General features: G+C 40.3%; 4 protein-coding genes across 12 annotated transcripts; 3 read left to right on the top strand and 1 right to left on the bottom strand.

Moving 5' to 3' along the window:
* The first annotated feature begins 1,018 nt into the window (after positions 1-1,018).
* Positions 1,019-24,651, top strand: kdm4ab (lysine (K)-specific demethylase 4A-b). 4 transcript variants are annotated; one of them, XM_080907929.1, is made up of 23 exons: positions 1,019-1,172; positions 4,997-5,141; positions 5,239-5,414; positions 5,569-5,683; positions 5,808-6,001; positions 6,390-6,439; positions 6,568-6,671; positions 6,767-6,904; positions 7,017-7,243; positions 8,203-8,369; positions 8,488-9,155; positions 12,325-12,432; positions 12,634-12,745; positions 13,025-13,200; positions 13,631-13,844; positions 14,363-14,442; positions 16,553-16,608; positions 17,791-17,899; positions 18,740-18,931; positions 20,499-20,669; positions 20,777-20,896; positions 21,695-21,787; positions 23,132-24,651. In XM_080907929.1, exons 2-23 carry the CDS (start codon positions 5,019-5,021, stop codon positions 23,267-23,269), a joined length of 3,531 nt encoding a protein of 1,176 aa, XP_080764055.1. In that variant the 5' UTR covers positions 1,019-1,172; positions 4,997-5,018; the 3' UTR covers positions 23,270-24,651. The 4 variants fall into 4 exon arrangements, with proteins under 4 accessions (XP_080764055.1, XP_080764056.1, XP_080764054.1 ...); XM_080907930.1 differs by having other exon boundaries at positions 1,019-1,176; positions 12,637-12,745; XM_080907928.1 differs by having other exon boundaries at positions 1,019-1,176.
* Positions 24,652-55,201: 30,550 nt separating this feature from the next.
* st3gal3b (ST3 beta-galactoside alpha-2,3-sialyltransferase 3b) lies at positions 55,202-96,253 on the top strand. Of its 6 annotated transcripts, none has more exons than XM_080861402.1 (13): positions 55,202-55,338; positions 57,989-58,136; positions 63,488-63,574; positions 64,037-64,078; positions 65,280-65,322; positions 66,570-66,662; positions 69,921-70,015; positions 76,330-76,393; positions 76,490-76,585; positions 77,351-77,537; positions 88,484-88,630; positions 90,480-90,626; positions 93,444-96,253. In XM_080861402.1, exons 2-13 carry the CDS (start codon positions 58,028-58,030, stop codon positions 93,531-93,533), a joined length of 1,200 nt encoding a protein of 399 aa, XP_080717528.1. In that variant the 5' UTR covers positions 55,202-55,338; positions 57,989-58,027; the 3' UTR covers positions 93,534-96,253. The 6 variants fall into 6 exon arrangements, with proteins under 6 accessions (XP_080717528.1, XP_080717526.1, XP_080717530.1 ...); XM_080861400.1 differs by lacking the exon at positions 55,202-55,338 and adding an exon at positions 55,384-55,737 and having other exon boundaries at positions 93,444-96,252; XM_080861401.1 differs by lacking the exon at positions 55,202-55,338 and adding an exon at positions 55,861-56,329.
* A 3,788-nt stretch (positions 96,254-100,041) lies between these two features.
* LOC308412650 (uncharacterized protein) lies at positions 100,042-118,761 on the top strand. Its single transcript, XM_080907166.1, has 5 exons — positions 100,042-100,543; positions 101,148-101,464; positions 113,716-113,777; positions 116,078-116,288; positions 116,611-118,761. Exons 2-5 carry the CDS (start codon positions 101,338-101,340, stop codon positions 117,108-117,110), a joined length of 900 nt encoding a protein of 299 aa, XP_080763292.1. The 5' UTR covers positions 100,042-100,543; positions 101,148-101,337; the 3' UTR covers positions 117,111-118,761.
* Positions 118,762-119,858: 1,097 nt separating this feature from the next.
* ptger4c (prostaglandin E receptor 4 (subtype EP4) c) lies at positions 119,859-121,435 on the bottom strand (the record flags this gene model as incomplete). Its single annotated transcript, XM_080861114.1, has 2 exons — positions 119,859-120,452; positions 120,581-121,435. The coding sequence occupies 2 exons, from the start codon at positions 121,433-121,435 to the stop codon at positions 119,859-119,861; spliced, it is 1,449 nt and encodes a 482-aa protein (XP_080717240.1).
* Between the last annotated feature and the right edge of the window lie 10,228 nt (positions 121,436-131,663).

Raw genomic sequence — 131,663 nt, 5'->3', positions numbered from 1 at the left:
CTTCAGGAAGCGTAAGCACTCCCCACTGAGATGGTGTGAAAACATGTTAATCCTGTCAGGGTGATACAAAAGAAAGCTCAGTCAACCACGGCATTTACAATTTCAAAAAAGGAGACACTAAACTAAACAGATGATACAGTCTGAATATAACTTTTGAGTTACTATCTACTGAAAAAAGTGGCAATTTTCTAACATTAGAAAGGAACTCACTTGAGTTTAAATAAGGTGAGGCCATGTCCTGTTTCTCTGAGTTGCTGTTGTTGAATTGAGGAACATTATTTTAAAACTTTTTTTAACCTATTCAGCTTTTGTTTGCTGCTATTTCAACTTGTGAAATAGACGGCTGACACTAAAAAAAATTTTCAGCACTTCATATGATGTCTTTGCTGTATTGTCGTTGACTATAGGATTTAAATTGCAGAGAAAAACATTAAAATGTTTCACTAGAAATACCTCTGATCATCAGATGTTGCAACTGGCCCTGTCCTTGCTGTCCAGAGGTCAGTGTGGAACTTTCTCCACTGTTCTGTACTGTAATGCACTCTTGTACACTGTTCACCAGGTTACAGTATAGTTTTCTGTCGTAATAAATGTGTATTTATTCGTAGTATTTATGTATTAGTGCTTTTATTAGCATTTATTGTATGTTTAGCATGTTTGTGGATACTGCAGAAATCTGTCTACCTGCATTTGAAGAGCTGGACCCCTTTAACAAAACTTTCTATAACCTACTGAATGAATAGCCTACCTTTTTCTATATTATCTTGAGCTGAAACTTTAAAGAATAAAAACTGTAATATGAACATCTTAGCAACATGTGTTAAAAAATAAAATACAATGATATCCATCGTTTATAGGTAAAAAGTGAACTATTCCCTTGACCGATACTGTCAAGTCAAATCTTATGGTTACAGAAAGACGGTTTTTGCGGTCTTATGACGTGACTCAGAGTGGCTTTATGATTGGCTAAGCGTCTCCCATGCGTGTTGTGGTAAACAAAATCCGAGGAGCGTGTACATGCGTAGAGCTGGTAATGGAGGATACTGGTCTACTCACAGGGGGCTTAGTTAGCAAGCTGTGTTTTGTCTGTTATGTTCCAGGTGGCCGCTTGTATTGATTACGACGATATCAACAACGCGAGGGACTGCTTCTGAGAGAATTAAGCAGCGGTGGTAGGTACGTGCATGTCGAGCTGTCTTCGTCGTAGAATGTGAACTTCTGAACTTACGATGCTAATATGTAGAGGGCGATGCTAGCCCTTTCAGGGTGCAGTCTATTTCCTGACAAAACATCATTGACTTGACAAATGGTAGTTTCACTTTTATTGTTGTCTGTGTAATTCAACCCGAATAGTCATTTCAAACGATGCTTTTTGGAATAATTTTATATACCTGTGATGTAAGAACTCAAGCTACCGCTGTGCAAGTTTGCAAAGAGGACACTATACGAATTCGCTGGATAGTGTATACTAGCATTGGTTGAAATTGTAATACGGAGCATAGTCTCAACCCATGTCGGTGTTAACGTGAACTAAGGTTAGGTTAGTTAACGAAAGCCTTCTCGAATCTGTTGCCTGTCACTTTGGAATTAAGGTTTAGTCACACAGTTCACTTTCAGTACTATGTCCTAGTTTGCAGTGTTGCGGACGTCACCAGAGCTAAATCGGACACCAGTGCTATGCTATCATAGTGGCTAATGCTAACATTAAGTGCCGTTACATGAATCGTTTCCTGTTTGTTTAGCAAGTTTGTAAATGAGCAAATATTTGTTTCGTGGACTTCATCTGCGAGTCCGAATTAAAGAGACGGATAAATGGCCGCAGGTTTTTCGGGGGCGGTCACAGTACTTAACAGGCTAGCTTGTTCCACGTTAATGCAATGCTGAAACTTACAAGTGTGCAAGTGCGAACAGACAACAAGGACATTTAAGGACAATTTCGCATTAAATAAGGTTATGTTTTCTGTGCAAGACCGTGGGAGCGTTTTAATTCAATGGTAAACGTTTACGTGGTGTGCGCCCACTACAGGACGTATTGAGTACTGAGGCGCTGTGACGGTCTTGACGGTGTTGTGGCAAAAACTGATTGCTCATATTTAAACTGCTATAAGTAACTTGTTGGGCTATAATATGGTAAACATATGTCAAATGCATCCCTTATGGATGACATAAAGTCATCTTGAGCCACAAACAACATTCGTGTAACAAGGTAGAAGCCGCAATCAGTTTTTGGCAGTGACTTTTATATAACCTTTATTTATGCAGTTAAAAAATGTCATTAACATTAAAAATGTCTTTTGTAAGAGTAAGCTGGCCAACAGCACAGCAGAAATTCCAGCAAATATTACAATAGTTCTGTAAAAATATTTTAAGTGGGGATAAAGGACCGGATTGGTTATAATGTAAGTACAATAACACAGAATTGTAAAGATACTTGAAAAACAGATAATTTTTTAAATTCTATATGTAACCCCTTTGTAAACCCTGTTCACCGAAGTCTGTTTACGAACGTACATAAAGATATTACACATAAAAAATACACAGAAACATTGGAAATCACTTTTTGGCAGGCAATCACTTTTTGGCACAACAACTGAAACTACTAGTATTTATAACACTATATTTTGACGGCGGCTTACTGCAGCGTAAAGATTTAGTTGAGTTGCACTATGAATAATATCAATAAAATCATAAATATAAATCAAATACTGTGCATAAGTCTTGAGCCACTACTTGTTTCTATATATTTCGCTTCCAAGGAGCCAGACTTATCATTTTTAAAATTGGTCTCAAGCAATAATTTCTGACTGTTTTTTGAAGGTCTTTCATAGTTTTTCTTTAGACATTGGCTGCTTTTTCACTTATTTTCAGTCCAGTTCTTTTACCTGCACATTTTCAGAGGGTTTGATTTGTTAAGTAAGTAATTTGTTCCAATAGAGCTCGACAGACCACGTGACTTTCGCGCATTGCGTTGTAGATACGTGTGGCAGCAAAATCAAAACACTGCATTAAGCGCTAGCATTTCCAGCACCGGTAATCATTAATTCTGCGGTTTTAATCCCTACTTACATTTTATTTGCCCCAAAAACAGTTATGTACAAAATGAAGGAGAACACGGCAGGTCCGTACAAAGACAGACTTGACGAAAAGGGCAAAAAAACCAAAAAAGTACGAGGAAAAAAATCAAAGGAGTGAAAGGGTTTCCAATAGAAACAAAACAAGTGTTTCATAATTCATTCAATTTATTGTCTTTGTTTATAACTGGCATCATTGTTTCATTCTATTATAGAATCCTACAGGAAGGAGGCAAAACTGTATTCCATTGTGCTTTATTAGCTACTTCAGTGAGAAACAAATCAACATACTGTAAAACAGTTATTCATCACTTGATTGCTTCAATACAAGGTTCAAGGTAACTTTGAACCTTGAACCACTTGATTGCTTCAATACAACGCTTGGGCACATATGTGCAGGACTTTTCGTGGCTGTTTTGATTTCGCGCTCCCTTTTAACCGATCAAATCTCGCTGTGGTAGCAGCTTTAAACTTTGTATGACCCATGTTGATAGAAGGTGCCCAGTTTGGATTGCATTTCAGCATTTTGTAGGCTGGTTTTCCTACAAAGCAACAGCAAACAAAGCAGCACAGCGCAGCGAATTCAATTCAAATCAATATAAGACTTATTTGTAACCTACATCAACAATTATGTTATGATAAATTATGTAATAACTACAACAAAAGACTCACCTTTGTGGAAATGCTTGGAGCAGACTAACATGTAAGCTGTAGTGTTCTGGAACGTTATATTTTGTCTTCGAATCACTGCAATCCAGGCCATCAGTCGGCTCTTTGTTACTTCGGAAACACGGCTTGAACAATTTTTCTTCCACGGCGGAATCCGATAAAAACCGATCTTTTTACCCGTCGGCTTCCTGTGGCTGTCATGGGACCGGGTATTGCAGTTAATAATGCAACAGCTTCTTGCCATTCTTTGTGCTTCTTTTTATCACTGTGTGACTGTTTTCTTGTGAAAGCCTGCGTGCACTAGTACCACTTGCCACTCGTACCTACAATCCTTTGCGGTTTTGACGTCAAATTTTCGAGCTCTATTTGTTTTGGTGAATCCATAAAAAAGCCTAAATGTAGCACAGATTGACATGTATATTACAGTATTTTCACACCAACAAGCTTACTTATATCTATGTTATATCTACGTATATCTTAGTGTGGTCTATAGTGTGTATGAACACTGGAGGACTGAAGAAGTGGCAGACCCAAAAGAAAAAACAAACAAACAATCTACACAGATGAACACTATCTCAAAAGTCATATCCCTTAAGTAGATCCATCTATTGTTCACTGAAGCCTTATCAGAAATGGTCTCAATGAACAATGGCTGTGAAGAAGCCATTCTTAAGGAAGAGGAATGGGGAGGAAAGGCTGAGGTATGCCAGACTAGCCAAGAACTGGTCTGAAAATCAGTGTCAACAGGTTTTATCGAGTAGAAATTGTTTTTTGAAAGTTTTAGCTCAAATCATCATCAAAAAAAACATAGAAGTGCTTGTGTGACTGGGTGAATGAGACAAGTTGTGTAAAGCACTGAGTGCTCAGAGTAGAAAAGCGCTATATAAGAACCAGCCCAAGGCTGAGTCACAAGAGAATAACAATGAAGACATTATATAAATATAAAGAAATTATAAGAAGACTTGGCTAAGAGAGTTCAGGCTGTGTTGATGGATAAAGGTGGTCAAATATTGACTGTCAGACTCTTTTTGCCTTCTACTGTATTTCCATGTATGTTTGCAGATCTTTCTCATTTTCCTAGCAAAAAAATATTATATAAAAGCTGTGGCTCAAGACGTTTGCACAGTACCTTACTTTACATTGAAAAAAATAAAATTATTTGTTTACTCTTTATGTGTGAAGAGCGACATGTAAGTTCCACTTAAATGTGTTTCGTTTTGCATGCCACAAAATACTTTGACCATTTACATTTGCAGGCGCTGCCATCAAGTTTTGGAAATGGCTTCGGACGCTTCCAAAGGGATTATGACTTTTTATCCCACTGCTGAGGAATTCAAGGATTTCAGGCGCTATGTTGCATATATGGAGTCGAAGGGAGCACATAAAGCAGGCCTGGCTAAAGTAAGTGCTAACACAACATATGCTAACACTTGGGCCATTATTTGATATTTTTATCTAGCCATTTTCAAAGCTTCACTGTCTAATGTCTTCTTCCAAGATTGTCCCACCAAAAGAATGGAAGCCCAGACATTCTTATGACGACATAGATGACTTGGTGATACCTGCACCCATTCAGCAGGTTGTGACAGGTGTGTCAGGTCTCTTCACGCAGTACAACATACAGAGGAGATCCATGACGGTGAGAGAGTTTCGCAGGGTTGCCAACAGCAACAGGTGAGAAGCGCAAAATTAAAGAGGTTGAAGATTTTTATTTTCTGATGTGTCTTGAGTACTAATACTAACATATTCAATATTTTCATGCTTTAAATCTGTGTACGGGGTCAATGTTAATAAACTGTTTGTTTTTTTTTTTTTTCTTCTTTTACAGGTACTGTAGTCCACATTATGATAACTTTGAGGAGCTGGAAAGGAAGTACTGGAAGAACGTGACCTTTAATGCTCCTTTATATGGGGCAGATGTTAATGGAACATTGTATGATCCAGTGAGTTAGCATTATTTCACCCGGCACACAAGCTGATGACATCACTGATCATACTGTACTGACTGATTCTGTTTCTGAGTCTCATTTTAAAAAAATATCTTGTTTCCTTTCTGTTTACTGGTAGGATGTCAGGGAGTGGAATATTTGCCATCTGGACACCATTTTGGATACTGTGGAGCGTGACAACGGCATCACTATTGAGGGTGTTAATACACCCTACTTGTATTTTGGCATGTGGAAGACCACCTTTCCATGGCACACAGAGGACATGGACCTCTACAGTATCAATTATTTGCACTTTGGAGAACCTAAATCATGGTAAAGATGCATGCTAGTTAGTTAATTGATTTACAACTGTAATTTGTTTTATCTAATGGTAACTTGCACATAGTGTTGTTTTTGTTGTTGTTGTTCTGTTAAATAGTGGTTTCTCATGTCTGCTTGAAACTTGGGGGTTGCGGGTTGGGCATGAGTGCTGTTTCATGCGTGGCTGCTGAGGCCTTTGATGGTTTTCATTTACATTAGACAGTTTTGTCTCTCAAGGTGTTAAAGAAGAGGCAGAAAAAGCAGTTAACTGTTATGTGTGTACACAGTGTTAAAACGAAAGAAAGCATTCAACTTAACTTGTGCATAGAAACCAGGCTGAAAAGATCTAGGGCAGATGGATACATGCACAAAGTAATTTTCAGCATTTGACTGTCTGCAGGTATTGTATTCCTCCAGAGCACGGGAAAAGATTTGAGCGTCTGGCTCAAGGTAGGTGGCCAGTAGGATATTTTCTGTAGATATGTGTTATATAGCTATACAATGAATACATCACAGTCATGGATTCTTGTACTGTAATATTTCATATTTCACAAGAGATTTGATCTCTTTCCTTCTAGGCTTCTTTCCCAATAGCGCTCAGAATTGTGATGCCTTTCTAAGGCACAAGATGACACTGATCTCTCCTTTTGTACTAAAGAAATACAGCATTCCATTCGAAAGGGTAACTTTTTTGTAACAATTTATTGTATTTTTAGCCACGACACAGGCTAAATGCAAGAACTGCACTTGCTTATTGTTTTATTATCTGTTCATTAGATTACTCAGGAGGCTGGGGAGTTCATGATCACTTTCCCCTATTCCTATCATGCTGGTTTCAACCACGGCTTCAACTGTGCAGAGTCCACCAACTTTGCTACAGAGAGATGGATTGAATATGGCAAGCAGGCAGTTTTGGTGAGGAGAGTCATTCAGTGTCGGAGAACCAATTTGATTCTTATCTTAGTGGAAAGAAATACGTTTTATTATTACTTAAAAGAGAGTCTGTGTATGCATTTTTCCCTTTTAGTGCTCATGCCGTAGAGACATGGTGAAGATTTCCATGGATGTCTTTGTGAAAAAATACCAGCCAGATCGCTACGAACAGTGGCTGGAAGGCCGAGACCTGGTGCCCATTGACCATTCACGACCCACCCCAGAAGCTAAGGAGTTCTTGGATGAGTCATTTAATGACATCACCAGCAGCAGTGAGACTAGCTCCATCAAGAGCTGTGGGGAGGACGGACAGTGGAAGAGGTGGGCCATTTACTGTACAAATGAATCTCCTCGTGAAAATGAACTTTTCCTCTATGAAGACAACGAGCATCAAATTGACATTATAGGTGTATCTACTAACAATCTTGGACGAGTTTTGGTCTCAGTGACCTCTGACCTTTGGGTTCAAACTCGTCATGTTGATAGCTTGAGAACAATGCGACATAGAATTTTGAAATTGATACCATGTGACCTCTGACCTTTGGGTTCAAACTCGTCATGTGATAGCTTGAGAACAATGCGACATAGAATTTTGAAATTGATACCATGTGACCTCTGACCTTTGGGTTCAAACTCGTCATGTGATAGCTTGAGAACAATGCGACATAGAATTTTGAAATTGATACCATGGCTGTAGCTATGGGGGGGCTTAGGGGTACCAGTGGCTGCTGCCAGTATTTTTACACGTGGTTTCACTTTATCTCATTGTATGTCATAACTTTACTCTTGTCCACGGCTGGCTATAAGAGTACAAGCAAGAGTGGTTCATAGACTGGTTCTAATACATACTTTGTACACTGCCTCTGTTTGGCAACAGTGCACACTGTAGGAAGATGGGCAGTCGCTGGAGTTGAGCTGACAGCGGGGGTGCCACCTATTGTGGGACCATAAAACCAGCTTTAGCAGAATATTAAGATATTTAGTTCCTTTCCCCTTTTGTAACAGTAGCAATTAAGTACTTCACAAGTGTGCTTTATTAGCAAATTTACCTTAAGGTATCAAAAGTATTCATTCTGCATGTTCTTCACATGTGTTTTACTGTTACATATGGTGTTCATGGGTTAATCTCACTGATGTAATAATAGGTATCTTGTTTTTACAACATATGTTTAGAATATGTCTTCACATTACTTCAAATTAAATGGTAGAAAAACATTGATGAAACTGGGCAAATCTGATATAGTATTCACAAATCCCACATCTGTTTTGTTGAATCTCAGCACTAAACAAAGAATAGAGACCAAAAGACACCGGGTGTGTCTGGAAGTGCCCGAAGAAGTTGTGCCTCAGGTTGAAGATGAAGACGATGAAGAGCAGTATGGAAAGCGTCCTAGACTCAGTCTTATACCTCCACGGGCTGTGGCACAAGATGGCAAAAGAAATAAAGGTATTAATACCGTCTCACTGATTCCTGTATGGCAACCAAGAGTCCAATAACAATTACTGCTTGATGGTGGAGTTAAACAGTGTAGCAAAACTTATTTTCTGTTTCATTTAATTTACAGGCCCACCAAAGTTGGTTGTCACTCCAACCAAGCTCACGCTAATGGATCCATTTCACAGGGGCCTGTCCCAAAGTAAGGGTGACAGTGGCTGCCCTCCTCATTATACCAAGACTCGTGCACCTGCAATCTCATCTCAGTCCAGGTCCAGAAACGGGCATCTCTCAGTCTCAGCAGCCTCTATGTGGACAGAAGTTGGAACTCAGCCTGCCCGCAAAATGGGTGTTGCCAGTCTGCTATTCCACAGGACTCTGAGTCCTAAAGATATTCTTCAGGTGCAGAGCTACAGTCAAGAGACGCAGCGGCAACCCACCACACAGCTACATGTGCACAGCTATGCCAGAGAGCACCAGGCCCGCCATCTCCAGCACAAAACCTTAACGCCGGTTCCATCTTCATCTCAGGTGCCGCACTGTGAGCAAATGAAGGCACGGCCTCAATTTGAAATCACTATGACCAAAGTAGCACAGAATGAACAAGAAGCACAAAACATTGTGGTGACGGAGAAAGAAGAACATGAACCCAAAACGTCCGTGCCTGTCGAAGCTCTGGCTGAAGTCAAGAAGCCTCAAGTTGAGCCCATAAGCAAGCCTGCTTCCCCGCTGGTTCACACACAGCCACAAGATGTGAACAAAGTGGAAACTGAGGCTCCCAAGAGTAACAAGAGAAAGGTTTGACTTTGTTTTTATATTTCTTTATTATGAAAATTAAAAAAATTATGTTTTTATAATAGACAAATACATTAAAGATGTAATGGGAGAAAGATGTCAGTTGTTATATTTGTTCATTTGGTCAGTGTTGTGTTGTATGCATGTTTGAACACGGGCCACAGTGCATGCATTGTTATCTTTGTCTAGGTACCAGCAGGCTGGCCAAAGCAGCTTTTAATCACATCTTTGCTCTCTAGTACTGACGCCTGTTCCTAGAAAGCAGATGTGACAACTCAAAACATAAGTTTCCCTCTGAGTAGACTAACCCCAGCATGAGAAATGATGATTCATGGATTAGTGCAGATCCTCCCTCAGATTATATTAAACTGACAGGCAAAAATCTGCGCTATGGCTGATTTATTTCAATTAATTTATTTTTCTTCCTCTTCAGGCCTTCTCTGCTTGTTCACTCATATAAGAACACAGACATGTATCTTCACTGTAGCACTGTATATAGTCATATGGCAAAAACGGCTGTTCATAAACGCCAAACAAACTAATAATAAAAACATATTTATTAGTGCTGTCAATAGATTTAAAAAAATTAACTAATTAATCTCACATTTTTCTATAATTAATCGCAGTTAGTTGATCGCTAGCCTGGTTGCAATTACATTTTTTGCAACTTCATATTTAAGTTTGTAACTGACATTTATGCAATATAATGAAGTAAATGGCGAATAAATACAAATAATGTATTCAAAGAGAGTTTGAATAGTTTTCTTCAATCTTTTAGCACAGGTTCTCTCCTGTGAAATACAACTTTTTAAAAAACCTATATACTAATTGGTAAGTGTACACTAACATATAATATATATTAGTTCTGTCAAACAATTACAATGTTTAATCAGATTCATCATAGGGTTACTGTCGATTAATCATGATTAAATATCATCCATTTTCATTCTATATTAATCGCATTTCATTTTGCATGAGCAAACAGACTCGAGGAAAAAAGGGAAAATATATGCACTTAAAATGTTTATTGAACATCTTGAACATTTATGTTCACAAAAACCTTTGTAAACATTGAACGAGGATAAGACAGAAGTTATATTTTTTGATAATCGCACCCCACTGGAACAACTAACTGATGCCTTAGGGCCCCTTGCCAGCCATCTCTCGCTCACTGTTATAAACCTTGGTGTTTTCTTGCACAGCTTTTTTTAAACTTGAGAAACAGATCTCCTCTGTGGTAAAAAAACAGTTTCTACCAGCTGCGTCAGATATCTAAAGCAAAGCCATAACTCCCTTTGAAGGACCTTGAAAAGCTCATTCACGCTCTTATCACTTCCAAATTAGACTTCTGTAATTCCCTGTACTCGGACCTCCCATCTTCCTCTATTCACTGGCTCCAGTTAGTTCAAAACGCAGCTGTGCGTCTCTTAACTGGTACTAGAAATTATGCCCACATCACACCGGTTTTAGCCAACCTACATTGGCTCCTTGTTGAATATCGTATCAATTTCAAAATTCTCTTGCTTACCTTTACAATTTTAAACAATTTGGCTCCCAGCTATCTATGCAAACTCCTCCATTTGTATATCCCTAATAAGACACTTAGATCTTCCAATCAAAAGCTCCTGATGCAACCGAGGTCTCGTCAGAAGTCCAGAGGTGATCGGGCCTTTGCTGTCGTAGCTCCCAGATTCTGGAATAGCCTCCCTCCTTTTATTCGTTCCTCCGAGTCATCCAGTCTTTTAAATTGCGTCTTAAAACGTATTATTTTAATCTGGCTTTTGATTCAAGCTAGTTATGTTTTGGCTTTTTTTGTTTGTTTTACCCATATTGTTCATATTGTTTCTTTTAACTGTTTCTTTTTATTCTTTCTTATGCTATTGCTCTGACTAACTGTGAAGCACTTTAGTCAACTTTGTTGTATTATTATGTGCTATAGAAATACATTTTGATTTGATTTGAAACATTTATCCACTCTGTCACTCTTGGTGAGGCACTTCAAGTCCTTGAAACGAGGAACTAAAGCTATGTAAAGCGCGTGTTCTTAACGATATTAATACATATGCATATGCATTTTGTTGCAATCCACTTGGCAATTATGTCAGTTAATATTTCTGAGGTAGACTTACTGAGTCCCCGATGCTCCGTGAGTGGTTTGTCGCAAGCTGGGTGACGCACTACCCAAAGTCCTACCAGCATCCCCGACTAACGTATGCTTCATCAAACTGCCCGAATTGCGTTGACAGAAACATTTCAGGGATTTTGAGTCATTCTGCACTCCAGATGCGTTAATTGCGTTAAAAAAACTTTAATCGCGGATTAATTTGCGTTAACGCGTTAATTTTGACAGCACTAATATTTATTGTTTTTCTTATTTGCAAGTAATTAATTACAGGCACTATTAGCTTGATGAACACTTATTTACAGATGTGGCTAACAGGACATTTTAACTACCCCAGAGTGTCACTGCATGAAAAATTGTTGAGCAAAATGTATTTAATAAAAAAAAGCAGCAATGTAAATGTGCAAGTTATGTCAATAGCGTACACGTAACACAGGCATGCTGTTGCAGTTTGTTTTGAGATGAGTTAAATATAATTTGTCAGGATCTGAGTGTTGTAAAATAACTCAGAAAAGCTCTCCAGATGTTGGTAATCCTGATTGTAGTGGAAATTGGGTCTAGCTTGATCACCAGATGATGCATGCAATGCAATGTTACGATATTGTTTAGATTTATTTAATAGCAGTTTTGGTAAAAATTAATTTTTATTACATGAACAAAAGTTAGCTAGCGGAAGGGCACACATCTTTAACTCTAAGACATTCATGCAGATTGATTAACAAATTTAGGAAGTGATGGGGAACGGGCGTATATTTGTAGGCTAACAAACTAACATCCAAAAAGGGAATTGTCTCACCGTGCGATGAACAATCTTAGGTTTCACTAAAAGCGCTTGCTTTGGTAATACGCATGTGAGTGTCCAAACTAAAACAGCCACAGGACTGTCTGGTTGCTCTGTACTGGTGCATCTTTCTGTGTATGATGTTTGCACACTAATCTCTATTAACATCATAGTCTTTTTATAATCTCTCTCGTTGGCGTGTTGAATTTTAATAGCCATTATTCTAAAATCTGAGATGTTCAATGTAATTCATGCTGTTTAAACTACAGAATATCCAATCCCCCCTCGTGGATAATGGCATTGTCATCCTGAAAGACACCATTCCTGTCATGAAACCAGTGCGCGATGAGCTGAAGGTGATTCCTCAGATTCATCATGTAAGTATTTAATACCTGAGACCAGAAGCTTAAAGGCACGGTTGGATCAGATTTTTATCTGGAAAAGTGTGCATATCAGTACAGAGCTTCCATTATGCCTGATTGTAGGTAGACCTCACTGCAAATTAATTTTGTATGTGTTTATTACAACATGCATTATGTGTCCTTTAGTTATGTCTTGCTATGCACTTCTTTCTACAGCAGGTGTCAGACGAGCAGTCGTACTGCAAGCCTGTCAAGAACCAGCAGGAAGCACAGCTGTGTAAGCTGCCTCGTCATCATCCTCTGTTCAGGGAGGCACACAGTGATGATGGTACGTAGTATTTTAGATCCTCTGTGTAATTGTGTGGTGTGTAGTTCGCCAGATTACCAAGTACTGTGTTTACCACAATGATTTTATGTCTTGTTTTAGGCTTAAATTTTTTTTCCATATCTTTTTCTTGCTATATCTGCTAATAAATGAACTCAAGTTTTGTAAATTTCTAAGACTAAGGTGGTTAATGTTTTTGTTTTATCACTTCACCTTGTCTTCCTAAAACATAATGGATTCACCATCTCCTTCCTTCATTTATGCCACACCTGTTATCCATAGATTTATATGTAGATGTGCAGGTCATCCAAGAGGAGAAAGAGGAGTGGGCAAAGCCACTAACCCAGTTATGGCAGTGTCTGCCATTTAGCCCTGCTGCAGAGAGGGAATATAACAAACGCATGGGCCAACAGGCTCCCTACTGCTCTATCTGCCTGCTCTTCTACACTCACCATCAGGTAGGAACTAAGGGCCTAAATTAACAAAACCATGTGTAGTCTATGTAGGTGTGGTTAGTTTTACAAGTGGTTCACAAAAGTTCTTGTTTTCTAAACACAGACACACTCAGTTCATTTAAATGTCAAGGAGGAAAAAAGACATGTTTTTTTGCTGTTAGGTATTGTCACAGTTAGCAGTGAACTGTGTGTCGCAAACATTAGTAAATCGGTTTGTCTTGTATTCATCTATATTATATCCTTGCTTCTGTTGTAGAAAGAGCAACTATGCATTTGCAAATAATATAATGTGTTAGATATATTAATATACCTCTTTAAATAAAGATTGCAATAAATATGCTGCATGTTTCCTACAGTTACCATAGTACTGGATTAATCAGAATTTGAGGAGAACAATGATGCTAACAAACCTCTAAACTTTTTCTCTTTTAAGTCTGAATCCAATACTGGGAGTTCTAGTGTGACACTGGTGAACCGTCCAGGGAGCCAACAGTGGTCTAAACCACTGATCCCTGAAATGTGTTTTAACACCCAGTCCAGTAAGATTACTGACAGCGGGGAGGGGCAGCTGTCTAACCCTAATGTAGCTGAGGATGGTACCAGCCGCCTGGTGAGCTGCACTCAGTGCTGCGTACGTGTACATACAAGTAAGCCTATTTTCTCTGATGCATCTATTAAAATAGTTAGAAGAAGGCTGAGGGATTATTAAATTAAATCGTAATTACATTTAGTACATCCAGACCTGTTTGTTTTTCTTTAGGAAACTAGCACTCAGCTGCTTTTTTTCTTAAGCTACTTTAATAAACCATAATTCAGGCACATCAAAGATGAATACATAAACACCCCTTTGACGCTTAAAACGATTCAGCCAGTTCCTCTAGCAGCTGCTGCACAAAGTCTCAAGTGAATGGTTTTGCTGAATGACGTGCTAGAGTTATTTGCTTCACAGAGAACATAAATGGGGAGTAATGAAAGTGGAAAATTTGCTGCAAACAGTAGCCCTCAGTTTGGTTTTTTAAATACCTTCTGCACTGCTAACAGTTGATGGTTTAAAAATATTATACTTAGAAAAGCAAAATAAGAATAAGCAAAAAGTTGATTTTAGCATCTCTGCCCTTTTAAGCTTTGAAATGTCTGAGTTTGTTTATTTCTGGTTTTGTTTTAGGTTGCTATGGCATTTCCAGGGATGATGCAGAGCTAGATGAATGGCTGTGTGCCCGCTGTGAGGCTGACGCCATCACTGAGGTTAGTTAATGAAGGCATGTCCTTCGTTTTTTTTTTTAAATAAGTCTTTAGCCCTGCTTAGTTGTAAACTTGTATCTAAATGAATAATTTAGTACATGTATTTAGTCTAAATGGCATCACATCCATTAGTGTTAGCTTGTGTATGTTGATTATGTTACAGTAAAATCAAGTGTTTAGCAGTGTAGCCTGCTGCTTGGAAAGGCTCATAAATGGAAGCAGCTTACCACTGGAATCTTAATGGGCCCCATTTGTGTCACTCTTTCATAGCGGTTCTGTTGTCTGCTAAAAGAAACGGAGGAATGTCTGTTAAAACACACAAAAAACATGTGTGTATGTCTTTAATTAAGTGTTAAATGTAAAGTAAAATTAGATGAGGTAAGATGTAAACAAAGCTACTGTATTACAGGCCAAGAATAAATTTGTGCTGAGCCACATTCACCATATAGGATGGTAACACACACTGTGGGGCCATTGGCATTGAAATATCAGTTTCTGTGGTTGCATTGAAACCAATACATGTACTCCTTACTTAAAATATATAAACATGGGGTGGTTATACCCACACAAAAAGATGTGAACAGCTCGCTACCTGAAAGTACCTGAAACAAAAAATCGGAAGGTAACATAAAAGGATTACCAGTAAAGACATGCTGTGTTCACGGCTACCTTCCTCAGAGGAATGAATCATTGGTACTGTTCCCCAATAACTAGAATTTCAGAACTTGTATAACAGATAAACTTCAATTGTGAATTTAATTGACTGAAGTTGAAATGATTTGCAGCTCCGACTGCAAAAAATCTCTTGGCAATTTTTGTGAGTGTGAAGATACTTTTTTTTTTTTAAACAAAGGTGTCTGCATATGTGCACATGCCAGCTCTTTCTCTCTGTCAAAACATTGTACTACTACTGATAATAATACTGATAATAATAATAATAATAACGACAACATATTTCATGATACAGAATAAGGCATAACTGTTCACGTCAGCACTACAGAATTGGCTTGTTGTTTTTTGGGGGGTAAACAGAACTGAGAGCCGCATCATTAAAACTTGGCTCTGTATGACGTCGCTTCCTCTCTGCAGAGATAGCGTTAGTGGCCCCTTCCTCTTGGTGGACATGTATTTTTTTTCCACCTTTTGTTTTAAAAGATTATCTGAAAATTTCCTTTGCTCTCAGCATTCCCATCAGCTCAAAACAATAGGGAACTATTCTGGGAATGTCTCCTGAAGATAGTCTAAATCCCTCTGACCACTAGTGGGCAGTGCTCCACTGTACACTTCATTAAGCCTGAGACGATGTTATGTAGTTTTGTGTTTATGTGTTTTTTACTTGTGGAAGTTTTCGGTCTTATCTAACTTGATGTCATGGTTTAAGTAGACTAAAAAGGTTTTTTTTGGTTTTTTTTGGTAGGTTTACTTAAAATGTTATTGCTACAGATTTCCTTGTTCTGTTTTTAGCGAATTTTAGGGCTTTAATCAGGATTCAGGGTGTCCACATTAAGCTGTTACTTCCCCATGATTCACAGATCTTGTGTCAGTGCTTTTCTGGTTTATATCTTGTATAAAGGTTTCTAAAAAAGGTGTATAGAAAGTGTATAGAAAGCTATTAAAAATAGCTTGCAATAATTTTTATATTTATTCACAGAAAAGTAAATATTAACAAGATAATAAAATGTGAATATTACTGCCTAGCATAGCTTTAAATGGCTTTAAGAGACTTGATACATTCAAGTCTTTTTGTCCAAATTTTTAGAAGCAAAATAAACAGAATTTTTTTTCCTGCATGTGATTCTTTCATGAATGTTGTGCAGCTTTTTGTTTATTGGCGACACTCAGCGGTTTATTTACTTGAAACATGCAGAAGTGGTTTTTCGTGTTCTAGCACATGTCTGTTGGGTTTGTAGGACAAACAAATGATCAGACAAGATTAAGCTTCATATGATTGATTTTTTTTTTTTTCATGCACATCTTTTACATAATTGTGGTTTTCCTCCAGTGTAGACTAAGAACAACATACTGTCCTAATCAAAACATTCAGTTTGGTGTAATAAGAGAAATGAATCATATACTACAGCTAAAAATATATGATGCATGTTTCTTTTTGCAGGACTGCTGCCTGTGTTCCCTGAGAGGAGGAGCTTTACAGAGAGCCAACAATGACAAGTAAGAAGTACTGAAATAAACAAGTGATGATATTCTAAGCACAACTTTGTCATTTACACACAGTAATGTTGAGGTTGAAACTGGGGCTCTGCCTCCACCTTTGTTCACTTGTTTGAAGTTGTAAGAACTTCAGTCAGGAAAACATTTCCCTGCTTCTTGGATTCAGTCAATCACGCTCAGTCGTGACATTATGTCATAAAATTGTTGTCATTCTCTTTGACTGCTGTAATTTTTGCTTCCTTTAACCTCTTACCTCTGAAATCATCTCATCCATTAGACCTTTAAACTAATCAAATTTTTCAAATTCATATGTGTGTTGTGCAAACAAACAAACATCTGTGGTTACCCAAATAGAAAAGATTGACTATCTTGACTATATTGACTACATGCATTCTCACACGCACCCGAGTCCAGGAGCTGTACTGAATTTATGTTGAGAGCGCCTGAAGGCAAAATCCTTTAGCCCAGATGATGTTAGTCACACCCTGTTTGAGAGTAGAGCGTTATCAGTGTGCTGAAGTTCAAATAGCAGATTTTCCTCACACTGTCAAAGTGATATCATTCAAAAGTCATCTTGAGTTCAGCCCAACTGGAGAAACTAGTTTATCTTTAGATTTTTGAAAATACATGATTTAATTTTTTTTACAGTTTCATTCATTTATTTAGTATTGAATATGTGTAGACAATAACATGTATCCCTAAGGCTTTGTCTACACTAATCCGGATAAAGTTGAAAACGGCGTTTTCGTCTAAAAACGCTCCGCGTCCACACTATCGTTTTCAATCGTTTCAGAACAGTTTTTCATCCACTGAAACGCCTGAAAACACTTTTCTGCGCATGTGTGAATCGTGAGACAATTCGACCTGCATAATTTCTGTCTGCTGTTTATTTACTTTCCGGCTCTTTGAAACATCACGGCAAAAGGTCGAGGAAAAGCACCGAGTTTTTTAAATGGATTAACAATGAGGAGTTCTTGCTGCATGTAACACAAAAGTACAAAGTTGCAAAAGCGAGTGAGAATTAAAGAATTTGTAGAAACGCTATCTGGAGCATGTACAAACTGATATTAATCTTTAATAGGGCTGTCAAAATTGAGCGCAAACAAAACAACTGCTGTATAATGCCCTCTGGGTGTAACATACTCTTTCTGTGAAATCCAATTCATGTTGCCTTTCACACAGGTGGGTTCATGTGTTGTGTGCCATAACTGTGCTGGAAGCTCGCTTTGTCAACATCACTGAGCGGAGCCCCGTTGACCTCTCTGCCATCCCACTGCCACGTTTCAGACTGGTAAGTCAGTACAGCTGTGTACTGTAGGGTTACACATGAGTGCGGTGACCCACACAAGGACACGCGTTTTGTAGATTTGGGGATATTCCTGTGAATGTGGAATGCATCTGCCATGGAATGCAAATGACACAGTAAGAGGTGTGTGTGTGTGTGTGTGTGTGTGTGTGTGTGTGTGTGTGTGTGTGTGTGTGTGTGTGTGTGTGTGTGTGTGTGTGTGTGTGTGTGTGTGTGTTTTCCACTTCCGAGCACAAGGGCACTTGGAATGTCATGAGTTCACACATCACTTCTGTTTAACTACTGTGGTGCCTGTTGTACTGTCACCACAGTTTTACTTCTTGTTTTTGTATGTTCTAAAAATAAAGAAAAACACACACACACTTTTTTAGCTTCCTGTCAGCTCACCGAAGTAAATTTCAAAATAATGTAAAAGGATTGCACTATCCTTATCTTGTAGTTTGTTTGAGATCTAAGCATTCTGAAGGAAACAATGCAGGAATTCAGTTACGACAGTTGGCCTTGTTGGCATTGTTACGCGTCTGTAACACAAAGGAACCTTTGTCAAAGGATCTACTTTTACGTGTGTTTAAATAAGATATATGATGTCACTAAATTGTCAACAGGAAGCTGTGTAATTTCCTCCAGCATGTCTGCATCTCAGTTTGTGTGCCTTTTATAATTCATTTCTGACTTCCTTCCTCTCATCCTCCCTGCTTGGCTTAGACGATTTCTTTTCTCCTTCTTTGCTTCTCATGTTTTTCCTTTTCCTAGCCTCCCACTTACAATATGGAACACTTAATTTCACCCCCTTATTTCACTCTTTTGTCTTTGTTTCTCCCGTAGAAATGTGTGTACTGCAGGAAACGGATAAAGAGGGAAGTGAAAGGCTGCTGTGTTCAGTGCTCCCATGGGCGTTGCTCCACGGCATTTCACCCCACATGTGCTCAGGCAGCTGGTGTCCTCATGCACCCAGATGACTGGCCATTTATTGTCTTCATCACTTGCCACAGGCATAGAGCACCAGCCATACCTGAGGTAATCGTGGAGAGTCCCAGTCCGGCCAGTAATAATTTCTGAAGACACTGTCCTGTGAAGATGTGTTTAAGGTGTAAAACAGATTACCAGTGAAAGGAAACGACAAACAAATTTGCCTTTTTCTCAGCATGAGCTTACACTGCTTTTTCTGTGAATTTTGTCTTAAAATTGTTTCAGAGAAACATTTTCAGTTCCTCACTGTAAAGAAGTGTTAGTTCCACATTATCAGCAAGCTTTAAAATGACCCTGAATAGCTGTCTGGGACTTTGATTTAAAGAGCAATTAAGTTTGATGTGCAGGTTAATGAATACTGTTAAATTAATTATTTTTTTCATGCGCTTCCAGCTGAATGTATAGAGATACTGGGTCATAATAAGAACATAATGCCATCCCATGGTCTCCTTACACCTTCAACACATCTTTTTTTCCGTCTCATCCCTGTGATACATTCTAAGTTCAGGTGTAATGTTGCAGTCTAGCAACATGTCTAAACATCGTACTGTTAGAGACACTTACTCATCACATCCTAAATCACACATCAGATTTGTTGCTGAATTGAAGAAAAATATGTACTAGGCAGTTGGAAGCTTAGCTGCTAATTTGCAGTGGTGTTTACAGTTTACAGTGATGTGCTGTGTTGGACTGGTGCAGGTGAAGCTGTGGTCATGTTTGGTTTCATTAAGGGTAGCAGACGTCAATATAAATTCAAGGTTATGATTTCGTTTAGCTTCACACATTAAATTCTACCTTTTGTACTAGCTTCATAATGTTTAGAGGGTTGGAAATCAGCCATATAGCCCTCTGCCTGTATCTTGTGGAATTCAGTTTGCTAGATCCACAAAAGAGCGGTAAATATCAGAGTAGGCGCACAGGTCAGCTGATCACAGCCTGTACACAAAGAAAATTCAGCCAGAGTGCTCAATAGAAATGATGAAATGACTTCTTTAATGTAACTCTTTGCCCCACGCTGCACCGCTGCTTAAGTGGTTCAGTCTCCAGCTCATTGTGTCCATATACCCATTAAAATAGTTGATGTTGTTTACACTACTGTTGGGAACTGTGGCATGAGTTGTGTAGCATTTAAAATTCCTCTCTTTTTTTTTCTTTTTTTTTTGGTTTATGTTATCAGTTGATGAAGTGTCTTTGCAACAAGATGCTTTTATAAAGTGAGGACTGTCTTGCCTCCCGTTGTAGCTTCCAGCACAAGCTTAGTCAGCTGTGCAGCACCATAACAGCTGGAAGCTACCACAGGGATTTCTGCTTTTGCACGTTGAAGCTTTGATTCACTAACTGGAGAAGAATAACACAATAAACCTGCTCTGACAGTCTCCATGGTATTGTTGTGACTACCAGTTTGTGTTGGTTCTCATGTGTAGTGTTCATATCTTTTGTTGAACAATGGGGCAGGGATAGTGTTTAAACATTGCTGTAACCTGCTAATCCATTTCTCTGAGTTATCTTTATTGCACTACAGCCACCATCTTACCCTTTATCTTGGGACTATGGGAAAAAATTTACTTTAAAGTAATAACATTTGATTAACACTCAGTATGTTTGTCTTCCACAGCGCAGCAAAGCTGCCATGCAGGAACTGGTAGTGGGCCAAAAGGTGATCTGTAAATACAAGAATGGCCGTTACTACCAGAGCGAATTGCTGGAGCTAACCACGGCTACGTTTTATGAAGTGGTGTTTGACGACGGCTCATTCAGCGACAACCTCTTCCCTGAGGATATTGAGGTTAATAATCCTCTCAGATAGCTAAAGCTGATCTCAAATTTTCCATTTCTAAATGCCCTCCCTTTTCAGATGGCCTGAGGTCAATATTTGTTTAAATGTGTTTGTAGAACCGGGACTGCGTCCGCCTCGGCCCACCTGCCAAAGGTGACGCTGTTCAAGTTCGATGGACAGATGGGTTGATATATGGAGCCAAGTTTGTAGCTTCCCACTCCATCCCCATGTACCTGGTAAACATGCATTTATCCCTCTGATCCTCATCAGCTTCAACTCTGTTTGATTAGACTCCATCAACACATAAAATGCTGGGTTAGGATGATTGTAAAGTCTTGGTTGTCTGGTTTAAAAATTAACATTTTGTCATGTTAAACAGATGGTTGCTAACCAGTTTTGTAATACTTTAAGATGAAGGGTCTTTATCAGTCATGTTTTTTAAGTTCTAAACAGAAAATAGGAGCCTTTATGCGAGTGTTGATGGTAGATCAGTTTGTCGCATTCTCATGAATCCAGTGTGTTTGAATATCTTTAAAGAATTTCTTGGCACAAAGAAGAATCACATAAAAATTTGTCAAGCTTAATGTAGATAAAATGTTTTTCTTTAATACAATTATACTTTTAAAACAAGAATTAATGTGGTCGTGATGAGAAAAATTCACTTTAATATCCAACAGGATAAAATATCAGAGCGAGGACATTTAATGCCTGAGGGAAGCGAACTTTCCTTTTACATCAGTCAGGAGCAGAGTCAGACATTTCACTTTTTGTTACACTTACTTGATGATGTTAATCTTTGTTGCCCTAGGTGGGAATAAATGGGAATTCTACTCTGGCTATGAAGAAAATTATTATGTGACACATACAATACAGTATGAGGAGTAGAAATATTCAAATACGCTTTAATTTAAGCACTTCCTGTGTGTGTGTGTGTGTGTGTGTGTGTGTGTGTGTGTGTGTGTGTGTGTGTGTGTGTGTGTGTGTGTGTGTGTGTGTGTGTGTGTGTGTGTGTGTGTGTGTGTGTGTGTGTGTAGGTGGAATTTGAGGATGGCTCGCAAATCTCTGTCAAGCGGGAAGACATCTACACTCTAGATGAGGATCTGCCTAAACGGGTCAAGTCAAGGATGGTGAGCTAAAAGTCTCAATGCTTTATGTTATGTGGAAATAAATATGACACCAGTTGTTGGGGATGCTGTGTAAAATGTAACTAAAAACAGTGGAATGAATAACTTAAACTCATATTTTATTTACAATAGAACATAGAAAGCACACACGCCCAAGCCTCAACTCTCGCGGCCTGGTACTAAACGACTCATGGACCAGTATGGCCCGGGGGTTGGGAACCGCTTATCTACGGTACATAATACCAACAGATTCAGGGAATCTGGAGAAATGGTCTTCAGACCTTTTCCCAATTTCCAGGAGAAAAGGTTCAAAATCAGTATTGGATGCCTGGGATCTTCAGACCGTCAGGCAGCACTGCATTAAAATCACTCCATGGGCTCAGGAAAACTTCCAGAAATCACTGTCTGTGAACACTGTTGACCGTGCCATCCACAAATGCAGGTTATAGCAAAAGAAGCCATCATCACTGCTCTCTTCTCTGAGCCAGAGCTCATTTAAAATTGGCTGACACATACTGGGAAACAGTTCTGTGGTTAAAATTTGAAATTCTTTTTGGAAAACATGAACATTACACCCTCCAGACTGAAGAGGAGCTTATAATCAGCACTCCGCTGGTATGGGAGGTGCATAAGTGCACGTGGAATTGACAGTTTGCATATTTGGAAAGGTAGCGTGACAACTGAAAGGTATTACAGGTGTTAGAGCAACAAGTGCCCCATCCAGATGACACCTTTTCAGGGAAGACTTTGTATATTTCCACTAAATAATGCAAATCCACGTACTGCAGCTATTGCAACAGCGTGGTTTCATACATAAAGAATCTGGCCTTCACCAACTGAAAACATTGAGTATCATGAAGTGAAAAGTTCAACAAAGAGCCGAGACTGTTGAGCAACTAGAATCCTTTGTCAGACAAGAACAGGACAGCAGTCAGTTCTCAAAGTGTAGACCGTTGGTAATTTATGAGGGGACGATTAATCTTTAACTATTTATCTGTTCTGTTATGAGTAATAACGGGTTTATGAGCTTTGCAGAACTTTGCAGTCTGCTTTTATTACCTCTCAGCTCTAAAAGGCTAATAGGGTATTGTCATCACCCTGCTTGGTGGATGACATGGACACCAAACTTTGTGAACACGATAGCTTGAGAATGAGGTGACGTAGGATTTTCAAATTGGTCCCATAGGTGCATCTACTTTGAAGGCTGCAGGGTGGGACTGGTGACCGTATTCTTTTTTACTTCTTTTCTTCACAGCTAGCCAACTTTGTTGTGCAATTGCAGCTGTATGTTTGCATCACAACTGTAGAACTAAGCAGTAACTTTTGTATCTCCTTTTCGGTTTTCAGTCGGTGGCATCAGACATGCGTTTCGAGCTCTTCGCGCAAAACGATGTCAAGCAGAACACCAAAAGGCAGCGGGTCATCAATTCTCGATATAGAGAGGACTACATTGAGCCGGTCATCTATCGAGCCATCATGGAGTGACATCCTTTTCTTTCTGAGGGTACTGCTTAAAGGATTGACCGCCCCTCCTGCTCTTCCACGGCCTGTCAGGCTCCATATTTATAAACTACGGCTGGGACTTTAACTGACTCTTGTGTGCTTTGAATAATATTCATCGACATTCATGTCCCATTGCAGTCTGGAGATTGTTTGCTTTCCCCCATTTCATCGTTTTTTTCTTTCCTTCAGGAAGAAGCCATTAATGAATTAAATGTGAAAAAGATTTGATATTTTCTTTGTTCTCTGCCACCCTGATTAGCAACTGTTGACTAAAAAACTACATGTTCTACAGCAGAAACATATTTCTCATTTAAATCACAATTCACTGATTCAGACTGATGTTTTCACAATTTTTGCCATACAGAAACTTGTTGATGGAGGTTTTCTCAACTCTGTTTTCTCCACTGATGCAGACACACTGTAGCCGTTGACTGTTGACAGTTTGAGTTATGAAGAATTGTGTCAAATCATAAACCCCAAAGAACTAAAATTCTCTGTCACCGTTTTAACAACGGTTGATCTTGTTGCTTATTGCGTTACATTTTGTGGTTGAGAAATACGTATACGAGTATGTAGTTCACCCATACATAGTTGTCATTGTGCATCTACTGTGAAGACAGAGGACGTTTGACATGTTTTACAGGCCCAAGCCTTACACTTCAGAGGGCCTACAATACCTTGGTTTATTATAATTATTGTAATTAATGTTATTACTATACTTTTATTTATGCAAGTGCATCAAGTTTGAAAACAAAGCTATTTTTGTCATGTCCTTTTCACAGTCTGTAGAAAACCTCAGATGTATTTATATTTATTATATTGACTGGTTTTCAGACATGCTGTTTAAACTGAGGCTCGCGTTTGCTCTGCAGTGAATTCGGGAGGTAAAGATTATTATTGCTAAAGTTGTTCAAATAGCTTATTGTTATCTTCTTTCTGAGCATTTTTTTTTTGGTGTTTTTTATTTTATTTTTTTATTTTCGTTTTGTTTTCGACTTATTGCCTCAACCAAGTGGAGTTTTTGTGTTTCTGATAAATGCTAGCTTTAGAGATTGTAGTTTCAGATGATAGTTCAATCCCTGATGACAACAAACTCCACGACAGCTCATTTTTGGATTTAAGTGAGTTTGCTTTCATTTGCAGTTCCTTGAACCTGCTTTAAAACAGACTTGTGCAGAGAATTACGAACCTCTGTAGGATGACCTTTGCAGATACTTTTTAGCTATGATCTTGGCTACTGTTGGGTTTCCTTTGGGTCTGTCTCCACAGCAGCATTAAGTCTGTGCACTCTTTGTAAACACCAACTGTTTGAGTAAAGTTTTGAATACGAAAAATACCCTTGTGTAATTTATTTTCTCTACAAAATCCTGGCATGTACTAGCATGTAGCAACTATAAATCAAACTTTTCTTTCTTTAAAGGAAAACAGAAAATCATTACATGAATAAGTCTGCTCTGCTTGGCTTGCCCACTCCTGCTGTCAGATAGTGGTAATAGCTGTATTCAAAATGCAAAATATATGTATACATCTCTGTAAGTTAAATCATATCACATGTTAGAAAAATTTAACAACCGGTACCAGCACTGGGGTAAATATATGTACAGATAGATAATTCTATTTGCATATATCTTCTCGCACAACATAAATAATCACACTATAGTTAACAATAAGCTGTGAGTTGACCGTAAGTGAAGTGTTAATTTTAGTAAACAAGTGCACATGATTACAATCTCTTTTAAAATCAGCATATTTGCAATTCTAATATGCACATTGCAGAAAAACAGCTTATTCTCAAGAACTTATCCCCACTTTGAATTGTGATTGTTCACATTGCATTATCATACTGACATTAATATTGGCAAAATTATTTGGAGGGGGTGATGGTGCATTTTACTATTTAAGAAAAGAAATTGTGTAAGATTTGATTCTGTTTTGTTTATAGAGTAATAATTACAACAGCACTTTATACTGTAAGGCAAAGACCCTACAATAATACAGAGAAAATAATTACATGACCCCCCCTATGAGCAAGCACTTGGTGATAGTGGGAAGGAAAAACTCCCTTTTAACAGAAACCTCCCAAAACCAGACTCGGGGAGAGGCAGCCAATCTGTGGTGACCAGTTGGAGGTGAGGGGAGGGAAACAGGACAAAACATAGACTGTAGAAGGGAGCCGGAGATTAGTAATAACTAATGATTAAATGCAAAGTGGTGTAAACACATAGTGAGTGAAAAGAGGTGAGAGAAGGAGTAACACTTAGTGCATTAGCACCTTAGGCCTACTGCAGCATAACTAAAGGAGGATTCAGAGTCACCTGATCCAGCCCATGTAAGGAAAAGGATTTAACAGAGAGCCAATGAAGGGAAGCCAGTCTGAGAGAAATATGAATCTCTCTTTCGGTCCCCGTCAGTACTCTCGCTACAGCATTTTGTGATCAACAGAAGGCTTTTCAGGGAGTTTTTAGAACAACCTGCAATAGTCCAGCCTAGAAGTGATAAATACACAAACTAGCTTTTTAGCATCACATGACAGGATGTTTCTAATTTTAGAGATAATGATCAAATGCAAGAAAACAGTACATATTTGTTTAATATGTGCACTGAAACATGTGCCTAGTCAAAAATAACTCCCAAGATTCCTTACAGGGTTACTGAATGCCAAGGTAATGCCATCTGGAGTAAGCACCTGGTTGGGCATCATGTGTCTACGATGTTTTTAGGGCTGAGTACAATAACCTCAGCTTTATCTCAATTTAGATACAGGAAGTTAGAGTGCAAACTAGAACTCAGATATAGCTTATAAAATCAACAAGTGTTCAAAAAAACTGATTTTTTTAAAGAAAATACAAATCCTATAAAGTACGGACCCGTGCTGCTCATCTGTTATCTGCATTGTGAAATTTCATAGTTAACTTTGTCAATCACCAACATTAAAGATCCTTTACCTAAACTGGTTGCTCAGTAAAGGGTGCCCAAGGTCTTTGAATCTCTTTTATAATCTACGATTCACTGCCACTGACACACTGCACCCCAGACCAGGCACAACACATCAGATGTATTGAACTGCCTGAGAGAATCTGATGCAACTGCATAGCAGAGCATACCGGTACAAAATTTTTTTAATTGCTTCATTTTATCTACTCCCAGCATACGTCATTTTGTTCACCACAGTCCCCACCAGAAGAAGAATCTATGTGGATTTAATGCTACTGAACCTTTTCCTATAAATAACTGAAACACCTGGGAAATATTAGCAAATGGTTTATAAAATACTAATATAGAGCTGTAAGACCTGTGTTTTTATGTACAATTTTGTACATGTCTGTAATAGTACCCAGTTTTCATGAACACACCTGATGACACAGGCTGGTGTGTATTAGCAGAATACCTTGGCACACAAAGCTGAGTACCTACCCTGCTGTGACACAGACACACCCTAAGGTTTCCATCACATGTTTCTGGGAATTTTATAGTCTGATTCAGCGTTTGGTTTACTTACTAATCAAGGAGTACTATTTGACTTCTTGTTAGGTGAATTCCTGATGACGTGAGTGAGACCATAAAACTCCGCTTACGTTTCAATGAAAGACGGGCAAGATGTGGTTATCCACGTATAGGCTGAATACCAACATCCTGCCTATTTCACTTTTGTGCTGTGCTTTCCCTACTGTTTTTTTATCTAAAAGACACGTAACAAGAAACCCCCCTTGTTGGTTTCAGGACTTTCTGAGGTGGCACCTTTGGTTTTGTTACATCATACTCATGCATCGCTTTCTATCGTCATTAAGGAAGTCAAGATAATCATAGCTTCCTCTGTTGTATTGCTTCTTTTCTAAATTGGTGATTTCCAAATCTTTCTGTTTGCACCAGGGTGAAATTATTTCCAGATCATCAGAAACACTATTTATTGCTGGAATCTATGGTAAGCTACCTGGTAATAGCATTGTCATACTATACCTGATAAAATATTTGTCATTCATTGTTCCCAGATACACAATCCTGATGACAAGATACTTTGTCTTTTCCGCTAGCTAAGGGGAAGGGGTGTCGAAGGGTGTCCGATTTGACCCAGAGGATTTCTTTTCAAAAAATGTTTTTCACTATTTCTTTTGATTTCTTTTGATTTTTTGTTGTCAAGGGGAAAAAACGATTTGACAAAAATTTTCAGTTTTATAATTACAAGACAGTCTGTCTTGAAAAAGTTATTTCTTACAATTCGAGCCCAAAAAGTCATGCTCACAGCTTGTTTTTGTTTTTGTTTTGTTTTTTTGTTTAAATCACTACAACAGTATTTCTTTATCATGTAGAAAAACTGAGATGTACAGTTAAAATTGCACATGTTAGGGTAAACGGGCGATTGATTGTCACACTTTTGTCACACTTTTGCCTCTATGTTGTGCTGTGTGTTGTCTTCCTTTATTGCAATAATTGCATAATTGCAACAAAAAAGTAATTAACTATCAATAAGACTCTTAGACAACTAAAGGTAGTTATCAATGGGTTTAAAAAGTAGTAAACATCAGTAATGTTTGTAATAGACACCACCTAATGCCTAGTGTATTTAACACCAGCGATCATTTTTGTGAATGATTCTACATGTGAGCAGTGAAATTCAGGACTTTACATGGTAAATGGTAAATGGTCTGTATTTGTATAGCGCTTTTTTTCCAGTCCCTAAGGACCCCAAAGCGCTTTACACAACCTGTCATCCACCCATTCACACACACATTCACACACTGGTGATGGCAAGCTACATTGTAGCCACAGCCACCCTGGGGCGCACTGACAGAGGCGAGGCTGCCGGACGCTGGCACCACCAGTAGGCAACGGGTGAAGTGTCTTGCCCAAGGACACAACGACAGAGACTGTCCAAGCCGGGTTCGAACCCGCAACCTTCCGATTACAAGGCAAACTCCCAACTCTTGAGCCACGATCGTCCCATACTTTAATAATGTAGCCTGTTTTAAAGCCATAAAAGAAGTGAGATTCCCATGACTGTATTTTGAACTGAGTTACTGATGTCATTAAAGGCCAGAATTTCACTGTATCTTTTACTATTTTCCAACAAGTAATTCGTGCAGTAGTGAGCAAGTCTATGTAAACACGTGAGAAGAAAAATGAACTACAGTCATATCAACCTGACTCTGAACTGTCAGTTTGAAAGTCTCTGGGATCTTCCTTTTTAAGGTTGCTAGCCTTGATTTAGCAACCCTCTAACTTATTCACAGTAACACACATCACTTATGACAAATGTATAACCTTGGATTGCCAGCAGTAGGGTAGACTGGAGTTGGTCATCACAAAATGTCAGCGTGTCATTGATGGTTCATTACTTTTTGTTAAAAAAAGGAAACCAATCGTATGGCAGCACCTTAAACCTCGATTTAATGAAGCAGTTGTTGTTGAAAGACCCTTCACTGATCAGCAATTCATGCAAGAGTACAGTGTGAGAACCAAACTTGCTCTATCCTACTATTTCTGAGATCAGTTTTGGCAGATAACACATGAAGCCATATTTCCTTTGTCAGAAGAGCAATGCTTTTAGATTACCTAGATGCAAAAATATTTCTTATACTAGAGATTTGTGTAGTCCTTTTTACTTGAACTGCAATTACACAGAGCACACCAAAAATACAATGTTCAAATTAATTTCACTTGTATCTGCCGGCATACCAAAGCTATTTTCACATCTCCTTTATCAGGCTGTGGGACTGTAAGCTTTCATTTTTAAATGAAACCGGTTTACTGTCACCTAAGAAATAAAAAACAGCCCTGAGAGCACACTCAGTGATTAAACTAATCTTGAATAAGGTTGTGACTACAGTTCTGTGTGCTAAATCACGATATAGATTTATTTATTTATTTTAATTGCAGGATTAATTGTGTGTCCTTTTTGCAAATGTTTTTTAATTTATTTTAGATTTTTAATCATCGTGTCTGATAAAGTCTCTGGAGTAGGGGGCAATGATAACAATAATTCTGTGAAAGAAGAGTCACGTGACATGTGAAACTTCCCTTTTAGATGAGTCAAATGCTGCTAACAGGATGTCTTTCATGAAAAGGAAACACTGAGTTAACTTGGTTGATTTATGTAACTGCTTATCTCAGCTGTAAATGTTGGGATAAGTGAATCCAGATAGCAGAAAGGTATTCTGGTTGAACTTGCTTTGTGGTGTAGGGATCAGATCGGAGCTCTATTTTTAACATAAAATGGTTTGTCTTTAAATGGTTGACTTACTCTACATGGCGTAAGTATGATTGATTATGAGATAACGACACACTTTAGATTTAGTTCTCACGGGTTTCTGAAGGTTATTGACTGCTGTTCAATCATTTTAAGTCCAGTCCTTGTACCTGACACATTTTCGGGATTTTTTTTAAAATTATTTGTTTTTGCTTGAGCCACTTAATACTGACTTGAAGTATTCAAACATAAAAAGGCATCGAACTCAAGTTAAGCTGTTTATCATTTGTTCTCGTGTCTTTAGCTGAATCTACGAAAGGCCAAAGATAAAGTTTGAAAAGCATAAAATGCTGTATTTGCACTAACAAAGAGCTATTAGCTGAAAGTGTGGCATATCATAGCATGGTGTGTGGTGTCCTTAAAAAATCTAAGGAAAGAGGACAGTGGAGAAAAGAAGCAATGTGAGGCCTAAATTATCCACAGCAGATGAACAGTATCTGAAAGTTAAGACGTTAACCTCGTAGGACCTGGCGTTCACATACTGTATGTGGGTTGTCTAGACCACAATACTAAATTTTACAAACATGTTCTCACTGGGGGGAAAAAGTTGAAGTAGCAGTTTTGGAGTGAAACGTTTTGTGTTTCATGCGATGTTCAGAAATCTTTTACTTTTTTTGTACTTTGTTGCAGACATACGTCTTCCTGCAACTCTTAGCAGCACTTCAAATGAGCCATATTGCTCAAAGGGGCACAATTGTTGTTTCCCATTTTGGTTTTGTACTTGGGAAAATGCTGCTGTGTTCAGACACCAGATAAAGATGAGTTGCACATCATTACTCAATTGTGACTTTATGGTGTTCTACTGAAATTTAAAAATGAATGTCCACATATGTGGATATCTTTTTTCTCAGAAACCAAAGAGCAAAGAGAAATAAAATAAAAAATGCTGGGTATGAAAGAGTTCGGGTCTTGTCAGAGACAAAATGGTTTTAATGGGAGGCTGACTGTAAAGAAACCATTCTTAAGGATGGGAAATGCAGAGAAAGGGGTGAGGTATGCTGAACTACACAAGAACTGGAATGAAAGATCAGAGAAAAACAAAGGTCTGGGAAGATTAATCTAAAAATTGGAATTTTTTGTTTCAAATCTTCAATATGTAAGTAGGACAGGAGAGGGGTATAGCAGTGAGACTGCACAGCCATCTGTAAAACACAGTGGAGGCCAACGTTCCCTCTAAGCTGCGCGCGTGCGCAATTGCGCACTGCTGGCACGGTCTCTGCGCACAAAAAATCTGTGTTGCGCACAAAAAAATCCAACCTGAATTGAAATTAAAATCAATACTTTAACAATTCTGTTTTGCAGTGTTAGTCAGTAAGTGACTGGATGCTCCCGTATGGGATTAGAACGATGCCACCTTATCCCATAGTCCAGCCAATAATGCGATTCACATTTGTATATACGCAGCTAATCAACGTGGTTGACAGGCTATGACAGCGTCCTTATATGCCGACACCTGTGTTTTAGCTAGCAAAGCGGCGTGGCTGCGGAGTGAAGCCACGTTAATGACAACGTGTACAAACTCCAAACTCCAAAACACTTGCAAACTCCAAAACACATGCGAACTCCAAAACACTTGCAAACTCCAAAACACATGCAAATTCCAAAACACAATGGAAGTGCTCCAGGACGCTAGGGGCAGTGTTGAGCTTTTGTTACCTAGTAACTACACAAGCCAGGAAGTACCAAGGACCGGATTTGGGCTGCAGCCTTAAAGGCCGCCAATGGCGTGTCCAGCGGGGTGGCCTGGGGGGGCACAGGCCACCCCCCCAACCAGACTGGCCACCCCAGGTGCCACCCCAAAGGCAAAACAATAAAATTCAATCAAATATCAAATGTCCGATTATGTTTTCACGGTGACGCTCAGATATCCGAGTGTAAGTGAATGCAGCATCGGCTTCTGCGCTATGTGCATCACGTTAGCAAAGGTAGGAGAGCCAAGCACGAAAGACGTCACTGCAGGAAACAATTTTTCGGTGAAAGAAAATGAGGACAGAATAAATGTCCCGGTAAGTAATATTAAGTTTGTTGAGTTTAGTAAACTTCGGCGAAATTAGAATACCAAGGAAAAAATAACACTTAAAGAATTATTGCAGCTGTGGAATATTTCAGACAGTATGCTACTGAGGGCAGCTAACATAAGAGTTATGAGTTATAAGATGTAATCTAAGTCGTAACATTGCTGTATGGAGCTGCAGATTTGGTTGCAGGTTAACATAGCTGGACTGGCCATCGGGCTTATTTGACTTATTTTTTATTTTTTTTTGTAATGGCATGAACAATGAGAGGTGGTGGATTGGCCAGATGCAGGTCGATGTGTAGAAATAACTCCGTTGTTTGGTGGTGGCTATGGCGGGGCTTCCACAGAGGCAGCAGGTGGATGAGGGAAGGGGAGGCAGGAGGAGAGCCCCGAGGCAGCCGCCAGTCCGAGTGTCAGGTGAACTGAACTTCAGGTAAGAAGTTATGACCTGCAGTCTATCTGGGTCAGATATGAACTAAGTTTAGGTGGAGTTTATTTTCGTTGTGCTGACTTTTTACTGTCAGTTGCAATAACTCATACTGCGTTCTAGCCAGTTTGACGGAGTTTTTATACAGCTGTTCGGTTGCTATGATGTTACTGATAGTGAACTTTATTTTATTCATAAGGTTAGTTAGTAGAGTTGCCAACGGCTCCTTAAAAAAATGGAATGGTCCCTCAATCAGAGAAAATATTACACGTTTCGTATTGAGCTGAGAAGAGACGCAGTTTGTCCCGAACTTCAGCTAGAATGGAAAAAGACACAAAGCTGGATTTATTCTGTCTTTACGCTGCACAGCTGCCTCTTCTCTCATCCTGCCTCTCCTGTTGCTACTTCAATCATGAAACTGATCGATGATCAGCTGATCGGCTTTTCTCTCTTGTTTGTTTATCGCCCACTTTGCGCCAGAAAGAGGAAACCAGCAGATGTTGCGCTAAACAACAGCAGCACGTTTAAGCTTGATCGGCTGTTGTTAGAATTTATTTAATATTAATTTCTAGTATCAGCTGATGTTTGCTGGAGCCACAGCTGTAAAGCTGCTGGTCATGATGTCGGTTTGGATATCTGGTGAGAGGGAAACGTGAAGACCACCCACCAGGATCCTTTTTTATGTAGCTGGCAGCTGGTAACTGTGCAGGGGCGGGTCTAGCAAAGTTTTGCCAGGGGGCCAGGTAGGGCATTAACAGGGAAAGGGGGCACAAAGAAATACTTTTCTTTCTTATTCTCATTTAAAATATCTAGCTTTTATTAAATAATTATCTAAATCTTACAACCAAAGTTTTTATCTGACGTAAAATGTATAGAAATCATACATATACCAAAAAGACTGTACATCACTGTCACAACAGGGTTTGTTTTCATTCAAAGGCTTTATGGCTTTAATACCTGGTGGGTCGGTCTGTAGTCAAAATGCCCGATTTTCTGTCCCAGTCCAGCCCTGCAGGTTATACTGGCAGTGTCACCATGCCAGCTGACTGTATTTCATCATCAGCCAGTGTTGTTCTTTATCAATATTACCAAAGTTTACCATAAGGCAGCATAGAAAGTATTTACTTGCTTTCAGGTTTTATTCAAATATTAGTCTTTTCAGTTGTTTCTCCACTTTTTTCCTGTTTCAAAATCAAACACCAGTTTGTGAGAAGATTATCTTCTTTTTTTAACAGGCAGAGAAAGTTTTACATTGGAACTGGCTAATTTGTCAATTGTTTGCTACAAATGTTCGTATTTTAATATTCAAAAATGTTTTTGCCCAAAACATATGTGCAGTATATGTCAGTAAAAATACTATGCAAATATTGCTGTCCTTGAATGCTGAGTAAACACTGACAAAGCACTGATTGTATCTCTTGTACTTTATCAACGCAGTATCTAAAAACTTTGCACCGTAGTGGTTAAAATCTCATTCTAATAAGAGTTAAAAGTGCATTTGGTTATTAGGTTTATAGGATTATTGAATTATGGTTAAGGGTTGGTAGAATTTTTTTTTTAAACATTATCTGCCAATTAAATCTGCCACCCTTCTCCAAATCTGTGCCCCTACCTGGCCCCCCCAACAAAAATTTTCTAGACACGCCACTGAAGGCCGCATTTTAAGGCCGATTACGTCACAGCGACACGACGAAGGCTGTCCCAATTCAAAGGCTGCTCGAAATGCGGTCCTCAAATGCGTCCTTAATTTCCCTGAATTTTAAGGATGGGTCGGTGTAGCCTTCATGGCCCAACATATCCCAGATTTCATAGCGCGGCGGTGGTGTGGATAATTTTGCCGGAAAAAAAGGCGGAAGCAGAGCCGCCGAAGAGTAAACTTTCAGAAGTACTGAATATTATGTCACTTATTTATGCGCAAATGTTTTTATAATGAAGAACATTAAAACATTACTGTTGGCCACATGTCGGGAAAGTTATGTGACATTAGCGATGTTTGTACTAACTTGGTTTTAAAGCCTTTACTTCAAAATATACGCCGTTCAATAGTTGACTTTAATCTTACAGAGAATGTGATGATTTTATGGATAATTAAAGTCAGTCATATATCCACAAACACAACAAGCTGAAAGTTAGTGATGCTGCTCGGTTTGCAGTCCTGAATATCACAGCACAAGCAGGATTCACTGCACTGTTAATGTTAGCTATGTTATATTGCTGCCTCTGTTCGGTGGTGTCGAGCCAAACGGACTTTAACGTGTGTTTGAACGAGCTGACGGTTCACTCGTTAAGCTGAAAGAAAGATGCTTTAATCACAGGAGTCACACGTGTCCACTGTACCATCTGGGAACTCTTCTTGTTTCGTAATAACACAATCCTCCTTCTTTTGTGCTGTTTTGTAGCAGTGTATACGCCTGAGACTGTCACCTGTCTGTCTGTCCTGCACTCTCTCTCTTTTTCTTTCTCTCTGATTGTGTAATAAAAGTATGAACATTCATTTATAAGTCACACTTGTGTTTGAATCCTGCAGCTTATCACACATTTGATTTCCATGTGTGACAACTGCAAGTGTCCAGAGTGAGGACAGACTGAGGGACCCACTGCTGCACATCATCTGTGAGGCTTTGCACCCCTCACACAGAACATGACATCGTGGTTCGGGAACAGCTGTGTGAAGGACCAAAAAGCTCTCCAGAGAGTGATCCGTACAGCAGAACGCTGCTGCAGGATTGCTCTCCCCCCGCTTCAGGACACCTACACCAGGAGATGCCGGACTAGAGCAGCGCAGATACTGAAGGACCCGTCCCATCCTGGCAACAAACTGTTCCAACTTCTGCAATCTGGTAGAAGGTTCCGCATCTTCCGGGCAAGGACAGAGAGACTCAAGAGGAGCTTCTATCCCCAAGCCATCCGTGCCCTAAACACACACACCCGCCCTCTCACATCATCTATAATTGACTGAGACAGGACTCTCTTCCAGACACTCTAAACCAAGGCACAATGTACATTTCAATTCCTTTAATTTTAAATATGTTTATATTGTCTATCCTGTAAAATAGTCAGATGTCTATTCATATTAATGTACAGAATTCACCTGGTTGCTGCCACTACTGCACATTCACCCAGTGTATATACTATATGTGTGTGTGTATAGTATATTATATTATATTTTATATATATATATATATATATATATATATATATATATATATATATATGTATGTGTGCAAAAATTGCGGGGGGGAGGGGGGGGGGTGTAGAGGAAGAACATATATACATATATATATATATATATATAATGATATAATGATTTTTTATACGGCATTAGTTTTCAAGTGTGACAACCATGTCAACCATCAACCCAAACTATCGTGAATGAAAAGACTCCACTTCTACACTACTTGCAGTACAATTTGTCTCCTTTCCTATAAAATACTTGCGATACCCAAAACTTATACTTACATACTTATTAAAATTACCTACAGTGTAATTCTTTCTTGGCTAAATTAAGTAGGTAAATTGTTTTGCGTTTTAATTTCAGGTAAAATACATGGAAACTCAATATTAAACTAGGCCAAGTACACCACTAGTTATCTTATAAAGTGTCATATTAGTGTTACCAATTTTTTAGATTTTAAAGGTATGGCCATCTTTTAAATAGCGTGTATGGCTGAGAAGTAACAAATGCACATAAATGCAGTAGATCATTTTCGTCTCTTATAGAGGGTGAAGAGACTGCTGTGTCTGTGAGATGTGAGATTCTGTAGTCAGTATTTGTGCGTTTAAAAAATGTATTATAAATGTCGTGCTGTAATATTCCAATCCCAGATCACAATCATGGCACTTTCTGATAAAGTGAATGGTGCAGGGCCATTAGATCAGGGAAAGAAGATTAAACCCTTTCACTATAAAGGATTAAAAACAAGACGCTAGTTGGTTTTAGTGGGATTTCTTTGTCCACCAATAAAGGGGTAAAATTCAGGATTATCTTGGAGCTAGCATCCGGACAGCTAGCCTAAAAGATGGAAAAGAGGATTAGCCTAATGACCACCAGCATACTTCAACACATTCATCTTACCAATCTCTATCATGTGAATGTATGAAAGAATGAAGAACACCAAAAAAAGGCAGTGAACGATAAATAGTTTGAATTTATTTTGCTGACCTACTCTAGCTACCGTTAAAAGTACAAATATAAAGTTTCATAATTCGTTATGCACGCTATTTCTACCATTTGATTGGCTGCTTGGCTTAGTGTTCCAATCAGTTTTGTTTGTGGCTGTTGTCTTTTCCAACTGTGTCTAACTATTTAATACTTCTCCTTGCTCTGTTTTCCCTTCTATGCGTAGATCGCACAATAATAGACACAGAGAAAAACCCAACAATCATATGACCCTCTATGAGCAAGCACTTTGGCGACAGTGGGAAGGAAAAACTCCCTTTTAACAGAAAGAAACCTCCAGCAGAACCAGGCTCAGGGAGGGGCGGCCATCTGCTGCGACCGGTTGGGGTGAGAGAAGGAAAACAGGATAAAGCCATGCTGTGGAAGAGAGACAGAGATTAATAACAGGTATGATTCAATGCAGAGAGGTCTATTAACACATAGTGAGTGAGAAAGTTGACTGGAAAGGAAAAACTCAATGCATCATGGGAATCCCCCGGCAGCCTACGTCTCTTGCAGCATAACTAAGGGAGGATTCAGGGTCACCTGGTCCAGCCCTAACTATATGCTTTAGCAAAAAGGAAAGTTTTAAGCCTAATCTTAAAAGTAGAGATAGTGTCTGTCTCCCGAATCTAAACTGGAAGCTGGTTCCACAGAAGAGGGGCCTGAAAACTGAAGGCTCTGCCTCCCATTCTACTTTTAAATACTCTAGGAACAACAAGTACGCCTGCAGAGCGAGAGCGAAGTGCTCTAATAGGGTGATACGGTACTACAAGGTCCTTATGATAAGATGGGGCCTGATTATTTAAGACCTTGTATGTGAGGAGCAGGATTTTGAATTCTATTCTGGATTTAACAGGAAGCCAATGAAGGGAAGCCAAAACAGGAGAAATCTGCTCTCTCTTTCTAGTCCCTGTCAGTACTCTTGCTGCAGCATTTTGGATTAGCTGAAGGCTTTTCAGTGAGTTTTTTGGACATCCTGATAATAATGAATTACAGTCGTCCAGCCTGGAAGTAATAAATGCATGAACTAGTTTTTCAGCGTCACTCTGAGACAGGATATTTCTAACCTTAGAGATGTTGCACAAATGGAAGAAAGCAGTCTTACATATTTGTTTAATATGTGCGTTGAAGGACATATCCTGGTCAAAAATGACTCCAAGGTTCCTCACAGTGTTACTGGGGGCCAAGGTAATGCCACCCAGAGTAAGAATCTGCTTAGATACCATATTTCTAAGATTTTCAGGGCCGAGTACAATAACCTCAGTTTTATCTGAATTCAGAAGCAGAAAGTTAGCGGCCATCCAGGTCTTTATGTCTTTAAGACATTCCTGCAGTTTAACTGATTGGTGTGTGTTATCTGGCTTCATAGATGTCATCTGCATGGCAGTGAAAATGTATGCTATGTCTTCTAATGATACTGCCTAAGGGAAGCATGTATAATGTAAACAGAATTGGTCCTAGGACTGAACCCTGTGAAACTCCATAATTAACCTCAGTGTGTGAAGAGGACTCTCCATTTACATGCACAAATTGGAGTCTATTAGATAAATATGATACAAACCACTGCAGCACAGTACCTGTAATACCTACAGCATGTTCTAATTGCTTTAAAAGGATATTATGGTCAACAGTATCGAACGCAGCACTAAGGTCTAGCAGGACAAGCACAGAGATGAGTCCACTGTCAGAGGCCATAAGAAGATCATTTGTAACCGTCACTAAAGCTGTTTCTGTGCTGTGATGAGCTCTGAAACCTGACTGAAACTCTTCAAATAAACCATTCCTCTGCAGATGATCTGTTAGCTGTTTGACAACTACTCTTTCAAGGATTTTGATATGAAAGGAAGGTTGGAGATTGGCCTATAATTAGCTAAGACTGCTGGGTCTAGAGATGCTTTTTGAGTAAAGGTTTAACTACAGCCAGCTTGAAGGCCTGTGGTACATAGCCGATCATTAGAGATAGGTTGATCATATTTAAGATCGAAGAATTAATTAATGGCAGAACTTCTTTGAGCAGTTTTGTAGGAATGGGGTCTAAAAGATTATAAGATTAAAAGATTAATATTACATCTGTGGGATGATTATTGGTAATTTTTTCTCTAATGATAAAAATTTTATTTGTGAAGAAGTTCATGAAGTCATTACTAGTTAACGTTAAAGGGATTGTTGGCTCAGTAGAGCTCTGACTTTTTGTCAGCCTGGCTACAGTGCTGAAGAGAAACCTGGGGTTGTTCTTATTTTCTTCAATCAGTGATGAATAGTAAGATGTTCTGGCTTTGTGGAGGGCTTTCTTATAAAGCAACAAACTATTTCTCCAGGGTAAATGGTGATCCTCTAAATTTGTGATACGCCATTTCCTCTCCAGCTTACGAGTCATCTGCTTTAGGGTACGTTTTTGAGAATTATACCACGGATTCAGGTACTTCTGATTTGAGGCCTTAGTTATCACTGGAGCTACAGTATCCAGAGTCGTACGTAGTGAGGAGGTAAAATTATTAACAAGATAATCGACCTCTGTTGGAGTAGCGTTCAGGTAGCTGCTCTGCTCTATGTTGGTACAGGGCATTGAAGATGATAACAGTGGGTGGATTATGTTCTTAAACTTAGTTACAGCGCTTTCAGAAAGACATCTACTTTGATAAAGTCTACTCTCCACTGCTGTGCAATCAATTATTGTAAATGTTATCAGGAAATGATCAGACATGAGAGGGTTTTCAGGAAACACTGTTAAATGTTCAGTTTCTATGCCATATGTTAAAACAAGATCTAGAGTGTGATTAAAGTGGTGGGTGGGTTCTTTTACATTTTGAGAGAAGCCAATTGAGTCTAATAACAGACTAAATGCCATGTTGAGGCTGTCATTTTTAGCATCTACATGGATGTTAAAATCACCCACAATAATTATTTTATCTGAGCTCAGAACTAAATTAGATATAAAGTCTGAGAAATCAGACAGAAACTCTGTGTAAGGCCCAGGTGGACGATAGATGATAACAAGTAAGACTGGTTTCTGAGTTTTACTGCTGGGGTGGACGAGGCTAAGCATCAGGCTTTCAAATGAATTAAAAGTCTGTCTTGGTCTTTCATTAATTAATAGGCTGGTGTGAAAAATTGCTGCCACACCGCCCCCTTGGCCTGTGCTTCGAGATTTCTGGTAGTTAGAATGACTCGGGGGTGTTGATTCATTTAAACTAACATAATCATCCTGCTGCAACCAGGTTTCTGTAAGGCAGAGTAAATCAATTTGTTGATCAATTATTAAGTCATGTACTAACAGAGACTTGGAGGAGAGAGACCTAATATTTAATAATCCACATTTCACTGTTTTACTCTTTGGTTAGGATGTGGATACTGTATTGATCTTTCTTTGTGATTTTTTTTATGTTTAAGTTGTTTGTTGCTGGTTTTTAGTTTGTTTTTTGTCTGTTTGGGAGCTGACACAATCTCTATGGAGATGGGTTTTTGGGGGGGTAGCAGGAGGAGAGAAGCTGCAGAGAGGCGTGTAAGACTGCAATTCTGCTTCGTGGTCCCAACTCTGGATAGTCATATTTTGGGGGGTTTACTAAATTTGTCCATATTTCTAGAAATGAGAGCTGCTCCATCCAAAGTGGGATGGATGCCGTCTCTCCTAACAAGACCAGGTTTGCTCCAGAAGGTTTGCCAATTATCTATGAAGCCCACCTCGTTTCTGGGACACCACTCAGACAGCCAGCAATTTAAGGAGAACATGCGGCTAAACATGTCACTCCTGGTCTGATTGGGGAGGGGACCAGAGAAAACTACAGAGTCCGACATTGTTTTGGCAAAGTTACACACCGATTCAATATTGATTTTAGTGACCTCCGATTGGCGTAACCGGGTGTCATTACTGCCAACGTGAATTATGATTTTACTGAATTTACGTTTACCCTTAGCCAGCAGTTTTAAATTTCCTTCAATGTCGCCTGCTCTGGCCCCTGGAAGACAATTGACTATGGTTGCCGGTGTCTCTAGCTTCACATGTCTGAGAACAGACACATCTCATAAAAATAGCTTTAGCACTGTCACAGGATATATTGCACAAACAGGAAACCTTATTCTTCCTCTCTGAAACTGTTTGAAGGTAGGATGCTCTTTACTGTGAGTTAACTTTAAATTAAGAATTCTCTTGTACAACTTGTAATTAAATGCCTCTGTAAAACCCTGTAATGCCAACTGTATCATATTTGACACAGGTTTTTGTTGGTGTTTGTTTGTTTGTTGTTGGGGGGGGGGGGAGATCTCTACAGTGGTCTTATCTTTTCAAACCAGTCATTGCGGCAATTATTCAATAGTTCATGCTTTATAGGGAGAGGAAAATGTTTTACTCAGAAATGGCACCTTGTTGTATTTGGCGTGATATACTATATTGGTCCTGCTTAATGTTCAGCATTTTATTTCTGGACACTGACACAGTTTTTTTTTTTTTTTTTTACCTGTTTACAGAAACATATTCCAATTATAGTTATATAATGGACATGGACATAATGTATAGTGTCTTAGTTTTCATTTGAGGGCATCCACATTCAAATTAGATGAAGGGTTTAGGAGTCTCAGCTTCTAATTGTATGCCACCCTCTTTTTAAATGAAAAGTAATTGGACAATTGACTCAAATGCTATGTCGTGAGGAGACGTGTGCAATTCCTTTGTTATTGTCATTATCAGTTAAGTAGATAAAAGGCGTGGAGATGAGTTGAGGTGTGGTGCTTGTATTTGGAAGATTTTGCTGTGAACAGACAACATGCAGTGAAATGAGCTCTATATGCAGGTGAAACAAATCATCCTTAAGCTGTGAAAACAGATCGTAACCCAACTGTGCATGCATTTTAACTGTTGCAGACTAAACTTCAGACAGAAAGACCCACAAACAAATAGCAACTGAAAGCCGCTGTATAAAAGGCCTGGCAGAGCATTAAAAAGGAGGAAACCCAGCATCTGTGATGTCAACGAGTTCAAGAGTTAAAGAGTTCAGGCAAAGGGTTTTCAACCAAGTTACACTAAACGCCTTTCACGCGTTTAGTGTTTTAAAGCTAAACTGCAGGTGGCTTCACATGGTTACTAAAAATATGAGTCAGTGTCTTGTTTTCTTTCTGAATAGTTGCCTGCATGTCTGTATCAGACATGCACCATTTGGATTAAAGTATCACTTCCTTTTTTTTTTTTTTAACTCAAGGGTTTTCAGTCCCATTACACAAGTCTATAAGAGCAAGCATTGTTTTCTTGTGGCTTTAGAGGTACAGTGAACTCACTGTCATATTCAAGAAAGCAGTTTGAGGTGATTTGAGTTTTGCAACTTGGTGCGTTATCCTGCTGGAGGTACACATCAGAAGATGGGCCCACTGTGCTTATAAAAGGATGGACATGATCATCAACACTGCTGTCCTCCACGTCGTTACACAACAAGCAGCCTGAACTGTCGATGTTGATGTTGTTTACACCACATTCGGAGCCTACCACCAGAATCTCTCAGCAGAAATCGAGACTCTGTTTCTTGTTCTTATCTGACACGAATGGTCTTCTGCTGTTGTTGCCTGTCTACTTCATGGTTCAAAGTGTTGTGCATTCAGATATGCTTTTCTGCAAACCTTGGTTGTAACAAGTGATCTGTGGCATCAACGATGCATTTTCATTCAGCACGGCCACTCACTGAACCATAGAGGTGTTAGTGTGGGAAACTCCCAGTACATCAGCAGTACCTGAAATATTCAGACCAACCCATCTGGCAGCAACAACCATGACACATTTCTTTCCCACTGATGCTCTGTTTCAACATTTAGGAACTTTTCTGTGAGAAGCCTACGTGCCATAATGCTCCAAGTTTCTGAACTGAAACAATGCCAAGCAAAACATGATCCGATCAGGTCCTTTGTCTTACAAGTACATCATGTTCAGTCCTTGCCACAACTTGCCCAATGTTGCCATTTCATATTTTTTCAAACTCCCTCACAGAAAAAGCTTAGCTGCATTTCTGCAGCTGCAGAGCAGGGGACCAGAAATATCACGTATGTGGTTGTGTACTCAGAAACGGGGTGGGGATAGGAGGATACCAGAGACAGAAAGTCTAGATTTCATATGTATGTAAGCATGTGTAAGTCCCATTACAGGATGTGAAAGTGGCCGTCTATCTGACAACTAGTTTTGTGAACGAAGCTGCTAGAGAACAAAACAGGGAGCCATGGGTTAATTTTGACTTCCAATACTAAATATTTTTAAATGGTTTTAAATGGTTTTCAAGTATACTTTGTCAAATTGTTTATGGTTCTTGTTATTTTGGCTTTATTACAGATATTAAATCATATTGAGATTATATGCTGTTACGGTGATCTTCTACAGCAGTTTTTCTGTTTCATTCTTCTTCCAGTTGGTGCCTCATCACTATGCAGCAAACTGCAGCATAGTGGTTTCTCCAAGGGTCTACTTTGTCCGAGTCACTTTATCACATGACAGATCAATCCCCTAATCACCTGAGCAATCTTGTGTATGCACAGTGCATACACGTGCCAACATTCTGAGTTCGAGCCCCCAGCTCTGGACGTCCATGCTGAGTAAATGCTATCTTAATGGTGTATATATGTACTTAAAAGTAAATGCTTGTTGCCTCAAAAAAATAAAGTTCAATGATTCAGTGATTTATTTTATAATTTTATCCCCTGGCTTCCAATTAAATACGACATTGATTTAAATATCCTGCTGCTTACCTATAAAATCATAAATAATATCGCACCTTGCTACCTTATTGATCTCCTTAGCGTGTATACTCCCAGTAGAACACTGAGATCGTCTGACAAATTGCTCTTGGTGCAACCTAGGTCACGGCTGAAAACCAGAGGTGACAGTGCCTTAGCTTCAGTCGCACCTAACCTCTGGAATAACCTCCTTCATACTATTCGCGCATCTGACTCGATCCAGACCCTCAAGTCTCGATTGAAAACCCACCTTTTTAGCTTAGTCTTCCCGGCCTCCTAGAGCATGCCTTTTAAGTGTACTTTCTCGCCCTCCCCTTTTCTTCTCTTTTGTTTAGATTGTTTTATGGATTTTATCTTTAAATCTTACTTGCTCATCTACGTTCTTGTATGCTTGGTTAATCAATGCCTCCCACCTGCTAGCTTATCTGCTTTTGTACTTTGCTACTGTTTTACTGGATTTTGTGAAGAACTTTGGCTACCTCTGGTTTTAAATGTGCTATACAAATAAAGTTGTATTGTATTGTATTGTATTATAAGCTTATTGGTGTGACCCTCTACAATAATCCCAGTTTCACATGTACGCCTTGGGAACATTAATTGCCATAGTCTGAATTAGACTTCTTTCTACCATAGCATTTCAGTCATGTTAAAGTCTGGACCAATGACTTTCAATAATATATGAATGATACATATAATATATAATATGTTTTTACAGTCATTGGTCTGGACTTTTGACTGGGCCATTGTAACATGTTGATTCTTCTCCTTTTCAGCCATTCTGTTCTAGATTCGCTGCTGTGCTTGGGATCATTGACCTGTTGACCCAGTTTGGGTCTTTAGCTGTCGGACAGTTGGCCTCACAAAAGAATATAACATAACAATATAACAATATAAGATACTCAGGTCCAGTGGCTGCAAAAAAGGGCATCCCCTTTACCCCAATCACCCCTTTTCTTTTAGCCAAATGAGGCGTTATGCGCATTATGGAGAAATATCTGCAGTTTGGTCTCATCTATCCAGATGACATCCAGAAGTCTTGTAGTTTGCTCTGATGTAAATTTTCAAAGTTAAGCCATGCTGCCAGGTTCTTTTTAGAGAGAAGAGACTTTCTCTTGGTAATCCTTCTAAGCAACCTGTACTTGTTCTGTCTTTCTCTTAATGTACTGTCATGAGCTCTAACATTTAACATGCTAACCGAGGCCTGTAGAGACTGGGATGTAGCTCTTGGGTTTTTGGCAATTTGTCTGAGTATTGCACGATCTAACCTTGGAGCTGATGTCCTTTCTCATTATCAAGACACACCTGAATGCTCCAGGCCAGCAAACTAAAAAAAACCCTTTGCTTTTCACACTTGCTGTTGATTAATAAATCAAGTGTATTTTGATCAGCAGCACTTTGGCTTTATTTTTGTTAAGTAAATGATAAAATTGAATATTATATGCACTGTAGATCATCTCAGGTTGTAGTTATTTCATTTTAATTCCTGTTAAGGACAAGATTTATTTTATGTCCTCAAATATAAAACCTTAAAATAACTCACAGTTACTGTGTTATGGCTTCTTGTTCATGAAATCCTGCTGTTTATAAATGTACAAAGGATCCAAATTCCATGAAATATCTGTCACAACAGGATCTTATTTAAACAAGCTTGTGCGATGTTTGTTAACATCTAGTACGAAGGTCGCACCAAATATCTCCCTCTGCTTTTATCAGTTCCTGCTTCATCCAGTCCCCAAACATTATTATACTGTATTGTATGAAATAATGAATTCCAACCTTGTAATTAATTAACAGCTGTGTACAGAGCCCAGCCACAATGTACAGCCAGTATTTTATTGGATTTCTAGTCTTATTTTCCCCATTATTTCTGTTACTGATTAACTACTGTTTACGGTGACCTAAAAAGGAAGTCTCCAAATCAATATGGTCCTTTTTTTTTTTTTTGGAAACCTCCGTGATTCATCTGTTCTTAGTTCTTAGTTCTTGTCTAGTTTTAATACTCTGGCTAAAGGACTTGACGGCAGCAGCTGAAAAGGTGATGTTTCTTTCTACCTTTAATGTAAGTTTATAAAACTCAGATGCATTAATCAGATTTTTTCCCCCCTATATGTTACACAACTTTAAAAAGCCAAGAACAGTTCTGTAAGTGATACATTAATAATCTATTCATTCGCAAAATTATGTCCTCCATCGGGATATTGTTTCTGTATTTGTGTATGTCGCCATAACAATTCCTTTTTATTATGCCAAATTGACCCCATACACATAAACATGCGCTTCAGACTTTTACAGTGTTCTTACAATTGTTTTAAACTTCGGTGAGAGATAAAACTATTTATAAGCACTCTGAGATCTAGGTTATACTCTAATCCGGTTGTTCAGTGATGACGCGACGAATCCTACTTCCGGGCCTAAAGTAGTCTGCGTTTAATATGGCTTTTGTGTTGTTAACATGTTTAATGTTATGTATTTTCTTCTATTTGATCTCAAAAAGCTCCTAAAACAGTCAGTGATCACTGTTGACCTCCCTCGGCTTTTATTACCGCTAATCATTTATTTAAGCTCAGTTTTTAAAACCTTAGGATGTAACTACAGCCCAGCCATGCAGCAGTATATGAATGACTAACCTCATATTGTGGATGGATTATCTCAGTTATTCTCCTGGCTGAAGTTTGGTCCTTTTACAGCATCCTGCCATGCGATTACATTTGTTCCTGACCACCGAGAACACTCACATTAACTTTTATCGAGTGGAAAAAAAGTTAGCTTGTTTATATTATGCTAACATAGCTGTGTCGCTAGCGGTCACGTAGCACATCATTATATACCAGCTAGCCAAACTTCAGTAACCCTACAAACGTCACTGCTGTTTAGTTTTCTGTCTTCATTTATGCTGGAAGTGATAACAGAGCTGTACGTTTTAATTTGTTTCCAAAACCCCGCAGTCAGGACATGCTATATTGTATTTAGATAGAAGCTAGCGAGCTAACTCCCTGCTGACTTCTAACTCCGTTAAATGTCATAAATTCCGTTTTCATGGATGCCTGGATGTTAAACTCAATTGTTACACCTGGTAGAGCAGAACGCTGATCATTTTATTAAAGATGAAAGACTTTAGACAGTTTTTCAACTCTCAGTAATGCCATAGTGATCGTTTGATATATGGACCTGCAGCGGAGTTTAGGTCCAGACACGGCTAGTGACGTCAGACTGAACAACCGGATAGGGATGTTTCCAAATTGATTTGAACTGTGACAGGAGCCAAAAGTTAAACATATTACACCAAACACTGAATTAATCACAGTGTAATATGAATTTTAACGTCTGAATAATTAATTTCCAGAATCAATTCTGTAGACATGATCTTTTTTTTGTTGTAATGGTCCATCAGAACCCATACCCACAGAATTTTGTTCCTCTCTTGAAAATTTGAGGTTTGAATATGAATATCTCAAAAACCTAAAAGAAAACTTTTCTCAGTCAGTTGCATCTTGAGACACAAGAATCGTGTTCTGTTCAGGCTACTGACATTTCTGCTTTAGTGTTTCAGCATGAAATTTGGATGAAAATAGTATTTGCTTCAATTTTTGTGACAAAGACTTTCATGTTTCAAATAGTTCTACATTCTTTATTATGTATTATTATGAAATTGTGTGTGATTTTTTTCCCATAGTTTATCTAGCCAATACTCAGTCCTTTGTTGATATATTTGTCCACATCCAAATTAATAATTAATTAATTAATTAATTTAGATTAATTACAGATCCTTGTTCATTTTGATGGTGACAAAGGCCAGTAAAAATTCCAGGTTGTTATTTTTAATAGTTTGGTCTTAAGTGAGCAGAACCAGTGAAACTATTTCTGTCACCATAAAGATGCTTAACCACATCTTAAGTGCAAGTTCAACAGTACATGTCATTTTTTCAAAATGATAAAGAAATGCTGCTGGAACTGTTGATGTTGATGTTGTTAGTAAATGTAAGATATCTGTCAGCAAATCAGCAAATAAATGCAGAACTGTTTGCTAGAGTAAAAGCCACACACACCACTAAGGAAGTGGTCTGATGATTCACATGGCAGAACACTGGAGTATTAATTTTGCCCACCGTTCACTTTGGCTGTAGTCGTGTATTATTTTAACTCAGATTTGCGATGAGGACAGACATAGAAAGGATGTTAATAATCCTGTTCCACAATTAATTCATTCAAATTGATACTTTTTGACATATCTAAAACAAAAAATACTTCTGTTAATATCACTGCATTTGCATAGTACATTTGGTCATGTGCATACCTGACAATTAAGGCAAAAAAGAAGAGAGAGAGAGAGAGATTACGTTGTGGATACCGACTGTTCGAGGTTGCAACAGGAGCACGCGTCATTAGGTTTGTAAACTGCAGTGAGTCACATTTACTTGTAAACTTTGCAACATAATTTTAACCCTCCTGCCTTCTTGGGACCTTTTTGTGCCACTGCTATGTGTTAAATGGCTGCCATTTCCACTGTGTTCAGCAGAATATAACCAAACTTGCCACAGGATAGTTTTTACCTGTCAATGTTAATATTCCAGTGTGAATTCCTTAAATCAGCCTAAAATGGCTGAGCAGCAGAAATCCCCACACCCATCACCCTGGGGACCATTTTCTGCCCATTGACTTCCATTATAAACGCTATTTTTCAACCCCAAATTATCATCATATGATTTTATTTTTTCTTCTTTTCTTGGATGTCAATGAAGACTCAGGGCCTTGAAGTTTTAATTTTTAAATTGCAAAAAAAATGCAAAAAAAATAATGGCAGGTCAAAATGTATGTTGGTGCCAATCTTTGGTCCATCTAAAGGCCTACTTATAATGACAATCACATATTACTTCAACTGGTTTTTTGTGGAAATATTTAGTTTCGTTTTTTGGTTTTTGGGGCTTATAACACAGGGCGCTCATGTAATAACACTGGGATTTGAAGGGTTAAAACAACGAAAATATAATTAAAACTTTACATGAATATTTCAGGGAGGAGTAGTTTTACAAGGTTGGCTAATTTAAAGTGGAATAAAATATGGATATATGGTCTTTTTATGGCGTGGCTGAGAATGGTCCCTAGGGTGATGGGTGTGAGTTTTTTAAAGGATGGCAGGAGGGTTAACCTGAATGACATCACTTCTAACCCGTATGACTGGATGGCCAAGGCATACTTGCAGATCAGCCCAGTTTTAGGAAGATATCAAGGAAAATTCCCTTTAGTTCCATCTACTTCCTCAATTGTCTATCTAATTTAGGTTTGCAGGAGTACTGGAGCCTCATCCAGCTGTCATAGGGCAAAAGGTGGGGTACACCCTGGCCAGGTTGCTGCTGTCATTTAGTTGTGAGATTGTGAAACCTGAATAAATTATTCTGGATGAGTTGAAGCCTTCTGCTGCTAGACTATGTGGCTGCATCTTTTGGGGAATACACAATCAGAGCTGAGCAAGAAACATGCCAAAGTAACTGAGAAAAACTGTAATACAAGCCGATTTAAGGTACTATGTTGTAAAAAAAATAATAACTTCATTGTTAGAAGAATAAAATAAAAGCTCCTTGGTTAGGCAAAAGTGTGAGCTTATGCACGACAGAAACCGTCTGCACTGTGGAGAGAAAACTTAAATATCTGTAACCGGATGGTATCACTGCTAATAGAAAGCAATTAAGAAGCAGGGAGTAGGATAGCATTTTCACCAGCACGTGTATTTCTGTTAACATGACCAAATAGTCAGTCAAGGCTATACTGCTCTGGTTTGTTCTTGTTTGCAAGTCTGAAAATAATTCATCAGAGCAGTGGAGTGTATCAGTAGAAGGAGGGAAACCACAGCTGTAAAAGTGCTAAGCCACAACCCCCAAATGATCAAATTAATTTCCACGTGCTTTCATCTCAGGGACTGAACTTGGGATAGACAGAACAGAATTGTATAGGAGAAATGGTACATTTTCCCTTCAGTAAGCCAGACGAATAAATAATGGTGCACTACACAGATGTGGTTAGAGATCAGAAAAATTCTTGATTCTTCCTTCTTGCAAGACCATAGCAATGAATGACTCCCGTGCCAACTCATAAGGGAATCCCACACCAGCTCTTGAAAGGGCTTGTGATTCTCAATAGGGTAAGTGTGTGCGTGCGTGAGTTTGCTCGTGTTTTTTTCTCCTGGCTCCTGCTAATCTCCTGACCCCAGATGGAGAACAGTGGGTGAGCAGATTCTATTTCCTGCTTGATTCAATATTAATAGATCGGTGTGCTACTCTGCCACACTCTTTGCTGGGCAAAAAACGGAAGACTGCTGCCTCCTGCCTTGGCTCTCAGCCCAACAACTGGTTATGTAGGAAATGAGACCATGTGAATGTCGTGTCATAAATAAGAAACAAGAAGCACAAGGAAAACTGAATAAAGTGAGTAACCTGAGCAGGTGAGAAGGACAGGACTATGGATTTACTGCAACATAATGTGCTGTAAGCAGCTATGTGATGGGGTAAAAGTCTAGCTGGGATTGAAAGCATACAGCATACAAAGTCTACAGGGGCCATGCTGATGCAGAGGATGATACGGGTCTATGTCCAGGAATCAACACAATTTGCAAATAGTTTGTTGTGTTCACTTGAATTTAATCCAAAATCGACATATCAACTGTTGGAACTGAGAAATTTTATTTACTTATTTATATGCTAAGTATACAGTACTGTGGAAAAGTCTTGAGCAATTTATCTTTTCTTTACATTTAGCTAGGAAACAGGTGCAGTGAATTATAAAGACGCATGCAAACATGCATATATAAGGTAAAAACCCTCATAGCTTGAGCTCTCTCAGGCAGCTTTCTTCTTGTTTCTTTAAGTAGTCTTCAGGAAGAGTTCTCCAGGCTTCTTCGAGAACATTCAAAGATCTTCTTTGGATGTTGGCTGCCTTTTGTTCTGTTCTCTGTCAACATGATCTACATAGCTTCAATAATGTTGAGTCCGGCTCTGGGGAGGCCAATCGGGACTGATAGGGATCCATTGTGTGTTTTTCTATCCATGAATGCTTTTGCTGCACTGGCAGTGTGTGCCGGATCATTGTCATTCTGAAAAATGAAGCTGTTGCCAATTAGATTCAGGTTCAAGGTTCAAGGTTCAAGGTTCTTTATTTGTGACATGCATAGTTATACAAGTATAACACACAGTGAAATGTAGCCTGACACGCTCCTCGACATGTGCAAAAATTGGGGGGGTAGAGGAAGAACATTATATATATCTACATATAGTATATACACTGGGTGAATGTGCAGTAGTAGCAGCAAGCAGGTGAATTCTGTACATTAATATGAATAGACATCTGACTATTTTACAGGATAGACAATATAAGCATATTTAAAATTAAAGGAATTTGAAATGTACATTGTGCCTTGGTTTAGAGTGTTTGGAAGAGAGTCCTGTCTCAGTCAATTATAGATGATGTGAGAGGGCGGGTGTGTGTGTTTAGGGCACGGATGGCTTGGGGATAGAAGCTCCTCTTGAGTCTCTCTGTCCTTGCCCAGAAGATGCAGAACCTTCTACCAGATTGCAGAAGTTGGAACAGATGGTTTTCAAAGAGTACTCAATGGTGAATCAAAATCTGATGGTGCTTTTCTGCATTTTATTAATTTTAACAAGATCTCCGACACCCCTGACTGAAATTCAGCCCCAAATCATGACACAGCCTCCACTGTGTTTTACAGATGGCTGTGCAGTCTCACTGCTATACCCCTCTCCTGTCCTCCTACTTACATATTGAAGATTTAAAACAAAACATTTCAATTTTTAGATTAAGCTTCCCAGACCTTTGTTTTTCTCTGATCTTTCATTCCAGTTCTTGTGTAGTTCAGCATACCTCACCCCTTTCTCTGCATTTCCCATCCTTAAGAATGGCTCCTTGACAGCCACCCTTCCACTAAAACTATTTTGTATCTGCTGGATTTTTGTCTTATTTCTTAAGGTCTTAACTTTCAGATACTGTTCATCTGCTGTGGATAAGTTAGGCCTCACATTGCTTCTTTTCTCCACTGTCCACTTACTTCAGATTTTTTAAGGACACTACACACCATGCTATGATATGCCACACTTTCAGCTAATAGCTCTTTGTTAGTGCAAATACAGCATTTTATGCTTGTCAGACTTAATCTTTGGCCTTTTGTAGATTTAACTAAAACAATGAGACCAAATGATAAACAGCTTAACTTGAGTTCGATGCCTTTTTATGTTTGAATACTGAAGTATTAAGTCAGTATTAAGTGGCTCAAGCAAAAAAATTAATTAAAAATGAAAAATATTCTTAGTTCAGCAGGTAAATATTGGTCATATAGGTCTCTCTGACCATGCTCCTGTGGTCTTAACCATTCAACCCATGAGACATATTGAGCGCTTTAGGTCTTGGAAGATGAGTACACCGTCTCTTTTGGATGAAATTTATACATTTCATAACAGAGCAAACAACAGTATTCTTAGAAATAAATGATAAAGAGGAGATAGACACGAGAACTTTATGGGATAGCTATAAGGCTTACATGAGAGGGATGATTATTTCATACACAAGTCATAAAAGGAAGCAACGATTAACAAGGCAGTTAGAGATCGAGAATAATATAAAAAAGCTGGAGAAACAATACTATGTAACAAAATCAGCTGAAACATTAAGTGAGCTTAATATTGCCAGGACATCTTTGTGTAATTTGATAATGCGAAAGGCTGAAAGAGATGTCCTTCTTGCTAGACGACGGCTTTTTGAATCAGCTAGTAAGCCCAACCGCTTTCTGGCTCGTCTTGCAAGGAATACTCCATCAAGTTCCTTTATCACAGCTATTGTGGATGTGAATGGTGAAAGACAAGTAGGAAACCGTCAGATTAATGAGTGCTTCAGAGAATTCTATACAAACTTATATCAATCTGAGATGGACATAACAAGGCTTAACTCAGGCTTTTTCCTAAACGACTTAGTATTCCCTCAGCTTTCTGAAGATCAGGTTAGCCTGCTGGAGTCACCCGTAACATTGATATAGGTGGATAAAGCTATATCTGCACTCCAGTCAGGGAAATGTCCTGGGGCAGATGGCTTCCCAGTAGAATTTTTTAAGGTAATGAAAATGAAGTTAAATAGTTTATTATTAAGGGTTTTTAATAAAGCATTTGAAGAATCGAAACTCCCAGAATCTATGTACCAGGCTAATATAACATTGATAGCTAAAAAAGATAAAAATCCGGAGTCATGCTCATCTTACAGGCCTATTAGCCTTCTTGGTGCTGATAATAAAATACTTTCAAAGATACTGGCTCTTAGGCTAGAAAAAGTAATGTGCTCTATCGTGCATGCTGATCAGACAGGCTTTATTAAGGGGAGGAATTCTTATAATAATACTCGACGCCTATTTAATATTATTCATTTTTTAAATTTTCATCAGATCCCTGGGGTTGTTGTTTCTATGGATGCTGAAAAGGCATTCGATAGAATTGAATGGGAATATATGTTTGAAATAATGAGAAGATTTGGGTTTGGAAAAAACTTTCTGGGGTGGATCAAAATTATATACAAATCACCAATAGCATCTGTGTTAACTAACGGCTTGTTATCTTCCCCATTTTTATTGAGCAGAGGTACAGCACAAGGTAGCCCATTGTCACCACTATTATTTGCTTTGGCCATCGAGCCTTTGGCCATGGCCATTAGACAAAATCCAAGTGTTCCTGGAGTTAAAATTGGGGTTAGACAACATAAAATTCTGCTCTATGCAGACGATATTCTTCTGACACTGACTGACCCGGTTAACTCTTTACCCGTTCTTACTAGGTGTATCAAGGACTTTGGTCTTATATCTGGATACAAAGTAAATTTTGATAAATCTGTTATAATGACTTTGTGTAGTGGAGGGGATAATGAACCTTTACATGTTAAACCCTTTCATTGGGCACCATCAGGTTTTGTATATTTGGGAGTTAAAGTTACACCAAATGTTGATCACTGTATATAGAGAAAATATTAATGGAGTGGTTCAAGATCTTCGAGAGATGCTGACAAGATGGAGGTCACTTCCGATATAATTTTTGGGAAGAATAAATCTCATTAAAATGGTAATCCTACCAAAAATATTATATCCCACAGGCATGTTGTTTGCAATTTTGAAATCAGAAGATATTAAAGTAATTAACAAGGCTATGGTGGATTTCATTTGGGCAGGAAGAAAACCCAAAATTAAATTGGAGACACTACAGTTACCGAAAGATCTGGGCGGGTGGGGAGTGCCAAACATAGAAAATTATGTCCTCTCAATACAAGTGAGGATTCTTTCTTCCTGGATACATGAACATTCTGATCTGCCATGGCTAAATATTGAGGAAGTATTATGTAAACCATCCTCACCTGTTAACTTTTTAGGGAAACATCTAAATGACTTACCTCACGTAATAAAGCATAACCCACTGATATATAATGCTATGTGGACGTGGGGAAAACTGAGAAAATTTTTAACAGTAGTCTTCCGTTTAATATCTTGTCAACGTTTATAAATAATCCAGACCTTCTGCCGCAAAACATAGGGTCAAGCTTTGTGGGATGGCATAAAGTAGGTGTAAAGAGGTTTTATGACCTCTTTAAACATGGTGAGTTTAAATCATTTGAATCCTTGAAGTCCCAGTATTCTATGTCAAAGACTGAGTTTTATAAGTATTTGCAATTGAGAAATTATGTGTTAAAAAATGCTAAATCATTACAAATCTCAACTGCCTCTTTTCGGTTGGAGAAATTTTTTCTGGATAATAGGGAGCATAAACATTTTGTATCAAAGTTTTATTCCGAGATTTATGCCCTAATTGTGGATAAACTGGCATGATTGAGAAAATATTGGGGGACGCTGCTTAAATGTGAAATAGATATACAGGCATGGGACAAAATCTTGCTCCTTCCATCTAAAATCTCTGTTTGTAACCGATTTAAAGAACTGCAGTACAAAATTTTGCACAATGTGTATATTTCTCCGTATATTTATAGTAAGTATAATATGGGAACATCTCCAAACTGTCTCAAGTGTAAGGTCAGAGTGGGCACTAGATTCCACTGCTTGTGGGAATGTGCTATTATCCAGTCATTTTGGAAAGAGGTTTGCGCCAATATTAGTACAGCCATTGGTCATCAGGTGACAGAAAACCCATTAATGTGTATATTGGGATATATTCCTGTCTCACTGGTACAACATGAGCATGTAATTCAGTCACTGTTAATGTTGGCCAGGAAAAACATTATGTTGAGATGGGTGGGGGCTGAGCCTCCCTCCATTTCTCCATTTCTCTCTACAAAAGGACCCCTGAACGCCCACTCACATCCTGGGCCATCTGACCTCAGGAATTCGCGTGATAAGGTGGGGCCAGGTTTCACAATGAGCTCACCCGAAACCCTGGCTGATTGGGACCCACACCCATTTTCATACCTTGGCTCATGTGATTAGAGGATCATCAGGGGGTCCTTTTGTCCCTCTGTGGGGGGATATTCTCCCACTAGGTTTAAATCTGGGACTCTCCACCATTTGACCTTAGAACTGAAGAAGCTTCTCGGAAGAGAGGTGAAACGTCTTCAAGCAACTTAAAGAAGTCCAGACGCTTTTCTTTGCAAGCTCCTTTGACTTGTTCTTATACATGTTATACATTTATTACCAACCTGAGAGTTTATCCGCTGGTGATTCGACATGACGAATGACTTCTGAAGTCTTAATTCAGCTCAAGATGCTGTAGATTCCAGTCAGTAACACTTTCGGTCCGCTAGTAAAACGTAGTTCTATTAATCTGCGCTCGATTACTCTTGAACTGGACGTAAGTCCCCAAAAACTGAATTGTAGAACTGAAATTGAATGGTGAGAAGTGAATCTGAAATTATTCGAGAGCTAAACTTTTAAAGGATAAAATACGGTTTCAAAGAAAATTAATTCATTTTCAAAATATAAAATTCAATTTCTATTTAGTGATGATCATTTTCAAACCAATAAATTGAATTTCAAATTAGGATAATTCATATTCAGTTTTTAAAAGCATTTATTTAAGTTACAATTCAGATTCGAATTTAACTTATTCAAATTCAGTTTCTGATGGCACAGATTTCTGCCCATACAACTGATCGTCTCATTATCTGTGTCTAATCGAGTAAGACAGGATTGACTGAAGGAGAATGTTCTCCTCAAAGGCTTCCTACAAAATCCTCCTAAAGGGAAAACAAAAATGGCTTCAAGTCAACTAATACTAATCCTCCCAACTGTGGGATCAAAACATACTCCCCAATTAAAGCTGTGCTGGCCAAGCACATAGCATTACACTAACAGGACAGGCAGGACAACATGCTCTGTACGTTACAGGATCTCTATTATTGCTGCAGAACAAGGACGGTTCGTGTATATGTGAGCTATTGATGGAAACCCAGCTACAACAGTACTACAACAGCAGAAAAGCAAAGAGAAGCACCACGTGAAGATCCACATGAAAAGGTGCATTCATCCTGGCCCTACTAAAACAGGAAGCGGGGGCATCGTAATTCACTGAAAGCCTCATGTGACCGTTGCAGGCAAACTGTGTTGCTGTGGACAAGCAAGCCGCTGTTGATCATCATCATGTTGATGGAGGGAGTGCGTTTTTCTTTAGTCACTCTTGATGCACACTAGAGCCCGGGGAGGCAGGGAGCTCTCCTGTCTCAGCAGCCACACACACACACACACACACACAGACTCGAGCCGTTCGTCTTCTGCTTACTGATCCACTGACTTTCGCAGATTTTATCAAGATGGCTTGGAGAGGAGGGAGAACACTGTCATTTTATCGGCCAAACCTCTGTTTATTCTAAGAGAGGTACTGTTTCTCACGGGGGGACTCGGAAGGAAACAGAAAAGGTAAAGACTAAATTTATAACAGTCCGCTGGGAATGGCAATGAGACGTGGCTAAACCGTGTTTTCTTTATTCGGCTGTGATCGCGGTGGGTAATTCAGCCAAACTGGTAGTCTCTCATTCTACCACCAACAGCTGTATTATCGCAGTATTGTACTGCGGGCTCTGGCATACTCGCTGTTGTTATGAGCCTTTTTATCCGTACTGCCTCCGTGGACCGTTTCACCAAGCTCGCTGTTGTACCTCAAAAATGTCTGGAGCAGCGCCGCGCTAAACTGTAGGCCTGCCGACAGGATGAAGGCAAAACTCCCCCTGTGCCAACGCAGCGTTGTTAGCATAACGAGTGGCTAGCCGAGGCTACAATAGCTAGCCGTTCATGTCATCTGTCGTCTTTTCCACAGCTCTCTCTCACTCTCTCTCAGTAAATATCTGGGTAATCATTTGCTACGACGACGTCAGGGTAAGCGGACTTGACTAAGGCAAACCCTTGTTAAAACGGCCGTTTTATGAAAGACTGGGACACAACTTTTGACCACTCAAAGTTCCGTTATGTTTGTTCTTGCTAGCCAAGGACCTCCCTGCGGTCTCAGCTGAAGGTAGGCGAATAACGTGACTTACACCTGAATATAGAGACCTGACCTTAAATGTGGCCTCTGATACAACACTTTAGGAACCGTGTGTATGAAATGAGCAGTGGGGTGAGGTGAGGTGAGGTGAGCGACTGTTGCTTCTAGACTTGTACCCTGTGATACCTTCCAACCGCCTCGGGTTCGTTTCTGCTGCAGCGGTTACCCTTTTCGGCCTACCTACCTACTCTTTATTTTTATTATGTTTAAATCTTTTTTTCTTTTAAAATTAGGTGTCTGCGTTTTGTTTGCGAGTCTGTAGTCAAAGGCACCGACCGAGGAGTGTGTCTGCCTAACTGTCTATTGGGCAAACTTTTCACAGATTGCAGGCAACAACAAAACTGGATGAATAAGTTCATTTTTACGCGAGATGGTCAGCGCAGTGTCAACAACTGCGCAGGTTGGTGCTTGCGTTTTAAATATAGAGGACAACATCTGTTGGCTCATGCATATTATTAACTTTTTTCTTTTTTTTTTTGTTAAAGTGTCAGGCAGAGGCATTACTCTTTTCTGTGCTCAGCTGTGCTTCGCCACCTCCCTGTGCTAAAGCTGCTGAGTCCTTCTCGGCAGTTTGCCTTCAATTTCCAGGATCAGAGACAGTCCACTTGATATTTGATATCAATATTTTGAAGCATGTCAGATCTGAGAATTTCTGCAGCATGCTTTTTCAGCAGGGTCTCCTCATATTTTAATTTTTTTTATTTATATATTTTTTAAATAATGGATTGCATTTATATAGCGCTTTTCTAGGCACCCAAAGACCGAACTAAAATCTCCAATGGTGTCAGGGGTTGAAAGAGTCTGTAGACAACAGACCTGTATTTAGCAGTTTGTTCCAATCAGGGACAAGGTCACACAGATCACTGACTGGGTTGTTTTGTCTTCTGCCAGGTAACCTCTAGACTGCATAATTCACTGCATTATGGCATGTTGATTCACGTTTGTTTGCCTGAGGCAAGTAGATCGAGGTTAACTGAGCTATAACGGTGACTAAATACAGCAGTAACTTAGTTTTTGTTCGTTTTAAACAGGGAGCCCAGATTATGAGCGCTCTGCAGGTGTCAAACCATGAACACAGGGCGTGGGGTTTCCTGTTAAACTGTAGAAAAAGTTTGCTGGAGTGAGGGCTTTAGCAGCACATGCTGATACATTTCAGTATTGCTGTACTCATGTCTTAAAGACGTGCTAAAAAACAAAATGACTTCTTCTGCCTCTCAGTTATTGTAACTTCTTGCATTTGGAATTCTTGTCAAGGTTCCCTGCATGAATCAAATCAATGTGTTTTTCTTATTATTATTTTTAGTGACTTTTATTTTCCTGTTGTAACCAACAGAAGAGATCAACAATCACAACTCTGTAGAGTTAAATGAGAAATCTAAGATCTGTCTTGATAAAACTACCTTTCATCCCACACATTTGACCTAAAAAAAACATTTTTACCCTCTTTTTTTTTTTCTTCTTCTTATCTTTCTTGCCAGCCGATCTTTTGCTATGCCTCATTTTCCCCCTCCTCTAATCACTGTGTTTTGATTGTATCAGTTTTTTTTTTTTTTCTTGTGCTGCTGACAGATTTCTTTAGTCTTTACAGATGTGTAAATAAAATATCCCACTCTCCTCCTGTGATTCCAGGTGATGACCTGAATAGTGCCATGTGAATGACTGAAGACAATGAAGCCTGCACACAAGCTGCTGTTCATCCTGTGCCCCATGCTGGTCCTGGGCTTTATTTACTACTCCTCCGGGAAGCTGCATCTACCCATGTGGGGACAGAAGTCTCGTAAGTGACATCTCCAGTATGACTAACATTTATTCCATCACCTCATCGTCCATCTGTCATAGCTGTTCGAAACATTGCATGTTTTATCTGTTTTTAGAGAGAGCAAGTCTTTTTTATTTTTTATTTTTTATAAATCTGTTTTTCTGTCTGCTTCTCTGCGCTCACTGTCAGCTAGTTGCACGCTCATTTTTTTGTTTTTCTTATTTATTTGATAGGCCAGAAGGCCAAGCTTTGTGTTTATGTCTCAAAACTTGTGTGTTTGTGATGTGAAAGTTAGTTTTTCATTTACTTCAGAGGAGCACTGAATGTGGAGGGGACATTTTAATTGGATCTGCTTGTACATCAAGTATAAAAGCAGTGGACACACCCATGTGGATTGTCTCAGAAATGGATATTTAACTGCCTCCACCTAGACTACAGTTTAAAAAACAAAACAAACTTTGTGTACAACTGATCAAGTGACCTCACCCCTTTTCCTTTATGCTTTTGACATGAGGCTGGCAGTTAGTTTCACAGTACGACTGCACCGGCCACTGAAACTGAAAATTAGTTAGTTAAAATTAGCACATAATAATGTAGACAGAGAGCACACCTGCTGGGTGTTGGTCATGAGTAGGCATTTGTAAATTGAATTGTATTTATTTAGAGAAGTAATGATGAAAACCAATTTCTGTTTGGCTAAGTGCTTAACAACCAACTTGTTAAAGCCCCTGGCCTCTCCAAAACACAGCTGTTTGTGTCCAGCAGAGGGGGCTAGAAGATTTCTGGTAGAAAGTTGGAAGTTTTCTGAAGAAGGGTTTCTCAGGGAGCAGTGTTTTGACACAGAAACCACAAGTGTAAGTTTTTTCCAGTTAGTTTGCAGCTCTTTATCATTACAAGCTATTAACTGATGCACTCTGCTTTTATTCCCATCAAGATAAAACTGTTTACCTCAATAATTGATCCCATTAACTAACTACAGTGCAGCAAACTGCTTAAAAACCCTGTAGCAGAAGTGAGAGAATAATCTTTTTACTTCCTTCGTCTTTTTTTTTTTTTTTTTTTTTTTTTTTTTTTTAACTTATCACCATTCCCCAGAATTGCCCTCCTAAAGAAATGGTGAGTAACAAAAAGGGCATCAGCTTTTCCCCTGACATTTGTGCCATGTTTTTAGCCATGCAGCTAAATTTGTTTTTGTACTGATTCCAAAAGGAAAGTGTTTCAGTAGGAAGCCACGCATAGATTCTGTTCACATTTTTCATACATTATGACCTAATTTCTTGCCTTGCCCTCATTGTTTTAACTTGGCCTTGTTTGTTCTTGGCTCACTCAGCACTCTCACTATCAATGTCTTGTCCGTGAATCATTGATGATACAACCTTTTTTTTGTTTTGTTTTTTTAATGGTCTGAACCTTGTTTGGTACCTCTGCTTTTCTTTTTTTAAGTTTGTCTAGTTGCCATGTGACGGTGGCTAACTCCCTGAGTCCAAATATGACTTAAAAGTAATAACTTTAAATAAAAGTAAAAAACTCATCTCTCTTATGTTGCATTACTGACAGATCACGTGATCAGTCAATGGTCCTGGTTGTCACAGTGCTTTTTGCTCCCTCTTTTTTAACCAGGCTCTTGTGTTCTGTTGCAACATCTCACATTTTCTTGAAATTCAACATTCATCATCTTAAAGTGTGAAATACAAAGGCGTTCAGCTTTGTACAGTTACCTTTGTAGGTTTGAAATTGTACAGCAGCAGTGTCCTCTAATAGGTTACATATAAGGGTGCATGATGTGAAGAGAGTGAACACACTTCAGCAGCACACCAAAAGAAGATTGCAGGGGGGAAATATTGGCTTTCCGTAGTGCTGTGATACCAGATGTTTGGCTTAAAGAAGGTCAAAGGGGAAAGAAGAACATGTGGCTTGTCCCTCCCGCCCTCTGGCCTGGTCAGCTAAGCTGTGCTGTCGCAAGAGTGATCTCTCTCTCTTCACCATTATTGTCTTACAGTGCAGGGCTTAGTGCTCCAGGGGCAAGTGTTATATGTAGACTTGATTATAAACATCATTAATACCATCATTTATTTTGTTTGTTTATTGTACAGTGTCATGCATTCACTGATTTGTGGCATTGCTGTGCACTCTTTTTGGGATTTCAGCTGGGAAATACTGGGAAATTTTTATTGGTTACATTTGTTTACATTTATTAAGAATCTGTTCGTTTACCAGTTTGCCTCTGCTGTTTTGACCGTGGGAATTTGAAATCAAAGTGAAGGCTGGTTTTGAACATGGGTGTGTGATCATTGTATTCAATTTCTTTTTATGTCAGCTCATGTGCTTCTATTGTGAGATGGTTTCTAGTCGGTATTTTAACACGCTTCTTCAGCTGAGGTGGAGCCTGTACTGGTAATTGAGGTTCATAAAGCAGGGAAAGATTTTCCTTGTCTGGTTTCACTTATCCAAGCATGCACGATCCCTAAGTGGTCACATAATGGTGTATTTAACTTAGTAAGTCAGCACAGAGCTGTTCTACCTAGTTATGCATGCAAAAATATAAAAAAAAGCATATAGGCAACCACAAGCAGAAGGGTGGATTGGCAAAGAGAGCAGCATATTTGACAAACCAGGACACAAATACAATCTGAGAAATATTAGAAATGTTATTCGTATATTAGAAGAATACAGAAACATTAAAGGCTTAATAAACATATTAAAAAGGACTGTATGAATATATGTTGTGTGCTTTGTGTGATCAGTAAGACTGGAAAAGCGCTGAGGTCTATCTGAAACCAGGAAGGAAATGAAAAGGTTTTCTGTTAAGACTGTCAGTGTCACAGCTCTAATGGCAAGAGATAGTGAGGTCTAACTGCTATTTATACCTATGTGTTCTGTTACATAATAATTTGCAAGCATTTTAGCTGTATTTTTTTTTCAGTTCCAATTCCAGACAAGGTAAAGAACTTAAAAAAAAAACCCCATATCAAACAGCAGGCCTATTTCTAAACTCTTTGTTTTGCATATGTCAGAGAAGCGCAAGGCTTGCGTGTTCTATCTTGGGAATTTGTATTAAAGGTTATAAAACAGTAAAATGGCATTTGATAGCACATCTAGCGATTACAAAGTAAAATAATAAAGCTGCTCCCATAAATTTGTAATACTCAATAACTGCACAAAGGTTAATGATGGCTTGCAAGTAATACTTATGTTCACAAAATAGTTCATTAGGTGGTAGTTTTGTACACGTGGATCTGTTTACTTGAGCGTCACCTTCATCAGAGCAGGTTAGGTCTGCAGCAGAGCCAGTAACCATAGCTTTATCACCTTGTTATGCTTGTAATTGTGGCGCTCTGTGGAAATCCAAAAGTTTGTGTCCTCTGTTTGAATTCTTGTATCTGTTCTTGCAGCAGTGGGGTTGATTTAGTCTCTTAGAGGAGGTACATTGCTGCCTGTCCAGAAAATGGCACAGAGGGTACCCAGATTATCCCTGATGGATAACGGGTTATTCAAATACCCCTTCTTCACCACAGCCTCCAAAGTGTCCAGTTTGCAGCCAATCACAGAGCCAGCTGTGCTAATCACTTTGTGTAGTCTGCTTAAGCCATCAGCTCTGATGCCGCTCCCCTTACAGACTACCGCAAAGTACACTGCACTCACCACAGCTGAGTGCTAGAAAATGTTCATTTGCTCAGGTATTTTTTTTACCCATCCTGTCCCGGGATAGACACAGGTCTGTAGACTTCAGAAGGAAGAGCACGGCTATCACTAACACATCCAAGTTCCAACCACTCCACAGTGCATTTCTGTGGATACCATCGGCAGGCATTGTACTGACCGTCTGAACAGAGACATCAGTCCCCTGTGGAAATCCTATACTGCACACCACCAAACCAGTCTCGCACATCGCCACCTGTCATGTAGTCTGTAATGAATGAGATGGTGGACACGTTCACTGACATTTCCTAACATTTATTTCTCAATAGCAGTGGCTGAGTAGTCTTAAATGCACTTGAGAAAACAAAGAAGCTGTTACTATATAGATGGGAGTAAGCGCCCATCCATTCCCCAACGTAGTCAGTATGCAGACTGCAGAGGGTCAGCATGACATTTTACACTCAGTTGTCCACCTGTTTTCTAACAGGAATTCAAAAGAGACTGTCCCTCTAAGAGTGTTCATGCTAAACTTATCTCAATTTTATGGATAATCTACTTACAGCCAACTTTGTTTTCAAGCTTACCAACAGCAGGGTCACTTATTATTGGGTTCCTTGCTAGTAACAAAAACACTACTTTAGGGTGCTAAATCACACTTGAAATTAACGTCTGTAGGGTGAGAAAAGAATGTGTACAGCACCAACTGAGCTGCTAACAGTTTCTCTGTAATTGCGGTAGCCAACATGCCACAGCTTTTAATCCAGATTACTTAAAGCCTAAACTCCATTAGATGAATTGAAAATGTTGTCTTGAATTTAACCCTGTTTGTCCGAGGCATTCATAAGAATTTCTTTAAACTTTGCTCACAAATCTGTAAACCCATGCACTCACCTGTTCAATATAAAATTAATCACTACACATGTAGTAGATGTGGTCAAGAAGAATTCAAACTGAGCATCAGAATGGAGAAGAGAGGTGAACGTGGCAGTTCAGATGGCAAAAGGCAGTCCAGTATATTTATTTTAAAATGGGATTCTCTCTGTCACTCTCAGTGCTTCATTAACATTGAGCTCAACAGCAGCTCAAAGAGCATGCTCGAAATATCCCCAGCTTGATTTTCAGCCTCAGAGATCAACTTCTCTTGTCTCAGCGCTATAGTGATACACCTATACAGTTTCAGCCGGAACAGAGCCTGAAATTCACTAATTGGCGAGTCTGAACAGTCGTGAAAGGCAGCAGCTCGGTTTTGCATACAGCCTGTTTCGTAAAAGAAAACATTTCTGCGCAGCAGTTTACTTCTGTTTGGTTGAAAACCTTGTTAAAGGTCCTCAGACTTTATCTGATCTGCCAAACAGATTGAAATCACTTTTCTGTAAGAGGAAGAAATGTGAAAGTATATTAAAGTCAAAGTGATCTTCACTGCAGGCTTATCAATATTGCAAGCCCCGTCTTTAAAGTAAACTTCCTTAAAACCTATTTATATTCTTATCTATATTCCGTGTAAGCCACTACTGAAGGACCGGGTTATATTTCCGTTTCCTTTCATTTCTGTCGCTGCCTCTTGTTTGTGCGCATCTGTTCTTGTTTGTGGCCACTGTTGTCTTTTCTGCTGAAGTAAAAGCATTTATTAATATATATTTAGGACCTTGTATATTGGTTGTTTGGTTAATAGTTGCCTTCACAGCTTTATCCTCATGATCTTATTTCAGTTTAACCCCTTTTGTTTACAGACAAAGATGCAGAAGAGCCGACTCTAGCCCAGACTAGAGCCCACAGTAGAGCCCAGACTAAAGGTGCTGAAGTGAAAAGAATTACAGGTAGAGGCACTGGGACTCTGCCCACATATACTGGGTTACAGTTATGAAGCATTTTTTTTCTATTTCTCTTTTTTTTTGTTCTTAATGGTTGAGTTGTTGAGGGGTTTAAATATAAATATCTGCTAACTTCACATCGCTTTCCATAACCCTTTTTTATGTCTCAAAACGGTTTTAAACCGTTTGTGCTTATTCATTCATCATACTCTCAATGTTCCAGTGTCCAAACGGTCATATAACCACAATGGAGTCTTGCTTTTAATTTTCTACTTCACTGGGCTTTCTGTCTTTTGAATAAAGATTGGAATTCACAGTCATAATTCAGCCCACTGGGATTAAAGCCACTAACCCCTCCTCTTTCTTACTCCGTAACTTCTGACATTTCTACTTGGCTTTATTTTCAAGTCCAATGCTGCCATGACAGAATGACTTCAAAAGGTGCTAACTGACCCTTTTCTGTTTCAGAGTTGGAAATGGACAACAACGTGGGACAAATAGTAGGCTCAGGTACAGCTGCAGCCCCCCCAGCCCAAACTTTTACCCATCATTGTTATCCCAGACACCATTTTAAAGAAAACCCTGGGAACCAACAGCCCTGTTAGGTTGGGAAACACGTGGCATTTTCAAAGAAGTCAGAGAGCTTTGTTTGCTTTTTCCAGTCTGATCTATTCCTGACAAAAAAAGTACTTTGATTTTAGAAGTATCTTTGCTAAATTGATGAAACACTCATAACAACTGCAGGGGAAATGAACATGTGCTCAGCCATCATTCTCTTATGAAGGACAATACAACACTGCCCTCTGTTGTCTCAGTTTGGTAACAAACAGCAGTGAAACGGTCTGCATGAATTTTGGTGGTGTAAAGGAATTTTGGTGTAAAGGGTTAGAAGACGTAAGATTTACTTACTGCAGGTTAAGATAAACCACTAAGTTGCTTTGACTCTGCCCTCTGGCTGCTATTCTACAGATGTGTCACCCATCTTGGCTGCTAAGGCTAAGTTCCCTTCCTCCTGGGCAGTGCTTGGATCCTTCCCTTTCAAACTGTCAGACATTCCCATTACCCTTTTTCTTTATCTTTATTTTCTTTTATTCTCCAGCTTCTCTTTGACAAGATCCACAACTGCAGGTGTAATGCTGCACTATTCCTAATTTCCTCCATGCTAATGTAGTTACAGATTTTTATTTATTTATGTTTTTGGCCAGAAATGATCATAGCAAGTATTTTGCAGACCCAATCAGCTTTATTGCAAAGAGTCGGCCTGCAATGGAAACAAAGCTCCCATTTCACCTTAAATATGTTCCTCCTGGTTTTCTGTGCTCTCTCTCTCTTTTCTACCTCAACGCTTCACTAGGCACCTACTGGCTGTCCCTTTGGTTGTCCATAGGTGATCTCTGACTTGTTTTTCTAACTTTTATTTTAAACTCAACAGATTGTTTTGGCTGGCTTCTCCCTAACCTTGCTTGTTTGTCACAAGTCCTTGATCCTAATGCTTATGTTTACATCTGCCATATTGTTTCCCCCGTGAAAGCCACACAGGTTGTTTACAACTACAGCTGCTGAGCTGTTAGTTGAATAGCTGGATGACTGCATTAAGATGCCATACCTTTGTTGTTGTTCTGTTTTTGTTTTTTTTTTCTTAAATCAAAGTGGTTTGTGGGCTCTTGTGGTGATGGATAATTTCCATTTCTTTTTCCATCTCTGTCCCCAGTGTATGATAAGCAGGGCTTTCTGCTACAGCTGGACACAAAATTGTGAGTACATCTCTTTCTAGTAAACACTTATGTCATCTATTATAACACATTTAGCTATTCTCCATCATCGTTTGCCACATTACACATGATGGATTCCCAAAACCGAATTCCCTTTTAGACTTTGACTCCATTAATTCAGCCGTGTTTTACATCTGTTATCACAGAATACTGCAGTCAGGCTTGATCAATGGGAAAACACGAAACATGAAAATGTAAACGTTTGGCTAATTAATCTAGCCTTATTTCTTTCCCCCTCCCCCCTCCTCTTTTTAAATAAACACACAGTGTAGGAAACACAGATGGTGACACGAGCACAGATACGATAGGTGGTCTGAGTAATAACTTTTGAAACAAGTGTGACTTGAGATGTAGGTCAGTTAGTGTTTTGTGTTTAGACTGGCTGTGGTTTGTCAGAGTAAGAACATGTTACAATAGATCATTATGCAGCTGTCATTGTGTCACTGTGTTTGTTGATGTGTGTATAATTCCCTGAATTGGTTTGACACATTGGCTCTAAACCACCATGGCAAGGTCCTTTTCTCTGGCCCTACGTTACCGCACAGGAATGAATGAGATGCTGCCATCACAGTCCACATCCACTGCAACCATAATGTCAGCACATGCTTTAAAGTGGAATTCACACGGGATCACTTCATGTAATGCAGCCGCTTTCTTTATTTTATTGCAATTCATCTTGTAGCTCAGAATTAGTTTTGTGACTCGGGTCATATCTTAATGCGGGGTAGGCAAACTGATGGAAATACCCCAGAGATTTTAATTCCACTCTACTGCAAGTGATTGAAGAGGATTGAAATAAAGTCTGTTAGCATAGATGAGCTTCAGATTATGTGCAAGAAGGCCCCAGTCAAACAGTTTCTCCAGCCAACTTTGATTTTTGGACCTCACATAGTGCAAAGACACGGGCCCCCCTCTCTTTTCCCGTTGTTTATTTGAAGTAGAATCATGGCATACATCACATTATTAATGATCCTGGTAGTAATCGGGAGGTTCAAGCTTTACCACTGCCAGCATGATTATTTAAACAAGGCTTCTCTGCTTCGTCTTGCCACACACACAGGTGATATGCTGACTTGTTGCCGAGTTCCCAGCTAATTCCACAGCCCCATCTCTCCTGCAGATTGTTTGTCAAACAAAGTTTTTGAAGCTTTGAATTTGTCATTTTAATTGGCAATCAGTTATCACGATGTGTCTAATTAAGCTCTCGCTTTCTTCTTTTTAATGTACAGATCGCAGGAGTTAGAATACAAGTATGGCAACCTCAGCGAAGGAGTGTGCAAGCCAGGATATGCAGCAGCTAAGATGGCCACCATCTATCCTAAGTGAGACATTTCTTTTGGACTTTTTTTTTGCATGTGAAGAACTAACTTTTAATGCAAAATCAAGATCTTTACGCATAGATAATGTTAACTGGATGTCAGCAAGAGAAAAGCTTTTACTCAAGCATGCAAACTTGCATGATGTCACTCCTCAAACCAACTAGGCCTTAAGGGTTTTGAGTCAGTAACAGAGAAGCCCCTACATTCCTATCCAGTCTCCCCCAGTTTCAATCATGTTTCTATCATCTTCTCCCCACCACAAAACCTCAACTGTGTCCTTGTGATCCCCCATTACACAAAAGAACTTTTGTCGCCTGAGTAGAAGGTCTCACATCACTTCCCTATCGTGTTAAAGAGCCTTAGAGGCGTTCTGCGAACGCCACCAACCAGCTTCCTGCCTTGACTCATCAAGGGGTCTCTAATACCCAGCCTACACAGTCTATACAATCCCCAACAGTCCTCCTGATGTCATTGGTTCTTTTGATTTTTCACTGTCTCCACTTTGTCGTCCGTTTCAGCTCAGTCTATTGGACATTGTCCTTTTAGCGTTCTTGCGCAAGGGTAGTTTTCATGTTGCTAAATAATAGGCTGTGACACTAAAGTAACTACTTGACCTAGCTATTGGGCAAAGGAATATATTGAACCTCCTTTATGTATCGCCTGAAGCACCAAGTTTTAAACTTTAAATTAAAAGTAGTAGTATTTAATTGAGTCTATTAAAGGTATATGACCTACAGTGGCTCCAAATGCTCTAAATAACACTATCAGCTGCCCTGTGGACTATAAAGTGCAACTTTTTAAAAAAAAATAAGATGGACAAAGCACTTTGTGCCACTGCCCTCTACCTATATGAGAGGCTATGATTTAGCAATGTCCTCCCTGGTAATGACTTCCTCTCATCAGCCGCACGTGTCGGATCAAAGTTCTGTTCAACACAGAAAACCCCTGGGAGCCCACTGATTACTACCACCTTCAACCCAGTCTCTCACAGGTCAATAAGCACAATTAATGCTGCACTTAGTATAAGTTTGTCTGTATGCTCATTTGTATAAATAAGTGTAAGTGTACAGCCAAATGTACACAGTTGTGCTGTGTGTGTGTGTTTGGTCGTGATTTGTCTCCTGTGTGGAAGGGAAGTCGGCTGTTTAACATCTTATCTGTTAGCGTTCTTTATTTCTGCCTGCTTTGTACATTTACCATTAAAATATTCTCGTTAACAGTTTGTGTGAATTGGTGTGGACGACAGTTCGACAGTTAAAGAAAACCTACTTAACCTCTAGCAGTGAGGTCCTATGGCTCTCCATCTAATCATCATCTGCTTCCTCCATGTTTGTCTTCTTCTGAAGCTCCTTGCCCTGCAGTCTCCAATTTATTTTACGCCCCTCCCCTCACCCTCTCCTTTCCCCCAAAACTGTTTGTATTAGAGCCCTAAATCAAGTGTTGGCAGTGAACTCGAAGTGGCACGGTTATGAAAATATTGCCTGTGAGAGATGGACCCAGCAAAGGAAATGAGCACAATGCATCCCTGCCTGTTGGCTGTTTTTGGGAGCCCTCACTACTTATTTAACAACAAGCAGCCCCCTGTCTCTCTGCTTGGTCAGGATGTCAGTGACTGACTGTTGGTCAGGGCTCACTGACTTGTAATGGTCCCGTGTTATTTATAGCCCCATGTGGCCTCAGAAGGCCCAGGTTTAATGAATCTCCATTTGTTTTGCCTGGACACAAGTCTCTGAGTGTGCATGCCCCTGTCAGGCGAGGTGAGTCAAGGTGGAGAGAGAGCCATACATAACTACCTCTAGTCGCTCGCTGGAGAATAATGAGGATTTCAAAGAATGATTACCGTGCTTGGAAGAGGCTGAAGCTTAACCGGAAGGTCTCCCAATAATGTCAGCCATGTTTGGTCATTGTGTCTCACATATTTCTTGTCAACCAGTGGCAGTGTTATGTTATGGGAACAAGTATTCAAGGGTCCTGCTGAGAAACAGAGGTGTAATCGAGCTTGTGAGTCTTTTCGTGCTTCCATAGTTTGAATGCTGTTTGTCGGCTGCAGGAGGAATAATTTACAGCTCTGTGTGTTTATTGGACAGGTGCATCAGCAAAATGCAACACTTATATTGCTGGTGGTCTAGTTCTAGGGAAGGGGTGCAATAAGCACTCTGTAATGTAATCTCTGTATTTCTTTAGAAATTAACTAAAGATGTACACCAGTTTGATAAATCTCCTTAACTTTGTCTTTTCTGTAGGGGTGTCACGATGCTTTTAAGTTAGACACAAAATGTTAGGCAGCTTGTTAAAGAACAGCACATCCATAGAGCTCCATCCATGTAAACATCAGAGGAGAAACGACACGAACGGCTCCTTGCTCCTTTTTCCCTCTTGCCTCGCATCCCTCGAGCTTGACAGAGGGTTATAAAAACACACATCCATCCCGAAGCTACACTTGCAGAAGTGGCTCATAACCCAGCGCTAGGGTCACAGGCGTTACTAAGAGGAAATGACTCCTTTTTGATATCGGAGCTGCAGTTAATCAAAGAGAGACACACACGCACACTTCTATAGCCACACAGGATAAGGAAGAGGCGATGGCGGAAGTAGCGGGTCGTGGGCCATTAAAAACATTGGCCACTGGGGTGTTTTTGACTATCAGGCCTAATTTGTTTTCTAATGGGACTGACATTTTGTTCTAGCCATTTCAACTGTGTATTCTGTCGTGGGTAAAAAACTTTTTTATCAACCCCTGAAGTTTTATCGTGTCTCTTCATTGAGAACAAAATCCTCCACTCTAATTCAGTCTTGCTTCAGATCGTTAGAGGAAAAAAACATTGTGACATGAGTGTTGTTTCAGACAACCTCATGTGTCAGATGTGATTTAGGCCCTGGAGGAGAGGTTATGTTGACGGGTTATGCACTGCAACCTCTTAATTTCTATCACCTGCTTAGATTTGAGCTGTTGTGCTAAGGTGTGTGGAGGCTTTGCTCATTTTAGGAAGCTTTTACAGGGTGTGGGGATGCTAGGTTTAATGATGGTGGGACATAAAAATTCAGTTATCACCTCCTTGGTAACATAAACTTTATTATCCCAAGTGTAGTGAGGATTACGAGAACCTGCCGGGATAGATTCAGCACACAATAAGTAATTGTTGAAAGTTTGTAACAGGAGCTGTTATACTAAGAATACTGGATATTACAGCATTGGTGTTTTTATCTTCTGTATCTCGGCTAATGAGAACCATCTCCACTTTTGTTTCATCTCTCTTACAGGTTTACGAAATTGGCGCCAATGTTTCTTGATCGAAACTTCAAACGGCTATCAAAAGTCAACAACTACTTACCTCCATTCGGCTTTAAAACGCAAGGTAAAGCCATTCATCACAGTTCACCCTCCACTAGTTTGTATGTTTATTGTGGATTATAGTAATTATATGTTCTGGGGTTTTAGAAGGAGTTGCCCATAAAAACAGAAAGAAGCTTCGAGATCCCGACTTTTTTTTTTTTTTTGTGGTTCATGCTTCTCTCATGTTTTCCCTGATGCATGTCAGTCCTTCATTAGACCATTGTCTTCTAAATATCTTCATTTCTAGCTCTACAAGTTTTGGTGTAATTTTCTATTTCTTTGTTTTTTTTTGTGTGTGTGTGTGTGTGTGGGGGGGCAAAGCCACACAGGACAGCTATTTTCACATGTTTCCCCCCCTCTTTAAATTAGACACCAAGCTTAAGCCATAAAGATTGGTGGAGTGCTCATTTAAAGTAAGACTGAGCATGTGTTCGTTTGCCACTGTTACGTTTAGAGGCTGTGTGGGAGATTGATGCCTGATGTAGTGCAGTTTTGTGCCTGTAGTGCCTGGTATCTCAGATATGAGCCAACAAGCTTTGCGTTTTTTCAGTATTAATCAACATCATATTCTAGCTTGCCAATATTTTATTTTGTTCAGTAGAAGCAATGGCATTCTTTATTTATCGGGGTTTTATCACTTGGCTCCTCATACTGTTTGTACTTGGCTACAGTCAGTACATACCAACCAACAATTTCAAAATGTCTCCTAAGAAGTTATTTTAACAGTTCAGACTGAATTTCCACTTGGTTTGTTTTGTATGAGTTGTTGAGAAAATCTGAGATCTAAGAAAAATAAGGCTCATTATTTCCTCTGTGACTTAAAGAATTTCTTTTTGCCATTTGTTGCAAAGTTTGTATTTTGGACATAATATATATAATATGGAAATAATGTATTTTTCCTTTGCATGTTTGTTTGTTGCATATTATTTTTGAAAAATGGATAATTATTAATAATTATAGTCTCCAAATAATAATGCAAGCACAGAGTGTTTACAAATTCCCAAAAGGGTTGCAGAAGTTCATTTACAATAGACACAAGAAACTGACAGAAATTATTTGGGGCTCCCAGGTCATGCTTTTAGCTCTGATGCTAATTGGTCTCATATCAACCTTTGTTTAGTTAAAGCTAATCTCCAACAACAGTCTTCTTTCTCTTGAAGGTGAAAAAATATGTAACTGGTCACTTTAATCACTTTGAGTGATTAAAGTCTTTTTGGAAGCAAGTCTTCTAACTTGCAGATGTAGATGGACAGTTAATTTGAGACCAAGCCCCTATAAATAGACTGGCACGTATAAAGTGCTTTTCTATTCGAAGCACTCGAAAGTCTTTTACTACAAGCCTCTTTCACCCAATCACAGGCAGTTTTTTTTTTTTTTCTATGCCGACCTGTCTCTCTGATGGATGCATCAGGACAACTTTTTCAAATCAAATTCAAATCAAATTCAAATCAAATCAAATTCAAATTTTATTTGTCACGTACACAGTCATACACAGTACGATATGTAGTGAAATGCTTGGACAACTGCTCGTGACCTAAAGAGAACAAAAAAGGAAAAGGCTATGACTAAGATAGGAAATAAATATGAAAAATTAAAAAGGGTAAATTTAACTAGGAAGGAATAAAATATAAATTAAGGTTAAAAATGAAATAACTGTACAACACAAATTAGAATGAAGGGTAAATTTAACTGGGAAGAATAAGATAAAATATCTAAATTAAAGTTGAAAATAAAATAACTGTACAACAAAATACACAATACACAATATAGAACTATATAAGAATGTATGAAGAAATCTAAATATAAATAAATATATACACAATAACAGCAGCTGTACAAGTATTAACCGGAAATGAAGAATATAGTGACCAGTGTTGTGCAAAAACAATGTCCAGAATGTCCAGTGTGTGTGTAAGAACCATATGTGTGGGTCAGTACTGTGTGGTGGTGTGATTGAGAGACCGTATCGCCTGCGGGAAGAAGCTCCTCCTCAGTCTCTCTGTGTTGGTCTTCAGGGAGCGGAATCGCTTTCCTGACCTCAGCAGAGAGAACAGTCTGTTGTTGGGATGGCTGAGGTCCTTCACGATCTTCCTGGCCTTGGTCCAGCACCGCCTGCTGTAGATTGAGTGCAGGTCAGGGAGCTCGGAGCGGATGGTGCGCTCAGCTGACCGCACAACCCTCTGTAGAGCTCGTCTGTCCTGCATGGTGCTGTTCCCGAACCAGGTTAAGATGTTTCCCGCCAGGATGCTCTCTATGGTGCATGAGTAAAAGTTCCTGAGCACCTTGGAGGGCAGTTGGAAGTCTCTCAAGCGTCTGAGGTGGTAGAGACGCTGTCGGGCCTTTTTCACCACGGTGTTGATGTGACAGGACCATGACAGGTCCTGCGTGATGTGAACTCCGAGGTATTTGAAGCTGTCCACTCTCTCCACTGGGCACTCGTTGATGACGGGGGTCTGGTAGTTCCTCTCCTGCTTAGTGCTGAAGTCCACTATCAGCTCCTTTGTCTTACTGACGTTTAGAAGGAGGTTGTTCCTCTGGCACCAGTTCTCCAGATTCCTAATCTCCTTCAGGTAGGCCGTCTCGTTGTTATCAGAGATCAGGCCCACCACGACGGTGTCGTCAGCAAACTTGATGATGGTGGTGGAGCTGGTAGTGGCCACACAGTCATATGTGTACAAAGAGTACAGCAGGGGGCTCAGAACACACCCCTGGGGGGCTCCAGTGCTGAGAGTGGTGGAGGCTGAGACATGTCCGCCCATCCTTACTGCCTGTGGTCTGCCAGTTAGGAAGTTGGAGTTTAACATAATGCCCAAGGATACTTTGACATGCAGACTGGAGTGAAGGAAACCAACAACCTTCCGACTGACAGATGGCCAACTCTACCTTCTGAGCCATTGCCGGAGGTGGAGAGTGTGTCAAAACTGCACTCACCAAGCTGTAGTTATGGAATTGCCAATCAAATCCAAAATTTGACTCTACCTACATGGGTTCTCTCCCAGCACTCTAGCTAACAGTCCACAGACTTGGTTATTTACCTGGTGATTCTAAATTGTCTGTAGGTGTAAATGTGACTGAATGGTTGCTATCCCTAGGTTTTTGCCCTGAAATGGACTGGCAACCTGTCCAGGATGTACCCCACTTTTTGCCCCCTGACAGCTGGGAAAGTCTAGTACCTATACCCTGAAATTAAAGAATACTTGCTTTACTGCCTTCACAGCCAGCGAAACACAACATGGTAATACTGGTAATGCTCTCACGGTATAACATTCATAAGTATAGGATAGATTTTTTTAATTAATTAACTTTTTTAAGTATTCTCAGGCAGTCAGTCCAACCTCCGCAGACTTCTGTGTTTGTCGTAACCTTTCAAGTGATTTACATTTATTTGCTGGATGAACTCTATCTTGGGACCAGAAAATTTGATGTCTTCTAACACTCCAACGTTAGCATGTCCGCACACAGTGTTTGCACTTGTTAACTGACCTTAACACACTCCAGCACTTCAGATATCGAACAAGTACACAGTACCATGGGAACCTAAGAGATAACATTAATCTGTCTTCACTGGCATGCTCTGTCACATTTTCCAATACTTACAAGCAGAAGGTAAAGGGAATGTTACCTTTGTGCTCTGGCAAGTTCTCCACCGTCAATTAAACGTGTACTCATGTACACACACAGCCACGGCTATCAATAGAGCGCTCCCTGTGTGAGTGTTACACCTGGTTTCTGTTTTCTCCACGGACTGTGATGGCAGTGGGGTTTCCCTTTTAGTGGTATTCATGTGGAGAGATGATACGTGTGGATCTTGAATAGAACTCCACAAAGGATTCCAAATTGAGACCACGGAGTAGCGCTGGTGGGTGGGAGTTTTATTTTTACTTTTTATTCTGCCAAGAAGTATCTTTGGGACACATCAGCTATAGCCTGAAGAAGGAAAAGTAAACGTTAAGCTGCCCTGATTTGGTTTCCGGGGGGAATAAAGCTACACTGCCAGTGATCGCTCAAAATTCAGGATTAATTTAAATTTTAAATGAAAATCTTTTTAAATATCTTATTCCTGCAGTCTAAAGTGGACTTCTTTTTAAACTGTTAACAGACTGGAGGAATTTTGTGGTGTGAGGGTGTTGAACCATAAGTTTATAAATTCTTTGCAGTGCTATTTTTGGAGAACCTGTTGGGAGGAAAGGATGTGATTTGTTGTTAGTTGCTTCTGTACGTATCCATGCTTGTTTCCAGCTGTTATATTTAGTTTGGGGCATTAACTTTTTTTTTTGTGTATGTGTGTAGGGATGAACTTTTTGATCAGAGAAGCTAATCTATCTTTGCAAATACTGATCCAGGGTTAGAAAGCTACAGCAGACTATTTAAAAACTGTGTCCTCATCAGGCAGCTCCACAGTTTTACAAGTAAAGGAGTGATGTCCCTGCACTATTGATGCTGTTTTCATTCTCAGCATGTCCACCAAATGAAATCACACCGACCGTTATGCAACTTTACACTTAGTTAGGAGGAAGCACAATTAAGGCAGCCAGACTGTGAGCTGCTGCCAAAGACTTGAACACATCTCACATTTGCAGTCATTAGCAGTTTTTTTTTTTTCTTCTTTTTTTTCACAGTTGTTAACTAATTTATCAAGGATAGTGATACTTTATCTTTGTACTGCAGATAAATTTTTGGCCTTTTTGTTTTTTGCAATCATCTTTCTTTCATCACAGGATTTGTTGTAGTGTTTAGTCTCCACTCTTTCCAGCAAAGTGTCTGTGTTTATGTGTTATGTGATGCTTCTGCTATTCGCCGGTGTTGCCAGTAAAGATTTTTAACATTTCAAGAGTTCCACATTGGACTAATGTCTGCACTTGCAGCAATTTGTCTTTTGGCACTACCACAAGACATGCTTTGCTGAAAGGGTTTACCGCAGGTACTTAGAGCAATTAGCTTCCATGTTGTCCTCTGAAAGAGCACACTACCCATTGTGATTTTTCACTTTTCACCCGCTCGGATCCAGGTGTGGTCCTCGGCCTTGTGTTTATGCTGCTCAGGGTGATACTTGACGCCAGACATTGACACCACATCCAAACAATAAGCTGTGGCTCTGCTCGCCTCTCTTCACTAGGTTAATCATTAGGATTGTTAGACAGGGTGGATGGACTATAATATGTCTTACAACCTGGTTTGAGGCCCCAGTCTAAACGCTCAGTCTGCAAAAAGAGGCCAAGAGAAACAACAAGAGTGAGAGTAAAGGCAGACTGTGTGCTGCATTATGAATATAATAAATGAAATAGAATGCTATAAAATAATGCCAGACTTTTTGTGTGTCTTTTAAAAAAAATTTAAACGATGAAGATGCAAATTGAGGATTTTATTTATTTATTTTTTTTAAATCACAGCTGTTAAATCCACGTAGTTACAAATTCCTGCAAATGTAAGATGGAACAAAAATAGGTGCAACTCTAATGGAATCTGCACATTTGGGATGTTGAAGAAGATGAGTTATAAATATAAGAGGTCTAAAAATGGTCAGGAGGAAGAAATGCATGCAAGATCTAATGCTGGAGTCATAGCTCCAGCACAATAGTCCGTAGAACATGGCAGGAATGCACGCTATGGCTAAACATCGCCGTTTCTCAACCTGTGATCAGAGGGGTGCTAGCCATGCAAGGAGACGAGTACAACACCGGCCACTTAACCAGGAGAATGTGATTGTTTGAAAACAGCATTCCACTCTGAGTGCTTTTATGGCAGAGTTTTTACATACACACGCATACCATCCTTAACTCCGTATGGGTGTTTCTCTCAGATTCACTCCTCTCCAGAATACAACAGCTTCCCCTCCTGTAATCCCCATCACCACTATTCCTGAGGTTCACTGGTCACTCCTTATCTATGAGTGAATAAACGGAGGGTGGTGTTCTCTCTTCCTGTTTGAAGACCACCTAGATTGTTATATCTCGGGTGGTATGTTGAAATCTTTGGCAGTCTGTTTGGCCTTTAAAAGTGTGATTTCCCCCAGTTTGAGCTTTTCAAATATGTCATTTTCATTATTTGAGAACATCAACTCGTCTTTGGAGCTAAAGGGACGTTCTGAGCGCTTAAAGTGACTGACTCTGATGACAGAGCTCCATTTCTAGTGCCAGATTAGTAGATGGAGTATTTTAATGTTTGATACTTGGAGCATCATTCACTGCCGAGGTAAAAATTCTAAGCTTGGCAATGAATTTCACCCACATTTTGCATTTAATGTACTTGTGGATGAATTTTTAATGGGGATTTATTGTAGTATGGAGGTTCTGTCCTGTCTTTAAAATCCTGTTTTGTTTTCTTCTTTCTCTGCAGAGAGAATAATAGACAGCATTTTGACTATAACAAAAAATTACGGGCTGGGAGAGGAGCTTGACAGGTACCTGCACCCTACTCGTCAGCGTCAACATGAAGTCTCTTTTTGCTTCCTTGTTTCTTCTTAATATGACTAATGTCTGGCTGTCCTGCCTTCCAGTCTCAGCTGTAAACGATGCATCGTCGTGGGTAATGGTGGGATCTTATCCAACAAGTCTCTGGGGTCCCGAATAGACGAATACGATGTGGTGGTCAGGTAAGATACCAAAATAAAAGGGATTCTGTATAACAGCAGTGTTCTGTATAAGTTAAATAGTGTGAAGTTTTTTTTGGGGGGGGGGGCTTGGACAGCTTGAATTTTTAGTTGAGGGGAAGAAAATGTCTTCTGCATCATCAACACGTGACCAAATAGGAATGCATGGTTGCTTCAGTGAGCTGGGAATCGGTATTGTGGAATATCGAGAAGTCTCTGCTCTGTTTTTTGTTATTTGGGGGGGACTCAGTAACATACTTTGTTATGACCTTTTGTTATGCATACTTTATACACTGCCTCCACCTGACATCAGAGCTCACTGCAGGCAGACGGGCATTCCCTGGAGTGGAGCGGACTGTGAACTCTCATCAGCCCACAGGCGAGCACAGCAGCCCACTATTCAACTAAACGAGCTAAAGATGAAAACGGGAAACTCCAAAATAAAACTGGATGTACTGTTACCTTTAGTGACTGTGTCTGAGAGCTCACTTAACATTCCACTCGTTTCCAGAATGACTGTGGCTTACCCAGATGTTGTCAGATGTTAGCTCTTGTGATGAGGTTGCAAGCTGGGTTTTCCTCTGGCCAGTCTTTATGCATAGACCCAGCTTATGCTTCAGCTGAACCTTCATGTGGAGGTTTTGCTTTGTCTTTCTGTTTGCAGACGTGCTGTTTTATCTAAATATCGAAAATAATAATCCTGTGCTTTTCACTATGCTTTTCTTAAATTCCTGATTCCACCCTTTGTTGTCTTTCTTGCGTTGACAGGTTGAATGAAGCTCTAGTAAAAGGTTATGGAAAAGATGTAGGAACCAAAACCACCATAAGGATTACATATCCAGAGGGTGCGATCCAGAACCCAGAAAACTACGAACAAGACTCACTTTTTGTTCTATCTGCTTTCAAACCACTTGATTTCAAGTGGCTCAGACAAATGGTCTACAAGGAGAAAATGGTAAGGACATATTTGAAGGGGGGTGGGTTGTTTTGTTTTTTGGTGTTTTTTTTTTTTTTGTTTGTTTGTTTTTGTTTTTTCTTCCAATGAATGAAGGTTGAAATCTTGAACTTACAAACACAAAACCTGGAAGATATTTGAACTACTTGAGTATTAAAATATAAATGGATCCAAAATGCAAGCAGTTTTCATAGAACAAGATTCCTGCTTATGCTTGCATTCACTTACATTCAAATTCAAATTTTTATTTGTCACGTACACAGTCATACACAGTACGATATGTAGTGAAATGCTTGGACAACTGCTCGTGACCTAAAGAAAACAAAAAAGGAAAAGGCTATGAATAAGATAGGAAATAAATATGAAAAATTAAAAAGGGTAAATTTAACTAGGAAGGAATAAAATATAAATTAAGGTTAAAAATGAAATAACTGTACAACAAAAATTAGAATGAAGGGTAAATTTAACTGGGAAAGAATAAGATAAAATATATAAATTAAAGTTGAAAATAAAATAACTGTACAACCAAATACACAATATAGAACTATATAAGAATGTATGAACTTACATTCCTCACTCTGTATTTGTTGGTTTGATCAGCACTCAGCTGAATTATTGCGCAACAATTTTGTCCTCCTTTGAACATCTATATCAGAGCAGTATAATCTATAATCACATCCTCCTGATTACCTTCTGTGGAAATCTAAACCACTTTGTAAAAGAATAAATAAGAATACACAGAACTATGCCATATACTAAATTAATATTAGGAATGTTTTAGATGAATGATATATTCTTCATTGTCGGTTAATACTTGTACAGCTGCTGTTATTGTGTATATATTTATTTAGATTTAGATTTCTTCATACATTCTTATATAGTTCTATATTGTGTATTGTGTATTTTGTTGTACAGTTATTTTATTTTCAACTTTAATTTATATATTTTATCTTATTCTTCCCAGTTAAATTTACCCTTCATTCTAATTTGTGTTGTACAGTTATTTCATTTTTAACCTTAATTTATATTTTATTCCTTCCTAGTTAAATTTACCCTTTTTAATTTTTCATATTTATTTCCTATCTTATTCATAGCCTTTCCTTTTTTGTTTTCTTTAGGTCACGAGCAGTTGTCCAAGCATTTCACTACATATCGTACTGTGTATGACTGTGTACGTGACAAATAAAATTTGAATTTGATTTAAATGCTTAATGTGGAAAGGACATTCAAGGAAAAATGACCTTATTTTTTCCCTTTGCTTTGCCATGTAACAAGCCTATCACATGTCCCATGGAATATTAGTATTGGCACAGTTAATTGACAGGTTATGAGTTGCCCTATTAATCTCACAGGGTCAGACTGAATGGCCCAATTGTGTCTACGTTATCTATGAAAGTATTACCGAACATGGCAGTCTTTTAATACCTCCTCTTCTCGTTTTGTCCTTTTGTTAGAAAAAAGCTCTCTTGGCACTTTCATTCTGTTCTTGTTGAGCAGTCTATAATATATCTTTGACTGGGATTATTTTGAATCCACTTAGCTTAAGGTCAAAGGGCCTGCCTCAAAGTATTTAAGGGAACATACTAGAGCCTCCCTTTCTTTTCCTTTTTTTTTTTTCCCCCTTCCCCCCCCCCCCCCCCCTTTTTTTTTTTTTTTTTTTTTTAAGTTGTAGCATGTTTTATATCTTTATGGATTTACATTATTGCTGAGTGCTTCTATAAAGCTCAACATATGCAGTGTTAAGCAAAACCAGTCCTCCCTCCTTCTGTGAGTGGAGGTCACAAATTCACCCATAAAGGGCAATAACTTGACTTGATTTTAAATTTGGACGATTTCCCCTTTAAGGCCATTCTGTGCACCGTTGCATCACTTCGAGCACTCTTCCTAGGTTTGAATCGCTCCCTGGCCACTTGCATGCACACTGAAATTTCAGTTGCCAAAACAGCAACACTTCCACTTGGAATTTCCAAAGTGGTGCTTATACACCACTTTGAAAATAGTCATTAGTTATTATTAATCCATGGCTTTCTTCCACAGTGTGCCTTTTATCGTGTCTCCCTGCCTGGTCTCACTTTGGGGGTTCTATTCTCTTTTATTGTAGGGTCTTTACCTTACAATACAAAGCGTCTTGAGGCAACTGTTGTTGAGATTTTGGCGCTGAATAAGTAAAATTTAAATGGATTTGTGAGAAAGGACAGACATACAGAGGTGTGAGTGGTTAGCATGCTTCTGGTCACACTACTGACCTTTGGGTTTGGACTCTGTGTGCTTTCTCTAAACTACAGTTTGGTGTTCAGGTCGTAGCTTTAGTGTCTGGCTCCAGTGATCATCCTCGACATGAAAGCTGCATCAGTTTGACACAGAAGTTGATGTTTGTCTGTGGTGAAATCTAAAAAGAGCACATGCAGGTGGTCATATTTGGATTTCCAGTGAGCAATCAAACTGTGAACACAGGAAGTGGTGCAAAGGTGCACACAGAGGTCTCCTGCGTGGGGAGGAGTGTTGAATTTAAAGCAGATGTTTGTTTGTGTGGGTTTTGGTTTTTTGTTGTTGTTAATGTTGGTGTTGTAAAACTCACATTTGTAATTTTATTAAAAATCAGAGTAGGGAGTGTATTTTTAAGCAGGCAGAATAATCATTTATTTTTGTTGTTTTGTTTTGTTTTGGAAAAAAAGTCTCATCAGAAAACACAGGATTTGGGAAACCTGCTTTATTTTCTGACACAGCCGAGTGAATTTCAGAGACCGTATCCCAGCTGGAATTTTTACAAGGTGGCTTTTGTCAAAATAGAAAGTCACAAGTGGGAAAAAAACAGAATAAGGGTGGGTGGGTGGGAATGGACAATACAGTTAGGGTATGGCATAACAAACTGAAACAAAGTAGTAGTGTGAATTTTGGTTAAAGGACAAAAGAAAATGGATAGGTGGAAAGGATAATGTCAAATGGAGTAAAGGGTTAACAGCTGAGGAAAGAGTGAGTAGTGGAAGTTGACGGTAAAATAAAATAAAACTGCTTTCTTGGCTGACTTATGGCGTCGTCAGCCTTTGATAGTGCCCAGATTTTTGTGGCGTGTCAGATGGAGAGGACAGTGAAAATGGCTGCCTGGATAATTGATCTGGCCCCCGGCGTCTGACTCAGTCCTCTTTGATCTGCTGAGGAAGGAGGAATGCAACTCATGCGTTAATTATCAGGAAACAGAAATATCATCAGTGTCTTCTGTTTTGAGGCTCGATGACAGCATGGCAGAATAAAACTGACACATGTGCAGACACCCATGTTTGACCTCCAGAAAACAGGAACATAATGGGACACGCTATTTATATGGCAGGAAATCGAATGCAATTCATCTGTACTGCTATTCTAAACAGTTTGCTCCATTTTTATTTTGGCAGCTTGTGCCCTTGAAACTCTTTCAGTGTAAAAGTAATCCATTAATGGATATCAGTGTAGTGAGGTGGTTTATAGAATTACAATCCAAAAAAAAAGCCCCTCTAACTGTTCAGGCTTGTTGCTAAGAGTCTACAGTCCTAGAATAGCAGAGTCGGTCAGTTGTGCAATCTGTCGGTTTAAACTGCTTTGGTCCAGATGTTAAATGGGCTGCCTTCCTCATTAGTGCTGACCGTTGCTCCCCGGTAAAGTCTCAGTGGTGGTAGGTGTTGTTATGACTGTAAGCCGATGTGTTTAGGGAATGCTTTAATTTGACACTAGTTTCGAAAGTTGTGTATAATAAGTAGCACGTCACGTTGGTTTAAATGATAAATGAACTGTCTGCAGCGAGCTTTTATGTGCTTATTTAAAAATGCATCACACAGGCATTTAATTTGTTTGCTCACATTAAACTATTTGGTAAGAAGATGCAGCATATACCTTTAGTGAAGCATGAAGCTGCTTGTGTTACTAGGAGAGCAATATCTGTTTGCTGTTGGATTTTCTGCCTTGGCAGCAACATGAAAGAAACCCGTCAAAAGACTGATATCCTGTCTTCATTGTATCTCATTCACTAGCAGCAGGAAAAATGCAGAGTAAACACCAAGATGTTTTTATCTGCACGTTTGATTTCACCTCCCGTGATCTCAGGAAAAACGTTCCTAAAAAAAATAATTGTAATAATGAATTTTTTTAAATATATGCGTGCTCATTATTTTAAAACTATTTTCCTTTACTTCTTACCACACAAACAGGTATTTAATGGAATAAAACAATCATACTTTTGGTAAAGAACTATTTGCAGGAAATCCTCATCATGTAGCAGCAAGCCCCCCCCCCCCCCCCCCGCACCCCTTTACTCGATCCATTTTGTTCGTGCTAGAGGGTAACATAATGTAACTCTGGACAGTTGTCCTTCGGGAGCTTTCACAGCCGGGAATTTCTTTGTGTAACCTGCATACTTGGAGCTGGAAGGGATGAAAAACCTTTTTTACTTGCCTTCTGTGGTTATGAAAGCAAGTGTAATTTTTTTTTTTTCCCTGAAAGGTTAGTGGGTGGTACACACTTGCGCAGTTCCGAATGACTCATCTAGCCGGTGGTAAATGTGCCGGACTATCCTTCATTTATTGCAGATTTTCATGAGCCTAGAGTGCAGTCTTGGAAAGCTGGCCAGAATACAAATTAGCAAGACAGTTTCCCAATCTGTTATTTAGAGTTTCGGACACTTCCACAAACACGCAGACTCACGCAAAGAAATCCAGTCGTGATCACATCTAATCCTTCTTCCTAATTGTGCCTGTCCTTTTTAATACATACACAGTCCCAAAGCATCACAAAGCTTCCAATTTCCCTTATCCCTCATTGTCTACCTGATTACAAGCTAACTTTCTCACTCTGCCTTAAAATTGGACCCCACAACGGCAACAGGCTGGTTGATTGCCACATTACATGCTGTTTACACATGTGCTCAAACGCGATTTCCACGATTGCTGATATAGTTTTTTTTCTCTCCTGGGTCTAATTTGCAAATTTTTTTTTCTCCTTCATGCACAGTGTGCACTCACAGTTCATGCACACACAGCCTGCATGTGTTTGTATATGTGGGGATATTTTTAAACAGATCCAGTGAAAGATATACAGCCGGTGGTAAACACGGGGTTTGAAGGTGGAGTGTCGGTGTTCTATCTCTCCTGTTTGTTTACAGGAGCTTTCGCTGCTGGCTGCAGGGCAGAGAGATAAATGATGGATGCAGACAATTTGTCGAAGAAAGTACTTCTCCTTTAATAGAAATGCCGCCAGGGGTTCTTATTCCAAAGTAACAAAATACTATAGTGTAGCCAATATTTCTGTCTTTTGGTAATGCCAAAAAAATCGAGTGTAGCTAAAATATCGAGTCTCTAGAATGGCAAGGGTCTCCACATTATTGAGAAATTTAAATGTAAATTCCCGATGGCTGGAATACTGGTGTGAGCCAGTGAGCTGTGTCACCCCGTGTGGTGCCCAGATTTTTGGGTTTACATACTTGTCATTTTATCCCAAAAAAGTTTATTGCAACCCTTTCACTGTGGATGAACTGCAGGAAGGTATATGGCTCTTCTTTTAAGCCCAAACATCTGTGGAGAATCCCCCAGTTGCATGCATACATGCATTCATAAACATTTACATACTTGTAAACATGGATTCTGAACGTGAACCAAGTGACTAACGTGGTGTCCGGATGTCACTGATTGCCACGAGTGTTGTGTTTCAGAAGTGCTTCACCTACATAGCCTGCTGTGATTTACACTGGGACCTGTACACTGGGTTCCTTTGGTGCTGTGTTCCAATAGAGTGGATGTTGATTAATGATGTATTTATGAGAGTTTAAGGCGACCTATTAATTGTCAAAAGGTCACCAAAAGAACCAATGTTTGTGTTGTTGTGTTTTTGTTTAGTTTTTTATTCATTTGTTGTTGTTTTTTTTTTTTATATATATATAATGAGATACAAGCAGATCCTTGTGACACTGCTTGTGATCTTTCAACACATCACCTGTTATTTCCCAGAGACTTTGCTGCACCTGCTGGTTTTAAAGGTTGTAGTGTTGTGAAGCGGTGAAGCATTGGCACGATTTTCATCTTTGCAATCGTGGAAGTTTGAAGATTTGTGCTTCCCATACCGAATAACCTCAGAGAGACCAGGAATCGATCAATCACTGTGACCTCAATGGGAGGAGAGGTTGTGGTATGTGTCAAGAAAACAAAAAACACAAATCGGGGACCGCTTCAGATTCCCTCCTAAAAACAAAGAGGGGGAATATTATAAGTGGACCTTTAGTAACTGTAATCCCCTGCTGCGCACCTCCAAGTTTTACTGCTACCTCCCTCCATTCAGACATTCTTGCACAAATGGCTCCTCTTCAGAGGAGCACTTAAGTGGTAAGACACTACCACTTGTAAACTCAGAGACCTGACATGTACACAGTGCTAATGACCTCCAGGCAGCTGTAATTGTGATTGTTCGCAGTTTGGGGCTGCCGTTTTGTTTTCAAAATTGCTTTAAGTCGGCCCTCCGGAAATTCGGTCCACCTCGTCTGAGCCGTGCAGCTCCACGGCACAAACATCAAACGCAACCACATTCTCGCTCGGTAAGTTTACAGGATTGAAAAACTCCAAAAAGTGTTACGGTTGTCAATCAGGGAAGTAAGGCCATTCGTTGCTATTGAAGCAATACTCTGAGATCAATCTGAAGAGTAGTCACATGTAAGCTAAAACTGAAAACCGCTTCTGGTGACGAGATTGTTTGGTTTCACTGCTTGTGGCAGATGGTTTACGCTGAAGGCATTTAAAGCCACTTGTAGTAATCCTGCAAATGTGAAACCTTTTTCCCTTTATCCCCCATATTTCATTGTTGTTCCGTTTGTCTGCACTTTTTGCTCGGACCCCCAGAAGCTATAGACTGAGCTGGCTGTTTCACTTAACACAGCGGACCACTTTAGTTTTAAGGTGAGTTCAGTTTTGGTTTGGGCTGGAAACCACAATGAAACCAAAGCACGCTAAAAACTCTCAATGCAAGGCTCTAAACCAAAGCTGTTGCTTATTTGAGCCTTTTTATGCAAGGACACAGGATACATACCATTATGTTTATGGACAGTCTAATTTAGGTATCTCACCAGCACATGATCTTAGTTACCTTTTTCGAGATTTTTAGCTCTGTTGTTAACGACCTTTTTCCTTGTACCATTCCTTTTTGCTTCACTTTTTCCATTTGTTTGATCCTTTCCATCTTTAGGCTTACAGTAGGACTTCTCCTCATCCTGTGGCACGCTTTAATCCTCTGATTCAAGATCCCTTTTTTTTTTTTTTTCTTCTTTAATGGTTTATGTAATTGTGATTTTTCCAGCAGCTTTGAAATCACAAAACAAATACACTTAGCCTTTGTAAGGCTTCAGCTCAAGCTGACAAGTTACCTGTACTCTGCCATCTACTTTAATCGTACATGCTTTTGTTTGTGGTTTCCGAGGAATCAATAATAGTCCTTTTCTAATCTCAACAGCCTTACTGCTCTGTTGGTACATCCTCTTCATCCTCAGCACAGAAAAATCAGTATTGCACAGATATTATCACAACATCACTGCATTGATATAGTGCTGGGGATTGTCTCACACAGTGCATACATTTAGAACTGCATTTCCAGCTCTCTGCACTGTGTGGTAAACAATGTTTATAATTAGCTCTCAAGAAATGCCATGAATGTTGGCTGTAGTGGACAAATGTGTGTAATTCAGAGTTTGAGGTTAAGCCAGCCCGAGCTGTATGCTGTGCTTTGATGTAGCTGTATAAGCAAGTATAAGCTTGCTGTTCCTGTTATTTGGAGAATTGTTGAATCTGTGAACTCATCATTTCTGCTCATCTGCGCTCAGTTCAGGCTCGTTATGCTTTGAGATCCACCTTCTGACAAGACGGCAAGGAGTTGTATCATCTTTTCCTCAACACGGTTGACTGGCACTAAGCTGATTTTTAAGTTTTTGTAACTAAGTAATGTTGACCCCCTCTAGGATCTATCTCCTTGCATTGCAAATAATTAACTCACCCAGTTCAGGTTTGTTTTAACAGGTGCTTTATTGGAGCGCACTGCCTTGTGCACACACTTAAATCTAATAATCTAAACCAATTTAACCATAAAGCTGTCACAGGAGAACGGAAACAGTCATTTCCTCTTTGAACACAGCTCAGTGACAGCCCAGCCAGCCAATGCAGTACACGTGTGTTCACCTTTGAGCATGTGTGCGTCCGTCATTAGCAAGTGGTGTGAAAGACTCTTTCCGTAGCTTCCTATCGTGTCTAGGGCAAAGTTACAGCGCTTTGTTTTGAGAAACAAATGCGTGCTCACACAGAGGTTAGCAGTTAGTCCACAGTGGGAGTCACATCCTGTTCCCTTAAGGCTATTTGTAGGAGCTTTAAGTACAGATTGTACGCTACTCATCGCTGGAAGTGCAGCCTTTTCAGTGCTGCTTTAAAGCAGTTTCTTTTATTCTTTATTTACTGGATACCTATCTTATGTCATTTTGATGTTCATTGTTCTTTGCTGTGTGTTTAACCTTCAATGACACATCCAAAACAGGGCTTATTGTTTGAAAGTGAAGTTCTTTCTCATTCTGCTCAGCGGTTTGTCGTCCTTCTCGCATATGTTTCATTTGTAATGTACCAAATGTTTCCAGTGGGTGGCAGGTGTTTACTGCACGCTAGCTAGTTAAGCACCAAGATTATTTTGCTACAAAGCCATATTAATGTAGTACATGCAGGATGTGGTTTGGTAAACTGTATATAATGTTCAAGCCCTAAATGTGCCTCTGTAGAAGCGCAAGTTGGCCATAAAAATAGATCAGTTTTCCACTTCCCCTTAATTCACCTTAAATTATCTCTCAGGTACAAGGAAGTCTGTGGAATTAATAATTTTCTTTTGGTATTTTAACATTTATTTCCTGCTCCTGTGATGTGTTCCTGAGCCTGTGCGTTGACTCTGTACAGAACTGTCTGGTTTTAATGCAGTGCAGCCCGAGGCTGAACATCACAGCCATTCATGACTTGTTTTCAGTCTTGTTCTTGTGCACAGGAATGCCACTGAATTCTCTGAATATTTTTTATGATCACTAAAACATTTGTAGTTTTATGTTTTGTTTTGTTGTTTTTTTTTTTTTTCTAAACCATTTGCTCACCAAGTTTTCACAGCATTTTGAAATCCACCATATCTTTCCTTCTCAAAGTTTGGGATCAAGTAAATCATTGCTGTCTGTTTTTTGTTTACATGTTACAAAGTGTTACAGCGTTTTGGAAAACAGGGTTGTGAGCAGCTTCCCACATTCCTGAACTCATAAACATACCCACCGTTCCCATCCTTCCTAACAATCCCAAATCCTTACATACTAATTGCTCATACATTTCTCAAAACCACCTGTACTTGTCTGATCTTCAAAGAGATCCCCACCCTGTGACATTTGTGTGTGTGTGTGTGTGTGTGTGTGTGTGTGTGTGTGTGTGTGTGTGTGTGTGTGTGTGTGTGTGTGTGTGTGTTGTGTCATTAGCTGCTCTCCTTCCTAGAATAAAGAAAAAAAATGCATCACTCTTTATTCAGCATACACAGACCTGCACACATCCAAACAGCTCGGCTAAATAGATTTCTGGCAAACACAAGCTGTGTTGACAGGAGAGATGAGCTGCTGTTCCTGTCGCGGCTTGCCGAGGGCACAGAGCTGGGCCTGCGTTCAAAAAGAGCCGCCACTGTTGAACCCACAAAGCCATCAGACTTGTTGCTACTGCCTCTGCCAACACACACACACACACACACATTGCTGTATCAAAGGCAGCCAGGCGAGTGTTTGACTGTTTGAACAGGTGATTCACATTGGCTTCATGGATCTGAGGAGACAAGTCAATCACACACTGTTAATTTGTTACTTGTTAATTTAGTGTAACATTTGAATTGAATGCAGTAAAGGAAGCTAGGACTCAGGATTCACTTGCATTATGTATAAACTTCTCCAAGGGGGAGCTTTTTGTCTGTCTCAGTTTATTAATATCAGTCGGCTGTTCTGGAAGGACCAAGTTGGGCAAGTGCCTTTCATTAGAGTTGCATAATTTTATTCAGGTGGTGTTACTAGCATGTCTGACGGGTTGTGCTTGCGACTGATGAAGATTGCCTTGTGTAAAAAGACCCGAGGTCTCTCGGAACACCCTCGGGTCAAGGTGTGATTTTGTGATTTTCTTTCTAATGCAATATTTACCCAGAGATGTTGAGTATGGATAGGTTCCCAGCAGGGTGTCTGACTTCAGACAAAAGTGGGTCTACAAAAGATTTTTTGTCAAAATCAATTATTTCACTAATATTGATATTTCCAGAAGCCTGAGAAAATTGTAGGAAACAAAGTCTCCGCACGGTAATGGAGCAGTTTTGCTCCAGAGTCGGTGCATATTAACACGGCAGCACTATTATCAGCACCTATAATCATTCTCCTTATTTGGTGTTCACTTAGATTATGAAGTATTCTTTCTCAGAAGGAAAATGGCACTAAAGCCTTAAAGGTTCAACTGTGTGTCGCACTATTGTCTTATCTAAATCTTCTAAAACTTTGATGAGGACTTTAGTGCAGCCTCTCGTTACCACTCTAGGGCAACTGCATCTCTCACAAACTGCTAGACTTTCCTTCTGATGGGTCAAAATTGCTGGTGTCCTGCAAACAGCAACCCCCAACCTCCCCTTCATTCATTAAAGGTCCAGAAGTAATTTCCCCAATCAGTGGTAGACGGAGCCTGGCTTCTGGTTTGCTTCTTTGTTTAAGGAGGATAATCTTTTGTTGATGTTTGGTTGGTAAATTTTAGTTGCCTATCACCAATGCCATCAATTGAAACCTTTAGTTGTTGTTTTTTGTTTTTTCCCATTTGTGCCTCTGTGACATGTCTCTAATCTGACAGTGTAAAATAAATTCTTTACCATACACAAACTGACCTTTTTCTGCTGTCCTCCATCTTTTTACTTTTCAGAGGGGCACAGATGGCTTTTGGAAGTCTGTGGCTCAGTCTGTGCCTCGGGAGCCGACAGAGATGAGAATCCTCAACCCCTACTTCATCCAGGAGGCTGCCTTCCAGTTCATTGGCCTGCCATTCAACAATGGCCTAATGGGCAAAGGAGTAAGTAACAGTGGAACTTTACTTTTGTTTTAAACCTTCACTGTAGGTATGTTGTAACTGCGCACCCTTCTTAAAAAAAAAAAAAAAAAACAAACAAACAAAAAAAAAAAAACCTGCACTGTGTCCAGTGGTGTAACCTGATGTGCACCCCCCTTGAAATGTAACTGTGCAGTCCAGACAAGGATAAATGCTGGCAACGGCGTCGGCCAGTTACGTAGGCTACATCAGATATCGACTTTGTATGCATAGATGAGACGTTCATCTGTTTTTGTAAGAGAATGAGAGCTCGATATCCAGAAAGAATGGGGAGGGGATTGGACTGTGTTTCCAAATGAAATGCAGAATAATTACAGTCCCACTCGTCTGCGCCCTGCTTACACAAGAGTCTTTTTCCTTTTTCTTTTTTAAGTAACTAATTGAAGAAAATATACACATGTTATATAATCTGCTGATTCTGGAGCCATTTAGGGGCTTATTTTGCTGTAAGTTATGAGCAGAGTTCATTCTTGGAACAGGAGCTGCGATTAGGGAGCCACGGATCTAAAGCGTTCCGAGCTTTCACTGCATTTTACTTCGGTACATTAAAAACTAGTGAATACTCGCTGTAACCCGGCGCCAGGGTGGATCCCTCTGCCGTGTCATCCCTTTAACCAGAGAATATTTTGTTTAAGAAGTAAAGTGATGAAATTTAAATTGGTGGCTATCAAATCGATTGCAGAGCAGAAAAATTACAAACTAAACATCAGACTGTTTGAAATTAAATACTGGTGTGCAAGTGTATATAGTGTGTGTGTGTATGTGTCTGTGTACACTTGGCAAGTAAAGGGGGGATAGGGGGAATTGGAGGGGACATGAGGAGTGTATCACCCTAACACCACCCTCTGGGGGCCACCAAGAACACCCCTGCATGAACTCAGCTCTGCAACATGTGTTGAACATGTGGGCATCACATTATATATGTGTGTGTTTGTGCGTAAGAGAGCGAGTGCATGATGATCTGTGTGCACGTTTGTGTTTGTGTCTGGGTGTTTGCAGGGCTGTCTGGCTGCAGAGTTGTATGATTTGGCACATTCTTTCCCTAGAAACACTTTACCGTTTCTCCTCTGACCATCACAGTATATGTTTATGTACATGGAAATTAATGAGGAGGACTATTTGTTATACTGGTGTTTATGTTGAGTGTGTGTGGCTGCATGTGTGTAAAATAATCTCTTATTAGAACATGCAGTGGGGGGTTGGCCAGCTGCTGGTTCAGCTCCACCTACCCTGAGGGCTGCAAATCAGGGTAATGATTTAAATAGGGCCTCCCTCCCTCTGCTTTCTTCTGCACCCTGCATTCCCCCCCCCCCCCCCCCCCCCCCCCCCACACACACACACACACACACACACCCTCTGTTGTTCTGCAACATCCTCACACACAATCAAACACACAGAGGCCCTTTTACCTACCCCCCCAAATCCCAGATCTCTGGCACCCCAGGGCGGTTAGGAAGCACAGCTTCAACCCTGTAGCTCAGCGTGTCGTAGCAGGGGTTTACAGGCATCACATCTCAAAGGTAATAGTTAATCACCAAGTGTTCAGAGTCAGTTAGCAGCAGTGAAGTAGAACAAAGACAGAAGTACCGAAGACGGAGGGAGGGAAGCAGATACGAGAGTGGTAGAATACATCTGTGTCAGATGCAATGAGAAAATTATAATAATAGGGTAGATTTTCTTTTGTCATACCTGTTTTTCATTTTAATAGTGTGTGTGTGTGTGTGTGTGTGTGTGTGTGTGTGTGTGTGTGTGTGTGTGTGTGTGTGTGTGTGTGTGTGTGTGTGTGTTGCCCACACCTGTGTTTCTGCCACAGAACATTCCAACTTTGGGGACTGTTGCTATAACAATGGCACTGCACAACTGCGACGAGGTGGCGGTGGCTGGTTTTGGTTACGACATGAACAAGCCCTACGCACCTCTGCACTACTACGAGTCTGTCAAGATGTCCGCCATTAAAGAGGTGAGCGTTCGCACATCAGCACTTATTTCACTACAGGGTAATCCAGCATTGGAGGCACTCTTTAAGATTTCTTTAAATGAAATGCGGAACGACGTGGGCTCATTCCTAATGAGAACAATATATTCTAGCTGCTCCTTACCCTTTGGCCACAGTAGAATAACCAAAGTAACAACTGTAGACTTTGATTAGGAGGGACCACCACTCCTGTGAAGGAGTGCGAGGGGGACGTGAACTGGCCTACAGCCAAAATACATTCACTACAAAGCAGTCACTGTTTGGACTTATGGTAATATTAGTCCAAGAATTCTTTTGGGGTTCAACTTCTCCCATTTTTTTTCTTCTTTAAAGCCAAAATTATAACCGTTATGAGCTTATGGGAAGAAAAAATGCTTGGAGGTGCTCCGGAGTGCTAAACAGCTCTTTGCAGTTAGCTAATGGTTGTTCTACAAATATTTAAGATTACAAGGGACTGTTAAAGCTGCAGAGGTGTCAGGAACATTTTGTCTGATAACTGCGCCATCAGCTCAAAGTCTCTGGATGTTTTGTGAAAGGATTAACTTTCCAAAAAATATCCCTTCACTGATCCAATATCTTCTATAGTTAAGATGTGTAAATGCCATAGTATGCAATACACAGTATTTCAATACTTTTTAAACCATTCAGTGACCCCTCGTGCCCTTCAGATGGATGTAGACTACGCCCATCAGAATCAGGAAATGCTACATTGTAAGATGAAAGCAATCACTAAACAGCTTGTTGTGGAGTGATGCTTCAAAGAGGAAAAGCATGCCAGCCACATGGCCACAAGAGAGTAACGGCCACCTCGATACTGAGGTTTAAGAGCTCAGGCAATTCTCTTAATTTGTCACCTGTCTGTAACTTTACGTCCCATTTGACTTGGAAAATTAAGTCAGAGCTGCTTTCATGAAAGATTAAGAGCACAGATTAGTGGAAACCAGAGAAAATGTCTGGGGGGGGAAAAAGGGAAACAAACCCGTACGTATATTAAACCATAAACAAAATGAAAGATTGGTGAAACTTCCTGATAAATTAAAACATAAATTCATGAAAGATGAAAAATGAAAATCGTCGAACTAAATTTTTAGATTGAAGTGGGAACGGTCTTTCATCAGTCACTTAAACGATCGTTTTCTAAACGTCCTCATGACGGAGCTCTCTCTGCTCCATCACGTCTGGATCTCTGTGTTTACACTGAAACCGAGCTGAATCAGAGATGTCACCCCTGCGCTGACATGTGTAAACCATGAGCTCAGTATGATGATAACCTTTGTCTAAACTCCCAGTAAACCTTTGGCATTTATTGTCATCATCTTCATCAGCATTGTCATCATCAGCCATACATGGCTAATTAATGTTAATGTTTTTAGCCTTTCATTTTTTTTATCTCTGTTGTTTGGAAAGCTTAACCAGCGCCTGAGGTTTTGATTTTTCTGGAACTTTAGAACTTAGGCCTGTTCTTTAACTGTCTGGGTGGAGGATTAAAATCCACAATACATGTCTATCTATGCATCCTCATTTTTGTCATCTCAAAGCTGTGCTTGGAAATGATCTAATTTAAACTGATCGGATCAATAGTTGATGAAATGACTGTGAAAACCCACAGAGAATGATGACCTGAGGCTGTGGAGCCATTGGCATCTTTCTGCTCATCTTCCAGTTTTGATTTTATGGTCGCAACTTTAACATTTTTGTCATGTGGAGTTTCACTAAAGAAAGAAGTCGAAGAGGAATAAAGTCTTACAGTTATTATTTGGAAGTTACCCAAAGACATGATTGCAACCAATGCATATGTTGCCCTGTCTGTCCCGTGTCATGTGTGCAAAGTGGATACGGACAGACTTTTAGTGAAGCTGGGAAGGCATTGGGGTTTTTTTCTACCCTGCTCCTCCTCGTCTTTTAGCTGCTTCCTATAGGGGTCACCACAGCGGATCGTCATTAAAGCTAATGAAACACCATAAAACCAGCCAGAGTGGAAGCTAAAAGCAAATAGAGCAAACTGTCTCGAGTGCTTACATGCTGGATTCCATATTAGATGACGACCCCACAAGGTGCACTTTTCAGTTTCGCTACCTCTGAGTAGTTTACATGAAAAACGCCAACTTGTGTGCAAATATTCACAAATTACTGGCAACCAAATCTGCTAGCGACCAAAGCAGCTGGAAGGAGCTTTTCATGGTGGACCTTTTTAATGCTAGCGATTGCACGTAACCTTAAGTAAATATTTGCCAACTGGTCGCGGAATACACGCTTTTCTCTCCCAACCAGTGGTTGCCAGCAGGTTGTTATTGTTGTTATTGTATTTTAAATGTCATTGTAATTTTGCTGTTGACTTCTGCGAAAACTGCAGGTTATTGTTCTTTCAGGCTGTGGCGTTTCCCATCATGTAATTGTAGGAGGCTTGACCCAGACAGACACACAGCCAGACCTTATAAGAGAGTCTTGAAGCTCTCCACTTTTTTTCATTCTCTCTCATAGGTCTCTTCCTCCACCCTGTGCCTCCTTTCTCTATATATTCCCTCTCCTTTTATCCCTAACTATCCCACTGGACTGAATTCTTATAGCACAGCAGGACAGAAGACTGACCACCATGGCTTAACACATGCTCCATTGTTGTACACTTGAACACCCACATGTATAGACACTGGGGATATAGTAACCCTAAACTTAACATACAGTTTTGTCTGGCACTGTTGGAAAATGTGCTGTTTAATATGCCTCCTCCCACCACTTATCCTCGTGTTTCATCTGTGATGTTGTATCTTTCTGAACATGTCCTTTCCTTTGATTATCCTGCAGTCATGGACACACAACATATCCAAGGAAAAGGAGTTCCTTCGTAAGCTGGTGAAGGCAAACGTCATCAAAGATCTGACCAATGGTATCTAAGTTTACACCCGCCCACAGTCTCCCTCCGCCATTCCCAAAAGACTACTAGCAGGAAGCTGGGAAATGGATTGACTTTTTGAAGAAGGAAAAAAAAAACCCTCGAGTCCGGGTGGCCTGCACACTGCCGGGGTTTTTATATCAAAGGATATTTAAAAAAGAATAAAATACAGGAGGGATTCTGTGGAGAGACGCGCACACACGTGCCTTCTGAACCAAAGACTCTTGCTGATTGAAGCGGGGGGAAACGAGCATGGGGGGAGCACTGGATCTGCATAGTTTTGCGTCTTATCAAAAGACATTCGCAGGAACGCTCCGCCGGCCCCACACTGCAGTGTTTACCACTTCAAAGCCCCGAGTATTACATGAATGAACAGTAAGAGCAGAGGTGACACTTTATGACCCACAGAAGTCAGAGTTTAGCTTGATGTTCCAGTCAGTCTGGTGAAGAGACAGAAGACAAAGGGATGGAGAAGGACTATTAGAATGTGTGGGGATGGTTGAATATTAGCAGTGCCAAATGTACCTCGTAGAGAGAAGAGGCCACCCCCCTCTCCTTCTGCTGCCTGAATGTATTCTTGTTCCTCATTGTAAATATCAAAAATAATTTTTACTGTGCTTTTTAAAGCGCTGCAGCAGCTGCCCTGATCCTCGTCTGTCACTACTTCATTCATTCATTTTTTTCCCCCCATTCTGTCCTGACTTAAAAACTAACACGTGCTCCACCAGATGATCCCTGACACCCCCCACCTGTCACAAAGACTGGTGTTGCTTTGACACACTAATATAAGCTTGCGGCTCCTCATGCTGTTTGCATCAGGTAAGAAGCCACCAAAAAGCTAAATATTAATGAAGACTGAAGCTCTTTGAGGTATTTAAAATTGAAGTTTATGTGAGGTATTTCAAAACTCTACATCTTCTTTTTTTCAATAAAGATGCTATCTTTTGTAGTTTTTAAAGTTGACCACCTGTAAGCGAGAAAGTAAGACACTGCAGTCTCCTCTTACTTAATCCTATCTTTGTTCATGAGACATAAAGTGATCCAGGGTGTTTTATGGCATCCCTTTTCCATTCTCCTGTTGCTGCAGAGGTTTTGTTCTTCACTAAATGGTGAACTCTTAGATTGTGGAATATATATTATTGTTTTTTGTTTATTTATTTTGTTCCAAAGTCCCAGTGTTTTGGTCACAGGCAGGCCTGCTTTCTGTTCTAAACAAAAGTTTGCATTTGTGCTTTAAACTTCAGCACCATGTGCTTCCCCAGAGACTGCAGCATCATCTAGGCTTGTGGCAGAAGTAACCGTGCGACTGAATCTGCTTTAAACTGGATGGGTGTTAAATGTCTGCACCTCTTCATTTTCTTTGTTTTATGCAGCGTTTGTTAACACAACACATGTGACCTTCTGTGACAGCGGGCGTTAAGAAAGAAAGGAAAAAAAAAAGTTCCACAGGTGATAAATGCCACCTTCAGTTTGAAATTAATGTGCTGCTGAGGCCTTTGCACTTCTCACATGGAGATCCTGTTGCAGGCTTCTCTGTATTTTAACATTGAACATATTCGTGATCTCTCACACACACACACACGCGCGCGCAATCTCCTTCAAACAGTGAGGGAGAGCGAGAAGATGCATATGTTCATCATATTATATGAATGCGATAATCAGCTTTATATAGTGATGGTGCATTTTAAAAACTGCTTTACCAAAGCAGGGTTTATTTTACTTTTTTTGTGAATAGGGTTTTCTCCAGTTTTCTGTCTTTTTAACTCTTCTATTGGAAGTGTAGATTGTATACACATACACACACGCGCGTGATGCATTGCTATTTTTGTTTCCTTCATGCTCATTAGTTTCCACACGCTGCCAGGGTCGTGCATCGTCACGCCATGCACAGTTCCTTTCGGAATGGTTCTCCTGGGTTTGAAAATGGATACTTTTTTCTTTTTTGGAAAACTGGGCCCCGTTTGGGCCTTTGTCTGAGAGCAAAAGGTACAGGGAACATCTGAGCATTGCACTATCATGAGGCACTGTCAGTGCCTTACACCTCATCACCTGGAAGCTGTAGCGAGGAGTGTGACTGCTGTGAAAGAGAACAAAGGCAGCTGATTCCGGTATGTAGGCGCAGCTCCAGCTCCGGGTCAGGACAGGTCTCATTCCTGGGGTTTGGGACCGGTCCACTTCATGTATGTACTGTATGTACATTGTATACAATCCAAGGTCAAGTTGAAGCCCTATACTGTTTTGTGTTTTGTGTTTTAGGGGGAAATGATGTATATATTGTACTTTAATAAACAAGATGGCTACTTACATTAAATCATTTGAAAACTATGATTTAAAAAAAAAAAATCAAATATTTGCTGTTTGAACCCTAAAACACAGAAAACTACTAGTATAGTCTTCAAAGCTACGAGTCTAAGCAGATCCTTAATTGGAAAGGAGCCCATTTCTGTCTTACTTTTTAGGTTTTTAATTTTAATTTTTAAACGAATGCTGGATAAGTTCACATGTGTTACGTCCAAATTGCCTTTTTTCTTTTCTTCTAATCTGTTCAAAATAAAGCAGAATGTATTTGCTTTTGTTGTTCGTGGTATTTATAAATCTTTAATTTTGAAGCATTAACAGGAGGTCAAAGTGATTGAACGTGTTAATTCTTTTTTTTACACACGCGCGCGCGCGCGCGCACACACACACAGTTACAAAAGGCTTTCTGTTACCTAATAAAAAGGTTTGTAATGGAACTTTGTGCGTGTGGTATTTTCATTTTATTGTAAATGACCTTATTGGAGACATGCATGAGTGTCCAAACTGATTGTTTGTGCAGGAAATTAATTTGATGTGGTTGGTCCACCTTCTGCTTTTAATCTAGCTTTTATCACAAAGTGCCAGCTCTGGGCTCAAATATGTCTGCGGCGTGGCCCTCGGTGTCTTAGTCTGGCATGCTGATAGTGGAGCAGTCCTCATGAAATGTGCAGCAGGTTGGAACACCGTCTGCCTCCTCCCGTTTCAGGGGATACAGAGTGCAGGAAACTCAGTGGAGATGAAGGAGGGATGGGATGGAGCAGTGCGGAGAAGGGGATTTCCTCCGCTGATCTGTGCTCTGTATCTCCAACCTGCAGAGCCAGGGGAAATCATTTTTCAATCCTCCAGCGACCAGGCTTCCTCTCTAATTCACTCCTTTTTCTCTTGTGTGTTTATCTCGCTCCCTCTGTTACTCGTTTCCCATGTTGTGCTCTGCTGCACTGTTCACTTCTCCCTCTTCACCTGCTCGTTGCTAACAGGGATCAAATTTCACTGGAAGTCACGAGGGACTCATTTGAGACACACAATGAATACACGGTACTATTCAGCTGCCGCACACAAACTTTCACTTCCCTACAAACGTGATCATAAACCACAGCTGTGAGGTGAAGGAAGACAAGACGCCGAGGGCCCTTAAAGCGCCTCCACAGCGTCCCATCCCATCCTGCTGTTAATGGGGTGCCAGAAACTTGCCCCCCCTTACACACACACACACACACACACACACACACACACACACACAAGTCACGTCTCACTGGTCACCGCAACCGCAGAACTCGAGCTACCCTGACTCGACAAATTTCCAGACGTCCACAAGGGTGGGGTCGAGTGCTCTCTCCCTCCCTGCAGCAAGGGGAATATTTGCCACCTGGGATCTCCCCGAGGCAGCTGGCCGGCCCGGCTGGCTGGAGGCGGCTGCTTTCGCTGGTCCGGTAGACAGGGTATGAGCAGGCCTGCACCTCTTCAGCCGACGGACTTTTTATTCTGAGCGACAGGTTCCCCCTGGCCCCACCTCCTCTCTGAAGGCTTGGAACAGAGAGGCCACGACCTCTGAGCCTGAAATTCAAACTCCTCGTAAAAAGAAAGTTGGAGAGGGTGAAAACACCCATTCAGACACCCGTTTCTCTCTTCCCCTGCTCTGTTTAGCTAATGCCGGGTCAGCTGAGATGAACATTCCCACACAGTGTCGTTTACCTTTGTCTGTGGATCGGACACACCTACAGGGCCTGTCATGCTCCTGTAATGCAGATGGATGTGTCTTCCTTTCCCGTCGGCATCTGAACTTGTCCTCTGCTGTGGCTCATTCTAGATCAGCTGAAAGTTGATACGTATTGGATTATGGATGGAAAGATGTATATGTATATATTTTAATGGATATTTTATTCTCAGAGGAAAATAAATATATATTATTAGTAGTATTTCCTGGCCCGATTCTTGATTATCCAAAGCAATAAACAAAACCTTGTGTGCATAGACGTTTGACTATTGATTGATTTGATAGCAGCCCCAATCAAGCCACATGCCGACGCTTTGCTTTATGATTTGTTTGTATGAACAATGATACAACAAATCTGGTGGACGCCTGCAGGAATGCAGCTTTGAAATGCTGGGATGAGGCGGTAATTACTGGAGATTTATCAGCGCCGTGTGTACACTTGTTGAGCTAATGTGGAAACGGGGTGCTGTGCAATCTGCTGTTTTGCTGCTCTCCCAGCTTCATTGTGCTCTCTCTCTCTCTCACAGGTGTGGCCTGGGGGCTTTAAAGTCAGAGTATTGGAAGAGAGGAGTTCCCACTTGAAAAGTGAAAACAAATTTAAATGTGGGAAGAAGCCCAAGAAAAGAGAGTCACCTTTTGGATAAAGAAAGGACAAATGGGCGACAGGGGCAGTGACCTGTGCCTCCAGAAGAGACCAGAGAAACGTTGGAGAGAATACAAAAATATACTCCGAGTCTCCTTCACATGACAGCACTCTTCTCTCTCCCCTCTGTCTCCCAAAAAGTGATTTCCAATGCTTCTCTGTGTTTTCTATGTGTAATACCTTTGCTTATATTGCTAAGTAGACTGCAGTCAACAGGAATTAAGAAGGGATTATATATAAAATAAAGAAATGACCTGTTTTGCAAGTATCTCTATAACCTACATTACAATCAATCCAGTCCAATACCTCGATAGAACTGTTAGTTGCAATTTCTGCTTCCCTCTCGGCCAGATCTCTCTTAAAAAAAGACATTTTAATGTCAATGACACTTATTTTACCTGCATAAATAAAGGGTATATGAAATTGATGTCGCCAAATATTTATTCCAGCTGTTACCTTGTAATCGGAATGATCTTTCTTGCTCAAAATGGCTTGAAATTATAGGTCAACAAGCCATTTGCGGTAGTTCAAATACATGCAATCACTTTTTGCAGTAATCCAGTGCCTGCGTGTGTGTTTGTGTTTGTATGGCCTGGAAATGTGTGTGTTTTGCTTGCATGGGGTTTAACTGTAGGTGTACAAACAGTGTCATGCTGTAATTCCCTTTAACAATACTGAACAAGTTCATCGCCATAGCTCACAATGATGGATGATGTGGACACACTCGTTAGACACACTTGGATTTGTCGTGCCCTCTGCTCAAACTGCCACCTGCTTGCGGCCTCATTTGAAGTGGTGCCTGGCTCTACCAAGGAGGGAAACTTACATAATTTGGCAGATAGAGATGATATGTGTGAAAACTGCTTCAGGCATATTGAAGGAATCAAACAAAGTTCAGTTTTGACATCTCTAAACGCTTGTTTTGACATCTTTGATTCATCAGTAAGTCCCAAATATTCCAGAATTTTATGATCCTGGCGGGTCTACCTTTTCTCCTGTTGTTGCTGAGCTCATCTTTCTTATCTGATGGTACATTCCTGCATGTCAGGCACCTCAGCTGTGCGCTTTGTTGCCTTGTTGGTTGCTACTATTAATAGTACTTTGGCATAGACCAGGGAACCTCCCTGCATTTGTCTCTGCCTCAGCAGAGTGGGCCTGCAGAGGACAGCTATTTACCCAGTCTTTGTGCTCAGCGGGCCTCAGTGTTTGCCCTGCAGGGAGTGCCTCTGCTTGAGGGCCTTTTCGTGTGAATGTGGGTGGGTGGGTGGAGTGGGGTAACAGAGAAGAATGGGATAAACCCTATAGGATGGAGAAGGAGTGGGAAAGGTGCTTGATTTGGATTGCAGTGATCAGGGGTCTGGGGACTGTCACATGCCCATCCTTCAAATAACAAGCCCAGGCCAGGGTAGGACATTTAACATCTGAGGGCATGAGTGAGTGTGTGTACATAATGACGTCCCGTGGGTGCATGTGTGCATGGAAAGATGACAGAAGACTACAGAGGCACAAAGGGTCAGGGAAAGGACCCAACAAGGGATGCAGAAATAGTGCAGGGCCAAAGTCTTTCGGGCCGACCGTCATTTGGGGTCCCAAATGGATCACAACTCACCTATGCATGTCTCAGTGTGCGCATTCACGTGGGATATACTGAAATTCTCGACATTTATCAGTCCCGGTGTGTAAACAATGAAGGCCAAGAATCTTCCACTGGAACAGTTTTCTAGAAACGCTCCGTGTCCATCCCATATGACAGTCTCCCCCACTCTCCCTCCCTCCCTCCCTGCTCCCAGCGCAGGAACAAAAAGACATCTGAGCCATGCAGATGAGGAACAAAACTCAGAGCACTTTGTGCAGCCGCCACTGCGCTCCAGTTTCACAAAGTCTCTGACAGGGGGAGCGGCGCGCTGTTTTTACGCATAGCCTCCAGTCCAGCAGCCTATTGTAGACATTGTAAAGTAGCCGCGTAGTACATTTGTGGAGAGGACACAGCTCTGATAAATGGATACCTGAGTCCAGAGTAGAATAGCTTTTACCAAGAGAAAAAACAAGATATGCGCTTTTTGGAGACGCTGCGTAAATGCGTGACGCATGGACTTTTTTCTTTTTATTTTGACCGACAGAGGAGAGGTTTTCTCCGTTTTAACTTCAAATTTCAAATCAAATCAAATCAATCAAGCCAACAGATCCACAAAAAGAAGACAAAAGGGCTTTCCCTGTGATTTTTTTAACCAAACCGTGACCGCACAGTCTATTCCCGGACGTTTTGTCGTAAAAGAGACGCAAATCGTGCTTTGAAAACTTATTTAGTCATTAACCATAAGAGCTGTTTGGAGACAAGACCGAACAGGTTACTAGAGGTAAGAAGCGGAGAGTCATGCCTGGAAAAACTGGCTTCTTTTCATTAAACGCTGGTTTGACGTGTCAGCGGAGACGTAGTACAAGAAGCAGATTGAGGGCAAACATTTCTTGCACTTCTGACTGTTTGACCGACTCTCCTCGCTTTCTCTTTCTCCGTGTTGAATTGTTTGTGTCACCGCAAACAAACTCCCCGCTAATTAGATTTTATATAGGCAGTAACCTGCCAACACCAGTTAGCTGTAGAGTTTTATTTTCTTCGTCCTGGGTAGATGTAACCGCCTGCAAAATGTCTTTCTTGACAAGTCATTCGGTCTCGTATTTCAGACCAGAATATCGTTTCCTTTAGACAGCTTCAGATATTTTTGAGAGGGCTTGTAGAAACAAATATCTTGAAGTTTAAAAAATGTTGATTTTTTTTCATCACAAATAATACAGAGATATAACAAAATAATGGTAACAAAAAGATGGGAAACTGCCCCATCCTTTGGTTATATTTAATTCATAGTTCAGTCAGACTTGAGAGCCATATAAAACACAATGAACTAACTTAACTCACTGGTTATTACTGTGTATTTACCATCCACTGTCTCTGTTCTTGTTCAGGGTGCTGAGGCTCTACAAGAAGGACTCCGGCCATAGAAAAAAAAGCATTTTTGGCCCCACATAAAGGAGGAGGAGGCGCTTCTTGCCTTGAAGCTGAGACGTTTTTAGATGGATTCTTTATGTCTGCTTCAGCACCGGAGCAGACGGTCTGCTCTGAACATTTGCAAGCCGTGACAGCACGTTACAAAACATGACGCATCGTAGCGTATGGATTGCCAAAAACATGAGCTGCTGCACCCAGCGCGGAAGAAGGAGAAGAAGAAGAAGCGGCTTCCCTGTCCTCTGCGGTGCGGAGCAGGACGCGCGCAGGACAGCTGGTAAGGCGCCATTCAGGGTCCGTGCAAAGTTGCTCGAGAAGTGATTTAAGACTTTGTCACAGCGGTTTAGAGTGATGGTGCTAATATCTTTATGCTTGCTGTAAAAGCAGACCGGGGCCTCTTGTCTTCGTGTTTGCTGTGACAACACTGAAATGATCGTTTGATGTTTGATTTGCTTTCACTTCAGCCGCTCTCAAACCTCCCCGCACGCACCTGCCAGCTGCTTTGGACTCCTCTGACTCTTAGGATCACTGTGACCTGGATTCAGAGCTGGGCTTCATTCACTGTTTATTGGGAGGGCATTAATGAAACGCAGTCTCGTAGGAGGGTAGTGGATGTGTTTGTTCCTGTGGTGTTTATAAAGTTAAGTTATATGAGTTATAGTCAGAAGTGTTTACAAGGTGCCAGAAGGGGAAGGGGGGCCTCGGAACTGCGGAAAAATATAAATCAAAGGTACTGTGGTTTTATAGGTGTGTGTGTATTCTCAAAGAGAGGACAGTGGCAGTCAGAAGTCCTCCAGTGTGATCCCTTCTGTGGTGGGCTGCAAATCTAAATATCAAAGTGCCGATTACACACATACAGAGAGAGAAACAGAGAGAGAGAGAGAGACTTACAGCTGCGTGTGTTCTCCTCCTTTCCAGAGGCTTTGAGGGGATCATGGCCAGATGAAGTCTTTAAGCTTCAGGTGTTGTGACATTCAGGGTATTTTGTGTTGATCACTCTGGCTTTACCGCTCTGTTACTGTTTCGGGATCTATTTCAACTTTAATCTGTATTCTTCTCGTTCCTTGCATTCAGACTTTCAGCATCCGGTGATTTCCCTCCTGAAATGTCAAGATTTGTCTGCTCAAAAACGTGATTATGGCTAACTGACTCACACATTTGTACATGAACTTTCATGCTTACACTCTGACTCAATGACCCTGTGACTCACACAGTCATATACATACAATGTCTCTCTCACACACACTCACACATGAGGCCCATTTGGAGGGAGGCAGGCCTCTGATGTTCAGAGCCACTGAGAGAGTCAGCAGTGTTTTCTCGATTTTTCTCGATGAATCTCTGTGTGTCCAGGCGCTTTGGCATCACCTGAGACTTGTCGCACGTCCCCAGCAGGCGTCGCCCGCTGAATTTCTGTAAAGGCTGTGAAAACTTGTCATGCCATTGAAGCGGCCTTGTTTTTACTTTACTCTGGATTGTTTCAAAATCTCCAGTTTGTTCTCAGGAGGAACCTGAGGGTATGGCCTCGGCTTCAGGCATCTCACACTCGCCCGTCACGCTGCCACAGCTTTCACTTCCTCCAGTCAAAGGTCATGGGGGTCAGTGGCCCCGCTGAGGGTCAGGTACAGCCGGCCGGCATGCTCTCTTTTCCAGCAGCCTGCTGATGTGTGGTCTGGCTTGTTTTAACTGGCATGTGGCTTTGCAAGAGTTAGCGTGCCGTTTGTTGGTGTTACGGTGTTAACTCTTTCTTAATCTGACGCCAGCCGGGGTCGCAGAGGAGCATCCTCGTTGATAGACTTGGATCCGCTGTGACACTATTTGTCTTCCCCTCTGGTTTTATTACTCACTAAGCCTTCATCCGCAGGGCCTGATACCTCAGTTATTACGCGGTGTGTTTAATTTAATATTCTGGGACATATTGAGGATAAAAACACTCATATCTTTTTTTTTCCTTTAAAGCAAGATTGCATCTCTCAGATTTGCCAAAAAAAACATAACCTCTGCTTCTGCTGACAATCAAGTGGAATGAAGTGAGGAAAACAGCAGAAGGTAGGGGGAACATTCAGTCACTTCTGGAGGTTTAAAACAAAAACAAAAAGTCCCACAAAGTTTGGAGCAGAGTTGTTTTACGGGGGGACTTTAAACAAAGTAACCATAAATCTTATAAACTGATCATATTGACAATTTTAACATCACACATCTGTCTCACCAGGCAAAACCTGTTAACTTTAAAGCAGATGAGAACTCGACAATTCAGTACAAATAAATAATATTTACTAAATATTGATCATTAGAACAGCATCCATCAGAGCACAGAGGTTATTCTGAACATCCTGCTTCTCATAGGTTCATTTTGTTTGAAAATAAATCTTTCATTACAGCATGTGTGCTTTAAATCGAGCTGCTCAGATTAGAACGACTGATAGAAAACTGAACTCTTGTTTAACCTTCAGAATGGCATCATGAGGATGACGTAACACTGTTTGTTATCAAATTAATGATCGAATTGGTGAAAATTAACAGAATGATAATATTAATAATTAATCAGTAAAGTTTACTCACCAAGCCACTGACCTATCAGATGATCCGAATTTTTTGTATGCCTTCAAGTCGAAGGTTAAAAAGTGTCTCCAAATAAGAACTCACGTTGTACGTCTGTCGTGGGAATTTAAAAAGAAACGTGATCGCAAAGTAATTAAAGTGTGACCAAATACCTTTTATGCCTAATCGTCTGATAATGTGTGGCTGTATATTTCCTGGATTAGTCATATTGACAACACGAGAGATTAAAAAGCAGATAAAGCCTTGTGCTTTTAAGAATAGAAAAGCTGATTTCCATCACAAACAGTGAAACCTACTCATTGTTCACTGAGCACATTAATCTGACTGACTTCAGATTAAAGCATATGATTCATTTCACAGCAATACTGATGCAGTGCAACATTCAAGCAATACACCAGACCACAATCTTTCCAGATTAATGGACACCCGTCAGTAAAAGATGGATGCGTGCTCTGCGCAGGGAGGCTTGTCTTCGTCTGCGCCTCTGCTTCGGTGTGTGTAACGTTACTCTGGCTGTTTTGTCCCAGCACTAATGGAGAGAGCGCAGGGAGAGAGATTGATTATGCAACGTGAGGTGCCACAGGGCAACTTCAATCTGGAAGTGCTTAGAGTACGCAGCGAACCACAGTGATTCCTTCAGGGCAAATTGAAGGAGGCATGATCTGACATAAAGGAATTTCAATTTGTTAGATGTATTCCTTCAGACAAATGCTTCCCATGCTACTTCTGTTTTCTGTGTCCCTGCTTTTGTAGCGCTGGACAATCTCGTGTAACTACACAGGGGGAATTACTCCTTTCTGTGATCTTGGATTGTTTTCTTGTTGTCGAGCACTTTGGCTTTTTTTTTAAGTTCAAACACTTTAAATTATTTAGAACAAAGCAAAAGTTAATATGTTTGGAGCCGCTGATGAAACATAAAGCTTAACCTTTGTGCTTATCGTAAAATCTTCCTCTTAAAACAACTTTTTCTCCGAATACTGAAGAATGTTAACTAGCCCAGCGCCATGTTTGTGTCTCTGAGAGCGCTTTTTGATACAATAAGCTGTATTCTTCTGAAATTAGCAGGTCAGATTCATTAATCATAGCGTCTGAGGGCCGCTTTGAACTATCAGGCCAGGTCATTAGAGCCAGCCTGTCTGGGGTGGGAGAGGGTGACACGGAAACACTTTGGAGAGCGCTGGTTCAACCAGACCCAAGTCACACTAATAATGACCTGCGTGTGTGTGTGTGCGTGTGTGTGTGCGCGCGCACATGCGTGTGTATGTGTGAGAGAGAGAGAGAAAGAGAGGGAGTGTGTGTCACTTATAACCACTTCTCTGAGAGCTATTCTCAGGCACAGTGTGGGCTTAATTTGAAGAAATAACAACATGAGATTGGAACAAGAAAAGGTTGCAAGGGTGCAGGAGGGGGGGGGGGATTATGGGAGAAGAAATTTCAGTGTGGGTGTGTGCATTTGTGTGTGATTTGCACTGCCAGTTTTTCCTGGAAATATAAGCTTTACAGTGTTTTGGCGGGGGGGGGGGGGAGTTTATGACAAATGCATGTGTGCGTGTGCATGTGTGTTTTCTATCTATTCCTGTCCATCCCTCTGTGTTCTCCCCCGCTGTCCTTTCTGCGGCCTTTTAAGCGCTGCCGTCCTCACAAACACCGGAAAGTGAAATCCTATCCTCCGATCATCGCTCCAGCATAGCTAAAATGTGTTCCCATTTAAGGTGAGGCTCAACCAACGGCTCTCTGTGTGGCTTCCTTTTAAAACCAACTTAATCAGGCAGGAATTTGGGTTATTAGGGTCAGGGACACTGGGAAGCAGCTTTAGTGAGAAGCAAAGTGAAGGGAAGCGAGACGGTGAGGACACAGATGTGTCGCATCAGCTGTTGCTGTCTTTAACTCATGGGAAAGCAGGCGGTGCGCAGAGAAAGGTGGTGTCCCGTCTAATTTACCTGATCGGGTCACGAGACGCTTACAGGTCTGATGCATTGTGGGATTCTGTGTGGATAATTAGCGATAACTACACTATAGCTAAACTTTCCAGTGACCCTGCACACTTAATCTTGTCTAGAGGCGGTGGTACTAAATTCCAGCTGATGTGGAAAAATCTAGAAGGTTTATATGCTCATTATACCGGAAACCTACTGAAAGCTTGTGTTTTTCTAGCTCTCCTGCTAATTTTAGCAAGGTATTCGCCACTTTAACATCTAAAATTTAGCAACAGATACAAGCAGTGTCAAACACAAGCTATCAGAAAAAATCACATAGATTTTGAATTACTCTATTATTGATTATTTTGGGCTGACTGGGAAACCAGTTGTGTGAACGACAAAGCAGTTGCCCCGATACTCAACAGATTTGGAGAAACATTAGCATTGATTCAGTTGTGTTTGTGTCCTGCAAAGTTAGCAACTAGAGGGTGAATTCATTGAAACAGTTTCTTCTAAAGTAGCAGACATTTCCTTCAGATGATGAGAACAAAACTGAACTAAAGTAAGAGTGAATGCTGGACATGTTCCCGCCACTTGCAAATGAAAAGCTTTATTGAGTGCAGTTAGCTTAAAAAAGCTAAAATAACCTCTCTGTTGCTTAGCTGAACTATCGAGCCTTCAGATCATTTTCTGAAGGTTTGTCACTGCGAATGAACCCTTTACACATCACATGCTGACGTCTGATCCCTTTTCACTACAAAAATATTGAGTAGTGTAGGATGTGACAACATTCGCCATAATTCATAGACTGGGACATGTGCAGCAGCAGATGATAATGGATCAAAACCTCATATCTCAGAGCCTTTTTGCAGCACATACAGATATCTGCAAACACTGATGATACATAATAAAATTATTGGGGTTTTTTTTTTGTTGTTGTTTTTTTTCCTAACACCTCAGTAGGTATTACTATACTTCTGGCTCTTGGAGGCTTTAAACCAGTTTAAAAAATCAATGTGCTTTTTTCCCTCATAATGAAATGTAACTGACAGATTTATGCAAACATACAATCAACAGAAACATCAAACGCCCATTGTATGACGAATTTCTCAAAGAAGGTGTAATTAGTAAGGTCCATATAAGGCATGCAAGACATGTAAAAACAAATGGAAGAGTCTGATTTGCATTTCTGAAATTTCACACCGCTGCAATGTGGTCACTTTACATTTTTACTTGCTTAGTCATACAATACGTCTGATAATTTCCTCTCCGTTGGCTCTGTTACAGCCTCAGCTTTCTGCTTCATTGAGAACATGTTTCCATTCGTGGAGTCAGGTGGCTTTGGCCATTCAAACGACGACAGCGTTCTCTCTCTCTCTCTCTAACTCAGTTGCAATAAAGCCATCAGGGCTGCCGCTCAAGGTGAGCGCGCTGGTCATGGATGACACTTTTATGACCCGCAGAAAAATGCATTTTACCGTGCTTGTTGTGACCCAATGATCCCAGCACTTTGACAGTCTGCCATAACTCTTTCTGGCAACCTGACCCTAAATGTGTGAGGGCGTTAATCTAGAACTGTTCCACTTCAAACACATTGCTCCCCATGAAAAGTGCTTCATCCCACTTATCCCACCAAGAAACCATTAAACACTTTTTTTTCCTCTGGAGTTTCCTCGCCTCAGAGAAAGCTGCAGGGTCAGTGAAGTAAATCACTTATCACTCAGGTTTACTATTAGGCAGCCAATAAGTTTAACTCCAATAGGTATGTCTAATGAGGTCCAGGTTGTGGTGTTTAACTGCTCGAGTAAAGCATTTTCTTTTCCGTTCTTTACTTTTCGATCCAGATTAAAGCTCATTCTAGCAGTATCTCTTAAGTTCATGTGGCAAATATGTAAGCAAACAGCTGCCTGTTTACACATAATGTGATAAGACTTCTGTCCACGTGATGAATGTAGGAAGCAGGCCTATCAACTATCAAAGAAAATTACTGGTGGACTGAAATTAGAAACTGTCTATAGCAGCCGATTGGTCGCTGGGGCTGCAGAAATCATACATACACCAAAGGCTACTCTTTTTAAGTATATCAAATCATTTCATTAAATAACAATAGACTCTAAACCGTCCATTTTCTTCTGTTTGTCCAGCTCAGGGTTGCAGAGAGCTGGAACCTATGTAATGCAGAGTACACCCTGGTACAGGTTGCCCGTCTGCTGAAGGGCTACCACGGAGAGACAAACATTCACACTCGCAGTCACACATGCAGCCAATTTAGAATCATAAATTAACCCAAAAGATGCTGGAGGAAGCAGGCACAGGGAGAACATACAAACTCCAACCTGCAGATTCAAACCCAGGATCTTCTAGCTGTGAAGTGGCGGTGCTAAACCACTGTGCCGCCCATATCTGAAAGCTGTTACCTGTGTGAAAGACTGTCAGACACCTACGGGCTCAGATGTTGTCGCTCAGTTATAAAGATGAAGACATGTGGTGAGGTCATACGGATTCACTCCTCACCATCCTCTTCCAGGCACTGCGGTGTCCACACCTCTGATTATCCCGGCCTCCTCGGTGTGGCCTCAAGTATGTGTGCGTGTGTGGGAACTGTGAAAATTTAACAAAAATAGTTCGTGTTTCTGTGGCAGGGAAAGGATTACAAGAAAAGACCAACAGGCGGAGAGACTGTACGTGCACACATGTGTGTGTTTCGGGGGGACCTATCTGAACCGAGGCATGGGACCTGCTATCTGTTTCTCATTTTAGCGCCGTTCTGTGGTTTTCCAGCAGTGACAGGCCAAGGAGTGGAAACTGGCACTAACGAGCAATTACATCCTGCCTGCCTGCCAGGGATTATGGGATTACAGGCTGACCGGGCTTCAGTCTGCGCTCCCTTTCTGCACTCTCATTTTGTCATTCCCTTGCCTTCCTTGTGTTCGCGCTTATCTTTGCTTTCAGACCTCTCCCATTCAGTGGTTCAATTATCTTTTTCTCATTTTTCTTTCCCCTGGAAAGTAACCCATTGTCTATTTTTAATTCTCCTTACTCGTTTGTTCATTATTATCTCATTCTCCTTATCGCTCCTCCTCCTCTTCCTCCTCCTCCTAGCCTTTTCTCCTTTTGACTTCATGGCCCCCTCACATAGTTTAAACATGCTGTCGTTAACCGCTGAAGAGTGAAATTGGTTTAGTCGTAAAGGGGAAGAAAGGACACTTATCAAGAGCAAAATACATTTAATGTGCGTGAACTTTTAATAAGAAGGGTGAAAATGAGAAACAAAGGGTAGAGGGTGAGAGTCAGGAGAATGGCACGTTAATGTCTGAGTTTAAGCCGTAGCCCCAAATTACAAATTTGTCCCAGAAGACACAAGTTTTTACTGTTTAACGCCCTGGAGTGTTTTGTTTTGTGCAGATTAATGAAAAAAAAAAAAACCCCTGAAAATCCTGTCAACAGCATGTTACAAGCAAGATTAAAGTAAAGTTCACGCTGGTTAGATGCATATATCTGTGGAGCTTTGGGGCACAAGCTGATATTATGCTACCTTTTCGAGGGGACCTCCCCAGATTTCTTGGTGTCTGGTAGTGATCAGGCGGCTCTCCTGGTGTTCAGCCTCTTTCTCCTCTTACAGGTGTCTTTTATTGAGCCAGCGGTGATTTACTGTACTCTTGTTTTTCTCCTCGCTCCTGCAATCAGGCACCGTGGTAGTGACAGGTTAAAGCTGGAGGTCAGAACATTTTACCGGCGTTCACACAGCAGAAGAGAGAGCGACTCTAATAGGAAGTTATTATCGGCGTTTGGGTTTTGTGGGGAGACTAAACACCAGAGAGCTTGGAGCTTTTTTCTTTCTTCACAATAGTGAGAGGTTTATGGAGGCTCTGTGAGTAACGCTCAGGTCTGTAATAGTATACAGTGAACCCACAGATCACTGATCAGAAAAACATCTTGGTGAGTAATAGACGGGAAATCAATGTAATATTTATACGGCCTTACAAATGTACAGTATAGCTGCAGAAAAGTTCAGGGAAAAAAGAGTGTTTGAGACAAATGTGTGACAGATGTGTGAGGTATGTCACTAATGAGGCCGATTATGACTCAGCAAGTAGAACAGCAGATTCTGCACAATATGTTTAAATGAGGATGAAGGAGGGCCTAAATGATTCTTTGGGTTTTATTATCTTATAATATATATTATATTAACTTTTATCTTTCAGACAGAAAAGTGAAATCTAAAGAGAGACATTTTACTGACTAAGCTTATACAGTTGCTTTTTTTAAAAACAAAATTTAGATGCTGTGTTCCCCTAAATGAATCCCATATTGCACTCTTATATAATAGAAAAGCATGTTTCTGTGTTGCATCACTTTTGTGGTTTGTATGTTTTGATGCTCGTAAGATGAAGGCCCAAATTATCCCAAATTATTCCCCGCTTCAGTTCAGCATGCATTCTGTCCAGTTAACTGATGTTAGTTTTACACTTGGGTCCTCTTTTCTAGAAGCTGGTGTCTTTTCTTATATCTTAAATAAATATTCCCAGAACACAGTCCGCATCCACCCTGTGCAAGCACTTAAACACCATTTGGAGTAGCTATGCACTCCAGTCCTGTAAGCTCCGCGAGTATTAACTGGCTCTGTCTTCATGGGTTGCTCTCGCTTTTGGAGAGGTTGCCCACTTAACTAACTGTGAACAACAACCGCACCGCCGAGGAGCAACAACGTAAATGGAAGGTGACAAGAACTCTTTGCTGCAGACATGCAGGCTGATGGACAAACCAAAGCCTTTAATCAGCCAAACAAGGAAGAAACAGCTTAGCTGTCTAAACACACACACACATATACTGTATATATCAGCAAGCTTGTGTCAGTCTGCAGCTCTTCAGGACCTTCAGTGGTGTGCTCTTTTTTATTTCCCCCTCTCTCCACCCCTCAACTCCTCCACCCATCTCTGAAAAGCCTGGAGGCGTCGGGCTGTAAACAGCTCCACAGAGCCGGCGTGAAATGAACCAGCAGACAGGCCCATGTAGACTCCCAGCTCATTGATCTAAAAAGGGCTAAACACTCCCAGCTGTGGCATTAGGGGTTGAGAATGGCACCTCTCCAGAGACTCGGTGAGGATCTGCAGCCCCGTGTCCCACTTCACACTGCTGTTAGTTTCTAAATCAGCTCAGAGACAGTCGGAGATACAGAGCCCAGGAGTTGGAACGCTTTGGCTTTATGTCGCAGCGGCGGCGTCTGTTTTTCTGGCTGAGTTACGATCAGTTTGTCTCTCAATGTCCTCTTGTTCCCTCGCCCAACCCTCAGTGTGTGTAACCTCACTTTGCCTGGACTGGATCACCACAGCTGGAACAAGCAGGATTGCATAAATGCACCAACAGGTCTTATCAGGACCTGTGATCCATAACCTTTTGTCAGTCTTCCATCTCACTGCACAGACAGAACTTCTTTGTGACTGTTAAATAAACATGGTGCGCTGCATATCGGCGAGATCTATAGAGACGTGAACGGTACACGCTGGAATACGCTACAGTGGGCGTGCAGTGTTGCTGTATGTAGTTCAGTGCCAAAGTTACACAAAGCCTCTCAGAGATGATAGATGTGGTTTCAAAGATGTTGGAGGTAATTGTGGGCAGAGTGCTGTTTCAGAAAAAAACATGTTCGTGTCACATTTAAACAAGTCAAGCATACATCGCTGAAGTAATTCATTTATTAGCAGGCAAGCGGGGAAATTTCATTTACAAATAGTCACAAAGCGAAAAAATGAATTTAAGCAGAAATACAAAAGAGACAAAGAAGGCAAAGACTAAATGAAAGTGAAAAGTGAAAGTTTGGTCTTTAGGCTTTTAAATAAAAATCCCTGATTTGGCATCTTGTAGACTAAGCATCACCTGATTATCTCATGCTTTTAACCTTAATTACCTCATGTTTTAACCTTGATTACATCATATTTTTTAACATTGATTACCTCATGTTTTTAACCCAGATTACATCACATTTCTAACCCCAATTACCTCATGTTTTTAACACTAGCCTTGGAATATACAGAAATCTCGATCCAACCTCAATATTAATTGAAATGTAATCAAAAATCAATCATACCTGCATTTTTTTATGCTAATTAACCTCCTAGGACCTGTGGACATCACATTTTGGGTTATTTAGACTAAAATACTCAATTTGTCTCTACATGGGCCTGATATCCACTCACGAGGACATTATACTGCTACTGTTCTATCAAAATTTTAAACAAATATCCTCATATGTGGCGCTTATTTTTCTTAAAAACAAAAATAAGGTTAAAAAAAATCTGGTAATTCTTTGTTTTTACATTCATCAGGTCCCAATAAGCCCAAATATCAAAGAGAAATTAAAAATTCATGTCGTGGAAGAGTTCGGGTCTTAGGAGGTTAATATAGTTCCTTGTTTTTCCATTCATCATCATTTATCTAATGTGGACAAAATGTTCCTGAAATTTGAACATAAACAATTCCTTGATAAATGGGCACCTGCTGACGAAGATCCTGTAATATGATCAAACGCTCCAGAATGGCTACTAATGGACCTTGTGATTACACAGTGTTGTTGATGGCTGTTTCTGAGATCAAGGATGAACACTCAATCTCAATCAACGCTCACGATATATTTGGGTTCTGGTCTAATATTTGGACAAAGAAATTGATTCCAAGATGCTCCACTGGACTTTCAGAGTGGCAGCTGAGGTGTATATATATATATATATATATATATATATATATATATATATATATATATATATATATATATATATATATATATATATAAACAACACCCAGCACGCCCGGGTCCTCTACCAGAGGCCTGGGAGCTTGAGGGTCCTGCGCAGTATCTTAGCTGTTCCCAGGACTGCGCTCTTCTGGACAGAGATCTCCGATGTTATTCCCGGGATCTGCTGGAGCCACTCGCCTAGCTTGGGAGTCACCGCACCTAGTGCTCCGATTACCACGGGGACCACCGTTACCTTCACCCTCCACATCCTCTCGAGCTCTTCTCTGAGCCCTTGGTATTTCTCCAGCTTCTCGTGTTCCTTCTTCCTGATATTGCTGTCATTCGGAACCGCTACATCGATCACTACGGCCGTCTTCTTCTGTTTGTCTACCACCACTATGTCCGGTTGGTTAGCCACCACCATTTTGGTGGTGGCTAACCACTCTGCTCTGCTAACCACTCTATATATATATATATATAATATATATATATATATATTATAGTTCATACATGCATGTTCCCAGTCCAAACACCAGCTAATCAAATTATTCACTTAACCTGTGAACTGGTTACCTTTAAAGCTTCCAAGCAGTGTGAGCCACTGTTTTGGTGTCCGGCTGCCTTTGTTGAGCATTTTAAAGATGTTTTTCTTAAGTACTAAAGCAATATAAAGAAGAAACACCTACAACTTTGTGATAGTCTGATCTTCTTTGAGTTCCCCTTTTGGGAGGCCACAGTTTAACCTGATGACCTCATGTTGCAGGCGCTCCGCAGCCAGCACAATCCTCCACACAGCACGTACTATATATAAACATCTGCATCCGTGACACTTCTTATCACCTGTCCTGCATCTCTGTGGTTTTTGTCTGGGACCTCCGTGAAGTGCTCTTGCCATGCCTGGTTCCCCCTGCTTGTACCTCTGCCACAGGAATAACCCTAAAGAATGCCTTTGACAAGTAAATTGCAGATACTGGCTTTTGTTGCCGGACTGGGGTTGTTTGCATGGATGTATGAACAGACAAGCCAACACTAGCCACAGTAACTGGCAGCATACACTAGTCTCTTACTGAAGCAGCAACCAAAACATTGTCCTCATGTACTGAGGACGTGATTTATGTGACATGTCGGCTTGCTCAGGGGCCCATGGGCCTGTTTTCTTTTACAGTATCTGGACAATTGTGAATGTATACACACCATATCGCCCGCATGTTGTCCCTTTAGTTTATGTTATCCTTTTCAAAGGAGTTCTAGGAGGAGGAAAGTTGAAGCCTTGTTCTTGTTCTTAAATTCCTCTGTCCCTCTCTTTCTTTCCAGGTGGGACCAGATGGAGGATTCGGAGGGCGGATAGACAAGACGTTACTTCTGCAAAGGGCAAGGTTTGTCTGCAGCAAGCACACTCATACTTTCCTCTCCTCCAACTTCTGCCTGTTTTTCTCTTCACCTCCTTTCTGTTCTCCATCTTTTTCAAACTCACTTAAATGAAATCCTCCTCTGTACATATAAGCTCACCTTATAAGTTTTCAGTTTGACTGTGCAGACCACTATAAACCAGAGGAAGAGTTATGTGTGTGTATAAATTGTTAATGAAATCCATCCCCACCAGACTCAGAAATGAGCTTTTCATGAAGCCCTGTCAGCACCGAAGCTTTCGGTGCTAAATGATAAGCCAGCGGACGGAGCTTGATCCAAGGCGGAAATAAAGCACAGTTATTTGACTTAAATATCACTGAAGATGAAACAGGCTTGAGACAAAGCTGCCGCTGCAGCTCTTTTGAGGGGCTTATTAAAAACCTGTGTGTTTTAGAAGCTCTTCTGAGTAGAATCTTATTATCTTTATCAGTTTTATATCTGTAAAGCTCCCTGTCAGCTGAGTTTTGTGGTTAGGCAAATTATTCCTCTGGTGTTAACTGATATTTGTTTGTAATTACACTTCTCTGAAAACTCGCTGCCTTAGAAACCTTAGAACTACTCTACTTACCTTAATATGTCTTAATATGTCTTATACAATCTACATTAAAGAACTGTTATAGATAGATAGATAGATAGATAGATAGATAGATAGATAGATAGATAGATAGATAGATAGATAGATAGATAGATAGATAGATAGATAGATAGATAGATAGATAGATAGATAGATAGATAGATAGATAGATAGATAGATAGATGCATGCCAACCAGCTCAATATTTCTTAGTGCAGGAGGAAGAGAGCTCCAGAGCCGAGGAGCAGAGCGACTGAAGGCTCTGTTCCCCATAGTGATAAGGTGTGAGGGTGGAACAGTAAGATGAATAGCAGATGATGATCTGAGAAGGCGGGAAGCAGTGGTGATATGGAGCAGGTCACACAAATATGAAGGAGCAGATTTATGGATACACTTGTATGTAAGAAGTAAGATTTTAAAATTTATCCTGGCTTCTACAGGCAACCAGTGAAGCTGCTGAAGAACTGGAGTAATATGAGCTAGTTATGACCCGAGCTGCAGAATTTTGAAGAAGTTGGAGTTTATGAAGGGACCTTTTAGGGAGACCAAATAGGACGGAAATTACAGTAATCAATACGGGACGTAATAAGACTATGGAAAAGGATGGTAGCAGCATGGGAAGTGAGGAAGGGACGGAGTCGGTTAATATTACGTAAGTGGAAGTAAGCAGACCGGGTTATGTAATTAATGTGAGACTGGAATGAAAGCGTATTATCAAGTATGACACCCAAACTCTTAACCTGAGGGGAGGGAAGGGTAGGAGAATTTTCAATGTTAATGGAAAAGCTGTGGGATTTGGTTAAGATAGATGGTGTACAGCCTACACATCTAAATTATACAGTGTTTTGATCCTTTTTAAAAAAAAATCACCACTCACGCTGTTTCTGAAGTTTTGCGTGACCTGATGTTGACACGGTTTAAACCAGGGGTGGGGAAACTCCAGCTCTCAATGGCCAGTGTCCTGCAGGTTTTAGATGTGTCCTTGATCCAACACAGCTGATTTAAATGGCTTCATTACCTCTTCAACATTTCTTGAAGTTCTCCAGAGGCCTGGTAATGAACTAGTCGTTTGATTCAGGTGTGTTGACCCAGGGTGAGATCTAAAACCCGCAGGAGTTCTCCACACCTGGTTTAAACATTTCCACGGTAACAGCGGCTTCCACAAGCAGAGATGTCACTTTTATGATTGTGGATGGAGTAGTTCTTTTCCACGCCATCACCATTAAAAATGTTTTTTGTTGAAATAAGGTTGATAAAACAGATTCGTGGTTTACAGGAGCACAGTCATTGTTTCGGTCTGCTTTGGATAGTCTCAACATTCTGGCTCAAAATCCCTATGGAGAATGTGTGGGACGTTTACTTTCAGAGGTACTGAGGGTACTGACAATTAGAGCCGAATTGTCTGTAAGTTGATATTATTATCAATCTATTGGTATCGGTATTTATATTGACTGACAAATGAAAATTAAACTGTAAATAACAGCTGGAAGAAGAACCTTCAACCATGTTATGAGGGTTCACCTTGCATAGTTTGTCCACCAGAGGGCACATTTTCCCTGCAAACACAACAACCAGCTGACCAGAGCAGAGGACTTTATAAACTATACATAACACATTTTAGGGAAATCTTTTTATGTGTTTGAAAGAGAATATATATCAAATAAGAACCAGCTGACATACTCTGTCTTCTTAGGTGCTGCTGTGGGTGCTCATTGCTTTGCTGCCTCTGGTGGAAGGAGCTCATATGAAAGGTGGTGCTGGTGTGGGATCAGACTCAGGCCACACTGTGGGCCTGCTGGGAAACCAGGAGGAGAGACAGCTTCCTGTGACGCTGCCTGAAATGGTGGAGGATAAGGAACAGAAAGAAGACAGTGACCCTTACTCTACTTGGCACCCTCTTTATGGTACTGAAGCTCTTTGGAAAGTGTTTTTGAGTGACTGATAACGCTAAAAAGCTCTCTTTATATATACATGTGCAGTCCATTTACTATATAAGTCATAGCACATAAGCTTTACTGAGCAGTACTAGAATGGAAAGATGGTTGAGAGAAGTCTGAGCCTGCTTTGTGTCTCAGGCCTTACAATACACTTACACGTGAAGTCATTTTATATTAAAATGCAGACGTGAGATTGTAGATTACTTAAGAAATATACCCCACTGCTCATAATTCTGTAAACTGGTGTTCACTCCCAGCCTACCATTTCCTTTCTTTCCTTCTCTTTCAGACCCTTTTGTAATGGATGAGGTGGATGACCATCCCAGCAGTCGCTGGGTAGGACGATCACCACGCTCCTCTGATCCCACAGAACCTCAGCCCAAGGGATCATCGAAGAAAAAGAAGAAGAAGAAAGAAAAGGAAGAAGAGACAGAAACAAGGAACAGAAAGGGTAAGGGGAGAAACGGACACCCGAAGCAGAGCAGCAGGCACTGCCGTGTGGAGAAGAAAGAGATGAGGGTTCGGGATCTAGGACTGGGATTTGATTCGGATGAAATCGTCCTTTTTAAGTTCTGTGTAGGCTCCTGCCAGGCCGAAAGAACAAACTATGACCTAGCACTGAAAGCACTGCTGGAGAATGGCTCGCTGCCTCGACGCACCGCCCGCAAGGTCAGCAGCCACCCCTGCTGCCGCCCCGACCGCTACGAGCCAGTATCGTTCATGGATGCCAAGACCACGTGGAGAACCATCCAATCGCTCTCTGCCGCCAGCTGCATGTGCATGGGCTGAATGATGAGTACAAACAGATAAGTGCCCAGGATGGATAAAGCTGAAGAGCCTCTGGCTGGATAGTGTGTGTGTCTGTGTGTGTGTGAGGCCCCGTGTTTAGGATTTGGCCATATGGGGGCACTGTCTCACACAGAAACAGAAAAGAAGAAGAAAAAGAGGCCACTTGTTTGCCTCCCTGATACATTTCCTGCTGAGAAGGAAGTGGGCTGGCCGCAGCTGGACATTAAGGGCCAAGGTCAAAATCAAGAGACTGAGGGGGAGGTCATTAGGGAAGCCCAGTCTGGATACTGTTCCCTCATTAAAGGGTGAATTCTTTTTAACTGAATAACCGGTAATTAATGCAGGATACTAAAGCCTGGTTATTATACACAGAGACCTTCTTCATGTGTTTGATTTCATTTGGGCGAGACCTGAAGGCTGAAGCTCAAGCGATGTAAAGAAAATTTACAGTTAAAGGACGCTTTGTTTCCATTCAGACCATTCATGCTCGGTGAGAACAGGTGTTTCCACAAGATTCGTTCTCTTCCCGCACACAGACAGGGACATTACATTGTGTCTTCTCTATGTTCAGGTGAACTCAGCCAGATGGATGCCATGCATCTTCATGTATTACTGTATAAAAGTAAAGTATATTTATTTTGGATAAATTATTATTTATTTATTATGGCTTCATATGAGAGCTGTTTTTATGAACTCTATTGTAGATAATATCTATTTATTGCCAAGATTCACTTTTCATGTCGACAGTTACTTGTGCTCGCATACAGTACATTTTTTTTCTTTTCCAGATGCTGATTTTCACACTTACCCAGCACAGAAAGTCAAACTTTGGCTAAACAGTTTCTTCTAGGCAGAAGTAGATTGGATTTCTAAAATCTGGTTATTGATATTTTTTTCTATTGAGCAAAACAATATCCAAGAGGTCAAATTCTTATTTACTTTTCATCCCAGACTAACAGATATTGGGCAAAAATGGACCAACATTGAAACAATGTGGAAGAACTGATAAATATTGAATTTTGTTTACTTTGAGAGCATCTAACATAATTGAGTCTGGTGAGATATCTGTGTTTGTGGTCACCTTTGTGCTGGAAATAGTCATTTAAACTTTAATACATACTGCATTGTATGTACAGTGTGTAGTGAAGAGGATCAATTATGGTTTTCCTTTGCTGTTACATTGGTGGATGCTCTGTTTTAAACACTAAATACTGAGGTTATTGTATGAACAACTAATCCCAGTGAGCCAAACACTCAACTTCAGACAGTTTCTCGATGTGTCTTCAGAATAACCCCAGCCTTGATGACTGACATCAGCCTTTGACCAAGTAACATACTTACCAGTGGCCATGTTTTGTGTCCTATCAGTCCCAGCAATTTTGTGCTGACTAAATGCTCTAAGATATGAACTGAAAGTTATGTTTTACAATGCAATAACTTTGTTTGATTTTTTTTTTTTACCAGCTATCAGTTAAATTGTTACCGACCCAGAATTTTAGAACTCGTGCATCCCTAATCTAGACGACAAGACCTTGAAGGTGATTTTTAGTTCTCATTCATACTCTCACTATGTCGCTCTGTCCTTATTATTATTATTATTATTGTTATTATGATGATTATAAAGCTTCCTTTATTTTTGTATGTTATTATCCTCTAAGGGAATAAAGTTTTTTTTTATAATATACATCATGTTAGTACACCTATTATTCAGACTATTCTGTCCAGTTATCTGTGCAACAGTTACTGGTGTGAACTAACACCACAACTTAATTTGCCGATGAATTATCCTGTAGCGCCACCTGCTGGACTAGAATCTAAAGCGAACTGCAATGCTCGTTTTGACGCGAGAGGAACTTGCTGTCCTGCCACCTGTCTGCTGCCAGCTGGTGATGTCTGCTTTAAAAACTTATTGTTCTTTATTGAGCAGAACAGGCAAAACCGGTGATTTCGCTGCCTTTATTTATCTGCACAGACCAAATAACACATCCAGTAAGCACCTGAGCTCACACAGGTGAGGGGAACAGTGTTTTTTTCTTCTTCTTTATTTTAAAATAAGATTTGATCACATTTGCTTTTTACAACAGCAGTTATTAAAACACGAAAGACATTCGTGGTCCTCCATACCTGCATCATGAAGCACTGTTACATGGCACTGAGCGAGTTGGCAGCATGTAGAAAAAATAAATAACTAAATAAATTACACCGCCCCCCGTAAAAGAAATGTAGTGCAACAACACATGTAAGGGCGTCGCATATTTAAAGAGTTTTAAACCCATGAAATGACAATGACACGCACTTTATTTGTACCCACGGGGTATGAATATTTAAATTTCCAAGTTTGGAAATTTCTTTTATTACGGTAAAAAAAATCTACCACATACTGTTCTGGCTAAACTTTTTTTTTTAAGGTTAAGCAGCATGAAGAAGTAAATGTTTGGTCTCTGTGATTCTTTGGAACTGACGTGGTTCTTCAGTTCACAATCTACTGTTGAACTGCTGCGCTGGATCACGTGGATCAAACCTGAAGCACTTTGCTAGTTTTCAGCTCACGTTAAATCATATGAAAACTGTTACCTGCTGTTAATGGTGACGTGCTGATTACTGCTGCAGTTGTTACTGGATATTATTTTACACGATGTGACACTTGGCGGTTTAAACCGATCAAACGTGATTAAGTCACAGTTCGGAGATCTTCCCCGGTTTGGCCGAGGTGCTTGAAAACTGCTGTCGGGAGTTCGTGAACTTCACTCAGAGACACTTCGCAGACTCACAGGAGCTCGGTGTGCTGAACGTGCAGGTAACGATGTCCATTCTCCTTATGTGCGCAGGAAGCAGCGGCGTTACGCTGCGCCCTGGAGATGCCTTGGCTGCCTCCTGTTTGGAGTTACCCTCCACCTCGTCATCACAGCCAAGGGTCGCGGTCGATTCGACGCTGAACGGGTGAAAGCTGACACGGGCCGTGTCGTACTCCCACGCTTGTCTCAGGGCAAAGTCTGTAAAAGATTTATTCTGGATGAGTCCGTGATGGTCCCGGTCGTTTCTGTAGCTGGATGTGCGTATGGAAGCGTAACTGGTATCGTTGCTGTTTAAAGACTGTGGAGAGTTTTGACCCTCTGCCCAGCCGATGTTGTCGCCGCCTCCATCCCTGACCCTGTTAACTGTTCTCTTTAGCTTCTCGCAGCCCTTCAATAGCAGGTTTTTGCGACACAATATGTACACCCAGGGGTCTAATATGGGATTGAACGAGGCGAAGCGGACTGCCAACAGGTCGCTGCGATAGTCGGGCTTCATCCCAGCAGAAATGTAAGATGGGCCATATAGTTGGTTAACAAAGATTCGCACCTGTGAGACAAAAGCATGACAGAAGATATCTGAGTTATGATATCAAATAAAGCTAAGACCAGTAACTGAATGTGCACTGGGTGCAGACATAAGAGAACAAATAGAAACAAATAGTCTGTTGCCCTTACCACTAATGGGATAGAGCAGACCAGGAATACGATGGTCATCAAGATCATAAGCCAGAACATTTGGATCTCTGCCGCAGAAGTGACCGAAGGCAGCCGAGGGAAGCGTCGACGGGAGCACCCCTGCTCACACAGCTCAGTCCTGACTATTCCTGTCCTCTGGTTCATGCCCACCAACGTCCTGCACACCGCCAAGTTACACAAAACAGTCACTGCGATCAACATAATCATCACGCCGCCGTACAGAAACGAGTAGCAAGCTCCCAGTGGATCCATTGCTCTCCAGTCGAGAAAGCACCAAGTCCCGGGGATTTGGCTTACGTGCTGTCCGAATCCAAAACTGGGCATAATACACAGCACGATGTTCGCCAGGTAGGTGACCAGGAGCGCAAACCGCGCCATGGTTCGGTCTATGTGCTGGGAGTAAAAGTACGCGTGATTTATGGCCAAGTATCGCTCCACAGCCATAGCGCACAATATAGACATGCCGGCGGAGCCGAAGAAAAGCATGGAAAAGGAAAAGAAGTGGCAGAGCAGCGCTCCCCCTGGCCACCGGCTAGACACGTACGTGGCGATTACCACCGGGCTCGTGAAGCACGTCCCCAACAGGTCCGTGATGGCCATACCGCAGACCAGCGTGTAGAAAGTGGTTTCCTTCTGTTCTTTTTTGGAGACACACAGCACCACTATGGCGATGAGGTTTCCTAGGACGCCCACGGCGAACATGGTGGCTGAAGTGATCAGAGACTTGTACTCGAGCCGAAGCGCAGGGAAAGCGCTCTGGTTAAGCGAGAGAAGCTGTGACGGCTCAGAAACGTTTGTGTCCAGTTCTTCAAACGCGGCAGTGTGGTTGATCATTATTAAACAAAACAAAAAAGCAGTAACAATGCACGAAGATTAAAGCACGAAGGACTTTCAGTGACCTTCAGAAAAGTCGCTCTGAAAAAAACAAAATGCTTCTCCAAAAAAATGAAGAGGAAAAAAAAAAATCACATTGCGTGGAATCTTGTGCTCATAAACGCATAAAGCACACAGCAGTGAAACGTATGTTGTGTTCCAGCACTGTGTTCGGATCCCGGCATAACCACAACAGGTGTGCCTGTTTTTGTTTTACACCACTCGGATTTGCTGGTATTTAAGCTCTGTGCTGATGTCAGGACAGTGACGTGCGGGCTGGAAGCGCGCAGGTTTCCGAGGATCTCATGTCTCAAAGTACAATCATGCGTCTTTTCCCCGATGGCCTTATTAACCCCGCAAGTAAAACTCCATTAGTCTCAGCTCACTAAAGCCGCCAGGCAAATGACAATAGCTGGTATCGTTTAGTGATTAAACTCCTTTTGTCTAATTTTTGGACGGACTTACAAAGTGTACGCCATAATAACCGCATTAAATAGGCTACATTTATATATCTCTACAGCCACGTAGAGCAAAAGGTTAATCTGTTTTTAATAACTTATTTTACCTGAAATTTTTAAATAATGATCACAAATTTTCATAATAAAAATACAAGCTCTCACTGATTCTCACCGATTTCATAAGGAGGCTTTCTGAGATTCACATCATGTGAGAATGCTCTGGATTACGGCTCACTGACGTGCAGTTTGCAACAGTATCCTCTTTATATGGTCCACATATAAAGGTGGAGATCAGCAAAAACTAAACTTCAGCACCAAGGTCAGCGCCTCCCCAGCAACTGGCACCACTCCCCACCAAAGTCAACCTTCAGCAGGCTATTGGTTATTGGTGGCTGTCCGATTGAGATGCAATCGATGACCTTCCAAAGAGAAACGGATTTTGTTTGCTTGTTGCTATTTTGTTTTGTTTTTTGTAGTTTGAAGACAGCTACCATTCCTTCACAAACTATAAAAATACACCCACCTCTTTCATATCTTTTTTTTTTGTGTAATCTGATGTCAAAATCGAGCACGGTGCTATCAAATGAAATCCACACATTCCAGCGAAAAGGGCAATCAATCAAACGAGCATGGAGGTGCACATGTCTTTGTTGAAGAGGACTCGAGGGAACAAGCTGTCCATGTTGCTGTTAGCTAAATTGATGGCTCTACAGCCACTAATGTTAATCTGTGGTGTATTGTCGCATGAATGTGGCCCTATCCGAGGCAAAACAGTCTGAGTGAGGTTGAGCTCAACACCGAAATATGACATAATGGGAAATCAGAAACAAAAATAGAGATATTCTTGTGATGACGGTGATGCTTGTCAAGTGAATCAGCCCTAACAGATAAGCGAACCGTGTTAAGAGTTTGCATAATGAGGGGTTCTTTTTGAATTCCTTGTTTAGAGTCCTTGGGTCTTTTGTAGCACACGCTTCATTCAGTTTAAAAAAAATCATCCAATGCACGAGACGTTTCAGGTGTTGTTCCAAGAAATGATTGTCTGTAATTTTTATGTCTTACACTTTTGCTTTTGTTTGTAAGTCAAGACTGTTTTGCAAAAATCTTCATGACTCTGCGTCATTTTGCCTACTCTGTATTCTATAATGATCAATCCAGTCCTTTCTGGCTACTTAAAATATCTTTATATAAAAGTGATGTTGTGTTTGGTGCGGCTTTTGAAAAAAGACACTTTTAATGGCAATGAGACTTTTTACCTGCACAAATAATGGATATATAAAAGCCACAAAAAGTGGAACGTTCTTTCGGGCTGAAAATGATTGGATGCCATTCATGAGAGATATGTTTGGCACATATTTGACACATTAGAGGCCAAAAGGTCATTTATAACAGTTTACAATCACTTTTTTTGGCACCATACCGGCACCCCAAGATGCACAGTCTAAACATCAAGAATAACGTCACAACAATGTGATTGGTCACTTGCAATGTTGAACCTGGAACAACATTTTCATGATGGTCTGGGAACAACACCAACACGAGGATATCAGATCATCCACGAGTCAACACAGTACACGGTTGCCCACCAATTTATCAAACCTCACCCAGTTTCATTTACAGGAAGTTGCACTTGGTTAACTAAATTCATTTATTTATGAATCTATTTACTTATTCAGATAAATATCTGACTTGCGGCAAACAAAGATGGGGGAGTGTGTATTAAAACTGAATTTGAAGTTGACGTTCAGTGAGCTGTGAGATTGCTATCAGCCTCGTCGCAAGCTCGATCGCCTCCTTTCTCTCTCCTATACGTTCATACATACCTCCATACATCGGATTAGTCATTCCACTAAGATCGACTAAATGTCGAGAGGAATTAGCCTGTGGGTGAAATTATAATTTCAGAAGTCATCATAATGAATAATGTACTACTTCTCTAAATGTTGTTTAGTCTTTAATCCGTTCATATTTTTTTTCAAAGCGTTTGGATTGAACCAGAGCAGTCTAGGAGTCAGACTGCACGACGTAAGCCCACAGGCTCAGTGATGAGGAGCCGCTCCCTTGCTAATTGGGAGTTAATTACGCACAGACTGTTAGAGCAAACTAAATGGAGCTCAAAAAACAGTGGACGTTTGCTGCAATTGTCAAGAACGAATCTCTTATCGTCTTATCGAGGTGGTGATTCACAAACTAACCACACAGTGACAAGTCGTTCTGCTGAAGTCTTTGCTTTAGTTCTAATGGTAAACACTGATAACGGTGGAGAGCGTTGTTGATGTTTCCCTGCTGATTGTCAAACTTATATGCTGCTAATCATTTCTGACATTTTTATATAAAGTCTGAAGTAGAATTATTTACTAATGTGAAATGGAAAGCACAATGTTATCCCTGAAAACAACGGAAGTACTCAGATACATATATCTCAATATTAAAATCGATTTTAATGTTTGATTTTCCACACAATGCAGCTTTATACACACGTACAAACATACATAAACACACAGAGCGGAAACAGCAGGATAATCTAATCGGTGGAAATGAAAGAATTCATCATACACAATAGGAGTAAGATTTGTCTGACGGTGCGCTGTTGCAGAGTCTCTCCGTCTCTGTCGGTGTAAGTGGATTCCTGTCCCGCCGTCAGGGACAGATGCCTCCTGGGTGTGTGTTCGATTGTGGGTTTGAAGCGTCCCTTTCTGTTGTAATAACCAAACGCCTTCAGAGATCAGCAGCTCTGATGCTCACACAATAGTATACTCTTTCTCCCTTCGACTGAGCACACATGGGTTTAACGCTTTTGTCTGTGTGTCTTATTCTCACCCAATACATGACGGACGATCCCTATTCAAACTACAGGGCTTTAATCACTTCCAGAGATGGGCAGTAATCTCATTACTTTTTTCAAGTAACGAGTAAAGTAAGGGATTACTATTGCAAAAACGGTAATTAGATTACCGTTACTTTCCCGTAGGAACGCTGCGTTACTGCAACCGTGATTTTTTTGCCAGAATGTCTCACGACAGTGAGGTAAGCGAGTGCGACGTTCGTGACAACAGCTGTGTGCAGATCAACAATGGATCACATATCGATTGTGGAAGAGAGTATGAGCATGGAAGTACTGACCTTACTTTGAGTTTGATTCCATAAAAAGTGACAAAAACATTAGTGTCCGTTGTGCGTGGGAAGAAAACTTCTTTTTACAGCGAAAAAACCCCCCTAAACAAGCACCAAGTGCGCAATGACATAATGGGAAACTCACAGAGAAACTGCGGATTCTTCCACTGACCGCTGCGGCACACCTGCACCAGGGTAAACCTCCGCCTACCGCAGTCCTGCTTTACAGGTGAAAATAGAGCAAAAGGACCGCTGAGTCTTTGACTTTATTTATTTTCTGCTGTGTTTTACTTGCATCTATTTGAAAGACTGAGTGTAAACACAAAAAATATTTTATTTTATGTGCTGGAATGTGCAGAAAATAGGTTTAAATGTTAAACTAATTTATTCAAGTCAGAGAATGTTGCATATAATTAAATTTTTGCTTGATGCATAAAGTTAAAAGATTAAAACTGATAAAACAAGTAAAAACAGAGACTTTTCCATTTGATTACATTTTGTATGATGGATTATGCAGAAAAAGTAGAATTGGGCTGAAAGATCTATCGCTTTATCACCTCTTCAGGTTGTAAATCGTGTTTTTAAAAAGTAACTAAGTAACTAAGTAATTAATTACTTTTGAAAATAAGTAATCAGTAAAGTAACGGGATTATTTTTTGGGGGAAGTAATCAGTAATTAGTTACTGATTACTTTTTTCAAGTAACTTGACCAACACTGATCACTTCTCAGACCCACTAATCAATTGTCCTTGGAGGTCATAAGCAGTACTGAAGGATGCTGAGATCCTGTTGAGCAAATTCATTACGCTGGCTGTAAAGGAAGGTTGGCCATTACAGGTGTGGCAAACAACAGTTGGTTAAATGGTGTTAATGACTTTTAGAGGGCACTTCAGTTCTCACTGTGAAATAACACAGAGCAGCTTTAGAAGATTCTCAATGGTTGTTACATTTTTAAAAAATCCCAGGAGTTGTTTCTGTCTTCAACACAGGATCAATATAGAAGCTGGCTATTGATCAGCATGTGATGCCTTTGCAAACAAAATGAACGTTGTCATACTGGCTTAACTGCTGGCAAGATAATGTGATATCACCTGTTCACAGGGGAACGTGTAAAGCAACTTCAGCTGAGCACATGAGTTCATCTGGTAAGCTTTTGCAAATTGGTGGACTAGCTGTTGTGTCCTGTTTTCAGTTCTAACGTTACACTATATTAGCAAAAGTAACTACTCGCTCATCCAAATTATTGAATTCACATTTTCTAATCACTTTCATGGCCACAGATGTATGATATCAAGCACCCAGGCATGCAGATTGCTTCACCAAGTGCAATGCAAAGCATTAGATGGTGTCTAACCAGATCCCTCCTCTGGATGGCATTTCCTTGGCCTCCAATTACACTGTGAGAAATCTTGGAGTCATTAATTTTGACCAGGATCTTTCCTTCAATGTGCATTTTAAACAATTATATAGGAATGCTTTCTTGCATTTGTGCAATATCACTAAAATTAGTCTAATTATTAGACAGTTTCAAATTAACACCATTCAGAGTGTGCCGAGACACCCTCCCTACTTTTAATATTAGGCTTTAAACTTTCCTTTTTGATAAAGCATTTGGCTAGGACTGGATCAGGTGACCCTTAATCTTCTCTTAGGATCCTGCAGTAGGTCAAGGCTGCTGGGGGTTTCCCATGATGCATTGAGTGTTTCTTCTCGACTCTCCTTTTGTTCATTCACTGTGTGTTTATAGACCGTTCTGTATTTAATCATTAGTTATTATTAATCTCTGGCTCTCTTCCTCACACGCCTGAATCCCAATTAGCAATTCCTGACTAAAACCAGGAAACGCTGGTTTATACTTGGGTTTAATATCGGCACATGCACATATGACAAAATAAATAGTTTCTCTCATTCCATTTCAAACAGGACAGTGGTAACAACAGCAGGCTATGGGCAATTTTAAGTTTTAGATTTTAAATAGGCTGTATGTATTTCAATGGGAGCAACAGGACGGTGTGATGTCGCAAATTTTACTACAGACTAGGACGGATTGTAGGGTAGCAAACATCGTCGGAAAACACGTTTTCAACACTGCAGGTTACCTGGGTGTAATGTTTTTCAGCTAAAAAGAAACATGGTGTGACTCCTACCTAACTAACAGTAACTGAAGGGTAAGCTAACATGTCCTGTTTTAAGCCAGGCACTCACCCCTCCGCTCCGCTGCGTCTCAGGCACCATCGCTCTGGCAGAAAGGGAGCTAGAGCCAGAGCAGGGGGGAGGCGAGCTGGAACATCTATGGTATCTATACTTTTGTTCTTAAAATATTGCGTCTCAACAAAGTACTGTATGGTTTTTATATTTTTAGTAGTGTGTCACACAAACAGCAAATGTTGTCAAAAAAAGTAAGAAATATTTGGGGATACTTTGATTCATTTTGGGGGTGCTTCAGCAAAGGTCATTTGGCAAAATTCCTACAAACTTCCCATCATGTACAGGTGGTAGGACAAAGAGTTGCACCTTGCACACAAGTTATGGAAGCCACAGCGATTCAGTTTATTTGTCAACGTATGTGCATGCAAGACACAAAAGAGTTATCAAGTCTCTACATTCTGTCTCCTTTGTTGCTTTATCTTTGTGTAAAAGGACTAAGACAAACCCACCCACAGAATGCCAGCGCTTCTCATCATTGTTGCTTTTATAAGGCAGACCTGCAGTTAGTCATAGATGAGATTTAATCTTGTTTATACGTTATTTCAGTATTCCCTTTAAAAGAAATGTAGGACAGACTTTTCACCGTGATGTACGTGGATGCCCTGGAGGTTTAATAGTTCCTATTAGGTTCTCTATTTTCTTTCCCCCTCAGGTGAAATTTGCCTCGAATGAACAAGAAAAACTTAATGTGGCAAAAGCAAAAAGTGCTTTATTTGTGTAGAAACCCCCAAAGAACAAAGTGTGCACAGAAAAAGAAATAAAGACGCCCCCTTAACTTAACCCCACTCTGACGACATGTCTCCTTTCTGGGAAAAGTGATAGAATTAAAGTGGTGATGTCACCGCGTTCGTGACGTGCACTCCACTGCTATAACTGGATGGTGATGTCTCCCAGTTCAGCGCTGCCAGTGGTATTGTGCTGCCGTTATGTCATCATGTGCCTTCATCTTATTTTTCTTTTCCCACAACTGATATTCAATCAAAACTCTTTACATTGCTCTGCTGCAGCCTGCCACGATGCTTCCACCAGGGAGGCTAAGGCTCATTTAATGTCTGTAAACCTAAGCTTCCCCTATTTGGAGCTCTTTCTTTGTCCCTGTACGCCAATTAAGTCTTATTTGTTTTTCTGGCAATGCCTTTAACCTCTGGAGCAAACTATTTTTAAAACTGTCTTAAAACTGTCTTTTTCATTTCTGCATTACCAGTGGATTCCAATTAATGGCCAAAAATAATCTGCGTCTTATAAAGCTACAGTGTTGTTTTCTTGTACACTGCTGTTGTGGTAAACTCCGAAGGCCATACACATCTGTCCTTCGAGCATTTGCAAATGCACACTCACACACACACGTACGAACAAACCAAAGCTCAATGTCAGTGTTTCATATTTTTCAGCACTAACATCCCACACATGCCCTGCTACATATGTGCCTCAGTCAAGTTTGTTTATGTGTATACAGTGTTTGTGTGTCCGACACATTTCCATCTGTGAGCTGTTTTCATATTTGAGGAGCCTGGAGATCATAGCACAGTCAAGTGGGAAATTCATCTGCCATCCTCTCTGAATATGCTCCAAATCTGCTTGAGATCCTGAGATCTGTTAGAGGTGTTGGTGGCGAGATATATATATATATATATTATAATATGATATGTGTGTGTGTGTGTGTGTGTGTGTGTGTGTGTGTGTGTGTGTGTGTGTGTGTGTGTGTGTGTGTGTGTGTGTGTGTGTGTGTGTGTAGGAGGGCTGATATTTTAAAAGGGTTTAAGAGTTAGGTAGCTTTTTACACTAAAAACTAAAATATATAATGAATAACAAGATTAACATTTCCCTATAAATTCTAGTGGTTGTCCCCCTTGTGTGTTTGCACTGTTTGCGCCTGAAGAAAATTCATTATTATGGTCCTAATGTAGAAGACCCCCTCTCTCTTTTTACACCCCTCTCAGTGGAGATGATGACAATGCAGCCGTCAGCATTAATGGTCTTCCATACTGTGTCTTGGTCTCATGCGTCAGGTGGCAGCAGAATATTACACATTTTCATCATGTGAGCTAGCACTAATACTACCACCAACATGAGCATACTGCTCACTAATAACAAGACGTGTGCCAAGCGTCTAAATAACAGAGCGTGTAATGTTTATGGTGTATGGTTGCAGGTAGGTGTGATTTGCATTTTCATTTTTGTGTGGGATTGCAGTTGTGTGGAATCAACACACCCTTGTGGGTATGTGTTTGTGTGAATGTGCATGTACAGCAATGGGAGTGTTTAACTTCAGCTTATTGTTATTTCTGATGTCGCCTGCACCTGCTGAGTTTGAAACACTGCTGTGAAATTAGATGTTCTGATTTGCACACAGGATAGATCTTCTTGTTTTTCTTCTTTTCACTGCTTCCTTTGGGGGTCGCAACAGCAGACCATCTTTATTCATACAGCATTCTACTCTGTTACCCTTTAAGTGTCCTTCTTCACTACAGCCATGATGTCTTCCTCTTTTACTCATGCCTGGCAGCTCCATATTTAACATTTTTGGTCCATCCACTGTCCATCCTCTGCACACGTCCAAACCATCTCAGTGATGTCTTTCTAACTTTGTCTCCAAACCACTCAACCTGAGCTCCTTCTGATGCACCTATTTCTAATCCTCCACAAAATTTCAAAATTATCTAAATGAATCTAAATGAATAATGTTCCCGTTAAGAATCTGTCCTCTTTGTCCTTTCCGTTCAGTTTACTGTCCTCTGTGTAGCTTATGATTTAAAACTTACAACACGGGAAAAACAAATTCTCTCATCACTGCGAGGACACACACACACAGTCATGTTTTCATATCTTAGTCGGGACGTCTAATTGGCATAATACTTTCCCTAACCACTTACCCTTACCCTAACTATCAAAAATGAATGCCCAACCCTAACCCTTAGCCTAAACCTAACCATAACCTAATTGTAACCCTGACGCTAAAACTGCATTTTGAGTCTCAAAAATGCCTTCAAACTCATTGGGACGGGCATTTTGTCCCCACAAGGGCAGTTGGTCCCCACAAAGATATGTAAACATAGTACACACACACACAAACACACACACACGCACACTTTAAATGTCAAGACTGGGAATCAACTGGTTTCAAAAGATGAAAAACTGAAACTACACTGAAATATGAGCAATAAAAACCTCAAACTAAAATTTAAAAGAAAAGGAAAATACAAAATCATAAAAACTGATTATTACTACACTAACGATGCCTCAGTGCTCAGTGAATAGTCTTCACTGTGAACACAAAAGAAGTCTCTGTTCTGGCTTCCGGCTCTGCGTTTTGTTTGGTTTCTCTTCAAAATCCTCGTCTGTGAATCTTGTTTTGCAGTAGTTCAGAAAAAAGAAAAAGGATTGCAGTCATTATTTTCACAGGTGAAGTTCCCTAGCTTGTAAACTGAGGAGCAGGGTTTGATTAGTGACATGAAAATTCACTGATACACAATGAATTTCATAACATAACACTATTTACTGTTATTCAAGAGGAAATAAAAATACACTATACATATTACACATTTAAGTGACAAATTATTGGAATTGTTTAGCATAGAGAGGGAAAACAGAACTAGTGGGAATGTGTAACAGAGAACTGTGCTGATGATGGATGGAGTGCACCAGAGGGGACTGTTAGAGGGCACTGGAGACCAGCAAGGAGAATATTAGGAGAGGAGCTCCAAAGAAGATAAACTGAAGCTGGAGGCTGTTAGACTATTAAAGCAATATAACCTTATAATCACAGCAAGTCTCACTACCATCTTGTAAATGTTAACTTTGCTGTTATCTTTTTTCACCTCTCTTGTGCCTTGTCTGTTGCTTTGAACGGTTGACACCTTTTGGTACTTACTTAGTCACCTTTTCACCCGTCTCCCTCTCATTCACACTCGTATATTCTATTTTGCTTTTACTGACTTTCATTCCTCTTCTCTTTAGAGCACACCTCCATCTCTCCAGGCTCGCTTCCACCTGCTACTCTCACTACAGATCACAAAGTCATCTGCAACATCATTGTCCACAAAGACTCCTGCCTGACCTCATCCGTCTGGCTATCTATCAACTTTGGAAACAAGAAGGGACTGAAAGCAGATCTCTGATTTAATCCCACCTCGAAGTCGTCCTTCCATCTTCAACACACTCCCTCCACTCATTAGCACATTTCCATCTCCATCCTTAATCACCCTAATCTGCTGCACATCCTTTCCAGTCTCTCTCTAGCCAATTGATATAATCAACCCTTTACTCCTTCCTTACAGTCCAACCTCACAATTTACTGTAAGACTTTTCCTTTAGTCTTGCCACCTCTCTCTTTGATGTAGACCTAGCTTCCCAGCACTCCTGTCTACTTTCTTCATCATTCTGACTATCCCACTTTTTCTTTGCTAACC

Source organism: Rhamphochromis sp. 'chilingali' (genome assembly GCF_963969265.1).
Source record: "Rhamphochromis sp. 'chilingali' genome assembly, chromosome: 16".
NCBI lineage: Eukaryota > Metazoa > Chordata > Actinopteri > Cichliformes > Cichlidae > Rhamphochromis > Rhamphochromis sp. 'chilingali'.
This window is presented reverse-complemented; position numbering and strand designations above follow the sequence as displayed.

What these genes read in the sequence shown, in the direction of transcription:
- kdm4ab (XM_080907929.1), top strand. Translation starts at nt 5,019, where the DNA reads ATGGCTTCGGACGCTTCCAAAGGGATTATGACTTTTTATCCCACTGCT. An exon ending in ATAAAGCAGGCCTGGCTAAA is followed by an intron (nt 5,142 to 5,238) that starts GTAAGTGCTAAC and finishes TCTTCTTCCAAG; the next exon opens with ATTGTCCCACCAAAAGAATG. An exon ending in CCAAGAGTAACAAGAGAAAG is followed by an intron (nt 9,156 to 12,324) that starts GTTTGACTTTGT and finishes TTTAAACTACAG; the next exon opens with AATATCCAATCCCCCCTCGT.
- st3gal3b (XM_080861402.1), top strand. Translation starts at nt 58,028, where the DNA reads ATGAAGCCTGCACACAAGCTGCTGTTCATCCTGTGCCCCATGCTGGTC. An exon ending in CTACAGCTGGACACAAAATT is followed by an intron (nt 65,323 to 66,569) that starts GTGAGTACATCT and finishes TTTAATGTACAG; the next exon opens with ATCGCAGGAGTTAGAATACA. An exon ending in ATGGCCTAATGGGCAAAGGA is followed by an intron (nt 88,631 to 90,479) that starts GTAAGTAACAGT and finishes TTTCTGCCACAG; the next exon opens with AACATTCCAACTTTGGGGAC.
- LOC308412650 (XM_080907166.1), top strand. Translation starts at nt 101,338, where the DNA reads ATGACGCATCGTAGCGTATGGATTGCCAAAAACATGAGCTGCTGCACC. An exon ending in GGACGCGCGCAGGACAGCTG is followed by an intron (nt 101,465 to 113,715) that starts GTAAGGCGCCAT and finishes CTTTCTTTCCAG; the next exon opens with GTGGGACCAGATGGAGGATT. An exon ending in TTACTTCTGCAAAGGGCAAG is followed by an intron (nt 113,778 to 116,077) that starts GTTTGTCTGCAG and finishes CTGTCTTCTTAG; the next exon opens with GTGCTGCTGTGGGTGCTCAT.